Below are 144,179 nucleotides of genomic sequence, written 5' to 3'. Positions count from 1 at the left end.
GTTATTTCCCCCCTGTCAAATAACTATGGGAACACTAAAGCTGTTATCATTTTCTTCCCTTAATCTCGATGCATGTGACTTTACTGGAGGATATGACCCAGCATTTCAGACAGAGATGTGTTTCATCTTCATTGAAAAGAAATTAGTTAACTTCAAAGTCAAGACAGTGGTTCCCTCAGTATAATTCTGTGATGATGTTAATTTTGGCCCAAACAAAATGTTGTTTATCACCAGTAAAAGAGAAAATGGGAAACATACAAACTAACTAGACATTTTTCCGTAAAAATTTTGCTTTTGAGGAAGTAAAGTTAAAATGTTTTACACCATGCCCATATAAAATTAAGGTGAAATCAATGCCAAAGAACATTATGATTGCATTTGGAACTTTTGGAAAATAATTTAAAAAACCTTGTTTTATAATATTTCTTCAACAAGTTCTTGTTAATGCAGGAATGTTTGAGTGTCCTGGAGTTATGGGATGCCAAAGTATATCTGGGAGATATGCTCTTCTTCTTTGAAATTCATAAATAAATGGCAACTTTCTCTATCAAAAATGGGGAAAAAAAATGACTTCAGTGCACGAACCTGTGAGCAAATGAAGTGCACCCTGAACTGAGACTTTTCTTCGTGTTCAGAAAATTCAGAAAACACGCTGCCCCATCACTTTCTGTTTTTATGTACCTCAATGTCCTGATGTCACAAAATACTGGGAGTTTCAGAAGTGAGACACTCTTGTCAGAATTTCTATTGCAAAAAAGCAGCTTGGATCATTCACGCTAATCTGAACAACATCTCCATCCTCAATTTATGACTGCTTCTGTTTGTTTGCCATTTAACAGTTTTGGCAAAGCTTCACTGAAGCCAGCATACAAGAGCATCCTAAGGTCAGAGTTGATGGTAATCTCCCTGAATCAACTGATGGAAGCATGGATTTCTTTCTTTCTTATAATAGCAGTTATTGGTCTGTAAAATTATCCACAGAAAGTTATTGCATTTCTTTATGCAGTTTCAGTCACTGACACTGCTTATTATATATACGGGGTTAGTGCAGGCAATGTCAACTCAGGAGAGCTCCACCAGAGCTCCTACTGAGCCAGCATGTTGATGCTATATTGTTTCATGCCCACTACAAACCCTTGTTTTTCCCAAACCTTTTCTTTCTCCCTCCTTTCTTTACATGTGCATCTGCAGGATGACAGAAACAGATGTTGCTCATTAGAACTGTTCTTATGCACTAAATCCTACAGGCTCTCCTCAAGAAAAAAAATTGCTATGAGTAATGTATAATTCCAATCTTTCTGTCGCGTCTCTAGTAGCCACCCAGAGGACACACTAATAGTCAAGGGGATTTGTCCTTCATCTGTTAACATTTTACTAGTAAATTGTTTTATTCAAATCTGATTTTATTGCCTATTACAAGTGTGAAAACCTATTTCCCCCCAGGCTGGATGCCACCTATGTCTATATTACAAATAACCTGAAGAGTGCTAGTTTTGTTTCACTGTTCTCACTCATATTACAGTCTTCTGACATTTTGTTGTTGATTACTGCTTTCCCCATACCGGAGGTTGCTGGAAGTTGGGGGAAAAAAAAGCAAAAAAAAAAAAAAACATGAACAAAACCACAAAAACACAACATTGTATAAAATTCTCGTGAATATTTCTCATTCCTTGCAGGCTTTTCTTACACATATTCACAAACAGCTGAATGGTCTTTTGGTCTCACCCAACATGTCCATTTTCACATCACTGAATTATGTGCTAGTTCACAAACAGTCTTTAAGGTCAGCGACAATGGTAAAATTCCTCATTCCTTGCTCTAGAGGTGTTACTAGACATGTGTCTATGTGTGGTGCAAGATATAACTCGTTCCTGGGCAAAAATAGCAAGCAAGCTGGTGTCAGAGTGTTTTGTTCTATCTGTAGGTATTGCATGTGTTGGGAAAATGAGTACATGAATGACTTTTTGAATGGGTAATTTCTTTCATGGAGAGGATTAACAAATGGTTTTAACTCTAAAGATGGAACTTGGGCAGCAAGAACAGATGAAACAGAATGTGCCAGCATGTATAACAAGAAATGTCACCAGGTGCAAGGCAAGACATTTAGCAACAGAAGAAACTTTTAGAATTGGGAGAGCAGGTGACAAACATCACTCCAATGACAGTATGGCAAAATGCTGCAGACAGCCTTAGGCTGTCAGAGGTATTATGGGAAAGGAGAGATGACCTGATAAAAGCCTATAAGCAATCAGATTTCCTGTGTTTTGCTGGCAAGCACTGCTCTCATACTGTTCAGCTGTGCTGTGACACCTTGTATAGAGTTCACGAATGAAACAGAAGAGAAACCTCGTTACCACTTCAGGCAGCACAGTTGCTGGTGCTGGTGCTATGCCAGTTTGCCCTAGCAGTCTCTGCAAGGGGCTCTGTGAGGCCTTCTTTTGAAGCTTTTCTCTGGAAAGGAGGTTCCCACTGCCACTGCATTTGGATAATAACTGGTGGAGGTTAAATGGCCTTCACAAGCCCAAATGTCTCTCCACTAATGTCTGTGCTATGCAGAGTCTAAACTCACTGCACTTTTATTTGGAGGTCCAGTGAAGTCCTGGAACATGTTTCACACAGAGGTGGTCGATGCTCCATGACAGGAGACAAGGTGAGGTTGGATGGGTCTCTGAGCATCCTAATGTGTCTGTGGGTGTCCCTGTTCATTGCAGGGAAGCCTGACTAGATGGGCATGAAGGATCCCATCCAACTCAAAATATCCCATGATTCTAGGATTCATTCATCTGTTAGACTCAAGATGTTCCAGGCAATCCAGACATGTGCACACTCAACCAAGTTTTTATTGCAAAGTCTGATTCTGAAAGGGAAAGAGAGTTCCCTGGAAGGGGCCACATCTGACAACATGGATAATATGGACAGTTTATATTGCAGTTTCCACATTTATCTCAGCTTTTATGTATACTAGTGAATCTCTGTGGATTCAGAGGCAAGTTGTGCAAGTCAGAAATCTTGAAGAAATCTCTGCTAGGGACTTCACCTCCTCAGAGCAAATATGGTACCCATTGCTAAGACAGTCCATGGCCCAAAGGTCATCTCTGACTGCGTGGCACACACAGAACAAAAACGTCAGACTATAATGATGGCACAAAATAAGTTTAAAAAGAATCCAAGCATCCCTCTTATGTCTAGGAGGTCAAGACTCTTGGACTAATAGGAGCAATAATAGGACAAGTTCATGACATCATACCATTGCTGGCATTTGTATTCAAGGCAGAAAATATGTTTTTAAGGCAAAAATCACTGGCCTTAGGACAGGATCCTAGTTCTAGTGTGGAGAAAGTTCTGCCTGCATTTTGGCTCTGATACCAGCACAGCAATCCCAAGGGGCATAACCCCCTCACAGTGCATCTTGAACTGAAATACTCCCACTCATTACTCACCACAGTCAAAAAGTTTTTCCCTCCTGCAGGAAAAAGACAGCATCAAACTCAGGAGATGATAGATAAGTAAGCACATATAGTTGGATGAGTAATATCCCCATTCTGCTCAGCACTGGGAAAATCTTGTCTGGAGTTAGTGTGACTGATATTCAGCATACATCAGTAAGCCTTTGGGCTCTCTTTGGAGGCTTTACTGAGAGCTAGAAATGGATGCCCTACATGAGAAGCTTGGGTTTATTTGTTTCAAAACAGAGAAAGCTGAAAGGAGAGATGACAAGTATTGTTGGCTGTATCATCAAACTGCAGGATCAAAGCAAAAAGGAATTTTCCTCCCCATCACTAGCAGTTTAAACAGCACCAAATGAAAGTTAGGATAGACATTAGGTAATGTTTCCTGATTAAAAGGGAAGCTAACTACTCTATCAATAGAGGACTGTAAGGAGTAGGTTAGACAAATTAATTATGAAAGACTAAAAATTCTGCCTGGAAAAAAGAGAATACAAAGTCTCTTCTGGCTTCACTTTTTAAATTTCTTAGAGTTTTTCTGAATATCTCTGTTGGATTGGCCCTAGCTGCTTGAAAATGCATTATTCTGCAAGCCACAAAGCAAAATCCCTGTGATAACATCAATCAGCAGAGATAACTTGTGTAGCTGCAGAACTGACATAGTGCCAGAAGATGCTCAATTCTTTGAATCTTTACAGCAGAGGAATGAACAAAAAAAATGCTGGTCCTGGGACTTAAAAAACTTTATTTCTGAGCCTCAATTATTCAAAAGAATACTTCATTTGTTTGTTTATTTTTATTTTCCATTACATGTGCATGCAACTGTTACACCTAAAAATGAGCAAGTAAATATGAATGCTCTTGAGCAGCAAAGCAAAATGTGCTCCATAGCAGTAGTGAGTTTGCACTCCTGGGAACTGCAGACAGTGCAGTGATTGCAATGCTGGATGGAAAAGGGCATTTACTGTGAGATTATCTGAGTCACCTGTCCTTGACCCTCTCTTTCGAGGAAATCAATATCTTGCCTGGCATTAGGCATACCACTAGATCTTTAACTGGTTCTCTTTGACATCTACTTATTTTCAGCTCATATTGAAATCTTGCATTCATGAATTCCAGGTTTCCCTAGGTTTTTCTTTGCACAAAGTATTTCGTGTTTTTTAATTATACTCACAATAAGAATTGTTTACTGATTAACCTGGTTGCTTTCTGACAGGTCCTCTGAAAGAACAAAAGGTGGCTTATCTCCATATTGGCACTGTCACATTGATTTCAAAATGTTTCCAAATTGCTGTGCTTTGTTTTCTGTATGCATTTAATTACAGCTTCTGCTCCTTTGAAAGAGTGAGGTTTGCTCCCCTGTTCCCAGGGTCTGCCCTGTTTCTCCTAAAGCTCTGTCTTGTTGCTTGCCTATCTTGGTACTGACAGAATCGTTGTAATTATCTGATCCTATCACTTCTCATTTCTTAATGATGCTATCTCTCAGTCTTAGAAAGGTGTTTTAAGGATTAGATACATAGGCAGGCCATTCAGAGCAGGCTTACACCTTCCTCAGAGACTCAATCACTGAGTGCCCAGCATGGAGCAAGTCTCTCTTAGCCTTAATCCATGAATATTAGGTGCCTCTAGAGCTAGACCAAAGACAAAGATAAGTTTGGATCACCTTAATTTAGGATTTAAGGGGTAGTAGTGAGGATCAGGAACTTCCTAGTCCTAGTCATTAGCAACTGATGTACCCTAACAGCCAGAAGAGTGAGGGTAGGCTGGAGATGGGGTTTTACTCATATTCCCTTCCACTTCCACTTAGAAGCATTTTTTCTGTTTTTTTTTTTTCCTCAGAGATAACATTGATACAGCCCTATCAAACATGCAGCTATCATTGGATGATGTTTCCTAGGCAACATACCTATGGAAAGGAAGCCTACTTCCCATTCTCACCTCGCTTCTGCAAAGTCAAGCATTACTTTTATTTCTTCTTTTCCAAATATGTGGTGACTTCTCTGTAGGCAAAATGAAAGACAAAGTAGCCATGGGTATTTAAGAAGCAATCACAAGTTGTTCTTCTGTAACATCCTGCCCTGTGAGGTGGAAGATGGGTTTACAGTTGGACTAGATGATCAAAGTGGTCTTTTCCAAACTTAATGATTCTTTGATTCAATCCATCATACACCACTCTTCAGGCAATATGACTGGTAAAGTGTTCATAGACTTTTCTATGAAAATTAGCAGCAACTGTTAGACCTAGGCATTCTATGACTGAGTAATCCATAACCAGGTTTCTCACTACATGCTATTCAGACTAGCTCTACAGTCCACATCAGCAACTCTACATAGAGGCTACAATAGCTTCCAAGATCTGCTGCAGGAGGTTTGTGCAGACTGCTGAGGTCAGAGTAACACACTTCAAATGGACACAGCACTGCACAAATGCTAAGCACTATTATTAAAGTTCTCCCCTTTCCACCACGTTTATTTCTAAAGCACCATGAAATTTGTATTTTTGTAAGCTAATTAAGCCTCGCCTCTTTGATAAGCATGGCTTTTAACTTAATTATTTTTTCTTCTTTGATGGGGAGGGAGCGAAGCATGAAGTAGTGAAAGGAGCATCACAGACATTGATGTAATCAAGTGCAAGAGAGAGAAAAACAAAACTTCCTCAGTCACAAGTGTCACCTAGGCAAGTGGTGAACAAAGCAGGTAGTCAATATGCTTGTCCTGTGCTTCCTGGGCTGTCTTCCTGTCCTTAGATTCATAGCATGATGTACTGTTGATTGCTCACTTTCTCAAGAGGCAGTGCTAAAGGCTGTCAGAAGGACTCACCGTGTCTGTTCTGAGCCTCCAGGCCTATGGCAGGGGCAGAGGGATGGGCTTCTTCTGCTAGCTGAGACAAAAATATCCAGCTGCCTGTGGGCTGATAAAAGCAAAGCTGCAATTTCCCTTTAGTCTTCAGTTTCATATATGCAGTGTTGGACTGCTTCAGCTCTCAGTCACTGCAAAACGAGGCTTATATTAGCAGACCACACTTTGGTTGGAGCAGCAGCAGGTAGTGGGAGGTGGGAGAACTATCAACACTTTCTTTTTAGGTCACTCCTAGGCAAGAAATAACCCACTCCTGCCAGTCACAGCAATTGTACACCAGAAGCATGCAATAGAACAAAACAAGAGGTGTGCTTTAGGTGGTTCAGTCATGGGCACAATACTAACCCGAGACTGCTATTTTATAGCAGGGAACCAGGATTTCTCCTTTCTGGCTTTACCTTGATCTAATTGAGAAAGAACCTCAGCTGCAGAGGGCAAGGCTCTGATCATTGGTGTTCTCCAAGGGACTTCTGTTCCAGCACCCCCTCATTTAGCAGCACAGAACTGTGCAGGCAGGCATTTACCTTCACAGCAAAATGGTGCAGCTGGCACTAGAGCTGCTCGTGCAGCCCACAGGAACTGACAGTGCCATGCTAGGAACTTGCAGGAGACAATGTGTGGGCTTCACACGGTCAGATATGCAACAATGTAGGCATCTACTAATCTTCATGAATCTTGCCCATGACCCCATGCATTCAGCAATCATGATGAAAAGCTCCCCCTGCTCTGAGCTCCCAGAGGGCTGATGCAGGTCACACATGAATGAAAGCCACTATTTCACACTTGGTTTGCAGAGGGCATAGTGTGCGTGTCTGAGGAGAGGGAACAGGGAAGAAAAAGGAGCAGGGGAAATAGGAAGAGGAGGAAGGAAACATGTGGCGAGACTTGAATCTTCCTTCAATCATTTACAACACTGTATGCATCTAAATACAATTCACTGCTTGTTTTTGTGTTGTTTCTTTTTTTTTTAATTTTTTTGGAGCTTTTATAAAGATTGGAGCTTTTATTTTATTTATTTATTTATTTATTTATGAGTTATCAAGGCTTTTGTCCTCTCTTTTTGGCTCTGTGCAATTTGAGACTGCCTATTTTATCTCCAAATCCCAGGAAATCCCACAGGCTATCCTCTCTTTTAAAGTTTTGAGGTCACTTGCTAGATACACTGGAAATGAACAAACTAAATTCATTTGGTAATGAGCACCCAAGGCACATTTGGCAGACAAAACCAGGGATACGCCTACTTCAGCTCACACATGCTATCTCTGATACTGCTGTACAGACCTTTAGGCTATAGTAAAAGCCTAAAATTCATCCCAAGATATCTCAGATAGAGGAGAAGCAATGAGAATTATTCTTCACATCTCTTCATAAGCTTGGTTACAGGCTATTATACTTGCTTGCTTGAAACTAGAGACATGCAAAGTGGTCTGTGTGAACGAAAAGTGCCTGTTGAAGGTTTTATATTTAAATGCATCTGTAGCTTAGGTCCTTAAAACTTTCCAGAAAGAAACAGAATTAATGTTCAAGTTTTGCTGAGAAAACAAGTTTTGAATCAAATAACCTACAAATATTTCCCACTACTGCACTTATTGGAGAAAAAGTTATACTCAGAGGAGTGAAAGAGCATACTTAAAAAATGAACAAGGGCAGTGAATGGATGCAGATGTATAGTTTTGTCCCTTTTCTGCTCTGGTTTCAAACACAGGACTTGGTATGAGTATACTCAATCATAGAGAAAGATCCCCCAAGGATGCAGAGCTTGTGAATGCATCTCTTTAAGCAAGTTATGGCCACTGACTTGAGAATTGGTCATGAAACAGTTTCTTGCATGCTTTGGTACAAGAAAAATAGCTCCAGAGGTGGTAAAGTTATTGACGCACATTGGTATAGGTGACTTTAGGAAGACTGATGGGCTTCTCCTTCCCAGGACTTATCTTACACCCCTCGCAGAGTCTGGTATCCCTGCTTATATCAAGAACACTCCAACTGGGGCATGTATCCATCCCTGCATTGACATACTTACAGCTCAATGTATCAAAGCCAACCCACATAAATTTTAATTCCTGAGACTATTCCAAGCCGTAAATTGAGGTGGTTCATGAATCATTCAGCTGGGCAGGCAGCTTCCTGGAGAGAAGCAAAGCAGATGGCTGATGGCTGTGACAACCAATCATCCCCACTATCCCAAGTTTAACTTATCCCTCCAGGGCAGTATTCTTTTTCACTCCTCCTACTATAGTCCTTCAAAAGAAATAAATTTACTGCTCCCCCACAGCTTGTTTAGCTTATCCCCTACCAGGATCAAAAGAGCTCACCCATTTTTGTCCCTCACCAGCTCCAGAGGAAATGAGAAAGGAAAACTGAACAGTTTCAGCTGTATCTTGCTGGTAAGTGAGTCCTCTTTGGACTGCAAGCAAGGGCAGGTCATCTCAGCACCTTGAGCAAAAATTTGGAAGGACAGGGACAAATGAAGAGCAGAGCAAGAGCAGCTGCTGAACTCATTCTGGAAAACCTAGCCAGGGCAGTGTCAGCAAGCGATTATCCATGGAGCTGGGTTGGAAGGCACTGTCTTTCTCTTTTTAGTAATGAAACAATGCACAGAAGAAAAGCTAGTGCTCTTTTCTCTCTATAGGGAGCATGTGCAGAGGTAGGAGAAAACATGGGACAAAGATGGGATTTGGTACTGAGGGACATGGTTAGTGGGCATGGTGGCGATTGGCCAGCGGTTGGCAAGTTGATCTTAGAGGTCTTTTCCAACTTTCTATGTTTCTGCGTTTCTCATTATTACATTCCATACCACACAATTTAGCTCTTCACTTCTGCAAAGAACCAGTCCTGACCTACTTTGTAAAAGCTTCATCTTTAAGAAATCACACCTCAAGAAATCACACCAATTCATTTCCCTTTCTCCCAAATGCAAGGCCCTCTGTTTCCCTCTGTATCAAAGAGGAAAGGTTCTTCATAGGTCATGATGAGCAGTCCATGATGGTTCATGCAGGGCTTCTTGAGGAGCCCTCTTACAACGCTGGTAACTCCTTCTTTGTTATCTCCTATTCTCTGAGACATAAAAAAGATATCCACACAACCACAGTGCTGGGAATTTCTTTTGCCGTGGTGGGTCCAAAAGCTAGTCAGTGGTGCCAGTTCTCTAGCAATTGCCCAGTGCCCAGTAGCCCAGGGTTTTTCTTAGACTCTTCTTGGTTTCATAATGCTTAAGCACAATGTGAGGCATAGGTAGGTGTCCAAGGAGTGCCTGAAAACCCTATGCTATTTCAGAGTCAGCTCTACAGTGCACTGGGAGTCTTTAAAGCCTGATAAGTGAAAATCTGAGGGAAACCTCAGAAGTTACTTAATTTGCATTGTATCGGTATTATAACTACCTCAGGAGGAATATAGCCAGAAATGTTGTTTATAACATTAGATAGCACTGGCTTTGCATAGCAATGAGCAAAGAGTGAAGGAAAAAGGAAAACAAAATTCTACAGTTGTATTATGTCTCTTGCAGCTTAATCAAACAATCCCCTGCTTTGAGCTCATGAACACTTACTCTGCATATATTTTATGGGCTTTGGGTAACTCTTCTCAGCCATAGTCTTTTTTCAGCACATATGGGTTTCCAAATATAGTGAAACCAATCTTCTTTGAAAAGCAATAAATCTGCTAAAGGGCAGTTTTATTTTCCTTTAGGTAATGCACATCTCTTATGCACAACAGGATACCAAAATGCAAAGCCCTCCAATTGGGGACAGGGAGAGACAGCATACTAAAACTAGTTAAAAACTCTGTGACTTATTATGAAATCTCAGGGGAGCCCAACCTCAAAACTCTTACAGTAGCTATTCCCAACTATTCAAGCTCTCGGCAACACTTAAGCAAGAAAAGCAATTACTATTTTACTAACTTAGTGTCTATTAAATGACAACGTTTTTATATATTTGAAGAATCATTTATGGATGTTTCAAGGGCAGAAATTATTTGATAATAATTAAATAAAATTGTTTGCCGACTGTTCTACTGAGAAACACAATTAGAACTTTTCCACCTCACCTCATGAGCTGCCCAACTCACCCCTGCCTGCCTCCCATCAAGCTCTGCTATCACGAAGAGCTTTGTTCTCTTGCTGCCATTTCCAGGAGCTAAATCGTGAGCCTGCAGTCTGGGGACATCTTGGATCTTGGTGCCACGTGTAGCCCACTGAGGGCTCCAGGAGCCAAAAGCCTCAGGAAATCTCTCTAGCGGTGAGGTGGGAATAAGTGAATGGCTGTTTCATTTGGAGAAGGTGAGACCTTATCACTCTTTACAACTGCCTGAAAGGAGGTTGTGGAGGGTTGTGGAGGTTGGCCTCTTCTCCCATGTAACAATGATAGGACAAGAAAGAATGGCCTTAAGTTGTGCATGAGGAAGATCAGGTCAGATATAAGGAAAAATATCTTCTTAGGAAGAGTGATGAGGCAGTGGCAAAGGCTGCCCAGGGAGGTGGTGAAGTCAACATCCCTGGTGGTGTTCAAGAACCATGGAGATGCGGTACTAAGGAACATGGTTTAGTGGGCAATACTGGGGGTTAGGTGGGTGGTTGGACTAGATGATCTTTCTGGTCTTTTCCAACTTTAATGATTAGACGATTCTGTAAGTCTATGTGTAGTGCTAAGCTGCTGACTCAGCAACACAGAAAGTGCCTATATTACCACAGAGGGTCAGTATAGAACTAATAAGGTCCAGTTTCTTTAAACAGCTAGTGAGGCTAGTATAGGTGCTCTTCTCTTCAAGAATGATTGCTGTGCAGAACTGGGCATAGAAAGGCCATGTGGAACAAGAAAGTCTTTCCTGCAGATGAGTTTGATGAACACTTCCATGGTAGAAAGTGTCTGGTTCCTGATCCCAGATTGTGGTGTTTGGGCTTTCTTGGTTTCACTGGTTTTATGGCCCAGTTTGGGAGGGTTCCGTGATTAATGGGGCAGGGATACCCACACACCCATGCCCTGGGAAAGGGGAAGGGGGAAAAGGGGGATGGGCCTAAAAACAAAACAGCAGCAATGATCTGAGGAGGAAAGCTCATTTACTAAATAAGATCGTGGAATGCAAAATAATACAATGTAATACAGTATAGTTGGAATTGAAGCTAATAAATCAAATCTATTGTGAGAATCAGAGAACAGAATCATAGAATCATCCTATAATGATTTTATAAATTGAGAAAGAGAGTGTCCAAAATCTGAAGGTGATTCAGCTAGGGAGCACACGTGCTGCAGAGATGAGTAGAAAGATAAAAAAAAATGGGAGACATCTCGTGACATGTGAACAGTTTTATCTTTCCCTCTAAATGGAAAATGGAAACGCAGAGTCCTCTGGGGTACGTAGTTCTTCTCTTCTGAGACGGGTATACCCAAAACTATCAGCAACCCATGAAACTGGAGCATTAAATCTTTAACTCCCAGTGCACTGAATGATGTTATGATATGGAATAACAATAAGAAAAATCATAAAACCATGACGATTTGCTTGTTTATTTTGCAAAGGATGGGGCAATTGGTTGTGGGCTGCAAAAACACATCATCAGTCCATGTTAACTAGAACCAATAGCTGACACTTTTTCTCACCAAATATCTGAATTACTCTGCCCGTAATATCTGTGGCTTCTCTGTGCTGCAACGGATGAAGAAATTTTGCAGGCTATCCTTTCCTTGGATCACTGCATCCTGGTCCCATGCAACTCATGTTCACAAGTACACAGTGAAAAGGAAAATGACAGGAGTTCCCTGTTGCTTAAAGATCCCTACCTGAAGAGACTACTAGGATTTAGAATGACAGAATCAAAGAATGGCTTGGATTGAAAGGGACTTCAAAGATCCTCTAGTTTCAACCTCTATGCTGCAGGCAAGGCTTCCAGTGTATGTGAGTTTGCTGGCAAAGGGATTTCTCAATAGAGTGGCATCCTAGTCTGTAAGAGCACACAATATTCCCCGTTATAAATATAGCATAGCACACAAATAGGGTCCATGGGGTAACATTGCACACTGTAGCAATATCCTGCAGAGATATTCAAACATTCAAATTATTATATTCTGATAACTTCCCTATAGGATCTGAACAAGCTTCTTCTCCACAAAGAGCATCATTCCAGACTGCAGAAATGGCTTTTACATTAACATCAGTTGCTGAGAGAAATGACATCTGCCATGTGGTTACACCATGACTAAGACCTATGGTAGCTCCAGCCAGGACAGGTCTGCCTGGATTGTTTCCAGACCATTAAAAACCCACTACATTTCAGCAATAGTTCTTGTCATCCACAACATTTGGACTGGCCATCATTATGAGAGAAAAGGTATTTTATTACTATTCAATAGCTGCCACAAGAAATCAAGCTCTTTATATTAACAAGGGCCTCACAGTGAGTAAAATATCAATGGATTAATAAAATATGATGGGTAATGATTTCTAGCTAACATAGGTGCTTGTAATTTTATTGCTTATATTCATAAAAATTCCTCAAATTAATATGGGAGGTGGGTGTGTACACTGAATGCACGTTTTCTTCCTTCTCTCTCCCTGCTCCATTTTCAAAAGCATTATCTGTTGTCTGCTGCATGGTGGCAAGCTCTTCTGCATATGGTAGCAAGTGTTCACTTGTTATCACAGCCTGACATTCAGCAGCTTTGCTGATGTGCAGATAATGTCAGACTGGAAAAGTGGCAGGCAGCATCTTGTCCAGCTTTCCCTGTGGTAAAGGAAAGATAAGCATCTCTAGCTGTCAAAAGCCTTCTCCTTCCTTCTGTATGCAAAACTTACATCCCATTTGTGGTAGCTGAGAATGAGAGATATGCCCTTGGTTTAACATGCTTTGCAGTTAATCCTCTCTAAAGTGTATTTTAAAGCCAACTCTAGTAACTCAGTATATTAAGGGATTTGGTCAGTGACCATATTTTAATGGCCGTCAGATTGATGGTGCACCTCTTTATATTGTAATTCTCCTGTGATACTTAGGTATGCATTGCATGTACAAGCAAAAAGGGAGGGGGAATATAGTAAATCCAGGGGCCTGAGAGAAATCCAGCCCTGGCCAGGGACAAAATACGAAGCATTTCATTAATTTCTGTATCATTAGCCATCTCAATCTGCAGAAGCAAGCTGCTTATGATTGCAGCGAGGGGACTGATGTATGATGGTTAATATTTTAAGAGCTTCACTTTAAATAGCACAATGACGTAAGGTGGAACCTGTCCTGGACACAATGCGTAGAAGTAGGATGCAGCAAATTCTGAAAACAAAACAAAACAAACAGGCATAGGTACTGAAAGATAAAATATTTTAATACTTTAAGGAAAAATATATAACCCTGGTTTCCTGATGATTCTGTGATTGCAGAGTGTGCCAGCATTTGTCTCTGAAACCTACTGCGTCAGTAGCCAATTTCAACTTCCAGCTCTTACTAGTTCTGTGAAAATTGGGTGTCTGAGGTAAGAGAGGCCCGTTTAATCCAATGAGGGAAGAGGGAGAGAAAAAACTTCCATCACAGGAGGGTCAGGAAAGGTGTTCAGAAAAGGTTCTTCACCAGAGGGCGGTGGGCCTGGAACAGGCTCTTCAGGGCAGTGGGCACGGCCCTCTGAGTGCCAGAGTTCAAGGAGAATTTGGACAATGTTCTCAGACATAGGATTTGATTTTTGGGTAGTTCTATGTGAAACCAAGTGGTTGGATTCCATGATCCTTGTGGATACCTTCCCACTCTGCTCTCTTCCCATTTCTGTCCTGCCTGTTCTTTGCACTGTTTCCATGTGCCTGGCTGAGACTCAGCCTGTTCTTTGGGGTGATGTGGGCACTGAGAGACCAGGAGAGTTATCTAATCCGTTAACTATCTTGAAAGTAAATGTTTAGTTCTAGACAATTTACAAATGAACATGTATGATCTGAAATGTGCAGGCACGGAGATTATGTCCTGAGCTGCATCTGTGTCACTTGCCTTAAACAGCTAATACCTGCTTTCCAACTACATACGTGTATGAAGCTGTATTCCAGCTCATCTGTCTGCTGTGCAGGATCCAGACTGGATAAAGCAGAAGTCACATTGTTACCTACAGCAGAAATGCTTGTCTCCCCCATCCTTATATTTTTTCGGGCCCAGAAGTGTGCCCTCTGTCTTACACCACTTTTTCAACCAGTAGCACCCAAAAAGCAGCATGAAAAAAATAGAAATAAGTGGAAAAAAAAAAACCACTCAGAATCTGAGAATTTTATGAGACAGCTTCTAGAATTACGAGTGTATTTTTAAGGCAACTACATTTGGCTGAGTTCATGCAACCAGGCAGGGAGGCAAATAAAAATACATTTATTTTGTTGGCATTCTGACTGTCTGTTTTGCCTTTCCACAAGCTAAAATGGGTTGGTTCTAAAGCAGATTTTGCTTGAACACACAGGATTTCAAACGACATCTTACTGCAGGTTGAATAAGGAGAAATAATGGCAGGTAAACAAAACTGCAAATGTGTCTGGGTAAGGCAGGGAGAATGCAGAATCTCTAATCGCAGGCCTGTCAGCTCCCAGCTCGGGAAGCAGGACGGTGCTCTCTAGGTATAATAGAGGCCTATAAATAGCTGTATCATTATATAACTCAGCAGCAGGCTCATTCCCTTGCTAAAAATAGGCTGCAGCAAAGGACAGTCTGGTGATATGTTGCTGCTGATACCGATTAATAGTGTGACTCACACTGCCTGGCTAATAAAAATGAAATGAGTGCCTTGGAGGGACCACTCTGGATAGAGTATAGGAGGAAAAGACCCTGTATTAGATTTGGTTTTTGTAACCAATGGAGGAGAAACTAAAACCTGACTGATTTCATAAAGTGGGGGGGAATATTGCTTTATGTTTCTCTACCATAATAACTTCAAATAAATGTGAAAATGTCATCAGTGAAATGTTTACTGTCTTGTGTTCTGTTCACAAAAAGTTATCTATTGCCTTTGAGTAATTACAGCAGATTCATTTGGTGGATTGTAACAACCATCTTAAATTTTTGGGTTGGCCTGGCTGCCAGTCATGGGATGGCAGTTCAGAGGTGGTCATGTTTACTCGGGTCACATCTCCAGAGCTCCCATTGTCAGCCAGGGCTGCATGTGAAGGGCAGGTTTCTGTAACATACAAATGCTCTTTATGTAAGAGCTGTGAGATCAATGCAGCAAATTGCATCTGACACACACTTTGCCCTTCAAACTTTGTCACATAGGTAGTAAGGTGTGCAGACACTTGTTCAGTCACTGCCTGTGTGCCCCTCACATCCAGTCTGTGCAATCAATATAGTCACTTCTCACCCAGGGATTATGTGTCTACCTTTTGTGCTTCCCATCTGGCTGCTGTCGAGTGTCACCCTTGCTGCTTTCTTCAGTTCACTACCTGGAGAAGGCAAATGGTTTACTCCAAGCAGAGAATTTAACTTCGATGGTGCATGCTGTAGCTGAGTCCCCTTACAGCTGAGGATGTTGGTCTTTGCTCAGGAATAAAAGACAACCTGCTGCAGTTAAGTGCAGCATCATTTAAATCCACAATCTTGACTTATTTATCCAGATTTTTGTGTCTATCTTTACAAACAGCTTGGTTGTCTTCCAGGGGCCTCCTTGTGCAGCAAAACAGCTTTCAAGAGCGGTAAAGGTCCTGAACTGATGTAACAGCTATTAACTGGAAAGAAATTGCTCAGGGAATTGAAGTGCCTCCTCTCCACCCTTTGTGTTGGCTGTGGATGTGGGAAGGGCCTCAGCCCTCGGTGTCTGTGGGCTGTTGCATTGTTGCAGCACGGGCATTCCCGGAGCCTCCATCAGCTGCAGGACTGACACTCGCTCCTCCCACATGGCATGGAAGCATCGCATTGCCTCCTCTTCTTAGTACTGGGGCTTGAGAGTTGTTTATAAGTGTCTAGCTGATGTTACAGACCAGGAGCACTGCTCTCCTTTAGCTCAGTACTACCCAGGGGAAAACCACACCTATGTGCTGCGGGCCCTGCATCTTTGGGAGCTTGAGCCTCACTGCCTTCTGCGATATTTTCCCCTCTACTGTCAGGATAAAGGTCCTGTTTGCACCTGGTCTGGGCAGAGTTTCTTCAGGCTCCAAGCCCAGCTGTTCAACAGAAACTTGACCATTTCCTCACAGACATCATATAGTATTTTGATGATGAAAACCTTATTAGGTTAGCAAGCACCAGAGAAGGAGCATGGTTATCACCCGTTTTGCACAACTTCTCTGACATATCCCAGTCTCTTGTTTCAAGCAGGTTGATGTTTGCCACTCCAGAACCTGCAGTGTCAGTAAATCCTAATTTAAACAATTTAGCTGAATTCCCCACCAAAACAACTTTTTTTCTTCTTTTCTCTGAGGGTGTAGAGCTCTGCTCCAGCTGCTTCCCTTTGACAGATTTACAGTAATAAATAAAAAAACCCTCACCCTTTGGCTTTCAAACACAAATCTTTTATGACAGATTAGACATAGTGGGATAACCTACCCAGCCGGAGGAGTCAGGTATTTATCTGCAGGAGTACACAGCAATATGCAGCAGACACATGCTACCAGCAGCTTGATCTGGGTCATGTGAGTAACCTTAAAATCTTTAAAACCCAGGGAAATACTAAAGCAAAGCTTGAAGGGAATGAACTCAGACAAGCCTTATCTGTCAGGAAGGTTTTTGCACCAAGAGCCTGGCCTCAACCACACTGTCCTGCCTGAGGCTGCCAAATGTCCTGTAGTGTGGCTGAAACCATCAGGATACAGCCTGGGAGTCTTGCAGGCCATAATGAGCCTGAAAGCTTCTGTGTGTTAAGAATCAAAGAGGAAAGCCAGGCACTGAGACCATCTCTGATGAAAAGTTGTGTACCTGTGACCTGTAGGTTTAGACTCTCCCTAGGTGCTTGTATCAGGTTTGGATGGGCCTGAGAGGTCACTGAACCTGATGGATGCTCAGGCAGAAGATGCCTAAAGGTTCTGATTCCCCTCTTGCTGTCTGTAAATCTCCCAGCCATCTGCACCCACACCTTCTTGGTGTAGCTGCAAAAGCTAATTTATAGTCTCATCCTGGTTAATTATTTTGGAATAAGGACTTGATCATTAAAACCCAGGCCTTTTATTGATCGTTTGCAAATGGAGGCAATGGTTCAATCTTTGGAATCGATCGTTTGTTATAGCCACATCTCCTGCTGCTGTACAAAATGTGGCATCATCCAGGTTAAAACTATCTAGGAAGGAAATATGCCTCCTCACAGCATGCTGCTCTGGCACCTTGTCTCTTCACAAGGTAGCTGCAGGACAAATGGAAAAGAAGCAATATTCTGCCTAAAAATAATATGCTTGAGTTCATTTGGAAAATGTAAAGCTCTTGCTTTATCAGCAACAAGAAAAAAGGTGAAGGTGCAGAGCAGCACAGTGATCTGAAGCTTAGAAGCACAGACTGGAATTTGGTGAATCTTCCAAGTTAGCATACAATCAGTCAGGTGAAAATAAACATCCACAAAGCTAAAAAACATTTATGGGTTAATAAAATCTGGGAACTGTATCTCCATCTGACCAATCCTGTGTCCAGCTGAAAGAACTGCAGCAGTCCAGACCGTGTCTGCCTCTGTGTCTGGGTCTCCTCCTGCTGTGAAAGCCTCTCCCAGCTGTGCCCTGCTCTGGCTTCATGCTGACCCAGAGGAGCCCAGAGACTGGGGAGGTTAGTATGACAGACTGACAAACAGCACGATCCTTTCCCTTTGCCTTTTCCTGTGACACAAACCCCTTGCAGAGTATCTGAGTGAGCACTGGAGTAGGAAAGTGGAGAAGAGAAGCAGTTAGGGAGAACAAATAATGGAGGTGGTTGTGAAGATACCTGAAAGGCTCTGGAAGACAGCAAGCAATATACCACTTCCAAAACACATTTCATTTCTAATATAGGCAGGTCAAAGTTTTTTCAGGCACTCTGTCCTGGATGATGCCTCACGCTGCAGAGACTGCAGTGTCCCACCTGGAGCCATTGTACCTCCTTGTACCCTTCTGTTGATGCTTCTCACCACTCACATACTCTCAGCCTTGTTCATTCTGTGCATGGTATCACTGCCGTCCTAGCACTTCCCACTGCAGCCACAACCAAGGATACCCCCTTCCTAAACCCAGTCCAAGTCAAGTGGAAAATGATGCCAAATATCCAAAGCAATGGATATGGACATCATGCTTCTTAGACATGGAATTTCTCCTTTTTTTTTTTTTTTTTTGGCAAAGAAGAGGTAACAGTCTCCTTGTTTCATGTAGACAAATTTAATACAGCAGACAGTATTTGCTATAAAGGACTCTAACCAGAGCAACCTTCGAAAGGCAAGGCTCAAACATTTCCCTTCACAGGCAAAAGGCTATCACAAATCTTTGACTGTGTATTTGAATGCTGGAATTATTCAGAATACTTAGAATCCTAGGATCATAGAATTCTTTGAGTTGGAAGGGACTTTTAAAGGCCATCTGGTCCAACTCCCCTGGAATGGACATGTACACCTACAGCTATGTCAGGGTGCTCAGAGCACTGTCCAGCCTGACTGTGTCTACAGAGACGGAATCCACCACCTCTCTGGGCAACCTGTGCCAGTGCCTCATGTCCCTTACAGTGATTTTTTTTCCTTACATGCAGTCTAGATCTCCTCTTTTTTAGTTTGAGACCACTTCCCCTTGTCTTGTCACAGCAGACCCTGCTAAAGAGTCTGTCTCCTTTCATACAGCTCCCCATTTAGATACTGAAAGACCCCTATCAGGTCACCTTGGAACCTTCTCCTCTCTATGCTGAACAGCCTCAGCTCTCAGCCTGTCTTCATATGTCCTCAAAAGTGTTCCATCCCCTGGATCATTTATGTGGCCCTCCTGTGGATGTGCTCCAACAGGTACGTGCTTCTCCTGTACTGAGGACCCCACATCTGGACTTAATGTATACTAATCCAAAATGAGCTCTAAATGAATGGCTCGTTAAATTGATATATTCTGTGTTGAATCTTCTGCTAAAGGTTATTTTAATAATACCAACAAAACCAAAAGCTTTAGCCTACATTTGGCCTTTGGATGTTCCAGTGCTGTAAAGATGTTACCAATATTAAGATTGTGAAATGGTCTTGTGCTGCAGAGATTATGTGTTAAAGAATAAGAAAAAAGGAATAGTTGAGCAAAGAATTATCACCTCTACTTTATGGCTGAGAAAAAGAGGCACTGAGTGATCAGCCATTATGCCCACAGTACCACAGGAAGGCTAGAGCAAAGCCCAATCAGATCCCACAGGATGTCATTGTCCCTGATCATACACTCTCACTGCAATGCCATATCTCCTCACTGATGTAAATGTAATATTTTAAAAGTACATTTTCATTGGTATCAACCTAGTTAGTGGACATCCAAGTTCTGATGTCTCAGTCATACATTAAAGCTGAATGGCCTTAGTTCTTCAGGCACAGATGAATGTTACAAACAGCTGTAGTTGCATGCACTGGAAAGAACATGAAGAAAATGTCACATAACAGCCATGTGCATCTGCACAATACTTCTGTAAAAAGAACAAGATGAAAAGCATCAGTAATCTCCCTTACATACAACATAAATGTAATTATGCTGGGCACTCCATTCAAAATCCATCAGAATTGAGTGACTTGAGTCAGAAGTGCCCACTGTGTAAAGATAGTGTTGCTTGTTGCATTTTTCCTTGCTGTTTTCCCTTCAATGAGGAATTTTCCTTCATAGATGTGGACAAAGCACTCTCTGCATGCTCAATTTAATTGAACAAAATCCCTATGATAACAGACAGTTGCAAGATAAATCTTCCTTTGTGCCAGTTGCTTTGTTTACATAACCCAGTACTAACATTTCTGTCACTGATGTATTTTATCAGAATATTTAATGAGGAACATTACACTGTGTGCAAGAATTACAAATAAAGTAATAGTGAATTAATTATTGTCATTTGTTAAGCTGCATCTAGGCTCCCTGATGATCATCTAGCTGAACTGGAAGAGTGATAAAAAACATGAGTCACTGGGGTTTTATAAGCATTTGTTAAAAGAAAGGAGCAATGGCTGGGCACTAGGAACGTAGTGGAAAGTGAACCTGATGTTCTGAGTGGGCTGTGTTCCTATAAACCACCAAAGGAACTGACACAGTTCCTATGCTCTGACCCTGTTTTATGCAGCACGGACCCCATTTTATGTTGCGGATAGAATTTTTCCTCAGCCGGGAGAACAGCTCTTCCAGATAGTTCCTGCTTTCTAAAGTCCGTCCTAAAGCTATTTCCATTAGCAGCTGTCACACTCTGGAGAACTGAAGGTCAAATCATGAATGACACCAAGGTTATTGTCAAGACCACCTTGTCTTTCCTAAGATGGAGGAACTATATATGGTGTTCATTCCGCACAGCAGGCCGACAAGAGGGAGGCACAGAAATGGTCTCTTCTACTCCCATAGCTTTCACCCAACCTCTATGTTCTCATGTAGTTACCATATTTGTGGAATAAAACTAATGGCCCAGGTGCAATCAATTTGAAGTCTTACTCAGATAGCTGGATTTGGTAGCACTTAATTTGAGCATCGAGAATCCCACTAACCAGTTTGCAGCTTCTTAGCTTCCAGGCAGAATCAAGCCACTGCCATCTTTTTACATTGATAGCCAGGGACCTCAGACAGACAAAATGACAGTTCTTCATCTCAGAGAGATTACAGCCATGGTTTCATCAAAAGGGCATGAGTGATAGATGAAACAAATATGGACAGAACAGAAAAAAGACAAGGTGACAGCAAAACTCATAATTCCTTCCATTACCCAAACAGCTTGAAGAGCTGGGTGTGACCTCTTTGCAACACCTGAAACACCGGGAGCAGAGACATTAAAGGCACCACTTGTGCATAAAATATTATTCAGGTGAGAAAGGGTGTCATATTCTTGTTCTAAACTTTTTAGCCAATCTTTCTTTTGCAGCAGATGTCTATGCTTTCACAAGATTGCTTTTCTTTTTTTTCTCTCTTACTAGCCATAATTGTACATCAATCTTTATCACAGAAGTTTGCTACTCCAGTGAGACCACTTTGTTCAGTGTAAAGAGCTGAGAAGCACATTACATTGTTAGTCAAAAGGACAGGAGAAAAAAAGATTTGAGATTTCTAACTTAATTTGAGCTATTCTGTGCTTGTGTTCTGTGATAACATTAACAGTGAAGTGTGGGTGGATGCTGGTTTTATAGAGCATAAACATCTCCAGGCCCTCTTCCCCACAACACTGCAATAATTCACTTACTGTACAAGCTACTATGCAAAGAATGACATTATGTTCCAAACATGTTTTGAAAAGAAAAAAAAAAAAGTTTAGTTAAAAAGGAAAATCCATTTTCTTCTGTTTGTGTCAAGGCATGAAGGCCAATTGATTTTTCAGAGAACTCAAATATATCTCTTCAGTGTTCCAAAATCCAGGTCCTCCAATGCTTTTTCTTTGTAACTATGGCAGACTGCCTGATTCCAGGGTTCTCAGGACATTCTCCTGCTGCAAGTCAAGTTGCTTCACTGTTTCTAGTGGGAAAAAAAATCATTTCTGGGAGTGCTGGGCAGCTGGAGAAAGATCAGATGGTAGTATTTCACTAAGTACAAGATGTAAACAATTAATCATTTGCATTTGCAGAAGGCTGGAGTTTTAGATTAACATGCACATCCACAGAGGAACAGAGAGGTCTTGCAGCTAGAGAGCAATGCAGCTGTTCATTCATTTGGCAATGACAAAGTGGAAGGTGATGTGGATGGAACCAAAACATTATTATTATTATTATTATTATAACATTATTATAAACATTATTAAGAGTCTTCCTTGTGTGCAATGTGCTGTGCTGCTCAGTCCATAGCCATGGTGTCTGAATCTCTGCTACAGTAGAGCTCATTCTGACTTCTGAGCTCATATTCCTTATGTAGGCAGCTTGCTGTCTGCCTGTGCAGACTGCTGCCATTTTAGACTGTCAGGAGGCAGCGTGTGTGAAATTTAATTGTAGCTAAACCATAAAATCAGCTGTGTGCATGTGGGGCAAAAACCCTCCAGCTTTTAGCGCCTTCTGAAATGATGTGCATTCAAGGTTTTGCTTTGCACTTGTTCTTCAGACCTTTTCCTCTTTTCCAGCTAGGTGGCATGATGGGGCTCACAAACCACTTAATATTCTAGCTTTATCACGTAGCTTTAGCAAACAAGGTCATACAGAACAAAAGAAAAACATAAAATTAATAATTATCAAGACCTGCTGCTGTGTGGGCAGCAAGTCCCTGCTCAGAAATTAGAACCAAATGATTTAGGCTTCAGAAAGGTAGTTAAAATATCCACTGTGCTTAAACTCCTCAGAGGCAGTTTACCAGCTCTATTAACTCCCAGCATGTGCTTGGTTCCACACTAACACCTGCCACATGCCTCAAATGACAGCAGCTGGCTCCGTCCCACTGCACTTGCCTCATCCTCACCATACATTGAAGTGTATTTCCAGATACCTAGGCCTTGTCTCCTTTTCCTATCATCATGTGTTAATGCCAGCTGATCTGGAGCAGTCACGTAGGCAAGGCAGTTTCAAATGGGAAGAGATCTGAGACAAATAAATGTAAAATTATGTAGGACAATCCCAGTCACAATATGAGTTCTTCAGATTGATTTCACTCACTAATGGAATAGGGGAGAATTGCTAGGCAATGTAAACCTTTATCTCAGCTATTTCTAAAGAACTTGATTGAAATGGTACATGATGATGTTCAGTATCAGAGTCAAAAAGTTAGCCATTCAGTTGTTCAGAGAGCACAATTTTTTGAGACTAGGAGGTTACCCAGACTGGCTTTGTGCAAAATCCTGGATATTGATTTGTCACATATTCCCATGGAAAATCCAGTATTTCATCATTCTGTGAGGAATTGTTTTCTAGATATAATTGCTTATCTAACAATTCTGTTAATTTATCCCCAACTTTCAGAAACAGATTTACTTTGTGCTTGGAAACTTGAAAAAATGGAATCTTGAAAGACTGGATTGTAGATCCTTGTAAGGATGGGTTGTGCCAATACAGTTCTGGAGATGTTCTCCCTTGGAAACTGTCCTATGTGTGGAAAGAAGGTCCCAAGCCTCTGATCTTGTGTATTCCTTCATCAACAATCATTCTTATCCTCTACCTAGAGACAAGGTCTGTGTTTAGCCAAATAGTACTTCAGAGGTATCTACTTTCTCCTAGTAAAGCAGTAATGACTCTTAACATTGTGATATAAACACTTTCACATAGAAAATAAATACTTACATTCTTCTGAGAAATAATAAAAGAGAAATGGATTAAGAGCATTTATCCCACAAATAAAAAGTAAGATTGTATCCAAACATCTGCAGTGAAACTAAATATTTCTGCCACACAAATTCATTTGTTAATTGTCTCCTTTTTGCCTGGAATGCAGCTGTTTACGTAATTTCTGAAACAGCATCTCTGCTATTGACAGACATCTGTGTAGGATCAGTGATGCGCAGAAAATATTCTATTTATAGAGAGACAATCATGCCTTTCTCATCATCCCTCCTCCCTTCCACTGCTCTTTGCAGTGATATTAAGGGAGTCCCAGACCTGGTTTTTATTTATTTTGAGCTGAAATGCCCTCATAAACTTTAGTAAAGAACAAGCAACAAATGTAGAGTGAGGACCTTTTTTATTTAATGTAGGGAAATATGTCTAGATGTCAACTGTGAAGATTTTCAAATGCTGGAAATAGGCAGGGTTTTTTTGAAACAGAAAGAACAGAAAAATAATATCCAACAAAGAGTATAACATCCATTATTTATCAAAACAGTCTGTTGGTAGAGGTTCAAACTAAAATATTTGACTTCAGAGATGAAACAAAACGAGGTGGCTATCATGATAAAAACAAGAAACTTCTTGTATTTTCTTTGTGAAAATATTTTATTGAAATACATTTTTACATAAAGATCTGTCAGAGGAAAAATAAAGCTTTAATTCTTTCAAAATGCTCAGCCCTTCAAGAGAAAAGGAATAGTATATTTCATAAATGAAAAGCAAATGTACTGCTTTGCAAAGATACCAATTCTACTTAATTATCCATAACTTTCTAAGGAGCTAGTATGCTTCAGCAAATGTATTGCTTCATAATCTTATCACATAGCACTCCTTGTGCTCCAGTCCCAGAATAGCTGGATTTGATTGAGTGCTGCTTAGGAAAAGGAATAGGAAAGCTCTTGAGAAACTTTGTAACGAAACATATACTAATTATAGTATTATTTAAGAGTAAAATGTTTCAAAGTGTACTTTATTTTATGGTTTGGGGGACTGTTCCAATATTAAAGATCATCTATTCATTCATGAAGAAAATGAGTTATTACTCTGAAATGAAACATACACAGCAGGGTAGACAATTTTGTCATGACATCCTTCTTATTACTCATTGTTGCCACTGAAAAAGGAGCTGTGAATTTTGAAGAATTCTAGCTGGTAATTGTTCTGTTTCCAAGAAACCAATGCTCAACAGTAGGTTTTACATAGGACAAAGCTTTGACACCTGATTCTACGAGTCACTGAGCCATAAACTCATTAGGCTTGGAGGAGACCTTAAAGATCATCAAGTCCAGATGTGAAGGCATGTTAATTGTGGTTCTGCTTACCATATCTTCAGAATTGCATTTTTACCCAACTTTCTGCTTTGCCTGAAATAAGAAAATCCCATACTCTCACTTCTCTGGATAGAACAGCAAAGGATCTTAGGATGACTGTGGAAATTACAACAATTCAGTGTAGCACAGAGGTCCTTATTCCTTTCCTGGCCTCAGCAAAAGATGTTGCAGAAAACTAGGTTGGTTGTTTTTTCCCCAAATACATTCAACAATTTAATTTACACCTGTGTTATAATGTGCATGCATAGTTTTCACATCCACAGTTCATCCTAAGAACCTCAACTTCCAGTAGAAACATTTCTGAAAATTATCAGAAATTTGCAGTAGTTGAGGGTTATAAACAATTTTTATGAACACCTCTCCTACAAAATATCTTAGTTCAGTTTATGCCAAGGTTAGTGTTAGCAGGACGCAAAACAGAGCCTGCAAGTTGCAATGAGTACCCTCTAGACTTAGCTGAAAGTCTTTTGGCTGCATAGGCAGGGTGACCTGTTGTGTCTTCCTTGCTTAGGAGCGATATCACAACATCCTAAAATATTCCCTATGGAACCAGTTCACAACTAAACTACAGAAAAGGATAGCAGACTGCGTGACTTTCCTATAGACTCCCTTCTTATTATTTGTGTCAGATATTTTTGAGTCTCACACAAACTGTCAGGTTCCATTCTACAGCGACTTCTGATCAGCAAAAGATTTGAACTGGACTTGCATTTCTAATCCCACCGAGATCCAACATAAACATACAAAAAAAAAAAAAAAGTATGATTCCTTTCCACAACCCTGACAAGATATCCAGGAAATGGACCTCTACCATCTCAAGCTAAAAGGTGTAAGAGCCCACTGTGGTGCACTGGATGTAAAGTAGGTTAAAGTACTAAACATCTTGGGACATGCTTTGTAAAATCACTGCTACTGCTGCTCCTGGGAGAGACAGATGTAGAGTCTCATCAGACACCTACTATCTTAAAAGCAATAGTTCCAAAAAAAATAGAACAAAATGTTGATATACATCTAAGAAACTATTACATTTTTTATCTGCTTTGAGAAAAAAAAGTTTGCCAGGTGTGTTGGAGAGCTCAAAATTCACAGTCAAAAGACCACTGCTGCTGCAGGATTACTGATAGTACAGTGCATTGGAGGGACACACTGAAAGAAATCAAGGCCTTTAGCCAAGAAAATGTTTTCAAATTCTGATTCAGGATTACTGAAATTCATATGAAAATAATATTCAGTGAAAGCTATGGCTATTTCACTACCTGTGCCCACTCTCTTTTTGCTGCATTTAATTGGAAGAACCATAGGGTTAGAGTTTATACGGACACTAGCTATAATGTCTGCATAGCACAGCACATCATAGCACATCACAGAAACATCTGAGTTGGAAGGGACCTCCCACAATGAATAGGAACACCTACAACTAGATCAGGTGCTTAGAGCCCCATCCAGCCTGACCTTGAGTGACTCCAGGGACAGGGTATTCACCACCTCTCTGGGTAACCTGTGGCAGTGTCTCAACACCCTTAGTATAAAAATCTTCTTCCTATATCCAATCTATCAACACCCTTACTGTAAAAATCTTCTTCCTTGTATCCAATCTAAATCTCTTATTTTACTTTGATACCAAGTCCCCTTGTCCTGTCACAGAAGACCCTGCTAGAGAGTCTGTCCCATTCCTTCTTACATCCCTCCCTTTAGATACTGAAAAGGCCACTCCAAGGTCTCTCCAGAGCCTTCTCTTCTTCAGGCTGAACAGCCCCAGCTCTCTCAGTCTGTCCTGAATTCCGATGTAGTGTTGGCTCAGCAAAAAGAGTGACAAAAAAAAACAAACATCTAGCAGGGAGCAGTTTTTGTCTATACTCAGTTAATTTGCTCACCTAGCTCAATCCTTTCCTTTTACTGGAGCTTTTTTTACAGCCACTGTGTTTGTCAATGCTAGGCTGAAATGAAATGCAAGATAATCAAAATGGAGATTAGTGGAAAGTTGGCCAAGGATTGCTCCCTTGATTCAGGCAAGTGTTTGCAACTTAGAGCGGACAGTTTCAGTTTTCATTATCAGTTATGTAAAACTGAGACTGCATTCAGATCCCCTACAGCAGTGTGTGTGACTCTGACCTCTGCTCCAGACAGGAAGGACCATCTTTCTGGCAGGTAGCAGAGAGAATCTCATTTAAATGAGCTGCTTGACTGACCATGAACATCTGCTCCACAGTAGTCCAGAAAAGCGTCACATCGCCTGCTCAAGATGCAGGACAAAAAATCTTTTTCAGTGCATTGTTTGTGTAGGTCTCTCTCTCTGGACTTCATTCTTTTCCTCTGAAATGATGAGACCAAAGGTAAAAGCCAGAGGATAGACAGATACACAAATTACCCTCTTGCGCTTGTGAGGCCCCAGCTGGAGGACTGTGTCCAGACCTGGGGACACCAGCACAAGAAGGATGTGGAGCTGTTGAGGGAGGTACAGAGGAGGGTCACAAAGATGATCAGAGGGCTGGAGCACCTCTCCCACAAAGAAAGGCTGAGAGAGCTGGGCTTGTTCAGTTTGGAGAAGAAAAGGCTCCAAGGACACGTCATTGTGGCTTTCCAGTACTTGAAAGGAGCTTACAAGCAGGAGAGGGCTGACATTTTACATGATCTAATAGTGATAGTACAAGGGGGAAAAATTGCTTTAAACTAAAAAAGGAGAGATTTAGATTAGATGTTCGGAAGGAACTCTTTGCTCAGAGGATGGTGAAGTGCGGACACAGCTACCAAGAGAAGCTGTGGTGCCCCATCCCTGGAGGCGCTCAAGGCCAGGTTGGATAGGGTCCTGGGCAGCCTGAGCTGGTGGGGGCAGCCCTGCCCACAGCGGGAGGTTTGGAACTGGATGATCTTTAAGCTCTCTTCCAACCTAAGCCATTCTATGATTTTCTATCTCTTTATAAAACTATGTGTTGATTTTACTTTATGTTGCCAACAAACCCAGGGAAGAATTTACTAGCTGACTTTTCTTAGATGTGTTGTAGCATGTCTCTAAATAAATCACTAGATTTCCTTTCTTCTTGTTGTTTGGGTTTCTGTGTGGGATTTTTTTGTTGTTGTTTTTGTTTTTGTTTTTTGGTGGCACTTTGAAGTGTGAGATGAGAGAGATAAGTGATCTAGATTTGCTGGACTGGCACAAATCTAACTAGGTTGCAATTTATGACTCAGCCCATTTGTGGTAGATTGTACACTCCTGAAATGCTTGATGATTTATAGCTGATGTAAATTGAGATACTCATTGTGCCATTAGCAAAGCCATTATCTCTGTCATGAGAACTGAGGATCAATATATGTCAAGAGAGACAGGAACAGTATTGTGAGCTTGCTGATATACGTAGTTTTGTGGAGGAACACACAAGGATGCCATTTGACACTGTCCTTTGAGAATTTTGAGAAAAGCATTTTTATTTGTGAAACTCCTCAAATCATGCAGCTATGTCCTGTGAAATTATTAGCTGTATAATAATGTCCAAATGCGTTAGCTCCCTCCCTCAAAAAAGAATTTTGGAACTTACAACAAATCTGCAACTTTAAAAAATAGCCTTTGTAACCTGATGCTGAAAGCCATTTTCTGTCTAAGAGTATGTTCAGATATTATTTGTCAAAATTAAAAGATTCATCAGAATTAATTAATTTAATTCTCCAAATAAAGAAAATGCTTTTTATTTATTTATTTATTTATTTATTTCTGAGAAAGAAACTGAAAAATGAGTTTTGTACTGGAGAAGAGAATCAGCACCATATGTTCAGGTCACTAGGCATAGACTGTGTTGTACCAGATAGTCAAACTTTCAAGCTAAAATCACAGTGAGCAACCCACTGACTATAGTTACCTTGCAGTTAAGAGCTACACAAGCTATTTATTCAAAGTCAGGTTAAAAATCATCGTACTTCAGTCATAAAATCATCTTCCTCCAACTAACAGCGCTAAATTCCCTTGCTGGCTACTACAGTGCACAATGTGGTTGGCCTTCTTTTCCACAAGGACATAATGCTCGTTTATATGCAACTTGTATCACCAAGATTCCCAGATCTTTTTTTTGCAAAGCCACCTACTAACCACTCAGTCCGTGGCCTACACTGTTATAGGCATTCTCTACAGCTCTCTCCTGATTGAGAGCCACTTACCTAACTATAGAAGGCAGTCAGCTTTATCAGGCACAACATGTTGTTGGTAACTCCATGATGGCAGATTCCAATCACCTTTCTGACATTCATGAACTTGAACAAGACTTCCAAGAATATTTGCTCCATAAACATTACCATGATGTATGGTACATCAAAGCTGATATGGGACACCTGCACAGTGACACTGGCTAGCAGCTTTGATGCTTCTGGAGACATCTCACTCTGTCCCTTTGACCTGTTAATGCTGAGTTTTCTTGAGGGCTCCTTAAATCTTCCTGTTCTCTGAGCATTCCTATGTTATTCTGAGTGCTGAAACCAGGTCCAGTGAAATAACAGGTCTGAAGAAAACCTTCAGTAGCAAAAAGAAAGCACAAAAGCATTGACTATTTTGGCCTAGTCCATGCCCTTGTCTCTCAATCTCTACCCCTTACACAGCTGCAGGCAGTTTCTTTAGTTTTCCTTTTGCAGTTCTGTTACAGAAGCCCTTCTTTTTGTCCTTCAAATCCCTTGCTAGTTTAAACTCCAGATGCTCTGTTGGTACCTCTGTGTATTTTTATATTACAGTAAATTAGTTATATTCATCTCTTTAGTAGGAAGAAAAAGCTCCAAGGAAGAACTCTCTAGAGTCATTTACATGAGGGAACTAGCCAAATGCATCAAAATCTTTCAAGACTTGGAAGCAGCACCCAGATGGAAAGGGATAATTTCCAGATGTCAGCCCTACATGGAAGCTTTCAAACCTTCAAAGGAAGCTACTCACAGAGAATTCATCCTATAAGAGACATCAGAGAGAGAGAAAACTAATTGTTGTTTTGTTACTATGCATCTGAAATCCTTTCCCAAATTCTGAATATTGCTCTATGTTTTTTGTCTCATGATGCATGTTAATTACCAACTGGATTTTAACATTCTGGCAGCACATTATATCTATTTTCACTTGGAAAACTTCAGTGTTTATTTTCCCCAAGGGGCATTCAGATAAGCACTTTATTAATTAAGCTGCCTGGAATCATATCCAGATGATTGGGAGTGCTACCACTTCTGACAAGTGTGAGACATCATTGTTTGGAAAGATGAAAGACAGCTCGGGGAAAAAAATAACCCATGATTGAGCACACATTCAGGGAACAATGCTATGTGTCCTTCAAATTCTTGCTCCCTAGGGCCTTCTTAGGAGAATCTTTGTGCAAACAATAAAGGTTAAATTCCTAGTTTGTCTTTACAGTGAAAATCTATGATTTTACTAATATGTAAACGTAAACAAACAAACATGCAGCAACAACAACAAACAACAGGAGAAGGTAAAAGGTATTCCTGATTTTTTCTTTGAAGATTCTGACTTGCTGCCAGGCACGAACAGAGGTTTCAACAAGTTCATGTCTTTGCTATGAGAAATTTGTTACATTTCCTCATAAAATACATCAGGTGTGAAACTGGCATGAAGGGATAAGAGTGAATATCAAAGAAGGTGCTGCATGGACACCTGCCTGTTTTTTCAAGTGATTTTCTGCCCTAAGGCTGTCACTACAAAGCAAAGAGAAGAATTGGTAGCAGCTGTGTTGCCAAAATTATCTTCCGTTCCCTTTGATGAAAATATTTTAGCTTTTTTACTTTCTGCAGCGATGTGTAAAGGGAGGAGTTCCAATTTCAATTCATCTTCCCCTAAAAGAAAGCACACACTTAGTCACAAATTCATATCTTCTACTTGTTGCATTAATGTCCCAAACAAACCTGGCTTCTCCTTTGACCCCTGCCTTCAAGCAAATTGCCCTTTCTCTGGTAGAGACCTGGGGCAACTGGTTTCCTCCAGCTTTATTTTAATTTTAAATATCAAAATAGAACATTGCTTTAAAGTTGTCCATCTATATGTCATGTATTGCAATGTTGTTCATTGCCCATGTGAAATCCTGTTCTGAGATTATATGGCTGTTATCTTCATATCCTGTGTGGTGAATATTTTATTAGCTTTTGCTGAAAATCAGCTTTCTGTTTCATTGAAGCTTTTCTGTCTCATTGAAGTAGCATTTTGGCCAATGTTCTCCTGTTTTATGGTTGTCTAACCATGTTACTGGGAGCTCTGTCTGGCAAATGAAGAAATTAACATCAGGGGTTGATTTTAGAACTTCCTGTATTCTTCATGAATATGTTGTCTCAAATCCCATCTGAGATCTGCTTTCTTAATCCTTCCTCTATCTTGCAAGAACAGCTTTTAAGCCCTTACTTTTAGACATGCATGAGCTCTATCAAAGTTTAACCTCTCTGTTTTACTTAAAATTGTACTGCTTGAGTCTCATCTTCACATGGAGAGCTCTTCCAGTTCCTGTAGTACCTATACCTAGTAAATTCCTTCAAGAATTAGTTGAAAATTGTTTAAAATATCACATATTTCAAAACCAGATGTTTTCAGAACCAAATATTCCTTCCTAATTGTTGTATTTGGTGGAGGTATCCACACTTCCCAGAAGCAGAACCAAGGAAATCTTGGGCACTCTTCAGCTGCCCTTTGAACTCTTGGGTAATTCAATGATAAAGAGTCATCAAGAGCTTCTCTTGTATCATATGGGTCCTATCCCACTGTGCTTTTGACCCACCCAGTTACCTCTAGGGAAGGGTCTGGGCAGGAACCTGCTATATTTATTGTCTGAATTCCAACTGGTCTGGTTTTATATCCTGAGCTGTTGTTTGCTACAGTACTTCAGTCCAATAAATGGATCTGAAAATGTCTTAAAGTAAGAGTTTTCCACTGCAGACATCAATCTCAGAACATCCATGTAATTAGCCCCTATCTTTATGTGTGAAATTTTCCCTCTGTAGCCCAGACATGACATCCCTCTTACACCTCTTCTGTTTTGCCAGCTGGTTAGTATTTTAGGTGCACTGTTGCTTCTGTATCTGCCAGTAATCAGACAGTGGTACTGAGGTTAGCAAAAGACCAACACTATGTGTGCAGCGCTTGTGCTTGCATAATATCTTGACTCTCCTCAGACTGAACATTCTTCTTTGGCACTTCCAGTGCTTTTGTGGCATTGTGAAAACTTAAATAACACTGCAAATATTCAGCTACTAAATGTTGAGATCAGAAAAGCGTTGACACTGGAAGAGGGCTAAAAGAACACCCGATTTTCTGATAAGATGTAGCTCCATGTCTTTTGTGTGGAAATGGTACTCTCTGTAGAAAAAAAAAAAAAGAAAATCTGATTTTTCAAAAGGCACAGAATTTCATAAATAAAATGATTCCCCAATGAATAAGAAAAGTAGCAACTAAAATTAACCTTTGGTTTATTGATTTTAAGACCATGAGGGACCATTGTGATTATCAAGTTCAAGCATCTGAAGAAAGCATGCCAAAGAATTTTCCACATTAATTCCCCTATTAAAGCCATGCCTTGTAGCTGAAAAGTACAAGTGCTCAGACTCAGGAAGCAGGAGGGAAGAGATCTCTTCTACAGAGAACAAACCTACTCACGTCCAGCTGAATACATGTAACATCGAGGAGCAGGAAATAAATTAGAGAACCATTACTATGGGCAGAAAAGGCTCAGATAAACTTGGAATCATCTAACACATGATACTAGAGTGTAGAACTCATGATCAACAATCACGGGCTCCTATTCTCCTTCCCTTGCTGTGTGTGCACAGCCCAGCTCAACATAGTGGCACCGGAGGGTGTCTTTGCAGCAGGGACAGTAAGCAAAGAGGGTGCAATACAAGAACATCAGACACTGAAATTTAGGGGAAGACTGCAGCAGAGCTGCTAATCCCACTTGAAAGGATGAGCTTCTGTCCAATTACAGTCTTTTTCCAATCCACTGGGAAAGCCATTACACTGATGGCAATCAGATGGGTGCAGTCATGGCAATCTTGAAAGTGTTTAGAATATCTTTGATTAGATGATATAGTGGCCAAAGCCTGAAATTACTTCTATAGCAAAAGCACAGCGTGCATAGATTTTTAATTAAAATGAATTAATATGGCAGTTCTATTTGGAAAAATCACGTGTAAGGGAGAAAATAAAATTGAAGAATATGAGAGGGAAAGCACCACTTTGTTTCCTCTTCTGGCTGATTGTGACCACACTGATTTAAAAATCCCTACAGGTTGATTAAAATCCTCTAAAGAAGTGAACAGCTGCACAGACCTCCAAAATCACACTCTTCGGTACTGCATCTGCATTGTCTTCTTTTCAACAGCTTTGTTTTCAAATTATTCTTTTCCCTTCATTGCCTCTGAAAGCCTATTACTGGATTTATTAAAACAAAGCCGAATAAGCATGCTGAATGCAGACACAGTGATTGCTTCAACACATGTTCTTGCAAAGAGCACTTTGCTAGCAGGTCTAAACTGCCAGCAGTTGCTGAACTGAAGGCAGAACAAAGAAAAACCCAGCTGAACTAATGAAAGTGTTCACTAAACAAAGACTCCATATTTTGCCCTTCCATCATATGCTGCAGCCTTAAAGCAATAATTATTAGGCCTAAGCCAGACCATGACATTTCACTTAAGCCCTGGCTAGGATGTAAACATTCCTTTACTGGTACCTGGGTATGAGACAGAGGGTAGGGAGAAAACACTCTTGAACTCTGTCTGCTGGTTATGTGGCACACCACTGCTTGCACCAGTGCTTGCTCTAGAGCTCCTGTGAACCAAGGTGTGACAAGAATCTGGGATTGTTCAGTCTGCAGAAGAGGAGGTTCAGGGGTGATCTTATTGCTCTTTAAAACTGCCTGAAAGGAGGCTGTACCAAGGTGAGCCTCTTCTCACACAGAACATAGATAATGTGAGAAGGAACGGTGTCAAGTTGTATCAGAGGAGGTTTGGGTTGGATATTAGGAAAAATTTCTTCTCAGAAAGAGTAGTGAGGCATCAGAACATGCTGTCCAGGGTGGAGTCACCATCCCTGGAGGTATTCAAGAAACTTGGAGATGCGGTAGTAAGGACGTAGTTAGTGAGCATGGTGTGGGTGGGTTGGTGGTGGAACTTGATGATCTTAATGGTCTCTTCCAACCTGAATGATTCTGTGAAGCTAAATATGATTAAACTTGTCTCTCTTGCCTCTAGCCCAGCCTTTCTGCACTGCTCTTCCCTCTGTAGGGGCTTTTTTCCCCTTGGTGGAGCCTCTTACACAACCTGGCCATCCCTCCTTCTCCTTGCCTCAGAGAAGGGAAGGAAACACCCATAGGCAGAGAAGGCTGTGGGCATGTCTGTGCAAGACTTTTGTGCTGTCATCACTGGACTGCCCTAAGGCAGGAGGATGGCTCTTTTTTTGCCCTTTCTGATTTTCTTAATGTTTCATATTATGGAATCAACAAAGAAATGCCGAGGTGCCTGCAGCAGTGTCAGGCTGTCTGGGCAGGCAATCTGTGAGGAGGTGGATAGCTCACTCTATGTGGACGTATAGTGAAAGCCTGACCCCTGAACTCGGTGCTACATCCATGATGTTTGAAATATACCACCTAGCAAAGCAGGGACATCTATCATTCCCACCAATGCATTATGTTTCTTGGGTCAGTTTTTAAGGTGCATTCTGCAAGGAGGATGTTTGCTTCATATTGGTGGGATATGTTTACTTCTTGCCCCAGCCTACTGACTTGGAAGTGTTTGCTTCAGCTCTCTGCAGCTATGTTCCCTCATGCAGTAAATGAGGTTAACATTAGCTAATGTCTTTGGAAAACATTCAGCAGAGCATGGAGGAAGGTTCCTGCATAAGACACTAGATATTTTAACCTCAGTCAGACGCTATTTCATCACGAAGGCCACAAAACCTCGATGCCATATATAAGCTTACACGTAGATTGATAGAACATATAGCATTTATTTTAGTGGTTTGTAGATCCTTTATTATGAAAGAACTAAATGAAAATATAGTACCTGCTAGATAATGGTAAAGTCAGCCCTATGGTGAAACAGATATCATTGTTTTAGAAAAAAATCCCAAAGACTAGAAGATTTTTTTAGTAAGAAGAAAATATTTGTTCCAAATAGTTTTAAATCAGTGATATCTGTGTATTGTACAGATGGAGTAAAACACTGGCCCCACCAGTGCTAATGACAAATCACCCAATGAAGTAAGTGGGGTCAAAGTGTTTCCCTGAGACTCTATTTATTTAAAAATAATTCATATTTCTGACATTTTTATATATACTTACATAACATAGACTTACAGACTTCCTCTGCTGTGCCTATATATTTTATCTTTTATAGCAGTGCCCTTGTACTAATGCGCTGTAAAATCTTTTCATGATATACACAGAAAAGATTTTCTAATTTCTCTTTCCTCCTATTCAGAGGTCACACCATATGTTGCTCTTCTCTCTCCAGTGCAGTAGACAAAGCTGCTCTCCCTAGCACCCAGTTGCAGACACCCATGGGGCTCCTGTGCTCCATTTTTTTCTCTCAGCAAGAAATGATCTGGCAAGTCTGTGAACCATTTCCCGGGCCTGCTGGGTCAGTTTCTTCCTCCACAAGAGCAGTGTTTTAATTGCATTCTGTGACATATATTTAATTTATTTCCCATAATTATCGTATATGAATATATTAGAAGGAAGACATTTTGGGGGGGAGGGGAGGGAGTAGATTTGTTGGTATTTTTTTGCTGGTTTTATCCAAATATTTTCCCAGTTTTGAAATAGGAGGATGTGACATTGTCATTATTCAGATTTCTCTACTAACGTGTCTACTACTCACATTTCAGAAGGGGAGCATATATTGGCCATGCGAAACAACCAACACTGCCATTGCTCAAAAACTCTTTGTCATCTTAAGTAAATTTTGTCGTGAAAAAAGACTTATAATCCCCTTTGTAGTCTTTCCCTTAGCTCTGTTAAACAAGTCACTTTTTCATCATTTCAAAGAGAAGATATAGATGTGATAATTTTTTATTTTTTTATTCTTGAAAATATCCGAGTTCACACCCACAGTTAACATATGCATCTGTGTATTTTTCTGACCTCGTACATAAAGCTCTTTCAGCTGTTGTGCTTATGGATGACTAAAATTATATCATTATATCTGTTTCTTTGATCACAAATTAGTGTAACACATTATCTTGATTTACAGTAACTTCCAGCTTTGATGTTTTATTTAATAAAACATGGCACTGTGTTGGAGGTTCCCTAGGGATTTTTTAATCTCTTTTCTTTTTTTTTTTTAATATATATCACATTGTAAATGGGATTAAATTGTCTGATTAGTGAGGCAGGATCTTGCTGTAGCAGATAAACCCTGAATTACTCAGGGCAATCTGTACCCATTGTTAAAGAATCTTTCCAAGACACTCAGCAAACTAGGTGAGAGTTGATCGAAACATTTCCGTCACACTGAGGCTGGTTTCATGGTCACACCCAGCGGTTGTTCTGCTTATTCATCTCTCTCTATGCAAACATTTACGTCTAACATACACAAGTTCATAAGGCTGCAAAGTCATTCCTTTGGTCCAGCTGGAAAGAGATGTCATTGAGCTGCGCTTCATACTCATACACATCTTCAATTTCTGCACCACCCAGCTCCCACCCATGGTAGTTCATCCTACATTCATTGTAATTACCTCTGGCAAATTAGTTGGGGCAAGTGGAGCTTAATAAACTGGTGGAAGATGTCTGGAAGTCTCTTTGAGGGAAGAGGCGATTATTTTGCTGTCAAGCAATAATGGCAGCCTTGAGAACCTGGGGCCATATCATTATGCTCTTTATTACATTTTATAAAGACTATATATTATGGAAGTAACATTGTAAAGTTGAACAGTGACAGTCCAAGCAGTTTTTGTTATACTGAATACATGGGAAAATTCTTCTTCACTTCGGTTTTTATTGGCTAACACAACTGTCTTTTGAGTCAATCTACATATTATACAATAAGAGAAGCTATGAGTAGAGTCATCAGCAAAATAAAAATCCAGATTAAAAAGGCATAAGCACAAAAGACCTTTTAACTCACTTTCTGCCTCAAGTCGTCAAGTTTTTAATTTTTTTTGGAGACAGATAAAGATATCACATTGCTGCAAGATAGACTTGTATGCATGGAATTTGTTGAAAAATACTCATGAAAAAGTTATACATAAAGTCAACTGATTATTTTATAAATAATTCAAACATTTAATGTTATGATAGCATTCCTGTTTAAAGAATGCTGAAGTTCCCCTGCACAAGGCATGAGACAGAGCTTTATAATGCAGCTGAGTTTTTTGGTCCTACAGCTTCAAGTCCCAGCATGGACATCATACCTAAGCAGTTCACATACTTGAGTAGCACAGCTGCCTTTTTGAAGAGCTACCTGTGTGTAAAGGTATGCTTTCACAACACAATCAGAAGAAATACAGCATGCAAGGTGATGCTATAGCTTTTTCAAGGTTGGGGCAAAAAATAAAGTTTTGCATATTTTCAGGATCAAAAGAAGGGAACATGGAAAAGAAGTAGGTGTTGTTTCCTTATGTCTACATAGTAGAGAAAAGCTCTTCAAATTCACACAGGTAAAAATACTCCTCTTTTAGCATCTTTCTCTTCCTGACCACTGGTAGATATGAAAACTATTGACCCAATGGAAGGAAACATTTTGCAGCGTGCTCAAGGGGAAATGAGGATTGTAATAATTACTGGCAAATAAAAAAAAATCTAATTTAAAAGCTCTAGGAGAAGAATATATATGAAGAACCTGTTTGCATAGATGTATTAGGTGAACCTGAAGGCAATACAGCAAGGCATTGCTAAGACGGAGCCAGGAGGCACAATGTGAAAACAAAGCAGGGCCGGGGGATCTGTTAAAATAGAGGCAATGAGAGACCTCACAAATTGTCACCATGTTCTAGTTACCTGTCTCTGATGACCAAGTTTTACAAATGTGCTTATTTACCTTCTGCTTTGCTTCCCAACTGTAACCCAGATAGCTGGTTCTCCTGTAAACTGCATAATCAGCTCTTTGGCTGGAGGTAACAATTAGGCAAGGGAGGTGGGACTGTCACCACACACAGCTCACCACACACAAGACCTAAGACCAGAACACTGAACACTTGAGTCCACAGCAAGGATTCCCCAAGCTTGTCTACTCGTGATGAACATGTATGTAGGGAGCAGTGTCTCCATTTTCCAGGCAGAACGAAGGCCTCCACTGAACTTCCAAAAGCAAGGCTCAATATCTGGCCATGCCCACTCTTTCTTCCTTCTAGTGTACTGTCCCTGAGCCCCTCAGCTCCCTGCTATGCTCAAAGAATAGAACTTGTTTCTCTGGCCACTCAAAGGGATGTGTACCTGCCCTAGTAACAATGAGATGGTTTCTGAATGTTTCTTGTGCTGTTGAGAGTATCACAGTTCAAAAGTCTTTGGTATTAAACACGAAAGGCTTGAGCCTAGCAATAAGCAGCAAGGGTGATATTTAAGGCAGCAAATGTGAGGCATTTTAGAAGAAATCACTATCCAGTATAGAGTAATAACTCCATAAACCACAAAATTACAAGATCTGTCCCACTGGAAAATAGCCATGAGAGAGAAGCTCTTTCAAATGCATCTCTGACCCGAGAGATAAAATTAGAAAACTCCAAGCTGACTGTTGTGAAACCATTTTTGCCTAGGCCAGTAATTTAGAAAGTTAAGATAAGTGTTTGAGTGGCTGTCCTGAGTTTTTTGAGGACAACGACCATATTGGTACTAACTTTAATGGGGCCAGGATTTTACTCCTGAACTTTGTGCTGTTGATTCAAAGAAGTCAGCATCAAGTATCAGTGCTTGTATGAAGACAGGAGTTAATTCAGGACTGCATTCAGTTTGCCATGGAACTTTACCATTTGCAGGCAAACACTACTACCTTGCTCAAGCACCATGCCTACTTGTATGAGCAAGTTCCTATGAAAACAGGGACATCTAAATAGTTTTTGTGAAAAATACCACCAGAAAAAAAATTGATAGTGTCAAATGACAAACTATAATCCATGGAACACAGAATTGACTTGAAGGAAGGTGTTCATTTGCTCTTAAGAAAAAATTGACTTTTTTCAGGGGAAACTTGAAAGAAGAAAATCCCATCTCCACCAAAGATAGTGATTTTATTTTAAAAAATGGTAACAGTGCTTTGAGTTTAGGAATCTCAACTTCCTCCACTCGGGAAGGTAGCTTGAAAATCTGCTTTCCTAAAGTAGCTTTCCATTATATTTCTGTTTTTTATACAGAGGTGGAAGAAACTAACTCAATTTGCAAAAATTTAGCTGCAATTGAACCTTCATCCACCTTGATTATTAGAAAATATTTGACCAATCCTTGTAAAAAAGTTTGTCTCATTAATATTTGTATATCAATATTGTAAAACTTAAAGAAATTAATAGAAGAATTTATATATTTTTGTATGTGTGTATGTATATATGTATATATATATAAAGTACAGATAGGCACATAGATTTGCAGTAATTAAATCAACATAAAGAAACCCCTGCTCCATTTGAAATGATTTCACAATGCAAAAGTGAATTAATGCACGAAGTATAAATAAATACCAGTTAAATATGTATATTTTTGTTGAGGAAGAATGGACTATCCTGATTTTCTGCACTTTTAAGTAATAGTGGTGTTCAAATTTTTCTGCTACAAAATACATTTATTTTTGTAAATGTTTTTGGAAATCAGGTGAAAAACTCAAATGGGCTGTGTATATGCTGTATTTGAAAGTCATCAGCTTCTAAAATGGCTTTTTTGACCCAGATAGGTCAAATGCTGTTGGCACTCTGGTTTTCAGTCACAAATGCTCCTTTCCTAAATACTGCAGGCCACTCTATCCTGTCCAGAATAGGGTTCTTGTATTCTTCTGTTAGATGAAGACATCTTAAAATTAAAACTGCTGTTTCAGGCTTAAAAATAAATGTAGGCTAAGCTATCATCAGTATGAGGCAAATTCACCCCTTGGGGGAAAAATAAATGCTTACACCGTAAATAGGGATACGTGCTGCAGTATTTCTGAGCATCATGGTGCTGGGAAATCCCTCTGCTGGGCTCTTACATCATGAAACACCATTTCTGGCGTGCTAGGCAGTGACAGTTTAAGTTATGAAATTGCTGTATCATGCAGCAAATCAGAGCTGGCTTTATAGCAAGTCTCATTAATTTCTTCATCCAGAAAGAGCAAATTCTATATGGGAGCATTCTGCATAGCCACCCTGCAGAGCAATAGATTAAAACTGGATTTTAGCATTTACCTCTTGCTCAAATATAAATCAGGAGTTGGTAATGGCAGTTATCCATCAACAGCAATGCAACTGCAGATGAACAGTTTTATGGATAAAAGTAGTGTCCATGTAGTTCATCCTCATGGATGAGGAAGACGCATTTGAAGTAACACCTCTCCAGACTGCAGAGCGTTCTTCTAAAACTCTCACAGTGAGCTTGAGCTCAGGCACAGCAGTTCACGTTGCAGACCCCTGCAGACAGAAGATCCAGAAGGGACACCTACCACAGCCGGCAAGATTCTGCCCCTCGGTTCATACTTGTATTCACCGGGCAGTTGAAAGCCTTACGGAACTCTTCAAAATTGCTCATGGCTCCAATAACTCTGCAAAGAGAAAAGTGGTTGACAGGCAGGTTATCTGACATTAGACACTTGTGTTTTGATGGGCTCACTTCGGGTTGAATTTTCAGGTTTCTCATGTTGTTTCTCCAGACAGAAAAACTAGAAGTTTGGGAGAATTTCCAGTTAAAGCTAATCTAAAGACAATCTTGTTTCATTCTGTGCTTTGAGAAATATCTTATTTTGCTGGAAACTCAATCAAAAACAATTGCAAGTTGTGGATACTATGTCATTTAGAACCATTTTCCAATGGGACTGTTGGCAAGAAAAGTGGGAGATTGGTGGTAGCTTTGTGTAGTGGAACCCTTCTTCCAGCAGCTGCCAAAGTGCTGCACCCAGCACTTAGAGCATGTGAACACACACAATGGGTGTCCTGGAATTACTTCTGCTTGGCTCATGCCAGCCAGGTTCCCATAACAGCCCCTGCCCACAACACACACAAAAACCATCTCCTTGGGATTTTACAGCATGAAGCTGGGGTGGCAGAGCATCTCATCCTTGTGCATCTCAGCTCCCCTGATATTCTGGAAATTAATTTTCTGAGGCTTCTGTTCTGAATGGCTCCCAAGCTCTCTTGCTTCCATCCCAGATGGCATGTTACTGAAAGTGCAGTGCCTCTTCACCTCACACAAGCCAAACAGTGTGCCTGCATTGCAGATTGACACTTTCAGGTACAAGGGAAGTGCTCTTTCTTTGTGTGCAGTCATCCTTGGCTCCTTCTTCCACATCTGTTTTATTTCATGCTGTCAGAAATGATTATTTTACCACTGCTATATTGGGATTGTACTGTTTGCTGATTTCTTTTTTGCATGCTTTTAAGCATCTTGGAATTACTAAGCTGAAATTTGAAATGGTATTAAAGTAAACAGCATTCTGAGTTAAAAGCAGAAAAGTATCTACTAAGGTATTAATTGTATGCCTTTCTCCACTCCTTGTTATGCAGTGGGAAAGCATTTTTCTCCATTGCAGACAATCAGCTTCTCAGGATAGCTCAGCATGGTAGAAAACATTCTTATTACATTGATTAGACTTTCTGTGGATATGAAAATTTGCAGTCAGCTGGTGCAAAATATCTAAAGGTCAGTTCTGTAAGGAGAATTACAAAATGCGCTTGGGGGAACAGCTTTGCCTTCAAGAGCTGCTTATCCAGAACTGCTACTGAACCTGGTGAGTATTATACCTTCAACAGTGTGGACTTCACTTTGAAACTTGATTTCAAAACATGTGAAGTCACAGACTAATATAGAAAATCTACCAATTAAAACTATATAAAACCAAAATCTAGCTAGCAAAACATCTTTATGTGCCCAGAAATGTGGCTTTCCTGCACGTGGTTTGACATTGCCATTAATCATGGAATCAGAAAAGTGGTCTGGATTTCATCCCACTGAACTGTAGCAGACACCTTCCCCTGAAAGGACCACCTTGGGCTTCCTTGACTGCCATCAGAAAGGCTCACCTGCAGAGTCAGGTATTGTAACTTTTTTTAATTTACAGAATGGTGAGATATACCTTCCAAATGCCCATTCTTTTTGAAGTTTGAAGAGAAGCAGGGGTGACTAGCTAAGAAGCACACACGTATGCTCAAGGTACAGATTTTTCATTTCTACCTTCTTTTATGATTATTTTTTATAATTATTTACGAAGGGTTGATTGGGCTTTTTTGGATAGCGAGAATTGTCCATTTGGAAAGTCACTATACTGCTGTTGTAGATACAATGGCCTTGTGACATAAATGAAGAAACTTGGGGGAAGCAGATAATATTAGTTGATATAATTTGAAAGAAGAGACAAGCACCAAAGTTTCTCTTGACATCTGAAATGAAAGTATATTCTGAGTATCTCGCATAAAAATGAAGAGAAAGATTCGTCTCTACTTTCTGATTCAAAATTCATCTGATCTTCACTGTAATTTTCTTCCATAACCTGATTCCTTCAGCTAAATATGAGTTTTTCCTCATGAATGCCTTATCCTCAGGCTCCCCTGTATATTTTGTGATTTGTACCATCTCATGGGACTGTAGCTATGTGATGATTCAGTATGTACTGAAAGGTAAATAAATCTGAGGATTTTAAAAGTCAAGAAATTGTTATTTTACTAAAAGCAAACAGTATAGGAATTATAGAAAATATAACTCTGTAGGCTGAAGATCAGCTGGATAATTCAGTCCTCGCTGATGTGAAGCATTTTTCAGTTGTTAAAAGGCGTGCAGATCTGTATATCACATTTGTTTTATCTTAACTTCTGTGGCAAGTATTACAAAGGTATAGTTGTGCAAATGCAGAGTAAAGAAGTCTACCAAGACCAAGAACTGTCATCTACACTGCTAGCTTACATTAAATTCTTGTTATCAAGTTTGTAGTTTCATTATTTCTTAACCCATTCTTGTTACAAGTACCTCAAGATGTGCTATGTATACTGTGTTTATATATCCAATTTGGATGTGACTCTGTCCAGGGAATATGTTAGAGTACTTGACCCTTTCAGTCTGTGAAGCAACCTCACAGTTACCCTGTGAAGGCAGTGTTGCTATTTTTCTTTTACCAGGAGAGAACTGGGGCAAAGGATGCTCATATCCCAGTTCCATTTTTCGTCAGTAGAAAGTGATAGGCATTTCCAGAAAGCAACTGATCTGCTGTACTGGAGACATTTTCACTATAAATCAGTGTGTGGAATCAACATCCTTCCCCCAGATAAAGAGGTAACATAGCCACATAAGTGAGGGCAAATACACAATTCGTAGTTAAGTAAATGCAACAGGCATGAATCTCAGCAGAAACAACTTGATGGTTATGTATACTGTGTAAATGCAGAGAAATAAACTCTGGCCTCATAATTCTGATGTAGTCTTTAAAGCTTCCTCCTTTTGCGGCCTCTTCTTGATGTTCAGTGATCATGTGAGCCTTTCAGAAGCCCCTTGGGCAAAGATGCAGACAAGCTGTTCTGACTGGATTACTACAGCTCTTTCAAGCACTGCGCCTCTTGAAGGCCAACTGAAGAGCTCAGTCCTGAACTAAACTTAGAGGGCATGTTTTGCTTTGCATTTCTACCTGTTCACCATCATTTTAATTCAAAGCACTCTCTTTAAAACTTTTACTGAGCTCAGGCAGATTAAATCAAGAACCTTCCTAATATTCATTGTTTTCTGATCTAGAATTGCATAGGAAAAGAGAAGTGATAGATAAGACGTTTCATATATTCAGGTCTTGATTGTAGAATGTCACAGGGATCAGAGAACGTTCTGATTCAAATGCTATAGAAGGTAGATGCAAGCCTCTCATTTTTACAGACCATTTGTAATAGCAGAATATAAGCTAATAAAAGCACTCAAATTTCAGTCTAGACCAAAAGCACAGTCTGATTTTGTTTGCTTTTAAACTTCTCTTAACATGCTAAATTTCTGCAGTTGTGTGCTGCAGTGATTGATTCTGTAAGTATACTGAGTGAATACATTATTTGCACTACCTGAACATAGGAGGGCTGTGAGCTCCAATATATATTTGTTCTCTTGCAGACTCTGATCTAAAGGAGTTGCATCTTACCTAATAAAAGATAAAAAGAAGAAATAGGCATATTATTTAGGGTAAATTTGTAAGCAAAGCAGAATGCAATGTCACAGTTTTGAGTATGCTTGTTACTTACTGAATGTTCAAAATTGAATGACTTCACCAACTCTTATTTTTGCTTTACCTTTTCTTTGCTCTCTTAATATATTCTCCTGTTTCTTAAATCCCTTAATGGATCCAGTCTTCACCTACTGTTATTTTCCACCCACTCATTCTCACCATCTAACCATAACCATTTTACCATTTCTCTGCTTTTGAGATACTCTTAATTGCAGTTTGCTTTTCAGATATGAGAACATCTCACATTTTAATAATTACTACGTATATTTCTTTGTTTCAAAGCCATGTAATGCACAGAAGGTACATGTAATGATGCTGCTCATCTCTAGAATTGTGTCTACATTACCTGACATTTGTTCCATATTGAAAAGGTGGTTTCTTTTGAAATGAAATATTTTTCAACTTTCAATCAGTGGTCCCCAGTTCATTATTCCTAAGAGAATATTTGGCACAATTGTAACTGAACACTATGCAAGGTAAAGAAACTATTAGCACAGCTGAATAATCCCTCTTATGCTCTTATGCACTGAAAAACTCAATTTATCAGCCCTTACCTAAGTCCCTATGTTGAATGTTTAATGACAACAAAATCCTTTAAGCCAGACCAACCACCCAGGATCTATGAACTTCAATATAAACTACCCATATGCAGTCTTTTCATCTGTTAATATCATCAAACCTAAGTGGTCATAGATGTGTATGTACACTGCTACATTGACTCTTGACAGGAAAGAAATGATTTTCAGCTGGGGTTGGTTAAAAACTGACACTGATTGCATTGGGTCCCATTTCTTCAGTTTCAGATGATTCATTCATTCTGGTGGTTAGGGCAGTTTTTTAGCTCAATTTTTACTCCTCATACAATGAGTTTATCAAGTGCTTTTAACCAAATAAATCACTTCTGATTCTCCCCTTTGTTCTACTTATTTTCTTAAAAACACATCCTCTATCAAAGTTACACCACTGTGCATTTAGCATACAGCAAACGAAGATGTGAAGAAAAACAAAATAGAAAAAAAAAACACAAAGACTTTTCTCATTTCTGCCTAGTTTCAATGAACAACATGCTCAGTAATAGATGGTGGTAGTATACTTATTCCAGGAGTTTATGTAGGATAAAGTACTGGTGGAAAGCAGTGATAAAATGATGCATAGTACAAGTACTGGAAAAGCAGGATGCTAATACTGAAAGAGGTTAAAGAGGCAATATGTGTGAAATAACCCTTGCAGTAGATGGGAGCAGCAAGAAGGAAGAGAGCTGCCACGAGAACACTGTACAAAGCAGAAGATAAACTTAAGCAGTTCTGACACAACACATAGATGTGTAAGAAGAGAGAAAGAGAAAAGAAATAATAGACCTGTGTAAATGATTCTCTACTTATATCCTCAAAATTCTGGGTCTGATTGGTATAGATTGTTGAAACAAAGCAGCCTAATGTTTGTACTGTACATTACACAGGTCCATAGATGGGTTCTCTGAACACATTTGTACTACTCACATGGGCATAACTCAGAAAGAAAAGCTGGTTGTGCGTGAAGTCAAGGCCTGGCAGTAAAGGCTCTTCTTCTCCTCCTCTTTTTTCTCTAATCCATCTCCTGTATGCCTGATAAGAAGGAGATGTACTAAGTGCCTTTCAGTGACACGAGTATAACTTTCTCTGTTCTTTTTAAATAACCTGTTCCAGACATTTTTCATGTACTTACTCTGAAAGCCTCTCGCAAACCTCCATTATCTGCAATGTTTTCTGCCAAGGTCCTCTTGCCATTCACCTGGCAGAATGAAAAGACATCCATCATTTGACCTGTTTCTGAACTTCCTTCTTGATCATCTTCAAGAGACAGAGTGAAAAATAAAGGAAGGCAAGAACAACACAGTTTCAAGCACCATATCTCTGGTTAAGAAAACTGGTTTTAAATGTGAATACTGTCAGTAGATAATTCTTAGCAATGAGTTATCCTGGCTCAGAGCCTAGGTCTCTGCAGCACAAAATGGAAATGCACACAAAAATTCTGTTCCTGATCTTTAAGCTGAGCATCAATTACTTTACCCAGAAGGCTGTTTTTCTCTGGTTACACCTAAGATCTAGTAGCCCCTTTCTTAAACTTATGTAAGAGGTTATGTTTGTTTCTTTACATAATTTTTAATGTACTACTGGGATGCTAAAATAACGGTTAAGTCATAACATAAAATAGCATAATTAAAATAGCTGTCAGAGTCTGAATTGAAATTGATAGTAGTTTCAGTGTTCTAAAAATATCTGTGAAGGAGATTCATGTTGCTTTCCCCCATTATTCATTCCAAGAGCAAACATAATGGTAACAAGAGTATACTGTATCTGAACTTTCTGAAAAAGTCAGTCTCTTGGTATTAGAAAATGCAATATCATCACAAAGAACTAATTTCTGCAAGTGCAGCATTGCCTCTGATCACCCAGCAGAGAGGGTCTTAGTGCTACCAGACTGTACTTGTAATTAAGCTGTTTTGCTCTTTACTATGCCTAAAATGAGAAATGTAATTGAGCTCAGTTTTAAGCTAAGCACTGAAGGTCAATGATTGCCTGCAAATCCTCCAATGACAGGCTCCCCCATTCCTTAGGGAATGAGTATAGAGGGTATGGGTTCAGAAACTACCTTTGTTTCATGTTTATAAAAGAGGAGAAAACAGAGTAGAAAAATTAAATGGACATGTCCAGGTTTGTGAATACATCTTCACCACTTTGTGTAGGCAAGCATCCAGGTCAGAACCAAGTCATCTTGCTTGGCACCTGGTAAGGGTGTAACAAGGAGAAATGAGAGAAGTGGAAAGTGCATCCCCTTTCCTACCTGTTGTCCATCCACTCAGAATGCTGGAGTGGATATGGGAGAGAGTGGATATGGGAGAGAGATGATGAGGAGAAAAGACACCAGGAAATATGCATATGTATCAATTGTCTTTTTTTTTTTTTTTCTGGCCTCCATCCTTGCACATTTTTCTTTCAGTGATCTTGTGAAGTAGACCAATTTACAGCATAAGATGGCAGCAATCCTGCAGCGGCATGTGAGCCAAAGGTCATTTTAATAAGTGGAAGAAGTCTTTCTGTTGATCTCAGGCAGCTCAGGATCAGGTATCTGAGACTACTGTGTATAGACAGTTCATGACAGGGCTCAAGGACCAAGATAAGTCCTTTATTTGATCAGATGACTTTATGAGATTACTGCACTCTGAAGCTATTTCTATATCCACTTTTTCTTTCATTATCCCTCTTTTTTGGAGACATTTTTATTGTAAACTGAATGAGAAAGAGGAAGAGTAAATAGGTTTCTTGATTCATGTAAAATATTTGTACAGGAATAAAAAACCTGCAGAATATATGAATATTTATGTAAACAACTGGCAGAAAAAGCCCTTTGCATGCATACTTCTTTGTTCAGAAGCTATAAAACACAGTAGAAAATATCAAGATTTTTTTTCTATTCTCTAAAACATGCTATAGGTTATTTCACAGAAATAGGAGGAAAAAGCCTGACAGATTACAAGGCTTTGGGTAACAGAATCTCCCTGTAACCCCATCCGCCAGCTTCCAGAGTGGTGGGGAAGAAAATTCACCTGTACACTAAGAGACATCCATAGGAAGTAAAGCTGACAGCCGAGCCAAGGGCAGGAGCATTAGAGTAACAATCATCTTCACCAAGCAGATTTGGTTGACCTCTAAGTGACATTTTGTACTGATAGTTCCTGTCCTATAGATATTCAGGAAAAAGCCTGAGAATTTATATTTGCAAATTACCTTATATGAAGTATTTCAACTCTTAGTTGATGGACTTCAAATTGGACTACAGAATGGTCTCAGTGCCTCTGAGACTAATACAAACAGCCTAGTTAAAGTATTGAAAATATTGTTGAGCATCCAGTGCAACATCTCAGTTCTTGATAGGCAAAGAATTTATTGTATTTATGCTTCTAGAATGTAAGTAGAGGCGATTATATTGAGTAGAGGGGTGAACATGTGTTTTATCCTGAAAATTAAGATTAAAATCATATCCCAGGCAACATTACTGGAATTCTAGCCATTGGTTTCAGAAGGCCTAGAATTTATCCTATTTATCCATTGTCTGGGATACTTAGATAAATTGTACATTTTCAGAGAAGCCTCTATCTCTGATAGACAATGAAACAGAAACCATTCTCAGTCATTTTCTACGAGTTTTTGCTGTCATACTCCCTTCATTTGGGTCTGTGTGCACACATGAAAGAAAGAGCTGACTGTGAAATAAAGTAGAGTTTATGTACCTTCTTCTAAAGCTGTAATAAATAACAAGAATTTTTAAAGGACTGTATAAAACATGCTATTATATTCTTCTTTCTAAAAAGAGAGGCTGCTCAGTTTTCATTACTGATCTCATCTCCAGAAGACATTCAACATGCTCACAGAAATTAGACCAGCCCTGCCAAGTGACTTTCTCTTCTTCCTCTGTTTCCAATATGATGTGATAGGGAGAAGCTCTTTAGCTCTGTCACCAGTGTAAGGGTACTGGTATTTGACTTGACTAATCAAATCTGACAGACAATTTTGATCACAATTATTCACTTCAGAAAATGATTTGTTGTGAGAAATGAAGGCAGGAGTGAAATATCCCAATATGTTTGGATTTATGAACAGATAGTGTTTTCAATCACTGGCATTTTACATACATGTAAGCTAGCTCTCTTCCAGTAGTAATTGTTGTATTGATTAATCATGCATTTTGTTTTCTCTTTAAATTTTTCTTCAGAGCCAGTTGTCCACCAAGGGTCTAAATTTCCATTTTTGTCATATTTCCGACCTTCAGAATAAAGAAAGAAAGCTTTTTTAGCAAAAAAAAAAAAAAAAAAGAAAAGAAAAAAGGAAAAAAAAGGCAAAGCAAAACAAAAGCAAGAAAACAAGAAAATAACAACAACAACAAAACATAATAAGCAAAACATACCTTTACAGTTTTGTAATCTAGCACTTGCACAAAAATTAGAGGTAAACGCAAGTGTGTATACAAAATAGTTAATATAGCAGGCAAAATCTTGACTTGGGTCAACTCAGTGTTAAACAGCTTGCATTCTATTTATAGTTCTCCTTCTCATTTTGAGAAAAAAATAGTAATGATTATTGAATTCTATAGTATGTTTTATAGTTATATGAGGCATATGAGCTTTCTTGTAAATAAAATTGTACTTTTCTTCCTTGACCTTTAATTCTGCAAACCTGATGATGACTAAATTTATTCTCTGCTATTCTCTTAGTATAGTCATGAAAAAAAATGATAAATCAAAGGCTACGGTGGGCTTCTGTAATGCCAGCTCAAGTCATTCTTCACTGGCATGCAACAATTACACACTTGATCTACAAAAACAAAAACAAAAAACAATCCTGTGTCATGGGAATTTCTGAAATTTCCGTTTTTTGTTTGGAGTAAAACCATTGAGCTATATTTATGGAAGCAAGAAAGCAAGGAGAATACATATGTTCCATTCCATAGACTGGTGGTTGCAGCAATGACTCAGGGAAAATTCAGCCTTGCTCCATCTCATTTGTAGAAGAGCATCTTATCTTGTCTGCAGCCCATCAGAGCAGGAACCTAAGATTTTCTTCACTGAACCCCGACCAGGTTCTTAGCTTCCCATTAGAGAAATAAATATATAGGGAATTTATCACCCTGAACAAGGCAGCACATTTTCAGAAAATAAACCATTGTTAAGAAAACACAATACACAAATGATCTTTCTGTCATCTTCACAAATTTCTCAACTTCTGTAAGAAAAATAAAAGTTATCAACATATGGATTAGCACTCACCATTACTATCAAATCCATGAGTAAACTCATGGCCAACAATTACTCCTATGGCACCGTAGCTTAATGACCTGTAACACAAAGAAGCATTTTCCTCAGAAAGCATCTACACTCATGAACATCAAAGTACAGAATACAGGAGATCAAAGAGTTTTCTATGTCGGGAAAGATCATTATAAAGACTGTGGGGGGGGTGGGTGGAAATAGAACTAAAAATCACGGTGCACAGTTTTGACTTTATATTGTTGAAAGTCTAAAGATTAAATTCTTCCTTCTTTAAAAATAATCTTCAACATAAAATTTAAAAAAGCAAGGTGGTGGTTCACTCTTCCAACCAAATCTCTTATTAGCATAATCTGAGCATAATCTGCACGATTATTAGCACAATTATTAGCATAATTATTAGTATAATCTGAATGTCTTCTTCATATGATTGCATGAAGTATATTATGAGGCCGGGACAGAGTTACAGTTGGAATTCTTTTCTTAATGTAGTCATGAACAAAAAAAAAAACACAAAAAACATAGATTAAAGGCTACAGAGGGCTTCTGTAATGCCAGCTCAAATCATTCCTTAATGATTTGAAGCATTGATTGACTTAGCATGTAGCTAACGGACTTGCAAATTATTGACTTCAGTTTGTAAAGCATTAAATGGATCTTCCTTCAGTTTTCAAACTGAAGTTATACAATTTCCATGCACCTACATAGGAACAGTACATGATCTTCAGTTATATCTAATGCACTGGAAAGCAAGAATAGAGCAAAATGTTCTGTATTCCCAATTGATGAAAAACAAAACAAAACAAAACAAAACATACTTTCCTTGTTATATCTGAATAAGCATGCATCTTGGACAAATAGAAAGGAAAGGTTCAGTTGTCTGATATCAAATGCAGAGGATATTGGGGGAGGGGAGAGTTATCTACTAAATTCATCTTCCAATTTCTTGTTACTTGTGATTTTAATTATTTCAGTTATTGAGATGCCATACTTCAAAGTAGCTTAGAGTATTACTAACAGATTGTATTGAAACAGGAGAAAGGCTGAGGGGTTTGAAGTAACATGTTATTACTGGACCTAATGATCCATAGCACTCTAATTACTCATCTCACTCATATCCAAAAAGTATTATATGATTTAATTCCCCTTACTCCCATGGCAATTCTTCATTCTTTTTTTTTTTTTCTTTCCTGAAAGGTAATTTTCATGTGATAAAATCTTCCCTACTGTTTCCCCCCCCCACTACTATTACAAATTTTCATCAAAAAATCTTGGTTGAAATGAAAATAGAGCAATGAAAATATTGCCCTTTCATGTGACAAATTTGCAATCTTGTGTAGCACACAGTGATAATGATCCATAGTAAATGTGCTAGATTAGACTAATTTTCCACATCTGAAATAAAGTAGTTACATAGGATATTTGACTGCTAAAGAATGTCAGGAAACCTGCAAAGAGGTCAAGAAGAACTAATGAGCTCTGTTACTAATTGCATCTTATTTAGTGATAGATGGCAGGCAAAAGCAGCAGTCTGGTACCCAGACAAACCTAGGGCTTTCCCTAGATCCAAAGGATAAGATTTGGAGTGAATGTTGTCCTTTCCTTCTATGTACCCCTTTCAGAATTTTGTCCAGCTCAACAACAGTTTTATAAAAAATGTTCCCAGGTCCACTCATGCTCTTCACTTTTGGCAAATAGCCAGACAGAGATGGAGAGGATTAGATGAAGTCCAACAGGTACCATATTGCAGGGGAACATTCTGGGACTGGAGAGGCTCTGAGGGCTGTAAGTTACTGACTCAGCCTGATGTCTCTGTTTCACATAACCAAAGAATCATAGAGGTTGGAAAAGAACCTCTGGAGATAACTAGTCCATCCCCCCTGCTAAAGCAGTTTCCCTTTCAATATATTTCAATATATCTGTCACAGAAGACTCATAACTATGAATAATGACATTTGAATGGTATTTTATTTCGGGTACTGAGATGTAAAGTGACAACTCAACTTCCTTTTATGCAAATAGATGTAGTTTTTTATAGTGGTTATGCTGAAACTGGACACTAAAACTGCACTGAATGTTTAATATTTGCTAAATCAGTTTTCCAGCAAGTGTTAATGACTTTTTGATGTTTTTGTTGTTGTTGTTGTTGTTTCGGTGCCATGTACTATTTCTTTTAAGCAAACAGAAAACAGATCTGGAATATTTCAAGGGCAAAAGCAATCTGTTGCCTGATATTAAACAGATACATTTGTTTACTAAATTTCATTTTGATACGTAACTCAAGCAAAACCAATTTAAGGTGAGGTAACCTTAAAAGAACAATAAGTACAATTCCTTGAAAGAATCACAATTCTACTAGTGTGGTAGAAGGTCAGAGTACAGACAATCTCTTCAAAAGGTAAAGCTGGAAAAAGGTCTGCAGTAGCCACAGCAGAAAATAAGTTCTCCTTAAGTAGAAAGTACTTTTCTCTGTCCCTAAGTAACACTTACCAAATCACCTGGTTCATAAGAATTCACTTTGAATACAAATTCATTTGTTCCTAAATTGAATGTTTCTTCCTACATATACTGCAAAATTTCCTGTTTACATGGACACATCCAGGTTAGAAGATGGCAAACCCAAAATGTTAAAAGTTTGAATTTAGTTTTTTAGCAAATACACATTAAGGGTATGTTTCAGCAGTAATTGACTCTGTATAACTACAAAATAACTTTTAGAAACCGCTCTAAGAGACTTCTTCCTGGTCTGATCCTTCCCTAAAATAGAAAGATATTAGACTGCATTGAAGGAGTCATTTTTCAAAATTAAATATATGTGACCTATAATTACTCTTCTTCAGCTACAGTAGTGCATGGGTTCTGCTCAGGCAATCACTATATACATGGAGATATTCTCCTGCACCTCAGCAAGCACAGGAGAAGACTTACTGTTAATCTTAGATATTAGCAGAAATGGAGCAAAAAACTGATAATAAAAGGCTTCTCAGGGTATTCAGTTCCATTCGAGAAGTGTTAGTTACTTGATTTACAATTCCTTTTAATACCTGCCCTGTGCACACTGCTACATCTGCATCCTATAGCAATGAAACACTTCCACTCAGGTGCACTTAATTAGCAATTCCTGTGAGAAATCAATCATCAGTTTAAGACAACAGCCACACATTCTGCTCCCAAGGGTAAGAAAAGTTACTGCACAGAGCAGCAGTTTTCTAAGTATGTTTTCAATAATAAAATCAGGATACATCAGGGAAGAACATACAAACCAAGGGGTGAGCTCTCTGAACACTAACAGTATTACTGTGCTCAACCTGTTGGCTGTCTTCAGTAGGATGGCTTTTTTCTCTATACCCTCCTCTTAGTTTGTATGTATTCCTAAAACTTTAACCTATTTTTCCCCATTTCCAGTTATAAGAGGTTCCCTGGTGAAGTACTTACCTGGGATACTCTGTTCCCCAGAAGAAGGGTTTTTGTAATTCTCCTGCTGGGAATCCTGTAATAAAAATTATATATTTAATTATGGGGTTATACAGCTAAATAACAAAACCTAAGTTTGGATTTGCGACTCTAATTCTTCCATTTCAGAAGGTTTTGCTTATTTAAGCTTTCTCTTGGGTGGTACATTCATAACATGATGGAGAAGATATCTGAGAAGAAGGGATCTCCCCCCTTCAAGATCTTAATGGCAACTACATGCTGGATTGCAAGATCTTTATTTTCTTCCATGGCATATGTGTGCATTTGTGTATGTGTTCTGTCAATAAACAGCTACTGCTGAAAACAATGAAAGAAAGCCAAGTTGATCGTCCTCAGACATGTTGACAGATCAACAAAGAATATACAGACAAAATGCAACAAGAATTAGGAAACTTAGCTTAGAGAGGATTCTGTGTATCAAGAGATATAAGAAAGTGATAAAATGTCATCTTAATTATAGTCTGTGAAAGTCAAAGGTAAAGGAACTTGAGCATTTCAGTAAAGGAGGGCTGTAGGCAATCAAGGCTGTAGCACCAGTCTGGCTACAGGATTACCTGGTTGCTTTTTCATTTGTGGGTAAATGAACCCGTAGCTAAAACCCACAATCAGTGGAGAGACTCCAGTGACATCATCTACTGATGTTGCACATAGAAACCAGTAAAGTTCCTTGATCAAAGTCACAGGACTATTTTGAATTGTTGGGTGACATTTCAGAGACATTATTCTGAAGACAACTGAGTTGAACATGGTAACAATTTAACAACCTAAAGAGCTGATAAATAAAGCAGATGTCTGTATTCAGAGTTTTCAAACACTGGTGAAAATTGCAGTTTATCTGGGACCCAATATGGAATTCAGTGTCTTGCATGAGGAATTCCCATGCTCAAAGCATGAGCTTACATCTGCTTCTGAGGTTACCCAACATGGACATCTCCTTGTCAACAATTCTCTGATGATTCACTTATTTTCCCAGGAATCTCTGCTTCACCTTCATGAAGCTCTCTGCAAGAAATCGCTTGATGAAATCAAATTGATTTGACCCTATCTAATTTTCTTGTTGACAAAAAGGATATGGACTTTTTAATAAGTGTTCAGGCAAAATATGTCCTTTCCTTCCAAAGTCTTTAAATACATTATACTGAGCGTAATTCACATCAAATGATAACAGTATGTCTTATGTCCTCCTGGCCATCTGCTTTTTTCCATTGCTCCTCCCTATCTGCCTTGACCACCAATTTGTCATTTGTTTAAAAAAAGTGTCATTTTCAAACTCATTTTCTGAGTACTTTTTTTCCTCTTACTTCTGCAGATGCTGTTGTGTTGTGTTTTTTGTTTTTTTTTGTTTGTTTTGTTTTTTCAGACATATTATGAATTGCTTTTCCAGGGCTACAAAAGACAATTTTACCAATATCAAGGACAAAGCTTTCCTGATCTGATTCTCCTCGTTTCCCAGCACACACGGAAGGGTATTTACTACATGTGCTTTAAAACATCTCGTAGTAATGGTACACTGGAACATTCTGATGAAAAGCTTTGATAAGCTGATAGAAGAACAAAATACACAAAGGCCAACAGAATTATTCAAGAACAGGGCTGTGGCACATTGGTGTAAGTAAATGACATTCCCCCTCGCCATGTTGGAACATACAGTATTCTAACAGGACTGATTCTGTAGTAATTCATCTAATTACTTGCCCATGTTGGTTCACACGACCTGAACCTTCAGTGGCATGTTCACAGGCATTTTTTGACTAGTATAGGTTGTCACTGACTTTCTGTGCTAAGTACCATTTGGTACTAAGAGTTGGAAATGTAGTCTAAACTAGATTGTGTGCTTCCTTCCAAACTTCAAATCTCAGTAAAGACCTCTGGACTTGTAAAAGATATCACTCAATGAAAGAAGTGTTAGAGTCCACTAACCCTTGAATGGCCCTCTCTCCCAATAGCAGATAAGAGAACTGTGGACAAAATGAAGAAATGAGATCGTAGTGGAGATGGTACGATCCAAGGTAAAGCAATCCCCAATAAATCATATCTAGGGATTACACAATCCTGGAACAGAGCCTTGTGCCTTCCACCACATCAAGATAGATGCAGCGCTCCTGGTGTGGCCTCACCAGTGCAGAACAGTGGGGCAGGATCACTTCCCTCACTCTGCTAGACACGCATCTTTTGATGCAGCCTAGGATATTGTTGGCTTTCTGGGTTGTGAGGGCACATTGCTGGCTTGTGTCCAGTTTGCCAGCCACTAGCACCCTCAGGTCCTTTTTGGCAGGGCTATGCTTTATCTTTGCAACCCCCAGCTTGGGGGGGTTGCAGCACAGGTGCAATACCTTGCACTTGTTTAAATATTCCCCAGCCTACTCCTTCTCAACAGAAGGTAAATCTCCTTGCTCCAGGTTTTCCCTCTGCTCTCTAGTATTTCTGAAAGTCAGTCTTACCAGTAAAGACTGAGGCAATGAAGATTGAGCACTTCAACCTTTCTTATGTCATTTGTCACCAGGTCCCCGGAACCATTCAGCACTGAGCCCAAATTTTTCCCTAGACTTTCTTTAGGTATTGCTTTTGAATTCTTCGTAAGATTCACCTTCAAGTAGGCTTTGTCTTCTCTAATACCTGTATCTGGACACTTGGAAAGTGACTTCTTGCTGTATTTTACTCTTGTTCATCTTATTTCTCTGAACCATGGGAGCATTTCAAGCAGTGGAGCAGATCTTGCTAACTTTAACAATTTCACTATGAACTTATGCTTATCTTGAAGCTCTGGCATAAGCATTCACCTGCACAGGACTACTTTTAACTTAATTGAATGGATTTAGATCCCCTTTATCCATTATATCAATTTTCAGCCTCTTTCCCCAGCAAGGTGCTATGAAGTTTGTAGGAATATATTTCAAAGTTGAAACAGTTTTTTCATTTGGTTGGTTTTGTTTTGTGGTTGTTAAGTTGTTCTTTTTGTTTGTTTGTTTTCAGTTTTATGTTGGTTTCCTGCTAATAATGAATCAATTTACCAGCTATATACCATATGGTATTATACATATTGTGGAGATGAACAACCTGAGAGTCAGAGGAACAGTGTTACCTCTCCAGAGAGACACAATGACATTGCATCTAATAGATCACTGTAACTAAGCAAACTCATAATGGATGAAGTAAACTAAAACTAATTGAGATGGCTAACTAATCATGAATAAACTTAGAGTTCAAATCTAAATATGAATTAAAACTGCATAGTTTAATGGCATTATTCATTTATATTGAATAACTAAAAAAAGATCAGCAAAGCACATTCAAAGCCAGTGCATTTACAATTTCCAGTAATTAGCTGGTTTGTTTAAAGCAACTTCTGACAAGCTAGTGATTCCAGAACATAACTGTCAGATGTGGGAGACAGCTGTGCTGAGATGTCAACATACAGGGTTCTTTGCTGATTACTGTACTAGCTGTTCTCAGACAAGTTTAAAAACTATAACGTTTTATTTCAAGTGTCACTGAATGAATTCAGATTGAGAGCCTGAAACAGTTAAGGTGTAAGCAGAAGAATAACTGTGAGTAAAGGACTGTGAGTATACAGAACATGAAAATTATGAGGGTGCTGTTTAGTTACCTAAAAACATAATTAAAGGCAGGATAAAAATTTAAAATGACTCCATAGGCTTGGAGCTCCACTGAATCTTTCACCAGTGCCTTCTGATACACCTTTGTACGGCACTCCTGGAACATGCATTCTGCCAGTCTTAGTGAGACAGTCTCCAGCAAGTCCTGTCTCAATGATGGACAGATGTAAAGCATCTCAGCTTTGGCCTACGCATATGAAGGTGATTAGGATCAAATGTTCAGTCATAACACTGACCTAAATCCTATACCTAATTTCCAGTTTTATCCTGTGGACAAAAACTTAGATCATGGGGGGGGGGCACAGTGACTGTTTTAGACTGCACATGAATAAGAAGTGTAGCTTTCTGAGTAGTAGTGAATACATGCATTAATAGATAAAGAGAAAAGGTGGTCTTAAAGGAGAGGACTCAGCAACTTTTGTTTCAACTTGTGGCTCTGTTTCCACTTCGCCTGACAAAAGCAGGCCTTTGTTGACAATGAAACCAAAATGATGGTTAGTGGGTGGCTGAGGAGTACTACGTGCTAAGGGACTAAGAAATATGTCTTTCCAAAGGCAACAACTCTCCAGATTCCTCAGATTAAAAAAATAAAATACTCAGAAAAACTCGTATTTGAAACACTGATATGCAAGAATTTTAGGAAGAATAAATAAGAAATGAGTTTAAGGATCATACACCATCTCACCTGTGACTGTAATTAAATAACAGAGAATACTGGCCATTAGTAAAGTGGAAAAATTGAAGACAAGGGCTCACTTAAGAACACTTAAAGCTTACTTAATAACAGGACTCAGAAAGTATTCAGTCCATATCTGTTGTGTTCATTAACCTTCTGGAATCTAATGGAGCACTTAAAACTACTTCATCAGTAACCTTCCAATTAGTCCAGCTCTTAAGGGAAGAAAAATTGGTCCTACATGGAATCCCCTGATCCTCCTCTGGCCATAGTACTGCATGCTGTTTGCCAGTGCTTGCCTGGCTATAGGCAAGATAAGAGCTTGCCCCTGCAACTCATGGCATCAGCCAGCTGCCAGCAGTGATATCTGCATGCCACTTTCTATAAAGATGATACTTACTGTCTAATATGAGCCCTCATCTGTGGTTTTCCCTGTGGATGCTAATTTGAACATAATTTCAAAATTCTACTTTAGATTATATCTTCTTCCTCTAATATGTAATGAAGCTGCTCTCAAAAGAGTCCTCTTGACTTTCACTAGAAAACCACAGTACAAGCACATATGACTTAGAAGAAGCATAGTTATAAAAATACAGAGATAATATCAACAGTTTTTAATTATCTGATACATCTATTCAGGCTCACACCTCATAGAGAGAGTTGCTTATATTTTCCTCTGTTAATTGTAAACCCACTTTTCATTACTGTTTACATCCCACAAATGCTACTTTTTCTGACATATTCTGGTGACACGTATGTCTACACTTGGAAAGAAAATTAAATACACCAAATGTCTAATGAGCAGTTCTCTTCTACCCTTCACATTTTCAGCCAGTATTTCAGTGCTGTAGTGAAAGAAAACCTTTTCTTCAACAGAAGTACACTAGCATACTTTGATTATCACTTGTACCTATTTTCAGCATGTATTTATTGACTGCTCTGGAGCTCATTAAAATAAACACTCTCATTGGGAAAGTATTTTTGTGTTCCAGTGATCATAATTAAAAAAGATAGTATTCACGCTGCTTATATTATATGAAGTGTACTTAGATATCTCTGTGGCATCTAAACACAATGATAGGTACCTGTTGTCCTTGTTAAGTACCTATAATTGAAGAGAAATCAACTAGCAAATACTAATAAAATTATATTTAGAATTTAGGTGAGTAGCAACCATTATAAACATGCATTGCTGTTAATCTAAGACGCTTTGGAAGAAAAAATTGGAAATAAGTAGAACTCATGCATGGATAGCATCAGGAGTAAACTTTCATAAGATAAATGTACCTCATTTTATAAATTTGTTCTTTGAAGCATATCTTAGCTTGCTACTTATTTTTCCTTTGCAAATATTAACAGAATTGTTGGCCATTCAAGTTATCAATAGTTTACTAATGAAAATGAAATGAAGTAATAGTAAACATAAAGGGTATTTGCACTGAAGCATGGCAGAATTCATTGCAATCTCTGCACATTGATGTTTTGCAGTATTCTCCCAAATCTAGCCATTTTCTAAGTCATCTAGTTTCTACTGTCTATTAATTTTCACTTTCAGTGAAGAAAGACCTTTTCTTTCTAGCAATTGGGTAGTCACTATGACATTAAAAACTCTAACAACTTGCCCTTACATGAAGATTGTATGAAGATTGCAGCAATTTCTTATGTGACACTTATGTCAGTAATAGATTATATTGACAAGAGAATTTATTATCCTCTTGCCAGGAGCGTGCCAGAGACCTCCCTGTGCAAAAGAAAAGCATCTTCTTAGAAGTGATCAGAATTGCCATGTTCTCCTCCACTTCTGCAGGTACCTGGTGGCAGCTCCTTTTCAGAATTCTTGGTTCAAAGGCACAGAGTGCCTTTTTCCTAAATTGTTTCATGAAGCCCTCAGTGGCTAATTGAGTTTGGAATTACTGCAGTTATGCTGATAATATCACATAGTACATTTCTGTTTCCAAATTGAGGGACCTCAGTTCTCGGAATCAACTTTGCAACCAAGATTTTTTCAGTTAATGTATAAACTTCTTTCCAGAAACAACTTGCATTATGCATTTTAAAATTTGGTTTTCTCAAATACCATTTCTTAGTAAATTCACTTACCAAGAGCAGAAATAGATGGGCCTTGAACACAGTAAAATCTAGTTTGCCTACTGAAGAGCAAGAGCACTCAAGAAGATAAAGAGCCTACCTAGCTCGTTCTCTGCTCTCCAGCAGCAACCAGCTGTTCTGCTAAAGGGAAAGGTTCAGGAAAAGAGTTTTGGGAATCTGTGAGGCGGTTTTACTAGTATAACTTTCTACCTTCAGCAATCAGTAGCAGAGGGATCTGTCCTGGATCAGTCTCTACCTGTCTGTTCCTTTGTTCAGGAGCAAACACGCTTTTTTTCAGATTGTTTCCTGATGAAGTGACCAACACTTCAAATTCCTTCAAATATTTTGAAAACAGTTAATTTGTTCCTACCCCCTTTTCTCACCTCCAATTAGTCATTATTTATGAAAAGACCTTCTTTCTTGTCCCACGACAACTTCTAATTAATAGCAATGAGAAAGAACCTAGTGAAAATTGTCCCATGTAAATAAACATAATTTATCAAGCTCATTTACAAGTTAAATTCCAAAAAGCTGTAATAAACTAAGGAAGCATGATTTTTTCTCTAAAGTAAAAGCAACAATTATGTCATATTGACTCTTCCCTACTATTATGAATGTTTGTGCACATTCTCCAATGTGACCATCAGTTCTCTTTGCTTAGGTGCTAGAATGATTTTTCTTCTGTGTGTTACTATATCTCTCTAGGTACTCTTTCACAAAAAAAAAAAAAAAAAAAAAAAAAAAAGAAAGGATTTTACATATGCCATACCTATTCTAACTGTGCAATTGCCAATGTAAATGAAAAGCTAAACACCAAAACTAGTGGTTTGGCATTTTTTGTCAGTAGGGAAGAGTCAATATGACTAAGTTCCTTTGGAATACTCAAGAGAATATTATCTTGTGATTATACTTGTCCAGTATAATTTATGAATTCCTTCTACTCGTGAGTATCTTCTGTTGACATTAAATTTGAGATACTTCCAGAGACCTACGTTTCATAAGAAAAATCTCTGGGATAAGAGATTCCCACACTCTTCCAATACATAGAATTACATTATTTTTATACCTTAAGGACTCTCCTTCTTCAGTGTATTTGCAATAAGTTTTATTATTTGTTCTTACACCCTTAGAAAGTTGCTCCTCCAATCTTTGTGGTCTTGTTACATCCCCACTTATCCCCACATTTAACTTGCTAGAGCTCATGCTTATTTTTGTTCTCAAATTATTTTCTTCTTTTAAGAGCTTTTTTGATGTTGTTTAGCTAGGCCTTTAAGGACACTGGTTTCACATCACATCATCAGCCCCTGCAGAACTTGCTGTGGATTACTACTGAGGACATAGCTACACAAAGACAACAACTCCTGACTGTGAGATCTGCCCAGGGATACAGCCTTCACAGCAGCATGCTTGCAATTGCTGTGTTAAGTCTCACATGCCACAATTCTCTCCCAGCAGTATTAATGGGAACTTGGTAGTGGTGTGACATATATTTATCAGCAGATTCAGATCAAACATGACTCCTGGTCAGTAGTGGAAGATCACTTGTGCTGTACCTTTCTTCAAACCCTGCCTCCTATTGCATGTCATTTTTATGGCAAATATAGTATTTGTTCAGAAAGAGCCACCTAAACCCTTTTCCCCTTAGGAACAGTCAGCGAGCCGTGCTGTACAAACTTCAAGATCAAATGTCAGCAGTATGAGACAGTCTGCAGTTATACAAAACACAGTCATCTCTACACCTGTGACAGAAAAGTTTCATTGGGCAGTCCTCTGTTTTGTGACACACTAAGTGTGAAATTTAGCTTCAGTAGCTCCAGCTTCTCGCTACAGCTGTCTCTAATGTGGTGTGGTAGGGAGGCTAGGAGAGATGAATGCTGCTGAAACTTGAAAGGATCTCATATTAAAGAAGATGTAACAGCGATAGCCCTAATTTTGCACTGACAGTATCCTCTCCATTCACATAATACATCTGAAAATGCAGTGGTGGCCAGTGTGCAGTTCAGCAGGAAACCCAACTTTTCTGAGATGAACTTCAGAGCTTTGATCAACCCAGTGAAACCCAGCTCAAGAGTTCACTTAGAGAACAGACAGAAACATGGCTGCTTAATGATGGCACTCCTCTAATTAAAGAGGAATAATTTAGGTCTAGAACTAATTTTAATCAAAAGAGCTTCCTAATAATTATGCTTGCTTTACAAATGAGCTCACTTAGATACAAGAGAATGTAAACTTGGAGGCAAAAAATTGTTCACAGAAATAGGGAAAAGCAGATACTAGCAGTTACCTACAGATACCTCTCCTTGCCATTGAAAGATATTGAACAACTCCACTGGACATCACTTCTTTGGTTCTCTGGTCTGTGTCACAGTTTTCTCTAACAGTGTTTATTTCTGTATATTAACTAATACTAGTGAACTGAATTCCTATAACTTAAAGAGTTACTCCTTATTTATAGCAGTATACATGAATGTCTTTTTGCTGCAGCAAATAGAAAATAGAAAATTGTATAAATGCTAATAGAAATTATTTAAGCTAATGTTTTCTTTCACACTTGAAATGGACAGAGTGTACGTAAGCAGTTACTGCAATTCAGCTGACACAAGGTAACTCATTAAGCAGCAGTAATTCCGATTTGTGGAGACCTTGCTATTCCAAAACTATCCTCTAACTAAAGATGTCTCACAGCTGAATTACCATGCCTGCATTTCTGATTTTCATCACACCTGATAGCCAGTCACATTCACACAGAGTGTACAGATATTGTCTGAAGCTGGATACATACATTTTCCAAACAGACACTTTATAAGCAGGCTCAGAATTCAGATACTCACTGATTTGATTGGTGGATGCACTGTAAAAAGCATTGACAGTAGTTGGGCTTGTAAACCACCTATAGGGAGAGCAGAAGAAAGCAGCTGTCAGTACATCTCAACTTCTCTCTGAATACAACGAGCAAATATAAAAAGTTAACTCAGTGGAAAGATGCAAAAATGTAAAAGATCTAGGATTTATTAAAGTTTAATTATTTCTCCAGTTCAACATGTACTTACGGTTCCTGGAACATCAAAATCTATTGTTTGATGGCTTTAATTTAAGTGTACACAGTCAGTGACTGCTAAGCTTCCTGTTGCAGGACTTCCAAGTGGCATTTGAGCCTGTGAAACCTGCTGTGATGGCAAACTGAAGTCTTGACTTCATCCAATAGAGGTACAACACCAATAGCAGCTGTAAAAACTCTCTTTGTTCTATTATATGTCTTTCAACCATGTGTGGAGAATCTCTCTCTTGAAATTAGAGGAGAACATTTTTAAGCACCCAAAGTGGCTTCAGACTCTTTCCTGAGCAGCTACTTGTACAGTTAGGATGATACCAACAGCATAGGTAGGCTCCTTCTGGGAATCTAAGTCTGAAATAAATGGCTTCACTGTCTGTGCCCTACTCAGCAAACATAGATATCAGTGTGCCCATGAACAGACATCATGCAAAGCAAAACAAATTTTACAAGAAATATAAGCATTTCTTCTCTCAAATAGATTTCCCAGACCTACTGGAAGGAAACCTTGACCACAAATGCAAACAGGATTTATGGAGCTCCTTAGACTAAGCTCATCTGTATTAGCAGTGATTTCACCCATATGAGTGGAAAAATCTCAATAGACTTCAGCAAAATCCAGATCCCCTCTGAGGAAATTCTGACTCCAGCAAGTCCAAGATTTCAACTTGACACTTTTATAATGAAGAACTAAGATAAAATTAAAGCAGTAAAGATAATGAGAATTAGTCATTAATTGTAATAAATGTCCAAAAAGGAAAATCCTGATGTCTTTAGCAGTACATTACTCAGAAGTTTTGTAAGGCTCAAAAGCAACAAATGTAATGCAAACACTTTGGAAATTTTCTTTCAAGGAGAAGAGATGGCAGCTGCTCAACAATGAGCAAGACAAAGGAAGATCTATCAGAACATGGAAAATGTGTGATGTTGGTGAAATTCCAGTCCATGATTTGTGCTTTAAAATAACACCATCAAATGAATGAGTTATCAGCAGATCCTGACTGTTATTCTGGCAACTTACATCCTCATGTGAACCATGCAACAAAGGGGAGTTTCAGAACAGCGGCATTCTGTCCTTTATCCATACTTTTATCTGCTTCTGTCATGTTCAAAGCCTATTTCATATGCAGTAAGTAAAAAAAGTAACCAAGGAAAGTTAAGTGTGATGTCACATAAACATCTTAACCATCCATCACATTAGAGTCTTTAATTGCCACAGATAATTCTCCCAGTTCTATTTACTAGGAAATGCTGAAGGGGAGGAGAAGGGGGAGGTTGTTTATTTTGTTGTGTTTTCTGTTTCCTCCTTAATAAAGGAATGAAATATTAGAGGTAATGTAATGAGATATTGGACTATTTAAGAAAGAATGCATTTGATGAAGGGAAAAAGAAAAAGAAATCGGGTCTGTAATTTGCTACATTTTAATTTTACATCTGTTCACAGAATTGATGAGCTGAACTGTTAAGGATTCCAGCCAGCCACCTATGCAGTAGTACCCACACTCCTGGTTTAGCAGGAGCTCTGGAAGACTTGTCACTTTTTGACAAGGAGACCTCAAAGGGACCCATCTGAAACACTCAATGCTTTAATTTGGATTTCACTGAAGTTTGAGCAAAGACAAATAGCACTGCAACTTCCACCTTACCCTGTCAATTTATTCTACTTAAAACATTCTTTCTATTGCCTTGAACAGCATCTCTTAAGCATGAAAAAGGCTTTGGAACCACAAATACTGCCTTTTTAGAAATCCGTCTTACAGTGCGTGTCTTACAGGTTTCCCTCATTTTCAGTCACAGGATCAAGGGCCTGAGGCAGACAACTTACACTTCAAAACAGACTGGTGTGCTTTGATCTCCTCTCCATCCTCTTTGCTGTTGCAGTCATGGGGCCCACTCTGGGCTCACCACAACTCATTCAGGTTAGGAAATACCACAAGCAGCGATTGAAGAGCTCTTCACTGACAAGCAATGCTTCTCTAACAAACAGTACAAGTCTGCCAGCAGTGCCTCTCTAGCAGTACAAATCTACACCTGTTTTTACTGGGTAAGGAGCTAATCATAATGATGCATGTATTTTTCACAACAGAAACACCTCACTTAGCCTGAAAGAAACCAAGGACATCACACCAACACTGGCCACACTTGAACCTACCTCGTAGCCTGCAGACAAGTTACTGAGTCTCATCACAACATCTCTATTCCAAATTCTTCCTTCATGACCCACCATTGCTACAGCAGAGCCCATCTTGTCCCCTGAGTTGGGTATAAGCTACAGACCAACAGCAGTCTCATTTTTCCCAGTGTAAAATTGTTCTATGTTCTTTCCAAGTCACTGTTACACAACAAGGCCTCAGGAGCAACTCAGTGTGAAATTTGTTATATTTTTGAGCAGATAGGAAGCTGTACCAAGATGTCACAAAGGAGTTTTCAAGTGACAAGCAGAGTATACTTGCTGAATTACATGTTTGACATTTAGACACTCTGGCAAAGAGCATATTTGCACTCCAGCATTCTGTAGCACCATTCCAAGTCATTCTCAAGAAGATTTAGAAAGCATTTTCCACAAAAAAAAAAAAAAAAAAAAAAAAACAGAAATAATAGAGACTGCTTCTATTCAAAGAAGATGAACAACTTCACCTCAAATCTGTGAGCACTTTTCAGTGAGTTCCCTGAAATGACTGAGCCTTCAGTGATAGGCATTCATCATAGAATCATAGAATTACCAAGGCTAGAAAAAACCTCTAAGATTGTCCATCCTGTCCAACCACCCACCTATCAAAAATATTTCCCACTGCACCACATCCCTCAGCACAACATGTAAATTTTTCTTGAACACCTCCAGGGACGGTGACTCCACCACCTCCCTGGCAGCCTGTCCCACTGCCTCACCACTATATGGGAGAATAAGTATTTCTTAAAGCACAAACTGAACCTCCTCTGGCACAGCTTGAGGCCATTCCCTCTCATCCTACTGCTAGTTACATGGGAGAAGAGGCAGAGCCCCACCTCACCACCACCTCCCTTCAGGCAGTTGTAGAAAGTGATAAGGTTGGTACTTGGACTCCTGCAGACTAAATAATCCCAGTTCCTTCAGCTGCTCCTTGTAAGGACTGCGTTCCAGACCCCCCACCAGCTTCACTACCCTTAACTAATAATACAACAAACTACTATATGAGGAGCTGTAATAAATAGATGTCAATGTTGAATTTTAAGGTGAAGCAAATTTAGAAATTGCGCTCACACTCCTGTTTGAAATCAGGTTGCCTGAGCATATGCTCTAGATCTAGTTACAATGTCACTGCATTTCTCAGAAATATAGAAAAGATAGGCATAACAAAATCTAAGCTCCCATTAATTACAAAGTAATTGTTTTCACTGTTTCCATTTCTTATTATCATGTGAAAGAGCTGTGAGTGAAGTCCTGTAACATCACCTATTAACTTCTGTAGCAGTCAAAACATAACACAGCAGACTTGATACTTGTACATCTGAGATCTCATGTGCAAAAAATCTTTCACTGAAGTAACAACTGAGGCAGATACTCTATCAGGCTTGTCTTACAGCTCTCTTCACCATCTTCCTTCCCGAGCTGAGAACATAGTGTGCTATATTGGCAATCATGTAAAGTGTTGACTGGGAACCCTTATAATGCAGGGGAAAGCTTATTTCTGTAATTCTCTGAAGTTTGAACTGAAGTTTACATTTGTTCCCTCAGTTTTTGAGGAAGTAGATCACTCTGATACAGAGTTGCTAATGAAGATGGAATCTGGAAAATCTCTTCAAAAGATAAGAAAATGCAATAAAGAAAACTTACTGAAGGGAAAACCATCTTCAGGGTAACTTTGAAGAGAGCATTTCCTGTTCACACTTTTAGCAAACTTTATACATTTGCCTGTATAAAAATAGAAGATTAGCCTCCCAGGTTAGGCTGCCACATGTCTCCCTCAGGCCTAGGGAAGCAACAAGGATTGTAAGGCTATGCCCACCCTCCAGTACCACATCACTGCTTGAATTGAGGTTTAGAGGTCAGGAAAAGGCTCTGTTAGGCTACTACCAGCTTCTCCTCTCCGGATCAGACCCACCTTCAAGATTTCTAAGTTCAGAGCCCTCTGGCAGTCAACAGCCTGCCCTGCATCTTCTGTGATTGCTTTTCATTTTCTGAGCAGTTTTTGTGATGTCCACGTCCAACCTAGCACATCTGAAAACTGCCCTTCTCTGCAGTGAACCAAGGGCCAAGACTGAATAGAATAGCATGGTTGAAAACTGAAATAAGTCCTACTGAAAATCCAGGATAATTTCTTGTGTCCCCTGAGATAGATTCCTACATATCTAGTGTGAAGGGCTGAGTGAAATAATCTTTGAGATTTCCTGACTTCAAAGGAAAAAGACAATAATAATGAAGTGAGATGCCCCAAAAGTTCTCTGACTTCTTGTTGTGTGCAAGTATGCAATAGGTGTTAAGAATCTTAGATTCAATCACTGTTAAAAATATGTTTGTTTATATATATGTGTGTTTACAACATGAACATATATGGCTCCAAGGATGCCACCGAAACCCCACTTCTCCTCTATCTCTTTCTTTCACATTGCCATAATCTCCCTACATTCTGCCTTTCACCTCCCCCTGCTCTACTCATGAATCACCTGGATTAAGGCAATTGCCATGATGCTTGGTCTCCTCCCTCCCATGCTCTCCCTTTCCACTCTCATCACCTCCATTCAGCCCTGCCCATACAACTGGTACTGCTTCAGGCATCATATTCTTCAGCTGCTGCCACAAATCCCTCTTGTACATGTCTATCCTGATACTAGCATGTATTCTGTGGTTTAAAAGAGCTGGTCGTGAAAACAAGAGCCAGCTCTCCAGCCAGCCACTGGGATCATGACCAGTATCTGAGGCAGGTGGTGTGACTGGAGTGCTTTCAGGGTATCCACCCCATGGCACCCCAATACAACATCACATCTCCTCAGCAAGAGCTGGCATGAAATTTGTCCCCTTGAATCCCTCCATCCATGGTCAGAGAATCCTCATCAACCTCAGAGAATCCTGAGACCTCCCTATTCCTTTTTGCTTTAAGCCAGGTGACTACTAGGTCAGGAGGGAGCAAAACATAAGTAAGAATTTTGATAAATACTGCTGGTTTGACAAAACTGCTGTGTTCCCAGAATAACTATTTTCATTTTGAAATCCACATCCCTCTTTATTGAACTCCTTTACCTTCTTATTTGTCTCCTGATGGCTCTTCCCTGGTGTTCTAAGTGAACTAACACTTTGATTTTCCATATAGTTGATTATACTGATGAAAGACTCCATTTTGATTGCCAAGAAATCTGCACTGCTAAATGAATATAGTTTTTCACTCTTGAGGTAGTAATACAGGGGTAGTAAAGAATAGGCAATAACTTGTTTCCTCATATATTCTTATTTATCAGTCCACAGCATGGATCATTTTATAATATCTATTTCTAAAAGTAAATATTTTGCTAAATGCTACTTAACTAGGGAAAAGAGGAAACAAAGAAAACAGAAACAATCCCCAATGGTAATTCTCTATTAACAAAGTGCCAAGCTTCAGTGTAGACCAATGATCTGTGGAGTTCAATGAAAGATACAGGCTTCAAAAAACAACAAAAACAGAAAGAAAAGAAAGAAAAAAGAGAAGCACACTCATCAAAAAGAAGTAGTCTGATTGTCAGAACGTGACAAAATCTGATACATTTAAGGCCATCTTTGTTGTACCTCAAACTGATGGAAGTTATCTTCATTATAATAAATTAAATCATGGGATGGCATTCTTACGAGCAGTGGCAATGGCCCTCTGTGCCTTGATATACCTCAGCTGACACAGCAGCAGTGGTCAGTCTAAGGCACACCACCTTCAGATCTCATTTCTATTCCCCAGTATATATAGAGGCAGAATAACCTCCCAAGAGGAATCACCATAGCTGAGAGCCAGGTGGGTTTAGCTATTGCCCCCACAGACAGTAGAGCAGGTAGCTGTACTGGCAAAGGAGAAATGCTGAACATGAAATTGGGATGTCTCAGATCAGTGGGCCCTGCAGTCCCTCCCCAGCCACGCCCAGCCAGTGAGCTGCCCAGGATGGAGACATGAGAGTCTGCCCCTTACACTGTATGCATGCACGCTTGGGGTCAGCAATCCCACCAGTTCTCATCTCCCCTCTACACTGTAGACATAGCAGAAGGGGATCAATGATTCTCTTTTATTCCACTTTCAGTGGATGAGCTACTTTGTGTCATTAGGCCTGTTTATTTCCCAGTTGTTGGTTGTTTCATTTGTTTGTTTTTGTAGCAAAGCAAAATGCAAAAGCAGACACAAAAAGATCTACTTAAGAGCAAGACAAAGATGATGGAAGGTCTGCTGTTAAATAACCCTTGAAAAAGAGGGCAAAGACAAGAATGAGGAAGTAGTCAATCTTGTAGTGTTTGGTAGGGTAAAACCTTCATTTTTTAAGCTTACTCACATGATGTGACAGTTCTTAGATTACAGCCCCTGATGGGATTACCTGACCATTAACATCCCTTAGAGGGGACATCTTATATCATGCTATCGATGGTCTGTGTTGGTGCTCCCTCAACTCTGCTCACAGAATGAGGACTGCTGGGTAGCATTTCTGAAGAGAAGCAAGTGCTATCATTCCCTGGGGTTAACCATCGCAATGTCAGAGAAAAGTGGGATGAAAAGGTAAAACTCACCTTTAGAATTAAGCTATAAACAGCCCTTCAAGTACACAGGACCAAATCACGAAACTCTAAGCAGGCACAGTCTCTGCCTCTCCTGCTGGCACCCTCTACCATCCTCAAAACAAGGTACAGTTCAATATAGCAAGAATTTCTGGAAGCATAGGGAAGGTGCATCACAGAAACTAAGCAGCCACACTGATTTCAAGGTCCCCATGCAAGAGGAGTCATACTTAAGTAGCACAATTAGAGTAATTAATTTATGTTTAGATTTCAATTTGCATTTTAAGGATTTGATTACCCACAGTAAGAAGAGAGACTGATTCTTCCATGTATTTGATGACTACATGTAACACCATTTGTATTCTTAGGTATACAAATAAATAAATATAACATAAGTAAATTAAATCATGCCTTAGTCTGTATCGTTGCTATCAACAGCAGGTAACTAACAGTGTTGATTACTACTACTACTAATATTATCTCTTCATAATGGTTCCATTCATAGAAAATTTATTTCATAAATCCCTGCTGTACCATTCCAGATTCTAACTGTGACCAAGAGACATAATCCACTTCTAAATGAGATTCAATTACTCCTTTTTTTTCATTAAATTAAAAGTTTAAGCTGCCAGCATATGACTATTGTGCATCGGAATAGGAATATCTAGAACTTAATGAAAAAAGCAATTCTGTGATCAAAAATATCCACAGGAGTTGTGAATACTGTCGTGTTGCTGGTATTTTTTTTTGCCCATAAGCATTTTTATTGCAATATGTTGCTGCGCCTATAATTCTATTAAAATGAAATTGCATAAATTAAATACTATAAATTAAAACATTGTTAAAAAAGCATGAAAATTTATCTTTTGTCTACTCACTCTGTTTTTGGAACTTCTTTTCTAAGCCAGTAGAAATCAGATTGGGCTGCATATTTGCGAGTTTGTAATACATTGCCAAAATAATCACTTTCTGTAAACTTCAGCTGTATAGGCAAAGCACAGAAATTTTTTAGAACATGTCCAAGGAAACAAGAGCTGACAAAACAATCAGAACTTTTAATTTCAAATAAAAAAATAAAAAATCACTATTTTTTTTTTTAGACATGATCAAAACAAATGACAATTCCACAGTCGGTAGAAAGAATAAATATTTTGTGATGCTAGTTTAAAATGGATCATGAATGGATTTACACAAGGGATTGGAACATCAAAAAAGCTTTTGCCTGTGCAGATGCAGCTGAAAACATCAGAAGTACCCAATGACAAATTACAGACTGCATGTTTCTATGGCTATTATAAGGCAGCCTCTTTTCTGTAAGGAAAGAGGTCTATCTTCATTTTTAAAAGTTTATTTAAAACCTCTTTCAAGACAGTAAAAAAGCCTCTTTTTCTCTGTATGCTTTGTATTTCATTGCAAATGCTTTGCATTGTATGCCCCTGGAGGATTCTTCTGCTGTTTTTACAGGTTTTTACCATTTCTCGCATTAAACTCATACTGCCATAGGGTTCCAAGTTCCCACAAGCCTCCCAATCTATTAGCAACCCACACACACAACTTACCGTGCAAGAAAAAGGTATTCTAATGTTTTATAAATCCAGCTGAAATCCCTGTCGTCAATTTCAAACAATACCAGGACTTGTGAGGGAGTTATACGTCTCATTTAACTGTTTTTTTCAACTGTGATTAACAATTATTATTCTTTTTTGCCAGGTATAACTACTTATCTGAGCAAGTCGTTCCATACACTGAGTGGCAAAGCTGGTCACATCCTCTGTCTCTTTGCATTGGCTTCACAACACCACCACACCTTACTTTTCCTAAGCTTGTAGAGTTGGCTCTTCTAAGGATCCTGAATGACTTATGCCTCTTTTTAGTGTTCTTTCATGTTTTGTGACAAAGTAACTCTGTCTCTACTTGGATTTTAGTGGTTCAAGATTGAATTTGTGGTTCTGCTTTGCCTGTGACTTGCAGTAATACAATTTATTACAAACATGCCACAATTACTTCTTTGAAAAAATGACAAAATATGTTATCCTTCATCATCTTCCTTGGTTGTCACTAGATTGAATAAATACTGGTTCAAGATGTAGGCCCCAACAATATCCTTATCCAGCATGTCTAACTGTAGGGCTGTACAGGCCATGCAGACATGACAATCAACAAGCTTAGAAAATCCATAGCCTGGAGAAAGAGGAGAGAGCCTATATTATATAGGCATCATCAATAGTGGTAATTCAGACAAAAAATACACCAGGTTTTTTGAAAGTTGTGACCTTGAGGAGATATGTTTTTTGTTTGTTTGTTTGTTTGTTTTACAACTAAATACAAAATTTATGATGGGGCACTTTAAACATAAAAAATGGATAATAGCAAGAAGGTTCTTAGCGCCCATGTAAATTTACTGCAAGCCACCATGGTGGCCATTTTACTTCAACACATCATTGACATTTTATACACTAGAGCTTAAAAATAACCAGGCAAGCTGAACTCTAGATGTGGGCAAAAGAAAATGTTTGACTTAAGACAGCGGTAGAAGAGAGCAGAGAATGGTCCCAAGCTGTAAAAGAAGAAAGCAGCAAGTCTGACACTTACTGTTTTGATGTCTTCATTAATATATGTATCATTCATTATAAACTGAGGGTACCCCACTTTTGCCATAACTGCTTTTGCCTTTGAAAAAGAAAAAAATAAAGTATTGGCAGATATAAACATTCCTCAGTGTATGACATTTTTTTTCTCCATTATTTTCCATTGCATGTCTCTCTGAAGGCACCTTAATTTAACTTCAAGCTAATATGCCTACAAGGAAAATTCAGTGCCTCAAATGTACTGCACAATGTAGTCAGATTATCACAGTGGGTCTGTTGACACCTGCAGAGTTTTTTTTGAGAATTACAGCAATTTGTTTGAAAACAGAAGTCTTATTCTTAACAACTGATCTTCTCTACTGGTAACTGAGATAATCAAGTGGTCAAATGCTTCTTTTTACGATGTTTTCCAAAAGGCTCCAGGAAATGGACAATTTTGCTATGGCCCAGCAGCCAGTAGGCATCCAAGTGTTAAAATATATTTTGTTCACAGATATGGCTGAGCCTGGATCCCAGCAAGAGCAAACTGGCATGATTTAACTGACGGTCACTTCTCTTTACATCTGAGGATGGGTGAACAATTTTCTGATGGACGTTCTACTTTCCTAAAACAATATGAGTGACCTTTCGTTCATTCTCTACTTTTAGCCCTCTACTTTATAGACTTTAGCCTTTCTCTAACATCATTAAGGATGTTAAAATGAGACGCCTAGTTTTCCTTTGACTTTGTTTTATTCCTTTTCAGTCACAAACTGGACCTACTGTTTATATGTAACCTGTGTTAACATGCTGGTGTGAATTGATAGCAGCTGTAGATGAGCATTGCCACTTCATAAATCATAGCATAAAGATATAAACAACTTTAGCAATAGCCCCACAAAAACAGCAGCAGGTCACCTGCAGAGCATTGCTGTGAAAACAGTGTATTTCTGACAGAAAAGCAGAAGAACATGAAAGGATAAGATGACATACAAAGATGAGAAATATGACAAAGCCATTGAACAAATTAAAGCTGTGATAGATCAGGGTAGCACAAAGTTTTCATATCATGTTTTTGGGAAACTGAACTTAAATTTTTCTCAGTGTTTTGGGGATTTCCTCCGTCCCTCACAAAAAGCTCTTATGGAAACATTATCTGGACGGTCAAATGACTAAATACAAGTGAATATTGCAAGACACAAAATGCAACAAACTGACTGGGCTTTATAGAAACAGAAGTCATGTCAACACTATTTTATCTGCAAGCAGATCCCAGACTTCTCTGATGACACACTGTCTTCTCTCTTGTTGCATGGGATGGCAGCTCAAGGGAAGGCTCCCTTTTAACCATAATAAAACCCTTGCCCTTTTTTTCCCTCTACACCATTCCATACAACAAAGCCTCTCACAAAGAGCACAGATAGCAAGAATTAGAATCATTTGTTTCACAACAGTGAGAAAGCTGATAGGGGACTGCCTCAGTTTAACAAAAACTCTCTTCTATTTTATTTTCAAGAAGAAAAACCCATTACCTTCTTGAAACTCCTTCAATTTCTCAATCCCATTTCCAACCTAAAGTCATAATCCTCCACTTCTGACATCACAATTAATTGCAGTTGAGATAATTAAGATGTCTCAAATAGAAGATTACAACTTCAGGTGGGAAATTAGCAGCAGGAGCAGATGAACTCTTAAGGAAGAAAGATCCCATTGTCATGCAAATATCCCAAGTGAAAAAAAAAGTAAAAAATAAATGAAGGAAGACAAATGCTGAACAGGAAATACGAAATGAGCCAAATTAACTCTCAGCTGAATGTTTTCTCAGTTTTCCAGAAGGTACAGCAGCCTTTCAAGATAGTTTAAGTGCCTGAGGGGAAAAAAAGGAAAAGAGAGGAGAACATAATTTGCCTGCAAGTTTGTATATAGTCAAGAGCATCTATTTTTTGTTAGTGATGGTGCTGTCAGGTCCAGCTGACTAAACTTTTGTAAGAGACTGGAAAATTTCATTTTCTATTTTCAGTATTTCAGTCCCAGTTGTTAAACTTGTCTAGATTATGCAAAACGCAGAACACATCAGTTTTAGTTTCTATTAAGTCAGCTGCCTAAGCAAATTCAGTGAATCTCAAATGTTCTGCATGTGTTACAGTCATCATCTGAATTACTTGAAGTAGACTCTAAACTGAATCTACTTAATTGACCCCTTAACACTTTGATATTTACATTATATCTATTTAATTAACTTACATGATGAAGAGTAGTATTTTAATAACAATTAAGAGTGCAACTTGCAAGTATTAACTTAGTTGGTACAATGCCATTTCAGTCATGATTTAGCCAGTACTTTTCAATCAAAAATTGTTGATTGTATTTTGGCATATATATAAGAACGTTATTGTTGTTTTTTTTTTTAAATACAGTGTATCCTTTAAAGACACTCTCACTTCCTAGACTGCTCTCAAAATGAACGCAGAAAGATTCACACATCATTAGGTGTAAACACAGAAGACTACAAAGCCAGACTGGGTCTGGCAGCACTCCTTTGCTGAAAGAAGTAGAGATGGACACTGCCCTTGGACCCACAGTGGTAGCTGTCTGTTCACGGACATTTTGGAGTCCTTGTGGAATATCTGCCACACCCATCTATCTCTTCTTCCAAGCAGCCCAGAGAGTGCAGCAGCATGGATCCAGTTTTCAGCACTTTTAAACCCCCTCCTTAACCAAACATCTTTATGGATGAGGATGGTTCCTCCTCCAGGCTCCTAAACAGCAGGTGTGATGTAAGTTAACTTAAATATCATGTCCATAATATTATTCATATTATTTTATATTTCAGTTATATTTAAATAATTATTTAGTCTTGTCATGGCCTTGCTGCATTAGAAAGGGAAGAAAGGATGAGTTCTCCTAACCAGGCTACTTCAGTAGTAATAGGCTCACTTGTTAAGTTACACAAACTCTTGTTTTCCATCTTTCCAACTGATTCTATAAGCTTTAGATTTTCATACATGAGGAAAAACAGACAGATGCTACTGAGATACTTTGCTATAGAGTCAACATAAAACCCTATTAAATAATGAAGTTTGTCTCAGAGTATTTTGAAAGTAAAGTCAGAAAGTAATGCTGCTCTCAGTACTTTGATATTTTAACAATGGCTTCATCTGTCTGTATTTTGTTATATATATTTAAGGAAAAATATTACTCTATTGCACGTGTTACTTAGAAATTCTTATACATTATCATGTATAATGATACATGTTGCAGAAATCTGACTAAATTATAAGGTAGAACTTAACTAGCAGCATAAGTCTTGTCCCTATACAAATGTTCCACCAGTCACATAGGATAACAAAGATTCAGAAAAGCACAGTTACTAAACATCAGGTTAATTTGTTATCATGAAATGTAGGTACACATTAAAACACTTGATTAGAGGGACTAAGAATGTTCCTCCAGAAGACTTTTTTTAACACCCTGACTCCAATCACAATAAGGTCTAGACACATAGAGCCCATGCAGGCACACCTGGAAGCAAGTTAAGAAGCTATGGCACATCGGTAAGTCCCCTGATGCCAACAGTGAAGGATATGGGGCTCCGGGTGGTGAAGGAGACTGCTACCTATAGCAAAACTCCTGAGAGGATGCAGGAAGCCCTTTGAAGCCCCTGGGAACTGCTCCACTGAGATTCCTCACAACAGCTTTGCATTCAATACAAACTCTTTCAGCTAAGCTCAGGACAGAGCCCAATTTATCTACACAGCAGATAAGTTTGAAAGCATCTTGCTAGGAGTGGGTTTCTAAATTTGCATACTGGAAATTTCTTGCTTCCTTGGATAGCTTTTCTATTCACTTGAATAATACTTAAGGGCAATTCGAAGTCTCCTGATTCATAAAACACTAGAAAGTAAAAAGCTCTTCCAAGACTGGCTTATTCTTTGATAATCAAGTCAGTATTTTCCCCCTGATAAGATTAACAGTAATTTTAAAAGATCTGCCTTCCAGGGAGCGTGCACACATGCTGGCAAAGCAAATGAAATGTGACAAATGTATAGGAACCAACAATGTGGTAACTGCACACGAATCCATTGTAAATGCATCATGCACAACTTTTTATAGTTTAAAGGCTCAATTAATTTCTCTCATTAGTTTTCAGATTAAGTAACCACACGTACAGGAAGAAGAGGAGTGGTGGGGTATTTCCTCCAGCTACTGTTAAGTACTCAGCCGAGCTTAGGTAACTTAAGGAAACTCGTCTCCTTGGATGAGTTTCCCCCTCATCACTGAAAGTGAGAGGCTTTTCCAGGGGGTGATGCACAGCAGCAGCAAATGTTGGAGTAAGTCACAATAACAGTTTTCAATATAAGCAGCCAGAGAGAGCTGGCTCCAAGGCAGAGGACCTGGTGTCCCTATACTCTCTCTGCCACTGATTACACAAGGAATATCCACCACTGACTTCCACACAGCTGGGATTTTATCATGAGCATGTTATGATGTGAGAATGGCAGATCAGTTTCCTACAGAGACAAAACAACAAAAAGGCCATTCACTTCTAACAACTTGCTAATGTGGAAACAAATACCTGTTTTGATGCATCACTCCAGTCTAGCCAAATTTTCACTCGACACCAAAGGGTGTGTGAGATTTCAGAGAGCCTTTTTTGCCCATCAAAGTCAATTTTGGTTATTTTATAGGCCTGCTAGTGACACCAAGTAATGACAACTCCCTGTGATATAAATACACAAAAATCTTTATGCGTCTTGCACCCAACAAACTTAGATGAGTCTGACACAGATCTTCTGTTTATCAACTTGACTCACAATAACTTTGTGAAGATCATTTCAAGTTTCTAAAAATAATAATAACAAAAAAAAACCAACACATTAATACAATTACAGTTCGCTGAAAAATTAGCACAAAATATATTTTGAAAGCTAAAATCACTCATAGCAAAGTAATGTTCCATTTAATTACAAAGATTAATTCAGCCTTTATAAACGATTCTGGTCTTTTCATTTGTCATTGAAAACAGATGATTCAAGAACCATCTGTTAAAATTTCTGCATAAATACCACAGGTTTTATGCATAGAAAAAAATGGGAAGTTAGTGATGGATCTTGGTAAAAGAGAAAATTTCCATCATGGGACTAAACTGAACTCCTACAGATATCAATAGGATGTGATCCACCGACTTGAGTGGCAGCTGGACTGGGCACATCTTAATGAAGTATTTTATTTCCACTGCAGGGGCAACATGAGATCATTAATGACAATCAGTGGTGAAGTGGCACCTTTCAAAACTTAAAAAGGGACCACATCGGAATTCATCTTCCTAGGAAAAGGAAAAGAAAAGAGACACAGTATTTTCTAAGCAAACAGTTATTTGGGAATATATGTTTACTCCTAATATCCATTATCACAGTGATATTATTACTATCCATAAAGCTGCAGTCAGCTAAAAGTTGAGTAGGACAGCCACACATAGAAACAAATCAGGGAAAAAATAATAATTCACTTCACAATGCAACTCTTTTCTGTTCTAAAAGCTTCTGGCTCTCTGGAAGACAAAGACACAATCACTGGTCCAAACATTGTGGTGCTAATGTCACTGGAATTAAGTTTTCAATTTTAACTTATCCTGCACTGAGGTTTTATCTAAAGAACCAAACTAAATAACAGGAAATCTGGAACAGGATTATTTTTATAAGCGTACAAGTTCACTGTGATATTTTGACAAACATAACTCCTTAGTTCAGTGCAGCAGTATAATTATTATACCTTCTCATATTTTCTCCTACCAGCTTGGTTCCAAATTTGTTCTACTGACAGCTATGCTTTAATTTTACTAAGAAAAATAATTTCTTTGTCCATTTTATTTTAATTCCATTTCCATTTGTAACCTCTGCATGACAATTATTATGAATCTATTCTTTTATGAATAGAACGTTATATATGACAGACATGAACGCTGTCTTTCATGAACAAAACCACAGCTCTGTAAATTAAATACATTTAACAAAGCAAATATCTTCCTCTATGATTGCACAATACATAAATGATTAGATGTATCCTTTTCACAATTTCAAATGAGAGCTTTATTTTGACTTCAGTAGATCAACAAGAGAGCCAATTACTCACTCAAAACCTTAAAATGGTTTGTTATATCCCAATCTAACAACCACAACAGCAACAAAAAGATCTGAAATGATAGAATCATAGAATTGCTCAGGTTGGAAAAGACCTTCAAGATCATCAAGTCCAACCACAACCAAACCTAACTCTAACTCACCACTAAATCCTGAGCACCACATCCAAATGGATTTTAAACACAGTTAAGGATAGTGACTCAAGCACTTCCCTGATGAATGTGGAAAAACTTGAGCAATTGCCTGGAAAAACACTGGAATCTCAGAGAACCCTTGGCCATTGAGAATTTTAAAGAAGAAGGGCTACAGAAGGTAGATTTCTTCACAATGTTTCTCTATCAGCTGCAATTAAAGGCTTTTTCTTACAGGTAGAAAGATGTGGAAGGTTGAGGAGGAGTTTGGGATGGGGCTAGTAATTACATCTGGTTTTAAATTTGAAATATTTTCCCCAGATTAGGAGCAGCTATCAGCAGTAGTAGTTTTGTTTGCAGCTGGGGGTTCCATAGCCTGGCTGGCCAATAACCTTCATCTCCCCATCCCCTCAGCTTGGCTTTACAGTAAAGAAAACTGGGATAATGATACTTACTTTGCGCATTGAGCAGAGCAAACACATTTTAGTTTTCTTTCAATCTGGACAAAATCTCAGCGGCATAAAGAACACTCCAAATTGAACAAGTGAAACAATAGATTTCTCCTATTATCTACTCAGATTACAGTTTTGGTGTTCTGCAATGCTTTTTTTTTTTCCTTTCTCTTTAAGTGAGGACATGCTAACTCCATGATTTGACCTGAACAAGACAGTAAGGACTACAGCAGGTGCTTGTGGGTGCACAATCACAAGCACCCTTGTTAACCATCCACAGCTTTGTGATAACTTCCAAGGGTGCCCACTGTCTGTGCCTGGCCTCTCTGTGGCAGGGTGTCTTCCTCCAGTGCCACATGTCAGGGAAGACCTGCTGCCTGGACAAGGAACAAAGGGAATGGGTTCAGTCTGCACCAACAGATGCTCTCCAAGACATCTCTCAGGAATAATCTGTGGGACAACACACTCTGGGAACCACTCCTGACAGTTGCACTCAGGTTTAATTGCCAGCATAGTATACACCTCCTTGCTTATCACCTCATAACACATTCTGGAAAATACAACATGTTTCAGCTAAAGAAAAAACACTACCTCAGTAACATACAGCTCCACCTTTATTTTATTTCTGACCAGCTGAGCTTGGTAAAACCCACATGAAATAGTAATTATGACTTAGAAAAAACAAATGGGCCTGAAGGACATGTATTGACCATACGTTTTCATTATAAGGAGCCCAGGCACCTACAGTTAGGCCAGGAGGAGCTGCCTTCCATGAGGGATTCAGGGAAAATACTTTATTTCCATTTATTTGCAGCTGTGGCATGTGGTGGCAGAAGAATTATTTAACACCAAAGTGTGACTATCCAAAACTCCTAAATGAGTTATAAGAGTTACTGAGTTTTCAGTGGAGGTAGGTTAACACTTTGTGGATCAGAAGAAAGGATGGTGCACAGATATGCACGCTGACAGCCTGCGTGAGGTCCAGCTGGAGCATCATGTCACCATGCCTGCAGTGACAAGTCCACCCCAGGATGTATATTTCTGTGCTGTATGCCCCCTAACACACCATAGGACCAATTAGGGTGTCAACTCACAGATGTGTTTGCAGACAACAAGGGCCTCCTCCATTTGGATTTCAAGCAAGCCAGAAGGAAAACGTTCTGCTCTGGAGGCACAGACCATCATTAGCATCATGCTGGTAGATTTATACCCCTGAAGTATGCTGCTAAACTTCCTACAGCATAGCTCTGTAGCTCGTGTACCTGAGTTGAACTTAGCCTTATCCTTAGTACTTTAGAATTTCTTCCTCAAGCTTTATTTTCAGGCACCTCTCTATGTTTTCCAAGACAACAGTTCAATTTTTTCATTAAACAAAAACAGACAAACAAAACTACCATCATGGTCAAGAACAACAACAACATTTTTATCTGTCCTTTGGAATTACATTAGATACTCTTACCCAATACTTTTTGCAACAGAGTTCTGAGGATCTGCAATGCAAAAAAAAAAGGCCACCTCTGAACTGGTTTGGCACATTAGTGAGTTGCAGAAATTATGTTGCATTTCTTACAGAATCTCCTACCTGGACTTACTTTGCTGCTCACCCCTTGTGCTCCCCATCAGCCAACCTGCACTCCCACTGCCATGCCATCTCTTGCTAGAAACACGCCCACCTTACTGCTAAAGCTTTTCTGCTGTTTTTGTTTTAGCTCTGAGAAAAGAGCAGATTTAACAAAAAGCATTGTGCTGCCTGACAAAATAAAAGTCCCCAAGGCCCTGTTGTGCTGAAGAGATCTCAGGAAATGAGTGCTGCAGTATCCTCTGTGAGGAGCAGCCAAGGCACAGGGGAAGGGCAGGGAAGTTCTCTCCACATCACAGTTCTATAGGATATGCATTTACCATTGTGTTCCTTCTGGCAATTTACCCAGCAAAATGCTGAATAACCTGTTTCACAGAGGGATAACTTTTGACCTTAGCCTCTGCATGCATCATTTAGCATCATCATGTAATATCATTTAATATTTTCAAGGTTACCTTTGTTTAGCAAAGGTTCCAGAAGCCACTTTTTTTAATTTTTTTTTTTAAGGAACAGAGTGTGAAAAATTTCTAGCCACAATTGAGCATCAGACCTACACATAGCTGAGATGAGACACAGCAGATTTGTCCCCTCATCCTGCTACTCTATGTCCCTGGTCCTCATTTCAGTTTTTAACATAACTTAGCTCGTCTCAGAACTTGAAGATTTCCCTTTCTCTGGAGAGAAATTCCTTCTTCTCGATGCCTTAACAATCACTACAGCAACAAGTTTGCCACTAGCAGTTGTCCATGCCATGTAATGTGGGGGGAAAGCAGATGTATGGACAAAAATTAAGGCTGAAATACATAGTAAAAAAGCATAGGCAGCAAATCCCATTTTTTAGTCAAAACCAAATTTCTCTCTATTCTAAACCTCTGCACATTTTATATTTAAATTAATTACAATTATGCCTCAGAATCTATTACTGGTAAGCTGGGGAACTATAATATCTGTGTAACTGTTCCTCTATGGAAGGTGATTTTACTTGGTAAAATAATAAAAACAATAAAAGTTAAACTGTCTGAGACTTCCACAGGTGATGAAAGACTTCCTGCCCTTTGGAAGAATGAAGCTGCCTTTTAGCATATCAATGCTTTCATGTTGCACTTCTGTCACAAAAGCTCCAGATTCACCCTTGTCCCTGAGTGGCTGCAGGTGTCCACCTGCGTCTCCATCTCCCTCTCTGCATTTCAGGCATGCCATTTGTCACATGTGTTTTGATGTCATGCACCCATTTGGGCCTTACGCAGTTGTGGCAGAGTCTGAAAAATGACAGCTGTGAGATCGGGGTTAAATACAATTTCCTCTCTCTTCACCTGTTTTCCACTATCTGTTTGCACGGTGCTCAGGTTATTAATGGAACTGACATCCCTGCACAACTGAGTGAGCAGTAGCAGCAGCCAGATAACAAGGGAGAAGCTGACAGCAGCGATCTAACCCCAGAGATAAGAGATAAGCAAACATGCCATGGCTATTAGTTTCAACTCTGGCCAAGGTAGAAGAACATCTCCTGTGGTTACTGAGCAGAAAAGCCCAGTTCTCCAGAGAAGGTTAAATTAAATTTGGAAAGTGAGAGAGATTATTCTTTGAGTTCAAAAAATTAAAGTTTGTGATAGCAAACAAACATTTGACTTAAAAATATATATATACATGTTTGTTAATCTGATGGAAAGTGAAGATTTATTTTGTTCAGGGAAAAGAATGAGTACACTTATACACTGAAAGCGTTTTTCATTCTCTTTATTTTCCGGGTGGAAAATGTTACTCTGAATGTTGGCATTTTCCAAATAGCTATCTGAAGGATAGTTAGATATTCTACCATCCATAGTACAAACCAGGTAAGTAGAGCAAGATTTTCAAACCTCTTGCTGAGCTACGTGGCATTTATTTGAGTTCCTGCTCCCTTCTCTTCATATGTCCCTGATCACAGTAGGATAAAGATGAGGTACACAGAATCACAGAACTTTAGGGGTTGGAAGGGACCTGTGGAGATCACCTAGTCCAATCTCCATGAAGTAAGCTCCTGATAATACTTACACTGCCCGAGAGAGCTGCAGACATGGAGGAAAAGAGTTAGAATGTGACTGCCTATTCTGAACTTCACATTTCAACTATATGAGGAGAGTTTCTCCTTGTTCCCTGCAATGAAACAGCTACCACAGAGGCAGAACCTGAAATTTTCACATCAAAGCACTTCTCCAGACAGAGACTACCCTTTTTTCAGAGAGCTAAGTTCCACAAAGGAAAAATATAGCCAGGGCTGAACTGGCATTAAGTAGAAGTGTGCTTTTCCATTCAAAAATGACAGTGTTGTAGTGAGAAGATCTGAATAAAACTTGGTGGTAAAAATCAGTAAGTTTGGAAGTAAGAGGTTCTGTTGGCTTTTGAATGGAAAGTGTGTGTCCAAAATGCAATTAAAGCCTTTGGAAATTTTCCCCTTTTCCTCCTTCTGAAGTAAGTCTGGCAGCTCATTATGCTCTGAAGGAGCCTTACAACTCTTTTTGAAGTCTTTGAGATTCTTGAAACAATAATAAAAAATCATCTTAAAAGAACCTGTGAAAGGTATCTTAGGATCTTCTGTTTAGGAACTCCATTCCCCTCTCTTACAAAGCGTTGTTCTGTCAGCCTTGTGCTGGCACTTCTTCCTGAAAAAGCCTGCTTGAGATGCAGGAGGCACTGAGATGGGGATGGTACCTCTGTGATATTTTGCATTATTTTTCAAAGGATGGGTCCACAGACCCCACAGGATACAAAGAGGCAATTTTCTTTTTGCAGAGCACCCACTGACCATTCTCAAGATTGGATGCTTTTGTCACCTTTATGCAAAATTAACATGGCATTAGGCAAGATTAATTTCAGCTCCCAAAGCTGTGGTGTCTGGCCGTTTTGTCCAAGTATGCAGCAGATGTTAATGAAAAGTTATTTTTCAGGACCGTATTCAGTACGTGCCCTGAACAGTCTATTTGAATAAATGCAGGAGGCTCTATTCTCCCTGCACATATTGCTGTGTCAGGGTTATACATAAACAAGCATGAGCATGAGAAAAGAACAGAGAATTAGATGATTCTCTGATTTCCCCACTACAAGAATGTAGGAGGAGCAGAAGACATTTTCCAGACAAATAAGAGGAGGTACTCCCTCACAGAGAGCACAGCAAGGCAGTAGAACTGTGCCATGGGAAGCTGTGGATGAAAACATTTGACGTGGGTTCAGAAAGTCACCAGACAAACTCACAAGAGAAAAAAAAAGAATAAATACAAATACATCACTTCTGGCAACAGAACCACAGATTGTCAGAGGCAGGGAGAGGACCCCTTTGTGCTTGCCTTGTCCGTCTCTAGACATCTGTTACTGTTCAGCCACTGTCTGAGCCAAACTTTGGACCACTGGTACCAGGGCCATCATGTTCTCAGTAAAATCACCCAAATACGAAGAGAGTGACTATGGAGAACTGGGAAAGATGGCAGGGGCTCATTTAATTGACCAGAGGGCTGGACACAAACAGAAAGTTCCAGATGAGAAGCGAATGGTTCTATGGGGTAACACATGGACATATACTTCCTCTAGAGCACCTGTACTTTGTTCAGACAGGACTTGTACAGATGGATCTTGAATTACAGAGGGCTAATGGCCTAAATTGCACTGGGAGGTTTGCTGCAGCTCTCTGGAGCAGCAGGACTGTGAGCTAAACTAAGGTATCTAGCACTGCCTGAGAGAGACACCTATAGCTAGGCACTGTCCTTATATTTTTGTGTGTTTCTTTTCCCTCGGTGTTCAGAGAGAGATGCAAATGGAACAAATGTTGCGTATATGACTTCCTTAGAGGGAAATAAAGCCAAGCAGAGGCAAGTTCAGTGGACAAAAAATGATTGCACAGTGACACTGGGATTTGTGCTCCATGACCTAAAGAGGTTAACAAAGTTACAGAAAAAATCTTATTACAGAAAAACAAGACTTTTTTTTGGCTTGTCACCTACCCATGATTTAAAAATTGTATTTCCAAGCAAAAAAAACCCCAAAAAACAAAACAAAACAAAACAAAAAAAAAAAAAAAAAAAAAACCTTCCTACAATACAGGCTATTAGCAAACTTTCAGAAAACACGCTTTAGTGTAAAAGTCTCTTTTTCAACCTTCCAGTTAAACCCAAGAACAAAGGGCATTTCAGGGAGGAAAAAAAGTGATTAATAATGGAATGGCTCCTGCCCAAGAAAGGAATAATTTTACGTCTCAGTGATGATCTTCCACTGAATTATGCTCTGAAGAGCAGCAGCAATAAATTACTGTTTTAAAGAAGAAAGCCCCAAACATATGAGTCACACCAATGGTGTGTTTCAGTTGTGGGCACTCCGGTCTTCCTGAGGTCCAGCACTACAAAATGCGGCTTCCAACGCTATTTGGCTGAGAGCGCTGCTGCAATCTGCACCCTCATGGTCAGCGAGATAAATGCCTGCCCTGCTTTCCTCAGCTGCCACCCATCTTGGATGCTGCAGGGTGGCTGAGAGCCTTCCAGTGCCTGGGCAGAGGAGGAGACATCTCTCTGTTTGAATGCTGCTGCTTGCAGGCTGCGTACCTGAGGACTCTAACCAGACACACCCTTAGGCCCTCACTATGTCAATAATTTTATCTTCTCCTCAAATGTGGACAAAAATGCAGGGTCTTTACAACAGAGGCTAAAAAGAGCAAGAATAAAAATCTTTCATTTTTTAATTCCTTTTACAATCAGAGATTTCCACTAAAAATTTGGAAGGCTAGCACGCATAGTTTAAGACATTCGGATGACAGACAACTGCACAGCAGTAAAGCAAGGCTCACGGAGAACAGTCAGGACAGGGAAGAAAGCAGAGCATCGCGGCAGAGCAGTGCTCCTCTGCGGCAAGGAACAACTTTGGAAGCAGCGTGAGCTCCATCCAGAGAATTAGGTGAGAACTGCACGGAAATCAGACACCTCAGCTTGTCGAAACCTGACCTTGCAGGACTAGCTTTCAGACGGGCTGGTTTAAATCCATCTTTTGATCACAGAGAAAGAGGAAGAAAGGAAGGATAGGAGGGAAATTATTAGCTCTTTTCTTTTTATATTATTCTATTAGAGAAGGGAAGCCAAAGCTTACCTCCAAAGCATACAGGGACTAAAAGAATGGTTCTCAGAAAACAATCATTACAAGAAAAATATTTCCTATGTCACATGTACTTGTTGTTTTGATCCTTTCAGTACATTTTAGGCTCATCAGTTTAGAGTGAACAGATAGTACTGGATGTCCATATGAACAGCTTAACAGACACACCAAGTCATAGGCACAGAACACTTTAACAGAAAAATGGAGCTAATGGGACGCCTGGAGCATAAATCAAGCATTGATTCTATCAGAAGGTCTTTTATATGTCCTTCAGAGATGGATGGTTCCTGAGAGTGCAAAGCTAGTGGCAAAATAAACAGTTCCCATGTAGAAGGCCCAGTAAACAAAAAACAGTAGGTCCCTACAGTTCTTCCCTTTCCAGAGCATTTGAGAATGCAAGAAGATAAAAAGTTCAGAGGAAATGCTTAGTGTATGGACCTCTTCCCTTTCCACATAGCCCACAGCTCTGCTGTAGAACTTCAGCTACCAACTCTACTTGGTGTGACTACAATGGGCAATTTGCTAAGCACAGGGGACTGCAGCGGTCCAAGCATTAAAAAATAGGGTGGTATTTCTTCTCCCTAGATCTGACACTACTCCTGCACCAGTTTCTCATACATAAACTGGGAATGAGACACAACCTCCTGATAGCCACTGATGGAAACACGATAAAAGATCAAGACATTCTTAATCTAACTAATAACTATCTTTCTTTAATTAACTGATAAAAGCAGTGATGATTGGGTGACATCTTTAGTTCTGGAAACAGAAACAATGAGAAGACGCTTGCACAAGACTTGAAATTCAGTCCAAAGCAGAATATCACATACTCATAAAAGAATTCCATGGAGGATTTATCAACCACAGAAAACTGGAACAGTTGTTCTATGTGTTACTGGGCTCTGCCCAGCAATAATTGGTCAAAATGCTACAGTTTGCCTATACAGAAGACTAAAACCAAGGACTGTCTCTGGTGTTCTCTCTGAAAGAAGGTGCCTGCGGGACTCCACTGTGCTCTGCCATAACTGTCATAACAACTATCTTGGTAATGCTCCAGATCAAAGAGTAAAATAATGAAAACCCCCAAGATCATGTAGTTTGCTCTTCTTCAACTCAAGAAAAAGATCCTTCCTAACTTTCAAAATCCTAGCAGTCTCAAATTGACAAAGAAATATTTCTTGTATAGATATATATAAGGAGGCCTTATTGTTATCTATAACTACCTGAAGGGAAGTTGTAGTGAGCTAGGAATTGACCTTTTCCCTAATGTGATAGGACTAGAGGGAATGGCTTCAAGTTGCACCAGAGGAGATTCTGATTGGATGTTAGGAAATACTTCTCCAAAAGAGTGGTCAGGCACTGGAATGGGCTGCCCAGAGAGGTGGTGGAGTCACCAACCCTAGAGGTATTCAAGGAACATCTAGATGTTGTGTTGAAGGACATGGTTTAGTGAGTACTATAAGTGGTAGCTGGACGGTTGAACTAGATGAAGGTCTTTTCCAACCTTAGTGATTCTATGATTCCATTCTGTGATTCTCTATAATGAAACAATACTACTGCTTTTTTTTTAACAATCAAACAACCACTACTCCAATAGTCCTATTGTCTGTACTATTCTATTAAGGCATAAGTATTCAAAAAATGGCTCATAGAATCTTAAGGAGTAACAGATTTTGAAGGTTCTGTTTTATCATATATCACAGGTTTCTGCAGTGAATTATTTGGCCATATAAGTAATGAATACATATCTTGAATTAAAAACACGTCCATCCAAATGGTCCAGCACACATCCAATGTGAATCATTAGCAATAAATAGTATTTAATAAACATGCACAAAGCCCATGTCTGGAAATCTACCAAAACGCCTCTCTATATTACTGCAATTTCTAAATCATTACACTACATTTGAGTTGTAGAACCTTGACCTAATTCCTATCACAGTATACTATAAAATTGTTGTTCAAGTCAGTGGTAGTGGACTCAAACCATTTGGAATTCAAAGTACGTAGTAGTTTTTTTCATTGTGCAGCTTGCGTTTACTTTGGCATGCACTACTTAGCCCAGACTCACCCCATTAACTTAAGAAACTGAACTGAGATGCCTAAATTGGGAGCAAGTACTGTAAGCTTCCTACATGTGCCACTGCCATCTACAAAAGATCTAACCTAACTTGTGAACACATCTTTCCCTAACCTGTAGAGGAGAGAGCTTTATAGAGAGTTTATTAGTTTGTGGCAACGCTTGTATTGTTTTTCTGCTGGAAGGAAGTCAGCAAATTTTTAACACAATAGTTAAGCAAATTACTTGCTAGTAATTTGTAAATTTTTAACACAATAGTTAAGCAAATTACTTGCTAGTAATCAACATCTGACTTGTAATAGAAAATCTTCCTGCTTGCAATCTGCATTAATTTTGTCAAATATCTAAATTAAAGATCATTATGTTTCTATGGGTATTTCTAGTAAACAAACAAGCATCACAGCCAGTAAGAAATAATAACTGCAGCACATATGCCATCAGGTTAGGAAGAAATAAACTGCATCTTACTATTCTTTGCTTGCTGTAGAGTTTATTGGTCCTTTTATGCAGCTGTATTTCATTTGTGCATCTGAGAAGGGCATTGCTGTAAAAATATGTTAGTGGGCTGTGTATGGAATTTAAACCTTTCCACTGATAGATTCGGAACAGCCTTTTCAACAAAATCAACAAAAATTCCTTGAAGTCTGTATTTGTCTTCAAACCAAAATGGCACTATTTTACTTCCCGTACAGTGAGTAGGAAAGCTGCACTTGACTGTCGCTGTACTCTGAGAGGATATTTACTAATTCTCTGATACCCTGCTGACTCCTACATAAGGAGGAAGTCCTACATATTTCCCTCCACTCTGCTTTGTTTATGCCTCTCCTGACTGCTGTTCTGGGGCAGAGCTCTGCATTTAGACATGTTCTCTTACCCTGTGTCACATCAGTAGCAAGAAAGGAGACCAAGAAAGGAGTTTTCAGTACCTCCTGCCTCCTTTACTTCCTGAGTTTTATTGACACACCATCTGAAGGTAATCACAACAGGTAATGCCAGCCTTAACCATAACACTTGTAACTAGCATTACTCTGTCAGGACGGAATGGTTGCCACAGTCCTGGAAGGTGGTTCTAGAGGTAGGCCTTCCCCCATGACATAGAAGAAGGTAAGAGATGAAGACACTTCCCATATTCCCTTCTTGGCTGAAGCCTCCATTTCCACACAAAACAACCCAGTAAGGTACAAAAAGTCTGAAACAAGCTCATAGTCTATATCAGCCAGAGCCAGACAGAGACAGATGGAGGCAAGGGAGGAAGAACAAGGTAACAGCAGATAAGGACCACAATATTCCATTCTCACTCAAGACTAGTCTTCACTCTGACAGGACTTCATCAACCCTCCATTTATATGTATTACCTTCTCATGAGCTTTTCTTTTTGTTTCAGAGTCCATCCAGTCATTTTCTTTTTCCAACATGTCAATAAAAGCCCAGCGAATTCCTTCAGTCAGCTCTTCCATCTGGAAAACAGTTAGCAAACCCCTCCCCATTAAACTGCCACGATGGCTTCATTTTAAGAGAAATTTCAGCACACAAGGTATTTAGCAAGACCACAAATGCTTCCAAACTAGACAGTGACCACTAATAGTTCTTGAAGGTGGATTTATTCTCTTATTCCAACCCTCAGACAATTCTTCTCAAAGCAAGTTTCTTCCTCTTTTCATTCCTTTCACTTGGACCACACAACCTGCCCACTGCTGATCCTTTCACATCACAACAGTGAAAAAGCCTGCCTCAAAAACTTAAAAAAAAAAAAAAAAACACAGGGAGGATTGCAGTGATTTGGGGAGATTTCTGTCTCTTTTGTCCTAGATCACTAGTCCCTGCAGGAAGGAGCCAGCTGCATAGTGTTTGCACAGTGTTTGCTCTCTCTCTGTAGAGAGAGCATCTGTAGCCTTGCTTAGTTTATGTCACACTGAGACATTCCTTACTAATACTGCCAAAGAGCTGAATTTGGGCTGAGTGTATCACGATCCAAATACAAAGCAGCATTCAAATGTCTAGCCTGTAAGCTGTGCCGTGGCTCACAAGAGTGAGCATCCCTGACTGCTTCTCTAATCTTGAACATTCACAGACAGCCTGCACCTGTGCAAACCTTGGAGAACTCTTAATCATTTTAGCTTGGCTCCTTCTTCGTGGTTTATGTACAAATGATAGTTCAACTATAAAAAGATGCGAGCATGTCACAAGCAAGTGAAATAGTAGGAGTGTTCAGTGAGCATAAAGGCTACAAAAACTGAAATGAAAAGAACGAAGAGTCTGACAGCTAAGGGATGTGTTGCATCAGTCTAAAAAGTGTCCTCATGCCTGTACATCCATTTGGCAACAGAGACCAGAAAAGTATAGGCTATAATCTGCTTCTTTTGTATCAGCAGAGGAACCTTAACATAGATATCCCTGAGAACACTGTAGGAGTGAGGCATTTTGTAGGACCCTGCAGTTGCAAGAAGATTTTACCACAGGTCAGTCCAGCGCTGAGATAGTACAAACCATGACAGACAACTACTGTATGAAGATCTACTGGATTGTTGTGCTATCAGTTATATTACATTTAAATATAATTAATATTTCACATCTCAAAGTTTTATATAAGTTTATTCCATAGATCTGGTAGCTTTAAGAACTTGTTAAGGTAGGGGCTAAATCCCAGAAAGTAATGTTATCCTCAACTGAATTGTCACTGATTTATCAGATGTGTATTTTAATCTGGAACTAATCTGTATTTGTGGTAGAGCCAGACAAATCACAGCAATGCTCCTTTGATTATTCATTTTTTCTACTCTTCAAAAAACATTTACTTTTTTTTTTGAAACAGTACGGCACAACTGGAACACTTCTAGCATTAAATATGACTAAACAGTCAACATTCACAGAAAACAGCATCCCAGGGAATAGGGTAACTTAAAGGTATTGATGACAGAGCACTGACTCAATTAACTTAGTGCACTAATGAGGTGAACTCCCTGTATTTGGAGGTTATAAGTTCAAACTCAAGCGCTACAGCTGGGCCCTGGTGTATAGTTAGGCTTTATGTACCAGCTGTAGCTGCAGGGGGCAGGAGGAGAAACCTATTCCTGCTATCAAAGCTATTACTGAAACTGCTCAGGCATAGCTGTAAGAAACACTGCAGGCACTCTGGGTTAGAAACAGTGCTATATTTAGACACAAATAATGTCTTTCCTGATAAAGGAAGAGGGAAATTTCTAAGGTATGAAATATCAGTCACAAAACATGGGGGAAAAATCCATATTGTCCATAGCTCAGGATTTTCTTATGATCCAGGAAAAAATAAAAAATAAAACCTGTACAAATAAGAGTGCTTCTCTCAAGGGCTTTCTTGGTGCTTAAGAAAGAGAAATAGAAATGAAAACCAGTGAAATGAAAATAATAACAACACAAATGATCAACTTGAAAAGCACCTTACTAAATGGAACGCAGCAAATTTCACCCACATCTATTTTTTTCTCCATTTACAGCTTGCTACAAATCTGAATTTTATTATCTATACTATAAACGTTATACATGTATCTTGCTATGGACGCTACTGTGAATTCAAACTTGATACATTTTCAAATTCTTGATCTGAAAGGAATTTGCATACTATTAAATATTTTAAATAGGTCATATTTCATCAGATAACCATTCTCTATTTCTGTCAGGTTTTCATCATTTTCCCCCTCATATACAAACATGAAACAACAGATCATCCTCCATGAAGCATGTATTTCTTACAGTCCATTTGCACAGAGGTCACACTATCTATCTAATATCCCCAAAATATTTTTGCCACTAAACTGCCAAATAGCACATTAAAAACTTGATAAAGAATCAGGGAACTGAAAAGCTGGATCTCAGAGAGGAAACTCCAGCTGGAGGCAAGCCGCAAAAGAAATGTAGGGATGGAAACATGTCAAATATTTAGACAAGCCAAACGTTGATCTGTCTAAAATGGAGTCTTTCCATAAGAAACAGACAAACTAAATGAAGACAAGCAGACAAACTCAAGCTACCGAGACAGGGTTCTGCGGGACAATTATAGAGCTGCTGCACCCAGTGCATGATGGTCATATGTTTCTTTAACGTAGCTCTTCTGTGCTAAAAGCTAAGTTCAGTAACTAAATCAGTTGATTTCAAACTGATTACTGTTGGAAAATCAATAGCTGGAAAAGCAGACACTGGGAAGCGCAATGAGAAAATTATAATCTGAAAATAAGTCATAAGTGATCATTAAGGGTAGTTAATCATTTGAATATGTTATTAAGGGAGGTGATGATGTATCTGTGTTTGAAGTTTTACAGTGAGAATGAATGTCCAACTAAAAGCTATTCTCTGTACTCAACACTGTGAAAGAATACTTTCTTTCACTCTTGAGTAGGGACATTATTTGAGTCTTTTCAGTTAGAGCATACTTGCAGCACAGTAAGCCTCAAAAAGTTGGCCCTAAAGCAGAGCAAACATGACCAGTCACTAACTGGTCAGTAAGAACTTTACTAAATTACCTTAAACTGAACCATTTCTCATCAATGCTTCTCTCTCTACTCCTGCACAGTCTAACTCATTATTTGCCATTATGCATGCAAACTAATGGTGTTTAGAACTGGTTTCTATCTGTCTACATAGTTATCTGAAGGGCCTCATGTGGAAAGACTGGACAGTGCCCAGACAAGGAAGCCACTAATTTCAAGTTTCTAAGAGGACTCACCATCTCTTTCTTGTCTTCTTGAAAATGAGCTTTCACAAACATCTTACCCACAACATAAGGGAGTGCACTTTCAACTAAGTCCACACATTTGTCCCATTGAGGCAGTAAAGATGTTGTTCCATGAATCACCTGTTAGAGGAGAACACAGTAAGTCATAACATCACACAAGCCTGCATATACATTTTTTATGCTTGTCAAGTTAAATTATGCATGTCAAATAGTAGCTAAAAACAAAACTAAACAACAACAACAAAAGAGTAAGTATGTTTTAGTTACTTCCATTTTTATGAAAATATAGAAACTTTATTGAAAAATCTTTTCAACCATACTAAATAGCTGTAAAGTTTTAAACTTTGTATAATGGTAACAACTTAAAGAGACTAAGCTGGGAGGATTATTTATGGGAAGGTATTCCCAACTGCTAACTTAAGACTAATTTGGCTTGTCTTGTGTTCAGTGGATAGGCACATCCCTTTAGAAAATGGCCTGCTCTGAGATAACACCTGAAAAATGTTTCTCTCTTCATTGGTTAGGTGAAAAGTCTAAGAAGACTGTCTTCATGAAAATGAAGTCAGTCCTTATGAAACACCTTCTACTTCAGGGCAGTGGAGAGTTCCCCACTTACCTGTGCTACCTAAAGCTATCTAACACTGGTAGATACATGTCCACACCTTTATGCCCTTTACCTTTCTACTTACTCATTCCACATCCTGTGTGAAATGAATTCCCAAACTGAACATATCTGAGAGAAAACAGATTTGGATCATCAAGAACACTAGATACATGTTTGTTCCCCCAAACCCCCCTCTGAGTTACAGTTACAAAGCATTGTTAGAGCAGCTTGTGTATTTTATTAATGGAACAGTGGTTAAACAGAGACTTCCAGGCTCTGATGATCCTACTGCATCATGAACTTTAAGAGAAAAATAATCAGGAACAACCAATGCACAAATGAACACGGTAAAATGAAGCTTAAGAGTGTTGCTACTTTGTTTTCAATTTTTCATTGATGTTACTGTTGTCATTTACCAGATACCAATACATTTTCTAGCCAAAAGAGTTCATGAAAAAAAAAGTACCCAATCAACAGAAAATGCAAAGTGTACCCATGCAAGCAAAAAGGAAATGCAGTGCTGATTCTGAATTTATTTATTTATTTGTTTGTTTGTTTGTTTGATTGATTGTTTGTTTTCAGCCCTTTCTATGTCAGGAATTTACTTGTCCTGTTCCACAAAGAACAAGCAAAATCCCAGCCCAACCCTGCTGATTTCATAAATGTGGGGTAACACCAACACCACACCAGATCAGGCAGGATAAAATTTTGGCCTCTTACAGACTACAACACAGGCCTCCAAGCAATGTCCTAGCATTTACTGCGCCTTTCCTTTCCCCCAGTCTCCTCTTAGTCTCCTCTAAGATTAGATTTCTAGCAAAACTAAGGAGCCTGGATTTGCTTGGAAAATTCCAGGCTATCTTAACTCTCAGCTGTTGAAGGTCAGCTATTTTGGTAGTTGAAAGATTGATTTTCTCCATCATATTGGCTGTAATTAAGCTTAATCAATGACTCATACTTAAATACACCAGTGAATTGCATTTTCAAATGCTTTTTATTAATACTGTATCTGCTAATAGATTTTCAATGACAGAAAGAACACTTCTTCAATAAGAAAACCACATTAGGTAAACTTATGCATAATAAGGTAATTGTTTCCTAAACAGAGCCAAATTAGAAAATAAACTTCTTTCCAAATCCTTCAATCTTCATATATAACACACCACTTTATTTTTTAAGAAGAAAAAGGAAAAGAGAAATTCTCCCCAGTGTCCATGCAAAACCACAATAGATCTTCTTCCTGATGCACAGTAGCAACAGGACTAACAGCATTAATTATCAGAGCTTGAAATTCCTTCCAAAAGTTCTGTCTACACATCAACCACAGAAAGTAGGGAGACAGAGCTGGCTTTTAGTGCATGACACGTTATTAGAACATAATAATCATTATAATTTTGAGGGAGGTTGACTGTGAGGACAGAAAGGCAGTACAGGCTCTGAGACAAATAAAACTAGAGCTGAGAGAAATAGATTATATCTCACAGCTGGTGTATTGATATTTATGTTACAACCAGAGCCAACTCTCAAAACTGTCCTCCGAATATTAATGTCTCATTCTACAATGCAGTACTCCAGGTAGTAACAGTGGCTATAAATAGCAGATTTCAAGCCTTTCCAGGCAATTCAGAGCTCCACAAGAGAATTAACGGAGCTCTTCCCCAGGAGCTGTCGCACATTTGCTAGAACTCAAATAGTCAGTGGAGAGGAGCTGCTGATGGTGCTGATCTGGTAATCAAACACTTTCTCCAGAGTCAGCAGGTTCATCCTATTTTTCAACATGAAGTATTCCAAAGTTTCATCAGTTCTTTTCTCCTTTCTTTGCAAAATGCCATCCAGATAAGTGTCTCAGTGCCAAGATTTCTGCACACAAGATGTAAAAGCCACCAATAGAAAATTAGAAGTTGGTGAAAAAATACTACTTAGGATGGGTGAAGGTGATGAGAAATGAGTGAACAAATAATACATCCTTTGTTTTAGAGGTCAGTGATTCTTCTCACAGTTATGTCCTTGTGTGAGTTACTTAGTGTTTTTCTTACTTACCAAGAGGTTAGTGAGTCCATTGTTATGATTTCAAAGGAACTGTGTATCTCAAGTCCTCCATCCTCTGACTGGAACAATCTGATCAGCAGCAGCTTTGCCTTGAACTCCGTTTCTCATGTCATTTCTGCTGACCTGTGAAATCTTTTTCCCTGAGCTGTTCACCACACTTAACCACAGCTATTAACTATTACCTCTTGCTATTTACTGCACTTAACTCTCTTTCTCCAGATCCCAGAGGCAGACAATGGGAATGAGTTGCTGCCTCACTGCCCTTACTGAACTGCCCTCCAGTTTTCACAACCACTTATGTGAAACCTTGAAGACAATATTTTAATGAACTTTGAAACAACTTGAATTAGATTTCTCCCTAAGCTTCTGGAGAATGTACCCAGGGAAAGGACAGCACCTATTCAGTGTATCTAAAAGCACAGTAACTGAAGGATACCTTTTCCTTCCAGGAATTTCCCTGGCTGTAATATGATTCAATCATATGCTGCAGACTTGTTGATGACAAGCAATCTATTTTACCTGGCTAGAAAGAAATATTCCTCAAGAGGACACACTTAGAAACTTGTCATTGTGGTTCTGACAGCCAGTTTTGCACATTTTTGCATAAAGAAAATGGCTTCTTTAGCAATGCTGATTCAGAAGCATAGGTGACAGCCTTTTCCACACAATTTCCATCAAGTTATTAGGGTTTATTTTTAGATATGTGAACAGCTTGTAACTCTTCCATTATCACTCAGGAAGGACACTATGGGTGGTTTCAACTACCACTTTTGTGCCTCACCAAGGAGGATAGAGCTCCCACAGCTACTGCACCACACCTCTATTAGCACTGTGACAGTCTCCTGTTCGTTGAATCATAGAGTCATTAAGGTTGGAGAAGACCAATAAGATCATCTAGTGCAACCATCAACCCATCACCACCATGCCCACTAGCCATGCCCCTCAGTGCCTCAATATATATTGTTGTCAAAATACAACCATGCAGCTCATTTTTCTTATTACAAACTAAAAAATATCACCATCTAAACATGGCATGGAAACAAGAAGGTACAACAGATTTCAGTCATAGTTTTGTGTTTGGTTTGTTTAAAGAGCACTGCCTGCAATATCATCAGGTTGGTTTTCCATTCAGGAGCCACTTAATCAAATATATACTTTACATAAATACTCATATTAATTAATAGATAATTAGCTCTGCTCTCATAGCTTATGGCAGCGACTAATGCAAACCTTCTGGGGCTTCTACAGCCCTGAGCTGGAAGGTACACAATCAACTTTTCTGTGAAAACAGCTGATGTATATACATGCTGGAGCTCATATAAAGCTGACATTATAGCATAAGAATGGTTTGGAGTAATCTGAGAAAAGATGAAATCTTCAAGTTTTGTTTTACCAGGTCATTTTTCATGCATGTGTAAAGAGTTCTTTTTGCTTTTTTCTTTTTTTTTTTTCCAAAAGCTCAGATTTTGACCAAACATGTTTGACCTTTTGCAGGTCACAGCCCCAGCACAAAACTCAGTAACTTCCCAGCTTTTGGGTTGCAGCATAAAAAGCCTAAGCTTTTTAAGGACTCTTTCCCTCACATAATCCAAAAGACATTTCTCCTTTGTGTCACATACAATATATGGTTTTATTATTTTAAGTGAAGACTCCTACAAAAAGCTTAATCAATAAAGTTGCCCAGCACGGAAAAAACATGTTCTGCAAAGATATAAATAATAGAAAACAGTAGCTATAAGGGAAACAGATAGGGACAACACTAATTACATTGTAAATGCTATTAAAAACTTTAACTTACCCTAGAAAACTCCAGCCATCGATACTGAAAACGTCTACTGAGGTTAAATAACCTTGAATAAACCATCCTCCACACCAGATAGTTTGCAAGAGTCCTGTTAAATCAGATATGCTTTTGTCAGCCCTCCATATGATGTAACAAAGCAAAGCACTCACAGAAATATCTCCACAGACATTCAAATTGAATGGTTGAAAATTTATTGTGAAAATTAATGAGTCACCGAATTGATGAAACTCTACTTCACAGAATAGTCTGCAAGATTGCAGACAGTTAGTATGTAATTGCACAGTGATAACCATCTTCTACAGGGTATGTGCATCAAGTTTGGCACTTAGTATGCCACCTGTAAGTGATGGTTCTTTTCAAAGGGCAGTTTTTGTTTTCCATGAAAGTGTAGCAAGAATAGTACCATAATGAGAAAATAACTATTGGGCTTTTTTTGATTGTTTGCTTGTTTTTTGTTTTGGCATATCAGAGTGAATGTTCTCTCTCCTCATTAGTAGGGAAGATAAATTGTAACCATTAAACAGAAAAGATAATGATCCATCCCATATGTAATAGAGACTGACATTACTTCATATTTATGTCTTTCCTTAGAAGTTAACAAAGCTCTTTAAAAAAATTTTACTATCCACAGTTATTAAATTACTATCACTCATATTTTGCAGATTGATAATTGCCATACCTAAAAGACAAATCTCAAAAGAACTGAGGCTGAGAAATCCTGGAAGAACTTGTACAAACATCCCAGAAACCTGGCATCTGTGCTCCCTTTTCTAAGACTTCAAGCACTTGACTAGATAACCAAGTATTTGTCCAGCCTAGACTGAGCCATCTCCATGATCAATGGCGGTTACATGAGATAAAATTGCACGGTAAATAGGCAATTCGACTTCAAGCAGACTCAAAACAAGTCTAGTACTGACCTAAGTGTTTACTTTGCACTAGAAGATGCTTCGATGGGCTATCTGATCAGCTCCCTCTTCACAAAAACTCACTAAAACTCAAATTTATTCAGCCTCTATTTGCCATAGAGATGGAGCTGCCAAGCGTTCCTGTAGTGCCACTCCGATAGTTTAATTGATAGATGCTTCAAATACTGTTCCCTCATCGAAATCAAAACAGGCTATAACACTTTTTGCAGGTGTTTTCTCCACACCAGCATCATCAGAGCCAGAGCTTTTGCCTCTAAGCTCCTACCTTGAGCCTCCAGCTCAAGAAGGATCATTGCTGCAAGTTCTTGGTCCCTCAGCTGGGGAGATGACAGTGAGGTGAGGGTGGAGAAGTTTAAGGCAACCTAAAGCAGCCTATTGTCTATTAGAGAATAAGCACACCATAGCTTAGTACCTCTGGCCTGTGTGCAGACACTAATTGGGACATCACACCAAGAGCATACAGGAACGCGTGCCACTTAACCCTGGGCATGATTCCTTCCTCACGATGGAAATACATCATACAGTTCATATAAATCCTCACAATATCCATAAAATATATCTGAAAAAAACTTTTCAAACTTTCAAACATTCTTCACCATAAGTAATACAACTTTAATAACAGAGTATACATTACAACAGACAAAACAATTAGCTCTGAATGGATGAGCAAACCATTTTGACAAAATGCTTAGGGTCATTGTATTTCAACCCACTCAACTATACCAGAAAGCACAGATTTTACCATTATCACATGTTTTAATGATGTAGAGTTTTCTCACCTAATAGCAGATAACACACCTTGAAATACAGCTCTCAATTATTTCGTAAGTGATCTGAAACCCACCAGCCTCTTAGTACCTGCCTCATGCATTTCAGCAGACTCTTGCTCCCACAGTACCTATCCAATCCCTCACTTTGTTAGAATGGAATACTGTAGGTTTATATCAGTATTTATATGAGTGTATATATTAAAAGAGAATATATATGTTTTGTACATATATACTTGAGTATATATATTGAAAATTTAAAGATATAATTTCCATCAAAATTCTTCAGTAAAAAAAATTCAGCTAAGTAGACAACTACCATAATCCAACTGTATGTTACAGTTCAGTACTTAATTGCTACAAAAAGTCAGTTCCTCCTTCTATACACTTCTTGTTCTCATCTGGAGGTGTTTGCCCTTACATTCAAGTTGAGAAATCTCTGTCAAATTGAGAGTGAATGAGAGACTGAAATTTGTAAAGAATGAGTCTTGAAAAGGTGACTTATTCAAAGACATTAATACCCACGGGAATTCAAAAACTATTGTATTTTGTATAATGCATAAATGTTTAAGGAGAATGTCTGTCTCAGGAAATAGCCTACAATTAACTGAGCTTTGTTTTAATTTGAGAAGGACAGAAAAGCTGACACATCCTAAAACCTAACTCTCTGATGAGATAACAACAATTCCTGATTGTAATCACACTTGCATCCACTGATGCATACAATGCATTAAACAGGAAGGTTTCACTTCAAAACCCAAGAGAATTTACATCTTCAGGACTGGGGTGACATGACTGTAGCCAAAGGTTTTCTTGTTTGTGGTTTTGGATGTGTTTGTTTCTAGTAGAAGGGGTAAGAAATTCATTTTTATTTTAGTCTGTTTACTTATTTCAAGAACAGTTTTTATCTTTTAAGTCAGTTATATGAACTTAAAAACAATTGTTTTCAGTCCGGTTAAAAAATGGCACCTTTTGATTAAGAGATGCCTTCAGTGCCTATTTGAGGGTGGTTTTCATCCAAATAACACAAGGCTCATAGATGTTCACCTCTTCACATGAAGTGAAATCCAACACAAAAATAAAACGCAGATCTTCTCTGCACTTCCGATGGGACCAGAGCATTTGTGTTTGTGACCTCTGGGAAGATTGCAGTACACAGTTTCCTATTTTAACTTCAAAATAACTGTTACAGAAAGAAGCGTAGGTTGACCATTTCTGAGCCAGTATGACCATCGCTGTGATACACACTCCCAAAGGAAGTGGTAGAGAGCTTGTTTGCTGGGATAGTTAAAATTATACCAGTGTTCATGGATATCTGCTGAGCAAGGCTCAACCTTGTCTGGAAATAAAGGAGGTTGCTCAAGTAAAATTCTGAGAGTTTGCAATACATTTTAATCAACAGACATGGTGGCAATTAAAGAGAATAGATTTAATATAAGATAGATAGACACATTAATTGACATTTTAATAAAAAATAGATCTCTTTCACAATTTTTGAGATCTGTTTGGAAATTGTATTCATAATTAAGTCTTGAATCAGATTAAAATACTGAAAATCTCCAGTCTCTTGCTAGAGGCACGAATTCCCATTAAATTACTGTAATTTAAGTCTCCAACTAATTTTTCAGAGGAAGCACAAGAGCAGAAAGGAGATCTAGTGCTCCCATCCCTCCCTAAAGAGAATTCCTCTTTATAACAGAGGAGTTGAAGTGCACTGTATTGTCCCACACTGCAAATATGCAGTAAGGTGAGGCAAGGTAAAGCAGTTATTCATTCTGACATACACAAGAATAGTAAAGCTACTTCCTAAAGCAGCTGCAAACATTTCCATTACAAGGATGCATTTCACTATATCCTATTTATTGCATTTGTCTAAAGCACCGGCACCATCAATACAAGGGTAACTAGGTGGGGCAAAATAACCCATCACTAGAAATTTGATCCATGGAAATATGTAATAAGACAAACCAAATTCACATTATTTGTATTATTTTAACCTTTTAAACATCATATGGAGAATGAAAAATGAGATTACCCATAAGAAAATATCCTTGTACTTTTAGGTTTTATTTCATTAGGAAATGCTATGACCTCACCGCAAATACTCTGAGGTATTTACTGTGTAGTTGCAGAGTAGATTTGAATGGAATAGTATTTGTACTCAAAGAGTAACTATTTCTCTGTTGTCTTGGTACAAATGCATCCTCTAAATCACCACTTATCCCCACAGGCATAACTAACTTTATGAGATATAAAGCCTGGAAAACCAAGACAATGTAGAAGACTTTCTTCAGCAAACTAAAATTTGTGATACACCAACAATATTTGTCTGAAGTTTGGAAAGCAGGGATATTTGACAATCCGTAGGCAGAACAAATGATCATGTTTATGTTTCTTATTGTTCGATCTGCTTCTTATTTTTACAAATACTATGAATTAATGTAAGCATTATCATTAGACACAAAGATCAGCAACATAAGAACATCCTGAATTATTATCTGCTGAATCATAAACCTTAGTTGTGGCCATAGTGTACAATCAACAAGGAATGATTTTTAGAGAGAATAGTGACACAGTGACACACCTGAGCAGAGAATAAATTATTACAGAAACTGTTCATATGTCATGAACAAAGATGCTTCCAAATAGAATAACATCTTCACGCACCCTTTTTTTGTTGCATTGACTGAAGCTGTCTTAGTTCCCTGTGCAGAACATATCTATTGTGTGAGCTGCTTGCATTTTTCTAGAGGCATAACTGATTTCACAAGACGTAAAAACCTAAGCAAGTAAGAGAGGCTGAATGGATCTGCAAAAAGCAGCATCACTGCAACCTGTTTTGAGCTAAAAAAGGTGCTTGAAATTAAATTCTCCTGGTGCCCACAAGGTAATAATACATTTATCTTCTTTCAGACAAAAATGAGGCGACCCTTTGCCCAGAGATTTGGTTCCAAGAATCTGGGAAGCACCCAAAGATCCCAGGACAAGCCCAGCAATTAATGCCTAGTTATAAATTTGAGGTCTTACTTTTTCCTTTCGTTTTCAAGTATCCTGAATAAATCTTTGAAGTACTGGGGAACACGGACAATCACATTTTCTGAAGGACCTATATCTTTGAGCTCAGGGTAGATCTTGGTGTCAATCACCTTCTTGATGTATCCCAGCCAGTCAAACTGAAATGACAAAGACTCATTAAAGCACTTTATGAAGGGAGATAATTTACTGATTAAATTACATCTTTGAGATAATGGCTTCGAAGCTTTACTTATTAAAAATTTAGAAACTATTGCAGCTTGTCTTTCCAGTTTCAAACCTCATGAAGTCATAACAGAATTTAAAAGAACATACATTATAAATGAGTATATACATTCCTAGTAATACTCCTTTAACATGCTATCTCTCTGCACCAAACACATTTCTAATTATATAGGTCAGAAATAAAAAGCATAATTTCCCCAACCAACCTGTGGAATCATGGCACTAAGCTCTGATATGTTCATTTTATTGTACATCACCTCACTTGTTCGATTTTCATATGGAATCATGATCTGGAAAAAAAAAAAAAAAAACAAGATGATGAAAACAAATCTCATCTTCCAAAGATCTTCTCTTACGTCACTACTATCCACTGTAATCCCAGTGAAGGAGTATCTCACCGCCCAGTTTCTAAGCATTCATGACATTAGCTTCCCTTTCTGAAGATGGCATTTTAACTCAGAAAAATGGAATATGATTCATTGCCAGTTTAACACATTACTGGGGAATTTGATGTGCTGCATGTCTTCTCTGAACACTTTAGACCAATTTTAGCTCTGATTATACCAAGGAAATGAATGTGGGCTCAAAAAAGCTAAAAGCACACCTAGATCATTAATATCCTATCAAATGTACACCTATATCATTAATATTCTATCAGCTTCAAACTATACAGTTTTAAATGTCAAATCTGAAATAGGTATGCTGGAAACGTATCTCATCTCCTGAATTTGAAAATGGCCCTTCTATGGCCTGGCTTCACCTCGAGGAAAGTCAGATACACATCATTTTTTCCTCCCTTTTAACCAACTATCTTGACTTCCATAGCAGGAAACCTAAGTAAATAGGCCAGAAATGAGCAAAAACATTCACCAACAGAGACTCTCGTCTGGCTGACCAGAGGAGCCAGGCCTCAGGACCCACTATGGAGTAAAAATCCAAGGATGTAGCAAATGAAATCTAAATATAAAACAAGCCCTTTAAAATTGACAAGGGACATTCAGATTCCAAGGCATCTGTCTGAGTCATAATAAAGAAATGAATCAACAAGATAAAAATACAAATTTTCTCACTGTTCAAGAGAAACAAGAATTCCTGACACCAGTGCCAGCCCAGCTCTAGGGTAAATACTGTGCAACATGCTTTATGGTGCTGAATTTAAACAGGGCAGAGATTGACACTAGACTAACCAAATAGCTGGCAGATCTCCAAACAAAATTCTGCAGTAAATGTCTGCGGTTTTACTGTTGCTCAAGCCACACAGACAAAAAACTATTTTATTCTCCCTTTATGAAAATTTCATTTATATGGCAGATATTTAAACTCTTCTTGAACTCGCTTGCTCTCTTCCTCTCTAAATTTTTCCTCTTCCTCCAGTAACTCAAATCTACTTGAAATCTTCCATGTACGCAATCAGATCTCCTGAAGCATGCCTCTCATCCCTAAATCAAAAATACATATCTTCTTTTTATTCCTTTTGTCTCTCTTCCGAAGCATAGAAGTTCTCCATGATATATGTTCACTTTAAAAAGAGTAGAGAGTAACTCAGGATAGGCCAAGTGACAAACAGGACTACTGCTTTTGAAAACACAGTCTCAGGTTTATATAATTAATTGTGCTCATTAGGGATCATACAACAATCCTTGTTCCTGCTTTCATATAGAGGTTTGACAAAATTTTGTCTCTACTTTCAGCAGAGAGATGGAAACACTGGCTTACTGCTGCTGTGGATGGCCTTCAGCTCTCCAACCTTAATGATTCTCTGATTCTATGATATGTTTCGCTAAGGGTTTTGTTAATTTGTTTTATTTTTTAATTCCTCACCCAATGCCCCTGAGAATAATTTTTTAATTTATCAGTTAACTAAAGCAAGAGGACTGTTCATTTTCTTCCATCAGGTTTGCTCCTTTCCTTCTCCTTCCATGAAACAGTATCACTAAGGTTGTTAACACAATGACTTTCCATTTCGAAACATTCAGGATTGCCCTTTTTTTTGAAAGCAATTTTCAATTGCACATAAAATTACCAACCTCAGCTATTTTGACTTCTAGCTTTAGGACTGACTTCATATCAGATTCAGCTCGTGAAGCATTTGCACCCAGAAGCACTGCAGTGTCAACCATGAACTGCAAGAAGGTATCTCGATACTGGGGAAAACAAAACAAAACAAGGGAAATTATTACTGGATTTGCACTTCAACACAGCCATAGCAGTAAGACACAAATATCCAGCTTATAGCAAAGAGTTGAATACATTGCACTTTCATGCTCTTGGAACCACTTTTTTTACCTCAAGTGTCTGCTTTCATTGAGGAGAAAAGGGGAAATGACACCATAAGCATACTGTGGAGGACAGATAGAGCTATCTGCTGTGGTTCACAGAGTTTATAGATCTCATGAAGTGCAAATGATACTTCTGGATGTGGCTGAGAATGCAGAGCTCTTACAATGGGGTTCAACAATGTGTTTGTTTTTGCAGTCTCATACAGTAGTCAGCACAGGCCTGAAGTACTGATAGATGAGTACAAGTGTAGTGGATGAGAAGATAGGGAGGTAAAGGGACATCCCTCCTCTGTTTCTGCTACAGCACACAACACAAGTACCTACTAAAATTCTCTGTGCTATCAACCTATCCTAAAAAAGCTGTTTTAGCCTAGTGTGTACATACAAATATCAGCAGAAAACACTGCATGTATCAATCTTTATATTGTAGCGCTTTATGTGCTATCTCTTCCCCAGAATCATCTTTCAGAAGTTTGAGAGGGATCAAACTGTTCCTACAAACAGCTCTGGCTGGCCTGTAGTCTCCCAAAAGCAAAAGCATTTCCTGGCACATTACCATCTTTAATTTTTAAATAGATACTGTTCTTTGGATACAGGCATCTGCTCAGATAGATGTGGCTAAAAAACTCACTATCTTCTTAGAGAATTTAAAAGGGAAGCAATACTGTAAAATCTTAACAACAGCAATAACTTGCTCCCCATGATGATTCAATTGCTGGCTTTCCTTGAGCTTTGGCCTGTATGTGTTGTACATTATCCACAGACTTTCATCAAAGGAGGGTGAAAAAGATGTTGGCATTGTCAAATATCAATACGTGTGCTTAACATCAACAGTTCATGTTTGTTTTCCACAGAAAAGGAGAAAGAAAGCTTCTTGATAAGGTGTAGCAGAGTACTGAGAAATAATAAATGGGAAGAAGAGGAAATGAATTAGTGAGATCTGCTGAGGAACTCATTCCCTTCATTAAATAAATTCAGGCTAATTTGATGGTAGTAGGAGAGCAGCTCACTGACACAGCAGCATCTGGAATCCTCACTCTTGAGACAGTCTTGAGATCCATTGCCTAGGAAATTCTGGGACCTCTCAGTGGGTGGGGAGGCTCCCATTGCCACCACATCAGGTGAAGTCTACAGTAAGGATATCTGTGGCAGCTGCTAATGAACTCTGACAGCTGTCCTTGAATGCAGGGTGCCCCAGAGAACTATCTATGTTGGACTCCCGGACCTAGATGGTACTTCATAAGGACACAGCTCTGCAGGTTTCATACTACAGAAAGTGCCTGAAGCATGTGGTTTTCTTGCATGTACACCTTCAGCATGTCGGTGTGCTGAAAGTACAAAACTGGAGAACTGGCTGATGCACCGGATGGTTGTGTTGCCATTTTGAACAACATTGTTAGGCTGGAGAAAGGGGCCAACAGGAATAATGAAGTTCTACAAAGGGAAATGCCAAATCCTGCATCTGTGGAGAAATAACCACAAGTAAGAACACAGACTGGGGGCCAATAGCTAAGAAGCACTTCTGCAGAAAAAACTCAGGGCATCTTGGTAGACACTAAGCTGAATTTGAGATGGTGATGTGCTCTTCCAGCAAAGGACAGCAGCACCTTGTGCTGCCAGCAGGTTGAAGGTGATCCTTCCCCTTTGCTCACCACTGGTGAGCCCACACTTGAGTGCTGTGCTCAGTTTTGAGTCGCCCATAGTTTGTGGAGATATTAAAATAAAAATCTGACAGTTCTGGGCACCCTGTTGTGGCTGTTTCTGACTAAGCAAAGAGGCTGGACTAGATGATTTCCAGAGGTCCTTCCTAAGGGGGAAGAAAAGTATGGGGGACCCTGTTTCTTATTAAAATCTTTGTTCAAAAAACTTTGCAAGTGTTTTTAGTAGTGATGCTTGTGGTTGAGTTTTTTTCTAATAGAAAATACCTAGAAAAATCTAAATCCTACCAAACCATAATCGTTTCCCAGATTGGAACTTAACAAAGCAAAATCCACAATGACAAAAGTAGATATTTTGAGTTTTAGTTAGTACTACTTACAGATTTAGCTTCTGTGGTGTTTTCTAGGTAATCCTCTCGAGATGAAAGAGATAGGCTTGCTTGATCTAGCTGTTAAAAATAACAAGAAAAAGCATTTAATAATTAAAGGTAGCCAAATTAGCAAACTTCAAAGAGTTCACATTTTTCTGGCAATGACAATGAATGTAAATATCTAATACATAATGTATTTCTGAAAAATAGCCTGATTTTCACATAATTAAAAAAAAAAATCTATGTCATGCTGACAGACATTACCTTAATAGTATTAATACAATCTGGGAAGCCACAGGTGCCTCCCACAGTACCTTGAGCCACCTACTACAGCAAAAGTATCACCTACCATGATTTATGTGTTCATGGCTCCATTACAAGTAGGGTAAGGTAAAAGGAGTGAGTCTATAGGATCAAATAATGAGTGCAGACAATTGTTCATGTTATATGTATTTCAGGGGCACAAGCATCAACTCTGGACACAAAACTTAGTGTATGGACCAAATGTCCATTAACTGCTGGAGCACATAAGCTCCTCTGTGCCTGGAAAGCTTCGTTAGCCTACTTTGACAGAAATTAAGGTTATGCATTTGAGCTTTACTCTAGGCCAACACTGAGTGCTGTAATGAGTATTTGGCTTTTTGAACAGAGGTACAGCTGGTTTCCAGCCACAGAAATCATTGCGTGCATGGGAAATTGTTATGCTTCCAGTAAATTTGCTAAAGATGTATGGCAGACACAGGTTTTAAATATTTCTGATTCAAACTATGATCAGACTTGCTGGCCTACAGTTACCCTAATGCTGGATAATGTCGTCAAGGTAATTTATAAAATGAGACTTGAAAGTTTAATGGGTTCACTTAGTCTTTTGAATGAAAAGATGACAACAGGGGAACATGTGCATAATGTTTCAAGTTCTTAACCAGCCAAAAATCACAGTGGAGCAGATCTCTTAAAGTTAGTACTAGAAACAGAGATATCACAAGACTCTTCAACATGATTAATCAAGTTTGAGTATAGAAGCCAAATCTGATAGCATAAGTCAACCAACTTCCACATTCTGAAGAAGATATTGACGTAAATGGGAAAAAAAAAAACATTTTTGATACTGTAAGATTATTACTTTGATGTGTTGTTTTTTAGAAGTAGTGAAGAAGTATTGTATTTATTGATACTATTTCACTACTTAATCTATATCCTACAACACTTACATTTCACATTTTCTACATTCATAAAATACGACCCAAGTAAATGAAAATATAATCTAAAATGGATGAATAAATATCATCCTCTCCTTTGAGTGATGTTCTCAAGCTTTAAGATACACCATAAACAAAATAAAACAAACCATCTACTGAAAGCTGATGATATTCACTGAAGCTGCGATGTTCAGTGCAATTCTGATCCTTTGAGAAAGAGTATCACCTTTCTTCCATGTATTGAAGAAAAAAAGAAAAAAACACCCTGTATACTCATGCTTTGCAGATGCATGTCCTAGCAATTGTTAACTTCAGATTATTAGGTCTATTTCAGCTATGTCCCTATTGCTTAAATTGTTCATTCAAATTTTCCTGGCTTAAGAATCAGACTTGATAATCCGTTGAAATAAAGAAAGCACAAATATGAGATATAAAGAAAAAAATTAATCAACTCCTTCAGGAAAAAGAAAATCACATTGAACAAAGCTTTATTTGGAGCATCTCCTGTTTTTCTGATCCATTCATGCTTTTGCAGTGATGAACAAATAATTTTGCAATAGATCCGTTTTCACAAGCAGATTGAAATACTCCCTGGTACAGCTTCACTCCTGGGAAATTTGTAAAAACACTGACAAAGTAGAACACCGGCTGATGCATTCTGCTGATCAAGTTCTTAATCAAATTAACAATAAAAACAGAATCCCCTAAGGAATAACACATTATTCAGAGGATGTAGAATTTCAGTTATTTAGATACCCAATTCATAGGGGCCACTAAGCATACCAAATGAAGATATTGCAAGGAATAAATTCATTTTCAAAGAATCAGACATACAAACCTATCCAAACCCTCTGCTGGCAGATGTCATGGACTAACAACAGGAGTATGAGAGGAGATAGCTAAATATTTCCTCTTTTGATTCTACTATTCAGTTCCTTTAAATCTTCAGCCAAAGCAACTCTGACAGGATCTGAACAGCATCTTATCAGAATGACATCCTTAACGCAGTGAACTGTTGATCAGCAGTTGCCTCAAACATTCAGGAAAACTCCTTAGAAATGAGGAAAAGTTACCCTTGAATCTCATAGCAGACCAATGCCTCAGTGAAAGGGCCTTTCAAAGAACGGATTCAAAAGCAACATCCAGTACCACCACAGTTAACTGTTGTATGAGTCCCAAATACAGCTAGCCAGGATACTACCAACATATGGACCATAGATGCTATTTTGCTGTGATTAATGGTGGTAAACCTTTCTTCTTTGTCCCTTCTCTCTGGTCTTTATAAACTACATTCTCATAGCAGTGGAGAGCTGGTCCACTCTGGTTATTCAACTCTATTTCCTAAAAAAACCAATGCATTTGACCCAGGCACTGGATCTTGCCATGATGACATCTTATCCTAAGTGTTGCAATTCTCTCTGGAGTATTGTCAGACTACAGCTAGGCAATTTTGGTTTTCGTCTATTTTTTCACTAATCTAAAAAGCTGTGTAATGCCATGTACTGTTATAAACTCTATGCTTTGATCCAAAACAAAAGAATTTCAATAAACTAAACTATATTTCCAGTTTAGAAGACTGTGATTTTATTTTGTTGTTGTTGTAAGGTATCAGCACAATATAAACCATTTCCATTTCAAGAAAAACATCTCAAGTTCAGAATATTTGTGGCTGATGCACAATTCCTCATCTTCATAGATTAAACAGCCATACTCGGCATCCAGAACACTTATTTTAAAAAAACAAGATCACAAAATGCCATGCAAAGTAAGCTAATAGATATGCTGTGCTGTACCTTCAGGATATACCGATTGGAGACTTTGTCATCAGCAGCCACATATAAACGGATGAAGACAGAGTTGCTGTATTGACCACGAAGTGTTGCCAGGGTCTGCACTAAGCTAAATCTCCTCTCTGACCACAGCCCCTCTGGTCCGATGTTGGATTCCAGCACAGGCCAGCGGAAAGGGGAATGCCTCAGGATGCTTAACAGTGGTTTCATGTCTGCTTTTTCAATTTTATCTGAAATGTTGAAGTGTGACAACAGTTACATTGCATATGATTCAAATCCTGCAAGAGCCAGAGGAGAAGCAAAGATTTATCGGCACTGATAGATTTCCAAGTAGGAAAAAACAAATAGCTGAATCCAAAGCTTCTGCTCTGCCTGTGAATACATAGGCACAGCAGTCCTATAGAAAGTCTCAATGGAGTTCAGTGGAGAGCAAAAGGCCTTGCCTGTATAAACATGTATAATACACAGGTTTCCCCAGATCAGATCACTTACTCTCATTCATACAGGACGCATAAAGGATCTTGGCCTTCTGTACAGCTTCACTGTCCTGTCTTTTGCTGATCGGTTTCTCAAGCAATGCTGAAAAAATAATTGACAGTTTTTCAATACATTTTAAAATGTGGGTACTTTCTGTTTTCCTCTCTCAGTGTTTACTTCGGTCACAGCCCTTAGCTAACTAGGGATGAGGTTCCTTCCATATGTATTCTCTTAGGCCACGACACAGACACAAGAGGTATTTTCACTTTTTTCCACCTCCACACAGAAGGACTGCGACAGTCCATTCCTTGCTCCCTCACCCAGACTGGTCATTACTCCAAGGCCTAGTGCATGCAGTGCGGTGCAAAAGACCTTGTCCTTGGGACTGGTAACAATCAAGGTTTCAACAGAGGCAGTTAATGACTGCCATATTGCCTCAAACTGAATATTCACAGAACTGATAATAGACACCTTCAATAGATCCAATTCTAAATTGTCTGACTATGAGTCAATCATCCTACCCTATAAATAGGAAGCAGCCTAAGAACCCTAAGCAAGCAGCTGGCTGCACACCATAATCTCCCCTTGAATAGAAACACCCCTTGAGGTTACTTAACACCTGCACAGATATTCATCTGAGATGTGGTGACAATTTGCCAACAGATCCTCATTAAGTTTTCAAGCTATACTGTTTTCAAGCTATACTAGCTTTGCTAAGGTCTGAGCTTAGACTCACTCTCTGTAGCAAATAGTCAAGGATATTTAGCCATTTCAAATCTTGTTGAGTCACTGTCATCACTGTTCAAATTACCATCTTACACCTACTTTATATCAGTAAATATCTTCCTGCCTTCCTCTTACGAGTGAAGTGTGCAGTGCTTTAGCCTCCATCTGTGACAAGGATATACATACTTTTTAAAAGATTACTACAAGGACAGCTGACTGATAGTGTCCACTGCTGTTCCTCACAAAGAGCCACCTCAACAAACAGAGGTGACAGGTATTCAGAGGGGCTGGGATCCAGCACACAGGGCAGAAACTCTGGAATTTTTCAGGTGGCTCAGCTTCTGGCGCTGACATTCTGTGTCATTAGAATCCAAGGGAGGTGGTAGAAGGATCCCAGGAGCAAGACTGTTGGGGTTTGTTTTCACCAGAACTGTCCTTTTGTCCATTAGACACACACATCTTCAGTTTTGTAAATGACACAGAAGGACAAATTCAGAACCGCTATACGAGAAGCTGTGTTATATAGCTCCCTTACTATAGATGTCAAGTCCTTTTGTGCTGGAAGGCCAAACTAGTTTTTCTAAGCTGTCATTTCTCTTGCTCTCCTTACATTATGCATGGATGTGAAATATCATGCAAAGTGCATCTGAATCTCAGTAGTCCATTGTCAGCTGCCTCGAGCCATTTATCCAAGCTATAAATCAGCCAAGATGTTGCACAAACACATATTATGCCTATCAGAGCCAGCCTATCTTCAGCAACATCTGTCACATCAGGTACAGCACAGCAAGAGCACTTCCATGAACAAGAGAAGCAAGGTAGCACTTGAGCAGGGGATGGAAAATGGGTTAGCAAACTCTGGTGGACCTGATGTGGTTTTGTGAAACCCAAACAGGTCACACCCAACTTTACCCTACTTTTACTGGGACCACTGGAAAGAATGGCTTTGCTGGAACCGTCTCAAGTGCCTCTTGTTGGGTGCTCAGCTAGAGCTAAGAAGCCTTGAAAACTTCAAGAGTTCCTTTCCTACAGCATATTCCTCAGAGGGTATCACTCTGGATTTCAGGAGGGTTTATGAGCAAAGGTGTAGTTCAGATTGGTCTTTTGTGGTGCTGTGTCTGAGTTAAGAAACATGCCACAAACATAAGGTAGAACAAAGTGCAATGCAGAACTTCCAGTGGTCTGCCAAAGTCAGCTGAAGACCATTTACTGACAACAGAGATGGTAAAATCAAACCTCTTTCATATGCAGCCTACTCAAGAAACTCCGTGCCATGCCTCATCCTGATACTTCTCATCCATGCCCATCAGAGCACCTACACTCAGGGGACCATACAGCTGACATTCAAATATTTATTTGTCAACGATTATGCCAGTTGATGAACAAATGCCAGCTGTTCTCTTCATCCAAACACTTCTCTCCATGGGGAGGGAAAAACAAAGATCTCATTTGAGCAATGTAATAATATCACTTTCCTTTTATTTAAGATTTTCAATATGGAATCCTGTTCAGCAAGTATTTTTATAGCTTTGGTTTCAAATCTTTAAGTTCTCAGTTTTTATCAGCTTGTTAAATAGAATATTATACCAACCATTGACACATATTTCCAGTGTCCACAGTCCTTAACAGAACAATCAGACCAGTTCATGTTTTAAGAATGACATTTAAAGAGAAACTATAAATGAAACCTACATAAAACTAAGGATGAAAAAAACACACTCCTGTTAAAGCCATGGTAATAACTTCTGTTCCTTGCCAGTAAGCTGCACAGACATGAAATTTTGAAGCTAATAAAATTCAATAAGGCCCAGCTAAAGCTCAGGAGTGATACAGACGATGAGATCGAATAAAATAAAATCAATTCTAGGAATACACATACGTAAAATCACGTCAAAATGAGACCTAGAGCTTCCTCATCAAATCACCTTGTTATATGTCAGAATGAAGCTGAAACTCTCCTTGCACTTTTGCAAAGAATGAGGCAGGGTATATGATGCCATTTTGCACAGAACTAATTTTTGAAGAAAATTCTTGGTTCTGACAATGGCAAATTCAGAGGTCAAATATGAAAATCTTAATAAGCTGGTTGAATCCTGTGTTTGGCCACTGAGACAGGGGATGTCAACTATGATAGCTCTTCAAACTACAGAAGTTTCTCAGCCTTATCCTCAAGCTTTCAGACAGATTCAGAAGCTCAGTTCTGAAGCACTGGTCAGATCCACTTGCTTTCTACATTAGCTAATAAAAAATCTAAATAGAAGGTTCAGAAATTATTTCTATTTAACTCACAAATATTTATAGCTATTTTATATGTCTTTGAATATTTGAGTTCTCGAAAGAAGAGGCAAAAAGTAGTACATGCTAATCAAATGTATGAGTAATTAATTAATGTATCTATAAGTTGGACTATTCTCTGAAAAAAGTCATCACTGTGATGGCAAACAATGTAAATACATAAAACTGTCTTTAAATGGATGAGATTGGGTGCTACAAGTAGCCTAGTCATAGCAGAAAGTTGTGAGAGGGCTGCAGCTCAGTGCTACTGCTTCCGAGGATCCACAAGATGCGCAGATCCTACATGAAGGGTTTCCAAACACTGACTAGATACATGGCATTTCAGGACCTCACCTACGCTACAGAAAATGCCAGTCAGTAACCCAAAGGGAACAAATCCAGACTCCTTGGCAAAATTCAGCTATTTACTACAACTGTCTGGAGCAACTGCCTTTCCACATAGAATGATTTTAATAGTTTCAGTTAGTTACTCTTTGTGCAGCTGAATGAAAGCAGCTCCCAAGAGATCTTCCAAGAGGTAGGAAGAGGAAGACCATCACATATCAGCTAATAATCTAATAGAACACCCTCAGAAAAGCAGACGATCTCAGTTCCCTACTGCCTTTGCAAGCACCTGCTTTATTCTCTTGCCAGGGGAGCATATGGATTTGTGACCACCTGTCCCTAGTCAAATATAAAGTATGAGTTTGAATGGATATTCTAGCGAAGCAGCTCTTGTTCTTCAGCCACATCTTTGTCTTCTTTACTTCCAAATTAATTCCAAAGTTATTCTCTTAGGAATAAAAGGAGTCTTGAACCATGTTATTGATCTAAGCTCCTCTTTGTCTATGTTTCTGTATGCACAGGATGCTCAGAAGTAAGATTTATATCTGCCTTCATATAAAACTTAGTTATGGCAAATGTCAAAACTTATTGGTAATTCTGCTCCGCAGTGCTGAAACAACATAACTTATCTCAAGAAATCATCTCATGCACAGTCAGAAACTGGTTAAAACTGTTTCTGCAATCCCAAGGTTCCTAAGGTCATGCACTGCTTCATCATTTCATTTTGGTAGAAAAAACAAGTTTCTGAGGGCAGGGATGTTGGCACTGCAAACCAAAGTTCCTTTACTTGTGACAGTCTGGGTCAAGCAGGCTTACATCATCACACTGAATGGCCCTTTTACAAAACACAGGGACTCAGCATCACCAAAGAAACCATGCCATAGTTGGAATGATCTTTAGTTGCCTGAGCTGCGGATGCTCAGTCAGGCAGTCAAGGAAAATAGACGCCGCTGGGGATGGAGTGTTGGGTTTGGAAGGGAAGGAAGGAAGGTCTTTATTGAGTGTCCTGCAGGCAGTGCTTTTTCAGGCCAAAAGAGCTAAAAAAGGCCAACTTCCTGTGGTTCACAACCCTACAGTAAATAGCAATCATCTGCTTCTGAAAGTGAGAGCAAAACACTTTACAAAGTAAGCTTTTCTATTTTGTGTGTGTGCGTGTGTGCATTTAACTACATACTATTCTAAAGTGGTTAAGAATAACCCTGTGGCTAAATGTTACCTTTAATCTTACTTTCCACTTCTAGCTGTTGTTGACTTTCCAGCCTAATGTCCTGTGCAGCTTTGGTTTTCAACCACCATACTTTTATTTCCAGTATTGAGAAATCATGTACCTTTTTTACCTTCTGACTTGGAATACAAGAAACAGGACTTGCACAGATTTGTGGGGAAAAGAAGCATGCATACTGTATATTCAGATTAATAAAACAGATTCAGGTTATAATGATCATGGCCTGCAGACTGTAAACATATTCTGTGTACTATTAGATAGTTCTCTGCTTACACAGTCTCTCTCAGAAATGCAATTAGACAGTGTTATTAGCTAAGTTTATTTTTTGTCCTAGAGAGATAACATAAGGTTTTACTGCACTTTCCAACCACAGATACGGAGGCTACATACTGCTAGTGAAGATAGGAGAGCTGTTTTCTCATTTACTTTTGTATTTATCCTTCCACAAACATCTGCTGTACACGGAAAGTGCAAACTGAAGTGTTTGTACAGTGATATCTAATAATGATTTGAAGTATATTCTAATGCTTTTTACCTTGAAGAAAAAGAATATTCCAGTGGGAATACACTCAGGGTTTAAATTAAAAAATTCCATACAAAAGCCCCAGTGGGGCATCCTACTTCCTGGAAAGTTTTAACTCTGGAAGAGTGAAAAGCTAGAAGGAGGCAATATGCAGTTCAGTGCAAAATCCCAAGGCAATGTTGGAGAATGTAGCTGTCTCAGACCTCAAAAACTGAGAAGTATCAAACTGGGGAGGTGATCTTACTGTTGTACACAGGTTGGAGTGAGACTGGAATGCTGCATGTCTGTCCATCCCTGTCGCCCATATTTTAAAAACAATGAGTTTTTCTTTGGGTGAAGCGGCTTGAGAACTGGGGATAAAAAAGCCATGCAGTAGGAGACTTTAAGAACATGATTTGTTTTGTTTTGCAAAAGGTGGTGGAAGGGTAGTGTCATTAGAAAAGGCTTGGTGCCAAAGAGATCTTTAGTCTACTAAAAAGAGACTCAAGGAAAGCCAGTCACTGGAATATGAAGACAAATTCAGCAGTGGCCGTGATTAACCACTGGAGCCAAGCAACCAGTGGAGATAGTGGCTTCTCTGCCCCTTAACATCTTCAAGACTTGATGCTTTTTTTTGGAAGATAAGCTTTAGCCCAACGTGAATTATGTTCAAGCTAGTGAGCTGCATACATGGGTAATGTAATTGCTTGTGATACAAGGTCACAGGAGATAATGGTTGCTCCTGGCACTGTACTCTATATGCTAAGGATAAAGATCTCCAAGCACTCTTAGACATGTGACAACAAGGACATGCAGCCATTATCCAGTGTTGCAGATAAAGAAAGAGAGCCACAGAGGATTAATTCCTCCATATCTAACTCAAGTCAGAGTCTTACTGATTTGAACTGCACTGCTTTATGAGCATAAATCATGCTGAATTTGATTCAAAGACTCACAGCACTTAATCCTTTGGAGATACTGAAAGCCCAGAAGTGCCTCTAATGTCAGTGACAGAGTTGCTCAGCATTGCCCAGGTGATGCTCAGTACTGCAGCTGAAAACAATTTGTAAAGCATTGTTCTCAGCACAGATCCAGAAAGCAGCCTAAGAGTACAACCCATATCCATCCATTCACTCAGCCAGAGGCAGAAGAAGCTCATCCTTCAGCTATGCCCACAGTAAGTCTCCATCAAAATCTCAATCAACAGCATTCTATTCCTTCAGCTGCAGAAGCTAGAAAGTACATTTTAATCTTTTAGAAATCTAGAGGATATCCCCTGATGTTTTGCCAGCAACAGGATGTTTTAATAATGTCACTGAGGAATTTGAGTAGAGGAAAAAAAAGGCATTTCATCCCCGTTTTGAAAGAAAACCTTGCACCCCAGCATCTTCACTGGGGAGGCACAGGTGGCTATTTTGTTTTACTGGGAGATGAAGAAATACACTGAGAACACAGATACATGCAGCAAATGCTTAGTAGTCAAACACTGGGCAATCAAACAAATCACACAGCACTTGCATGCAAAATGCTGTTCCCCGAGCCATGATGTAACTGCGGTTCATCTAGTCCTCATTAGGACTAAGTCTAAACGCATACTTACTTCACACTAAAGAGCTATGCTGAAAGAGTACCCAAAAAGCAGACACAACCCCTAGAGCCCAAGTAATCACCTGCACCAGCAACACCAAGGGCAATCACTGAGGACTCATAGATAGAACACTGAGGAAATCATAGCTAGAACAATGTACAGTCTTAATTACAGTAATGTGAGCTTGCATGTTCCAAGAAGGAATATCTCAGAATGGCTTGGGGTCAGCTGACATTCATTCAGAGTATCTAGTTTCCAGTTTCCTTTTTTCAGAGCCCAGAGTTAAGTGAAGGAGGGTGTTATGGATGAGGCCTACAAAGGGCATGATATTCTACTTCAAAAGCAGTGGCCACAGCATCTAAAATTACAGATGACACTGCTGTGATCCTTTGTTCAGTGGTAACTTCCCTGGCTTCCTGCATGAAAATGTGAGATCAATAGACTGTAACATAAACAATCCAGGTTATGAGCTCTTCAAAAGGGAAAATCTGATATATATCTATTATTCTTATCAGTTTGGGAGCTCGACTCCTACAGAGGTAGAGGTAAGACCCTTTGTGTCAGGTTATGCATGCTTAACATAGTTTATATAAATAACAACGCTGACTGACGTATTTCAAAGCTGTATATATTTGTTGGGAAAAAGTACAGTCAAATCAAGATTATATTATTCTTAGAGATGAATCTCTTATTTCAGACAACTCTCTTGCAAAGAGATAGATATCTTCTCACTCCAGAAAGCAGTGCTTAATGTTTCAGTAAAACTTTATCCTTGATAAAGTATCCTTGATCCTCTTAGCAGGTTTACTAGCACAAGTCACACTGCCTAGCTGCCATTTCAGAGCTGCTTTGCATCTGAAGTCTTGAGAAAGGAGCTGAGTTTGCCTCTAGCCTGCTTGCAAAGCACTGCAGATACATGCCTCATGTGAGGGTACGGAGGCACATTTGTGGCTCTTTTTGGCACCATCATGACACAGCTTTGAATACATAATTTTAAGAGCCTGGTCGAGCTTCTTCACGCTTTTAAAATACAAGTTCTGAGAATTTCTTCTACTATACTATACAACTATAGTATACACTACAGCACATTTCCTCTTTTACCGATAGACAACAATATTTGTGGGTTTTTTTTTTTTTAGAGTTCCCTAAACTATGTATTTTTCTTTAACTGCTAGTTCTCCTAGTTGTTCTGTGGTAGCTTCTTGCTATTTCAAATGTCTGGTGGATAGTCTGATATGCAGTTTGGAGTCCCCATCCCCAAGGCACTCTTTTTAAAAGTGCGATGCCAATGACTGGTTTTTATATAAAAGTTTGCTTTCAGGATTCTAAAATAAGAAAATAGACTGAAATATGTAATTTTCACTCCATCATAACTAAAAAAAATTTTACAAAAATATTTCTCAGCACTCTAGTTAAATGCTTGAAAATATATACACCAGCACCCTATTGCCACTAAGGTTCCTCTTCCTTTTCTTGTTGGTGGCTTCCAGAGGTCTGGAAGGCAAGCTGTCAGAGCCGAGTGCAGTACAAAAAATTATTTTAATACATTTTATAAGCATCTATTTTCAACTTCTACTGCATTACAGTTCAGATTCCTCTACTGTTTTGTTAAACGTAAGTAGGAAAAAAAATAACAACAAACTAGCACCAAAGGATTTCAAAAATCTTAAAATGCTTAAATCTATGCCTGCATTAATAAAAGTTTTTCTCTGAGTCTAAACAAAAGTAAAGGAAGATGCCTAGCTAAGGGGGAAAAATGAACACAAATAATGCAACAGGCACCGAACACTTTGCTCCACAAGAAGTCTGATACTATTTTTTTTATTGTCAATGAGTAAATGTGGCCCTACAAGAATATCTTCTTTTTTAAGTGTGAATGATCAAGGACTATACTCAATATTACATGGAGTTAACATACAGATATATGAAAATAATTCTCTTTCTTGGAAATATATTTCTACACATATACACTCAATGGAACCCGGAGAACATTGTCAAAACAGAAGCAAAAATATTCTGAGGCAATTAAAACCCATTGTTCAACCTGAACCAACTGTAGATACAAGTTGGTTACTCTTTCCGTATCTTGAGATTTCCTAACTAGTAGGGTGTAGGGATTTCTGGGGTGGATTTACTTTCATCTCTTCTGTGAGAACTGTATTTCTTTTTATGAAATTGTATACTTACTGGGCAGGAACCGGAGTTCTATGTGACACCCAGAAACTGAATACTTAAACTGTTGAGCTAATAAAGTTAGTTAGAAAAACACTCAATGCCTTTGAAGTTAAAATATTTTATACCACATACAGCAGTTTCAACATGAGAGATGGAAAAAGAGCCACTGCACAGTCTACAGCTTCCTATTTAAGGGAGTACCCTGAAAGATCTGGATCCATATTTCTCCAGGCCCGCTTCTAAGATAATCATCTCACTTTCTTATTCCACATAGGGATGACAGGGAAATACAGCGAAGTTAATATTCAATCTGTGAATTCTCCTGAACTTGCTTATATTATTTTTGAGAGAGCCATCAACCTTTCTTCCACTGTTTCCCTCGACCAAGAAAAACACTTTGTACTGACACAAATTAAATAGCAAATCAATACACTTTTTTTTTTCAATTCTGATGTTTAATAAACATTTTAAATTTCACAAAAGCACATATTTTTTCCAATGTTCTTTCCCCATTCAGCCTTTCATTACTTTCTTACCTTATTTCTGTCACTCTCCCCATTGTAAGTAATCAGGTCACCAGAATTGCCTCACTATAAGGAGCCCTAGTAATCACTCCACACATATTTTATCAAGACAAACTCCTTGCTAACTTAAGGCTCAAAAATAATGCAGATAGAACCACATTGTCCTGTCACTTGTTATATTGTATACCGCTACTTCTTCGGAAGGCAGAATCATACAGCACGCCAATGAATTGAGCTATTGATCTCTTTTGGAAGAATTTGTGCTGGCTTGCACAGTCTCAGATAAACCTTACATATTGTACTTCTCATGTTTTTAAACCACTAAGTTATTAATTTTTAATAAAACCTTCTGGTTCTTTTTGTAGCTCCAGGAGCTCATTCCACGGAATTTCTTTGTGGAGCTAAACCCTTAATCAAGTCTGCCTTATTTGATAAAACTGTGTCTCCCTACCCCCCACACCTCCCTCAAATACTTTGAGTTTGTATATAAAAAAGTAAGTACACCATGGAATTCTTCCAGAAGTCAACTAATCTAAATGTACACAAACTCTAACAAAAATAAAAGTCATCTTATGCTGATGTGAAAGCCTCTGTTCATAAACCTAATTTCAATAGCAAATCTCAAACAATCTTTTCAGCAGTACTCCCTGCAGCTACTCATTCCAAAACACACACACACCTACACACCAGGATTAAAGTGTAGAGGACAACAATTCCATGTCTCAGTAACCTTAGGTGCAATAATTTAAACTACATTTAAGCTGGAAGATTGGAAGAGCCCCCATTGCTACAATACAGATGGAGCTCTGTACTAGACACGAGCATTAAGCTTTACATAATTGTATTAATACTTTCAACATGTACTTAAGCAATGTGAGGCACAGGAACAGATTGCTTAGTGATGTAGTTGATGCTCTGTCCCTGGAGACTTTCAAGGTGAGGCAGGATAAGGCCCTGGGCAACTTGATCTAGCTGTGATGTCCCTGTTCATTGCAGGGGAGTTGTACTAAATGGCCTTCAGAAGTCCCTTCCAACTCTAAGGATTGTGTGATTCTATATTTCTATGAAAATCAGATGTCACAGATTTCCATGTTTTCTAAGACACAAGTGCCTCTTTTTGCTAGATTACCAGTCCCAAATACAGTCCTACAGTAACTGTGGAATTCAGTGTCTGCAGATATGAACATACCATCCCTCTGCAGACAACACTGGAAAGAGAGGTTCCCCCTCCAAGATTAGGGGAATACTGTGCCACACAAAGGAGTGGCAGCAAGGTGTAAACTCTGCTCCTGCTCTAACACAGGGTTCATAGGGAGATGCCATTCTGTCTCCTGACCACGGAGATATTGTGGGAATTCTGTGGCTCTGTTGCCATGCTGTCTTAAAACCTCACTTAGGAACCAAAATGATCTCCTTTCTCTGCTCATGGTTTCCCAAAATCACTCACTGAAGATACAGCTTTCATTCTGAGCAGCCACAAAGCCTGTAAAAATCTTGGCTACTGCATCTCTGATTCAGGTAGCTCATTTTACCAAAATCTGTTAACTTGTTGCTCAGAAAAATTTATCTGACTCTGGATACTTGTGGCCTTTTTTCACACTTAGATGAAAAAAGCCCTTATAGAAAAGATCTGAGCCACTGAAAAGTTCTGGACCATTGAAAAGAAATCCATCTGCAGATGAAGATGCCAATCAAAAAAGAACAAGCACTGTTGCTGTTTGCTGCTATCTCGTTATCCAAGAGCAGTCATCCAACAAGAGACTTTTGGAAAGGATAACTTAAATACCTTCTCTCTCTCTCTCTTTAATGTAATTTTATTTTTTTTAATTACTGCTGTCCTTCCTCTATTTTGTGACAGTGCTCAACAAGCTATCTCGTAAAAAAGAAATCACAAAAGACAGGTCCACTGAGACAGAACATGAGGAGTATCAATGACAACATTACAGATCTCATGGACATTGCCAGTGCCACCCCAAGAGCTCCCAGCCAAGTCTCTGTCAACAAGTGAAAGAAAAGAGGCCAGTCCTGCAAGAGCCCTATGGCACAGGGCTACAGCAGCTCACCACCAGCTTCTGGGACTGTCTGAAAGGAGACGTCTGTGGTCAAATAGTATAAATTTCCATTCAACATTTTTGCCTTTCTGGATTTACTTAAGAGTAGTTGTTTTCTAAAGAAAATAATTGCAGATTACATTAGAAATTTTCTACAGTACCAGATATTTTGTTTGCTGCCTCATATTTTTAAACACACACATAGACACACACACACACCATATCCTCAACTCCTTGTTTGCCATGTTAGGAATTCCCCACTACGTATAAATTGACAGCCATTCAGAAAATAGGCGTGCTGGAAAACCTTAGCACCGTAAATTAGTCTCAAGTAGGTGTCTCACTGGGCCAGGACCAGCATGAAGACTTAATCTGCAACTAGTTTCCACACACTAAAATTAAATTGAAAAGGTCTGAAAGCCATGTTCACAAATAATTTATGTAATTTAAATCACCTCCCTTGCAGTGCTGAGATTTAGGAACATTTGCAGAGTTTTTTGGTTTTTAATTTATTGCTTCCTGCATGGTCCCTTGAAAAAAATCCAGCTGTATATCATCACTCTGCAGACTTGAGAGAAAGTGAAGGAAACTATTCTGTTCACAATCAAATTCACCATGGGTAACGGGTACTGATTTACTCGACAGACTTCCAGGTTTGAATTATTCACAGCATTTCAATGGTACGACAGTCGAGCTTCCAAACTCTTAATTAAGGTCACCAATCAAGATGGAAAAATTCAGCAGGAACTCAAATAATAGCTGTGCAGGAACTCGGGCCCTGTCGCTGTCACACAGAGCAGAGCTCAGCGCTGCCCCTCCGCTCCCTGGGAGAGCTGCAGCCGCCAGCAGGCCTCCCCTCAGCTCCTCTGCTCTGTGCTCAGTGTGTCTTGCCTTCTGGACCCTCCACCATTTTTGTAGCCCTCCTTTGGACACTCTCTATTAGTTTTATGTCCTTCTTATTTTGTAATGCCCAAAACTGCACACAGTGCTTGAGGTGAGACTGCAGCAATGCAGAGTAGAGCACGAACAGTAGAAATTTCATCCTCCCCAGAGCTGTTACATCAGTGGTTTGTGGAGTCTGCAGACAGCAGACAAAGAAATCCAAGCAACCCTCAAGCAAAGGATGGGAAATAAATCAAAGGTAAAATTATTATGTAGTTTATTTGGAATCCATCCTACAACAGGTAGAGAAAGCCATGGGATCATTTAAAAAACAAACCAAAAAAAAACAACAAAAAAAAAACCCGCTACTATATTCCCATATTATAAATCCAAATCTTATGAAAACTAGAATTTTAACTGTTGCATTAAGATTTATGAATGTAGAAGAACCCTGAAACGCACATTACCTTTCCTGTTCCTTCAGTTAACCACACATGAGTGCAAAAAGCCTATCACCCAGTAGTTCTCAGCTATTTTCCACTGACAATCTGCCACTGTTCTCTTTTCTGTTTATCATTAGAGCATGAAAAACCTTCACCATTACATAAAATGTTCTCCCTTTTCTTGAAATTGAGATCTGCAAAGTCCTGTGCTCCTGTGTGTCCACAAACTCAAAATAATAATAATAAGTAATAAGAAATAAGGAAACAACAACAATAAAACACAGCTTTACTCTCAAAACTGGCAACACTTAATGACATTTTAAGTACGCTGTACAGCTACTCCTACACTTACCACTTTTTGTTAAGGCAAAATTAATTCTTAGTCTCGCTGCCTATTGTCAACTGCAAGATCTTCTATGTCTATTGGCCTTGAACAAAAAAAACCAAAACTTCCAGCAGACTGAAGATACCCTTGGGTAATCAAGGCCTTGTGCATGACTTTGCACAAATGCTCAAACTCCCTTTCTGCTGAAAGCTTGGGAACATTCAGAAACCAGGAAACAGATTAGATGTTTAAATAATTTATTTTAAACAGCATCATTTTTAATATATTGTCTGAATAAATACTTTACTCTATATCACACCATCAAAGAATATCAAATATGAAAAATGTGGATCTCCAGCCAAATCATGTTATCGCTTTGAGATTAACAGATTTCTTTAATATAATAAATATTTCAGAACTTGGAACGTGCTTAATAATCATCTCCTTAAAGAGTGGGGCTTTTTTAATCTACTGAGTCAAACAGGGCCATTCACAATAGTATAAGACTCCACTCAGATGTCTTCAGGAAGAAGCAATTATATTGGCTTCCAAGATCTGGTTAGCCATGTATGTTTCCCAGTGCAAAAAAATAATTGTCCCGGTAAAATTTTGAAAGCAAGGATGCGGTCATCCACAAATTATTAGTATCTGGAAGTGTCAAGCTAATTTTGTGAATTAACTCAAGCTAAAGCACAAACATATATCGAGGCTGAAGCTATGCCTTGTTAATTTGGCTAACAATATGATATCCAACACTCTTCATTTATTTTTAATTACCTAGAGTATATTTTGGAGATTTTATTCAATAAAAAGTTAATGAGGAGATAAAAATGTTATATTAAATCAACTCCTCTATTCCACCAAACATTTCATATTTTTTTCCTCATACTGTGCTAAGGAGCAGTTCAGGCCATCTGTTAATGTAATTATCAGGCACTTCATTACACTCCTTTTTAGATATGGCACTTCCATGAAGTAAATACTTCCCACTTAGATGTTTCTTTCTTTGTCTTGTACTTTCATAGCTAGGGATTAGCAGCTTCTAAAGGGACTGCAATAAGAAAGCCATATAAAATGTGGCATAGCATGATGTCCTTGATTAGGCACTGTAAAAAGAGGAAATTAAGGATGAGAATCACAGCTTGCTACTCTATATTCAATTAGATCTGTCTTATATGTGGCTAAGGTTCATGCAGGATGTGCAGTTATCTAATACAGCCTTATCCTGGCAGCAGAACAATTAGAATGCAAAACATAACTTAAAACAGCCTCTGGCAGTATTTTCTCTTTTGGTTGTGACATCTTCAGCAGACTTAAAACAGCACTTGTCAGATTGTATCCTATGTTGAAATTCCAAACTCATACTCTGAAACTCAATGCAGCTTTTAAAATGCTTAATGATGTGAGAATTGAATATTGCGTGACTGAAGAAAACAAGTAGAAAAGGGCTTTGATCCTACACACGCGTACAGAAACTAACAGAAAAAATGAATTCTATATTCAAGCACAATATTACAAAATTGATCTCTGTTCTGTGTGAATAAAAAGCAGATTAATAGGTCAACTAATACGTCAATAATATACTCAAAGCACGTGACACTCAGGCACAGTGACAGTGACAATGAATCTTGCACATCTCCCTTCCTGTATGTGATGTGGTTTTAGTGCAGATTATGATATCCTGACAGTTTTTTTCCTACTAGCAATAATCATCATACTTTTCTTTCAGTTTGCAGAACTTTCTGATGAGAGACCTTGCTGCACAAAGTCAAGTGAAGTCATATACAGACTAAAATACTTCTCTTCCTACACTCTTCCACTGTATGTTGTCTCCGTTCTGTAGAGTATTTTTTATTCAGACATATCCTTAAAAAACCTCCTATTTCACTGATAATAGTTCAGGTACTCCAACAGCAACCTGAACTGCAACTTGAAGGAAACAACCTCTACATCTGAAAGGTTTCAAATTCTTTTCTGCTGAAAGCTAGCTAACTGTATGGGAAAATACCTCTATTTTTGACTTCTTGTATTCTTTTTCTGCAGTTATCCACTATCAGGTACAGAGTGCTGTCCTAGATCAATGCTTGTGTGTTTGTGGATCTTCAGTGTACATTCTGTACTTGTACACCAGTAGTCTCCTAGTCTACCAGTCTATTTCAAGGAGGAAGGAGCTCAACTCTTGCTGCTTTTCCCATGGTATAAGAAATATCCTTTCGTGTCATCATTCTTAAACTGTGAAGTTGACAGCAATTAGAATTGTAGAATAAGGTTGGAAAAGATCTCCAAGATCACCTAGTCCAAAAGCCCACCTACCACTAATATTTCCCCACTAAACCATGTCCCTTAGTATAACATCTAAACATTTCTTGAACATCTCCAGGGACAGGGACTCCACCACCTCCTTGGGCAGCCCATTCCAGCATTTGAGCACTCTTTTGGAGAATATTTTTTTTCCTAATATCCAACTTGAACCTCCCCTGGCACGATTTGAGGACATTCCCCCTTGTCCTATTGCTAGTTACACAAGAAAAGAGGCCAACCCCCACCTCCCCACAGCCTCCCTTCAGGCAGTTGTAGACAGTGATAAAGTCTCCCCTGAGCCTCCTCCAGACTACACAATCCCAGTACCCTCAGCCACTCCCCATAAAACTTGTGCTCCAGGCCCCTCACAGTTTTGCTGCCATTCTCTGGACATGCTCCAGGGCCTCAGTGTCCATCTTGTAATGAGAGGTCCAAACCCGAAAGCAACACTAGACCTCACCAGAACTGACTACTGGGAGACGAACACCTCCCTGGTCTTCTTGGACCTGGACACACTGCTGGCTCATGTTCAGCTCAGCCAACACCCTAGTTGTTTTCCTCCTCCTCAGCTCTGCCTCTGTTATAATAAATTTTCCTGCAGTGTTATTTTCAAGAAAATAATACAATACTTAAAAGGGATCATGACATCATGCAATAAGCAGAAGGGAGCGTGGAATCTTTATTCATTTCAAGACTACTCACTTCACTAGCAACACTGAAAAGCCAGCTAAACACTTTCAGAGATGACATATTTACCCTTCAGTTTGAGGTCCACGCTGTGCCGCAGCCAAGGATATATGCCGTAGTTTGACATGTCTTCAGGAATAGGGTTGTTATATATCCAGCCATCACATGCAAATCGATAAAAGTTGTCACAAGGATCTACAGATTGATTTATCTTGCTTAAGACAGCAGCAGCTGTAAAAAAAGGATACCACATAAATGTCATGGAACTTCTTTAACTAAACTGAGAATTATTGAAGCCAAAGTAAAAAAAAATGATGATTAAACAGTTTCTGCAGTGTAATGCTGTCCTCACATGCAGCTCACTCTGGCTATTCTAGGACTGATGGGTGTTCTGATCTCTGCTCTTTCTAAAACAGCAGCAAGAATACAATCCAGCTTCTCTAGCATCTAATAGTGCTTACCTAAGAAACAGGAAAAGACAAAATATCTACTCAATGAATGCTTGAGTGCTTTAAGGGCAGTGACCACCGAACCTACACGAAAGTGACTTGCTGGAGCCAGACAGCTGAATACAGACTCTTCACTGTTGCCATGATGGAATTATGTGCCTGAGGAATACAGTGGTGATATGTATCAAACAAATTAGCTTACCAAAAATTATGCACTGTTTATCTTCAGCTCAGTAGCTGCAAAACATATCAAGTTCCATTTGCCATTCACTGGGAGAGATAAGTGTAGTATTTTCAGCTTGTTTCTGTGACTACCTTGTCAACAGTTGCTAATGCAGGTGAGACTCATTAGAAAGAGATCAGTCTGACAAGCTTGATAAAAAAAAACTTCTCTGTGTGTAAACAAATGATCACACATTATAGAGATTATGGCATAAATCTACGTGGGTAAATTAACAGAGAATATGAAGATACTTGACATTTTCTTCCTAAATAACCACGTGTTTTGAGGTTTATGTAAATAAATAAATTAAATTGAAAAATTTATTCCATTTCTTATCAGAATATCTGATAACTTTTACAGACTTTACAGTACTATTTCTAGCATTCAGTATTTTTACTTAGAGTTCTTCCTTTGATATTTCTGTCTCAACTGTAGTTCCATCTCTCATGTTAGAAACTCTGAGACTGACTGCATTGAATAATTTTTGGTCTGCTATGTATACAGTCTACGTATGTAGCCCCACATAATTTTGTCAGGATTTCAAATACAACTGTTGTTTCAATGTGGTTCAGAATGGAAACAAATATTCTTAGAAGTTCAGATAGTATCCATTTTGTTTCAAATGAAATGAATCTAGGGCCAGGTTTCCAGATGTGGTAACAATTGTTTGATCTTTGCTCTCATTGCATTCAATGAAAGACTCTCATTGATTTAGAGGGAGTAAAGCTGTCAAAAAGACAAGAACAAAATGAGACTTAGGTCCTACCAAACCTGATCTCTTTAGCTCACATTTCATACTAGCAGATGTCCCAGCTCTATGAGGTTTACAACATCCATACCTGTGTGAGGAAGAGCCTACTGATATAGAAGTAGTTTCAGACTTTGAGCCACAGTTCCTACATTGCAGTCATGCACACCTATGTAAGATCTGACCCTAAAGTATTTCCGTGCAGAAATATTCACTTGAATATTTTCTGGGAAGGAACAACAACAAAAAAAAGGTTGAGACATCCAACATGTGGTTCCTCTAATAAAAAATAGAAACAAACCCAACAGGAAACTTTGGTTAACATGGAAAGAATAGAACTAAAGCAATTAAAACAGGAAGTTGAGTTGCAGAAAATATGCAGATCTGCAGTAATTTGGACAAAGACCTTTTTAAAAAAAGGTCTCATTTTTTTCCCCTAATTATTAATTAAATGTCATGAGTGTAAAGAAGTATGGAAAAGCAATATAAACATCTCATTAACATGCTGTGATCATGGCATAATGGATAAAAGACAATCTTTGCTTACCAGCTTCAATGCATTCTGCAGTCAAACAATACTTTTGCTTTGGATGAAACTTTATGAGACCTTGGCTAACTGCAAAACAGAAAACCATAATGAAATCATTTGTCATTGACTTTGACCATTTGAATCAACTATTTGATTATTCAAACGTCAGTGCAAGCTCTGGCCCTAATGCATCTCCAGCCACAGCAATTTAGAACACTTATAACATTCATTAAGTAAATACTGCATCTCCTAAAAGTTGTATGGGTTGCTCCGAAAGTAATGCCTCTTTATTTATTTCCATGGAAATGACAACAGATGCAAAGAGCACAATAACACTATTTAATAAAGCGAATTCTCAGATATCAAACACTATTTTTCATCATAGTCACCACCATTAGCTATGAATTTTTGCCAGTGATGAACAAGAGCCTGCATGCCATGCTGATCAAAGTCTTAATAGCCCTCCATAATGTGGCTTGTCTTTCATACTGCTGCCACCACTGCTGAAACACAAAACCCACCCCTCAGTGTGCTCACATCCACTGTATGGTATACAGAAATATTCAGCAAATGTTGATGAATGTCAGTGTGTGCCACTTTTTCCGCATTAAGGAATTCAGTGACACTCATCTGCTCTATCTGCAACTTCCATGTCAGATGTCATTTTGTCATACTGCTGCTGCTCTGCTGCCATTTGTCACATGGCAACAAAATCTGATGGAATATTGGTGGGAAGATTCAGCCTCTATTGCCATACCACCAACATCTGCCCATGACACGTGGGCCAACATAATAAAATAGGAAACATTACTTTTGGAGCTGCCCTCGTATTTTTCCTTCCTGTGCCTGATTCTTCAACTTTGTCTGTCTTTGCCCTCAGGCAGGATGGAATAAGAGTCGTCCATATCACATGGTCCATTTGCACAGTGCCTGGAGTAACAACACTTCAGCCTTACTCAGGGACAGTGAGTACCACCAAAATACAAGCGACCCATCCTCATTGCTGTTCTCCAAACATGAAACTATCTAGCCATCTTCTGCAGGGCTTTCCCTGCTGTAGCTCTTCCTGCAGCAGTGCTGCACCAGCTGGCCCCATTGGCATCTTTAGTGTCCCCTCACTGTTTGGAATAAGCTAAAATGGGCAATGACTGCAGTAAAACCCCTGGTTTTACTGCCGGAGTGTAGCATCTGCATGAGCCAGCCCCTGAAGGTATCGGAAGTTTATTCATTTCCAAAAACCTCACTGACAAGAGCTAAGGAACACTCCATTCATTTTGGTCCTCTTTGAAAAATATGCATTTTCACAGCCACTGAAATTTAAACACAATTCCTTATTTGAGACACTCCTGTCAGGCAGCAAATATGCAGATAATTGTTACTTGGGATGAAGGTGGGAAAGAGTCCCAAGGGGCAGATGAAATAAGATTCAGTAGATGTGTTCAGTAGACATATTTCACTAACTCCTTTTTTTTTTTAATAACTCAATCCATAGTAAGAACAAAAACAGAAACAAAAGCAGAAGAGTATGGCAAACATTTCAAGGTGTTACAGCTTTAAAAGTGCTGATGATTATTTCTCTTGTAGTTCGAAAAGAACAGGAAAATGTGAGGAGCTAGGTCAGCAAAGGAAAACCTTACTGTTAAAAAGAGGCCTGAAGGCTAGAACTTCATAACTTAGTTCCCTCTTAGTGACTACCAAAGACTGCAATAAACCAGTGAAAAACAACATCTTGAAAATTACTTCTAGGTAACTTGGCAATTAGCCAAAACAAGCTCTAGATTTTGAAACAAACAAGGATTGTAATTGGAGTACTGAGGAACAGGAGAAAACAGAGAAGACTGTGTCTCCAGAAGACAATTTTGTTTCAGGTTCACAAGAAGCATGAAGTTGTGTGAATTAAATGAAAGCTGAGGAAAAGAAATTGTCAGATGCCTGAAATGTTTTAGATGACCAGTAAACAGTGGTTTCCTTTTCTCTTTGACAAAGCTGAAAAAGAGTTAAACACAAACTTACAGTGTCAAAATGAAACACTGGAGCATTCAATTGACAAAACGTTAGAACAGTTTAATTATTTTCCATTGCCTTTTTGGTTGAAATCTTCTGACAGTTTCTAAACAAACTGTAAAAACGTTTTGGTCAGCATTTATATTTTCTTAGCCATTAGACCAATGAAAATTTTGATACTAAATTTGATACGAGAGGGTCTTAACAAACTTAGAAAACGGTCCATGAGAATTACTATATTTGCTTTAATTTTCATGTCTGGTCAATGGATAAAGGACATATCACTGATAATCCACTATAGTAAGCTTTTGTTGCTTTGTACAACCAATAAGTAAACAACATAGTGCTAAAAAAAGAACAAGGTTTCGCCATTACTTCCTGGTGTTAGGTATCATGGTATTTAAGGGAAAAATGCTATTTCTCATGTAAAAACAGTATTTTGTGTTACCAAGGTGAGGATCCAATCCAGATCATATTTATAAAGGGTCTTATTGAATTGGGATTCTTCACATACACAATAGTTACTTTTGTGCAAGTGTTTGTGGAACTCATTCTACAATGGAACAGAGTGAGAGCCTGTTGCTTCCAATATTCACTAGAAAACCTGACACCATCTTCTCTGTTGTGACTAGAAATGAAATGTACCTTTCACACAACATCATAAAAGATGGGAGGGAAGCAAAAAACTTTTCTTAGAAACTAAGTCTCCTCAGGTCCAGGGAAATTAGTTTGAAGAAATGAGAAGTTTGTCAGAATTATTCTGAAAGGATTGGTCTCTCCAAGGTTTTACAGAGTACAGCCTCCTATTCACTGTCTGGTGGTTGCTGGGTGCATTATAGCCATAAGCATATCCCTCTAACATCCTATACTCCAGCAAAACCAACCTACAAGTGATTTCAAATCCCAGAGATAAAATAATAATGCCTTCTCTATTTTGTCAAGTAACAGCTAATAAATCTGATCGAAACATTTTAGTTTCGTCCCAGATGCACCTCATGATTTTTGCAAAGACAACATTGCAATTCATCATAGAAAAACAGAAACATCTAAAAAATGTGCAAGCATATGCATTACTGAAGTTTTCTACAAGAATTTTAGCCAATTCTTAATGAAAACCAAATGAAGGATTACCCAACAGATTCCGTAAAATGTGTGCACTACAGATTGATTTTCAGGAAACAGAACTGTAGTCCACGTTGGTACAAACAGCCAGTTTGTAATCGGCATTATCAATATTCTGAATCTTTTCTTCCCATTCCCTTTTCTTCCCGTTCTGCGAAATAATCCCATTCTAGCTAGAACACATTCAACCGAGTATTCAAATTTAATCTCAGCTTTCAATAGTTACACAAGCTCACGATTCAGCTTCTAGCTCTAACATTCCCCACAAAAATATCTCTTTGCTGGCACACTTCGGGGTAAAAATAAAATGGGGAAAAAAGAAAAGACCAGGATTGTCGCCGTAACACAGTGCACGGCACAAGCACTCGCATGGAGCAGGCGTGCTTGGGAGGGTTACTCTCACACCAGCCTGGACCTTCTCACTTACCCAAGAAAAGTGCAGTGCCAAGTGCAACGGTGCCAGCCACGAAGATGCCAAGAGCGATCCGTGTGGCTTTGTTGGCTGCTCTCCTGCTCGCTGGTACCGTCTCCCCTTCCATCGGGATGGGCTGGGATGAGCTCACTCTTGAAGAAGTCTGGTTTTGCTCTGCTGCCGTTGTGTCAGGAGTTCATCTACTCGCAAACTGCATCCCTCAGCTCTCCTCCTCTTCTCTTCTATTTACAACTTCAGGTTTCGGTCGTGAACCATTTCCTAGGCACTTCCTGCTCTCTCCCTCTCAAAGCAAAACCATGCACTCGTAAAATAGTGGCTGTCTTCTGTGCTTCCCTCTGACCAGGACTAAGGAAGGCAAGCAGTGACCACTCTATTTACAGCTCCTGCTGCCTGTAAAGTCTCTACGAGCCAATCGCTCAGCAGTCCCCTTTATCAAGAGTTCAGAGCACAAGGATTTCACAATGTTGCCGAACAGATGTTTTAGCTACTCTAACATATAGCCGTAGAGCCTCCACAATCAAAGCAGGATTTCTGACAACTTTTACAAACACAGGACTGATGGAAGGTTTTCGTTTTCCTTTGTGCTGATTTAAATTGCAGTTTGCTGACTAAAGCTCTCTTGTCCTAAACCACTCTTGCTGCATTGTGTAGCTTCAGCAGAAGCGATATTCACCCAGTCGACAAGTCCCTTTTTAAAGCTTCCTAAGAGCTCTTAGAATATCGTGTAGCATTTTATTTTGGGAATTTGGTATGTGACACACTGTGCCAAAAATCACAGTCATGGAGCAAATGCAGCAATCAGCACAACCTACAGAAAAGTGCTCCTTTAAGAGATGGATTTTTTTTTTCCAGCCGAGATATTTCAGTCCTTGCTGATATGCAGTGAATTGTAGGAGAGGAAACTATGTCTCCAAGTCCAGGATCACTATGAACTTAGAGGAAAGCATCTATTTGTCACTTTAAGTTAGGAAGTGGGGGAAAAAGACTTATTTGTATGAATTTCCCAGTTTCGGGCTTAGACTTCACGACCTTTACTCCAGGTGGCAAGGTTTCCTCATTCAATCCATAACCAAATCAGCATTTTGGAGTGAATTTCTCAAAATGGCTGTGACATTCATTCCAGAGCTGGATTCTCGTGTAAAACAGAAATATGCAGGGAGAGGCAGTGCCGTGTTCACACTCTCAATTTGTTTCTGAGTCACTTCTATGCTAAGTTCTTATCTCAGTCCCTAACCACTCTGATTTAAAAAAAAAAAACATAAGAAGAGAAGACAGACAAGGCAATGGCAGAGTTACCAGTCTGGAAAAAAAAAAAAAAAATTAGCATTGCGAGTGCTTGCACAAGTTTACCTGGATCCTGAATAGGCATAAATGGAAAACTCACTCAATCCACAAGAAGCCTTGCATTTGGAAGGTTCTGCAAGCCTTCTACAGCTTGGCTGGGGTCAGGCATCAAAAACACTTATTGTTGACCCTTGTCCCAGTTTATCAACAGGATGAAGAAGGCCATTCTCATCTCTGCTCAGCCCAGAAAGGGAAAAATGCATTTGCTTTTCACCTGCCTATTTGTCCTGTATTTATCCCATGATGTCCTTCAGCTGAGAAAGAAGAGGGAAATGACGTTATCAGGGAACTAAGAGAATCATGTACCTGCCTGAATGAGAGTTCCATTTGATGTGTGAATAACTCCAAGAGCACGAGCAGATCCCTGGTTTATAAACAATCAGTGATACAACTCTGTCACCAGCGTGGAGCTGAGAATGTAATTTTAAGTGACATTGGTGCTATTGAGTCTTCACGTACAAATCACTATGAGTCTCAGAGGGGCTGTTAAAAGGACAGGGTGCTGACACAGAAAATGCATGGACATGTTGTGATCTCACCATTTGATCAACTTCATCCATTATCCAGACACCAAGCAGCCTTCAAAAGGAAGCCCTTGGCAAGAATTTCCGTTTGTTTTTGTGAGTTTCCTTCAAAGTCAGTATTAAACCACTGATACTGAAAATACTGAACAGTTATTAGACCTGTGAATCCCTCCCATCATCTTTATATCCTAACTGATCAACACTGAATTATCATATCCCTAGTCACTCAGATTCCCTCTTACTTAAAGACTTAAAATCTGGCACTCTAGAGAAGTAATTACTTACTGCCAAGCATGTGCTGAATGAATACCATGCACTATTAGTGTCTCACTGGCATTTTGTTTCAAGTTAAAATCTCTTCTGAGGACAGCAACAGACCAGCAACTAAGAATAGGTTTCAGAGGTGCAAAGCAGAAACAAGTTATTTTCCAGCTTTCCCTGGGAGATTGGGAAGCAGGTTAAGGGGGAGAGGCTGGATAATTCAGTTTCCTTTTCCAAATAGGAACCTTAGCCAAAGTGACATTGAAGGCAATGGGAGCATGGAGGCATCCTGACAAGAGCCATCCTGCTCCGACTACAGAATGCCCCTGGATAATCAGCCCCAAGCAGCATGCAATCCTTCTGGCAAGGAGTCACAGATCAGCTGCCAGCAGCCAAATGACTTCTCTAAGCTGGGGTTTGTGGGCTTCTTTACAATGTGGCATCATGTCAGTGTCCTTCCCACTGGTTAGGGGAGCCTGGATGCTGTCAGTATCTTATTCTGGTTTCTCCAGCATGTAAGAAACTACAAAATTAGAGATAAAACACAAACAGCTGCATGGAACAGCTGCAAAGGTCCATTTCTGGCAGCAGTTAAAAAAGGTGTATGGAGCACATATGAATCAGCTTCTGATACTCCTGATCAGTAACAGAAGTTTAATGTTGCATTTGAGACACTTTCACGATGTGTGCCAGGATTTGGTTGCCCTGCTCATCATAAGTGCAGAAGCAATTTGGCAGGTACCCAGTACGCACCATGCATAAAGCTGCTAGAACAGCTAACGGCACTCCTGGTAATTATAGTCCAATAAGGTATTTAATGAGGCTGTGCATAGACTCTGTTAAACATTCATAAAACATTGAATGGACGTAGGAAAATATCCAGTATTTAAACGCGGCACACTCTGAATTACTATTCTTTCACTCAGAACCGCCTCTGACCAAGATCCCACTCAAACAATGGGATCACTTTGGCACTTAACAACAGCCCCAGAACAATGCACAAACATTTCCAATCAAATCCTTACATAAAAGAGCTGGCAAACCATTTGGAACATGCTCCAGGCTGAACCACAGCAGAAGTGTTCCAGCATCCAGAAGTTTGTCTACATGCATAATAAGTGTATGCACAAACATGCGTACAGCTCCTCACTCACAAACATAAGTATCTGCACATCACCTCGCTGTTTTACAAGCAGATGCAACTCTCATGTCCATGCTAGTCAGGGAAGGGTGCCGATCAGAGCTGACAGTGATTGTACCACGATATCCTCTCCATGTACCTTGGTTTAAGGTTAAATTTCTATTTCTTGAGGGTTTGATTATCAGACACCTTAAATGAACATGCAAAACCCCACAGTTTGCCTATGTTTCACTGAAAACAATCAAACCAGAGTTAGGTAGGCTGTCACTGAACCACAGAAGAGCCTGAGGTTGGTACATGTTCAGCTCAAGCTTGAAGAATGACTTGTTCAGGTTAATTGGAAAACATTTTGTCTTTCTTTAAACGTTTTACAACAATCTATGTATATTTTATGAAGAAAGAAAAATCAGTTCAGATATAAAGGTAAAAAAAGAACAAAATGCATGTTGGAAGGGACCTCTAGAAATCATCTAGACCAAGGCCCTGATAAGCAGGTTCCCTACAGCAGGTCATGCAGGAAAGCGTCCAGATGGGCCTTGAATATCTCCAGAAAAAGAGATTCCATCACCTCTCTGGGCAGCCTGTTCCAGGGCTGTGTCACTCTGACAGTGAGAGCTCTTCCTTGTGCTAGTACGGAACTTCCTGTGTTCCAGTTTGTGCCCATTGCTCCTTGTTCTGTTGCTTCCAATGTTAAGACACAGAGGGCATTTCCTCACATGCTGTCCTCATGGTATGCATTCAGGGCTTGCCTCTCAGTGGCAAAGGTTGTCTCACATGAATAAGTTAAATTTGACAGAGGCATCTTGCAGTCAGAGCATCACAGCTCTGATGATGCCTATCAAGCATTTTTAGCACACAGTCATACCACACTGTTGGAGACAGAACCACCCAGGCAGATGTAGATTGAGTGCCATCAGTAGAAAAGCACAAAGCAGAGCCTGAAAAGTTATGGTCAGAGGTCTATGCTGGCTTCATAGTGTGAGGGGACATTTCATTTTCTTTCAGGTGTTTCATCGTGGAGACTTGAATTGTTTTTGCAACTATGCAGTTGTTGCAGCCAGAACTGGCTGACTGGGCTTTAAGTACGTACAATGTCCTTGAGAAAAAAAGAAACAGCACATTGCATTTGAAGACAGCTTGACCATTTGTCCTTAGATCTCTGAATCTTACAAACAATACTCTTGGGTACAAACCCCCCAAAATTTCCATGCTGCAGCCAACAGCAGCCATACTCCGGGACAAATTGTTGCTTTATTCATCTCAGAGAGATGGCTGGAAATATATAACTCCATTGTTTTCCACTGGTGCAGTAACATCACAGAGGGCCTCACTACAGCTGTGAGAATGTGGGTCATTAATTAAGACCCCATACAGAGTCAACAGGCTATGAACATTGCTGGTGGAAAACTTTTCTACAAACATCTTCCACACAGCGACAAACGTGGAGGAAACACCCTGCAAAGCAAAATAGTTTGTCCCCCTACAGTTCTAATTTCACAAATAATTTTCTTATTGTTCTTATTGTTATTATTACTCCAAGTAGGCTAAGCTGTTCTTCTTACTCTAAGAACTTGTCCCTGCTGCAGGAAACGTTGCTTTCTCAGACCAAAAGGTGCTTGTAACCAGACCAAACAGCGACTTGCTTTGAAAGTCAACATCTGGGATGATTAAAGCTAAACCACTCAAGTTTGCAAGCATTCTGAGAGCTGCTTTTGAAAAGGCATTTTAATGAAACAATACATATGCTCTCAAGCAGAAAGGAGAACTGCTTTAGGCCTTCCGGCAATTTTTCTTCAAGAAGAGGATTAAATTATAGCTAAACAAAAAATACTTCTCCTAAAGGTCATGTTCACACTATTCTTAAGTGCTTTTATGGATACCCATCACTTCCGCATACTCTCCTCCTCATCTGTCATCCCATGGTACAGATTAAATATGGGGTCCGTTCCCACTGTGCACACTAACGTAGAATGCAGAAAGACATGGCAGATGGCAATTAAAATACATACAAAATATTTGAGAGTATCTTAGCACACCTTCTTGCCCAGAGAAGCTGTGGTGCCCCATCCCTGGAGGTGCTCCAGGCCAGGTTGGATGGGGCCCTGGGCAGCCTGAGCCGCTGGGGGGCAGCCCTGCCCATGGCAGGGTTGGAGCTCGATGATGTTTAAGGTCCCTTCCAACCCAAACCATTAAGTGATTCTACAATTCTATGAAAATTTTGGCTTTGTTTATCTGAACTAACTCTGCACTGAAAGATATTGCTGAGAAATGCGATACTTCCAATGACCACAGCTGTGGGTGCAGTAGTATACACAAAACAGAACTGTATGTTGCTTCTTTAAAATACTGCATCAGAATCACAAGAGCTTTAATAACTTCCTGTGCAGAATCCAGATATTTAGTTATTGACTTCAATGTAAAGATGATTTACGTGAGCAGTAGGACACTTGGTTTCCAAAGGGTTTGAGCTTCATGGACAAATCTTCAGGTGTGTAATGGGCCATATATTCACTAACAGATGAGTTAGTGAGCAATCAAAAGAGAAGAGCCACCAGAGTTGCATGTGGCTGCTTTCTGCGTCCACCCAGGAAATGGCCCAGCTTTGCTCTTCTGTATCTCAGAGAAGGAAGACTACTACTGCAAACAAAGTGCCTCCTGCCTCCTCTCACACTTGGTTATCCAAAAGTATTAGCATAGCAGTGCACATTTAACTCTAGAAGAAGCAGGCATGGGGCACCCACAGCTTCTCTGGGCAGAGCTAGTGCCTCATCATCCTCTGAGTAAAAATTTTCTTCCTAACTTAAACCTCTTTTGGTTTAAACACATTCTCCCTTGTCTTATTACTATTAGACCATGTACAAAATCATTCCCTTCCTGTTTATGGGCTCCCTTTAGGTATTGGAAGGCTGCAAATGAGGTCTCCCTGCAGCCTTCTCTTCTTCAGGCTGAACAAGCCCAACTCCCTGAACCTTTCTTCATAGAAGAGGCGCTTCAGTCCTCTGATCATCTTTGCAGCTCTCCTCTGGACCCAAAGTTCTCACATACAGATGTCTGTCTACATGTTCCTCCACAGGGCAGATTCTCCTGCTCTGAGCAAGGGCAATACACATGCTGGAGCCTCGGTAACAGAAACAACAGACCTTCCCATCCTGGCAAAAAGGTTTGCAGAGCTGAGTATCTTAAAGTCCAAATCCCCTCTGTCAAATCTGGTTGAGGTGTGCTGTGAAGATCAAAGGTTCCTGAGCACAGCTGTGGGAGGAAGGGCGGAGGCAGGGAAAGCACACTAGCACAGGCTGTGCTCTCAGAGGAAAAGCAGATGGCAAAAAATCTGCTCTTCCAGGTATTGCTACAACCTGAAATTAATTTTAATGCATTTTACTTTTTCCTCTCTACAACATCAAAATGAAATTAAAATTAACATTGTACACAGATTAAAGCCAGAAGAATCCCACGTCTAATATGAGATCTTGGTCCAACATCCCATGGCAATATGGTATTTCTAGAGACATTTGTAGCAACTCGCCTTTTAAGCAGTCTTGGTGCTACTTCAGTGGTTACATCCATGTCCCGTAATGACATTCAGCAGCACCTCAGGAGGACATTTGATGAAGGTCTTGAGAAAGAGTAGGCACCATCACCTCACACTGAAATCACAAACCCAGACCCCATAGGACAGAATCATGAAAACTAAACATCTGTTTTCCTCAAGTCACAGAAATCCTCAAGAACCAAAGTGGAGCCAAATATAATTATCTTTACAAACCAAATTGCTATGTTCCTGACAGCCCTTTCCTGAAGTTTCCAACATCTCTATTTAAAATAAAGCTTTGTGCTTTTCTTTCTTTTTCCTGTTGTTTCTATTGGATTTCTTTTTTTTCTCTACTGACACAAGGTTATGAAACACAGATTTGTCACTGCCTTACATTTTAATGGATTTATAACTGGACCTGATTAAAAAAAACCCGTAACTTTCAGTGAAACTTGTGGACACTCACATGAACGATTTGCTATATTCATGTATACTTCTTAAAGTCAGCACTTGATATTTTCATTTCACTGGAAATGAAGAGTATTAGCTTCAGGCTTTCCTGCCAGGCCTGCGTAGAGGATTTATCTGGGAACAAAGGAAAGCATGTGGTTATTTTCTTTCTTTTTTTTTTTTTGTGTGTGTGTGTGTGTGTGTGTGTGTGTGTGTGTGTGTGTGTGTGTGTCATTTCTGCATATACTGCAGTAGGAAAGCAGGTATTCTGGATTACTTTTCAGATTTTGGTATCAGAACAAATCTGCATGAGGAGAGCACGGATTTGGAAAGGGCATAAGCAAAAACGTCAAACGTTATTTCTGAATGGAATATATTAACACTCACACCTCTGTCTGGAAAGGGCAAAAACAGAATAGAAACAGTGGTACAGTTAAAATAACATTCGATTTTTTCTGTCTTAGCCTTCACTGGCCACAAGAAGTACAAATGTTATAATGAAAATCTGAAGGGAAGCTCTGTGTAAACACACAGTTGCTGAGAGCCTTCCCTCTAACAGGAGGCAGCAGGATGAAAACGTTAATGCTGATTCGTTGTCACTGCTTTTCCCTGGTAGAGGAAAAAATGAACTGAAAACTAGAATGAAGATTTCTGCTCAGTTCTTTGAAATTAGTGCAAATGTGATCAGCCTCTTCCTGGGTGTAGCTGGATGGCTAAAGTGGGGCATTTGTTACCTAATTTTACAGATACATGCGAGCCAACCTCTTACCAAGATGATGTTTTTAATATAAAGTGATAGAATAAGCATCTTGCAATGTGCACAGCAGTAAGATTGACCATAACAGTATCTGCTTTCACTAGGAGAACACCTACAGCCAGGCAATACTTCCCAAAAATTAACTAGAGATATAACAGCCTTCACAAGCAACAGGGTTTGAAGCACCAAGTAATGAGAGGAAATATGAGCCCACAAGGACAGCGTGGAGCTGCAACAGGGAGGGGCAGCTGGGGGTTAGGGACAGTGCTGCACCACAGGGCGGTGGGCATGGCACAGGATGCACAGGGCAGGGGGCACGGCCCCGAGTGCCGGAGTTCAAGGAGCGTCTGCACAGCGCTCTCAGACGTAGGGTTGGATTTGGGGTGGTGCTGAGTGGAGCCAGGGGTTGGACTCAGTGATCCTTGTGTGTCCCTTCCAGCTAAGGGTATTCTATGGTTCTGTGACTCCATATTCTCTACCAGAGAAGAAGTCCTCACACCAAGACTGTCTGGGCTAAGATACACAATGGGAATTTCCTACCGACCTCCTGAGCAGAAAAGCAGTCTGAAAGAAAGCAGCTCAGCATGTCAGCTTAGCACTGAGCTGCTGGCCTTGCTAATTTGTTTCCTCTCCTTTTGAGAATCAGAACTGGTTTATCAGGAATGACTGAACACAGCTCATTTCAGCCTGTGTCATTCAGAAAAAGTCACAGCCCCTTCCAACTTTCCGTACTATGACTATGATTATTCTGTTACAGCCTTTGCCTTCAGAAAACATGCTCTTAAGAGGAATCACATGTGTTTTCAGCTTCACGTCATAAAATCTTTTGTGGCATGCCATCTTTTTTTCTTCACTCTATCTGGGGATGAAAGCAACTACGTAAACATATTTTAAGTTACATATAATAACAAATGAAAAACACCCTCTGCAGGTAATGCAAAAGATCTGAAGCTATTAAAATGTATTTCAATTGGCAGGACATAAAATGTACTTCAGCGTGTCTGAAGTTCAGATGTATTTGGGTGCCACTTGCTCACAACCTGATGCTCAAAAAGAAGGCCAGATTTCTGCCACTGGCTGGAAAAAGTAATTCACTCTGTCACCAGACAGCCAAGCAGGGGATGAGCAGCCAGACCACAAGCATCACCCAGAACTAGCCCACATTCCTTCAATCTAATAAATAAAAGCGTTGGGTACAGAGCTGCACTCCTGCTGGACAAAAGGAGTCAGCTCAGCATGCCGCACCAGCTGCAGTTCTCCTTCTTACAAAGGCTGTTCTTGAAACCAGCTCCTGGCAAGGAAATGCTTGGAGATCTAGAGCGAGCTGCTCTCACCACCTTTGACCTAACCTCCAAGAACAACATCAGTCCATTTACCTGAAATGATCTGGGAGACCCAAATGACTGCCCAAAGCAGAATGTTATTTGAAAGATTTGAAGGTGTGAAGGTTAATCAAAAGCAATCAAAAACTGTGTGCACACAAAACCCCAAAAGCCACGTCCACAAAAATTGCAGACAAAGCTGCGTTTCAGTTAGAGAGTAGCATGTGGTTCCTGTCGGATCACTTTTAGATTCTCCCAGAAATCTTTACTCTTCAAAGATTTCACAGAACAGTGCAGTGACGGAGCAGTGGCACAGCTGCACAGAGAGGTGGTGGAGTCTCCTTCTCTGGAGATGTTCAAGACCCACCTGGACGCCTACCTGTGCAACCTGGGCTAGGGAGCTGCTTTGGAAGGGGGGTTGGACTCTATCTCTAGAAGTCCCTTCCAACCCCTACAATTCTGTGATTTCTGGATGACTGAAGTGATTCCGTAGATGTGATTACAGAGGAAAACAATAAGAAAGTAAGTCAAGGAGCACCTGCCTTAGCAGTTCCTCCATTGCATTTCTAAAGCAGAGATACATTGTGATGCTACAGCCTTCACTTGAGCATTTTCTACTTGCCCTCACCATTTCCCACACCTGCACAGCACGCAAATCTGTTGCACAACTGTTTGGCAACACAATGAACCAGATTCACTTTCAACACAGATTGCTTTCTCATCCGTTCACATCAGCAGTGCAGCTGCAGTGGGATCAGTTCCCCAGCCCCCTTCACAGCTCTTCTGGTTTATTTTCTAACTTAGAGATGAGCTGTGGGTCTCAAGGCAGAGGAGCTGATGTAGGGTGAGAAGGAAGAGGCCGGGGCCATAGAGAAGATGGCTATGGCCCCGTGGACAAGCTAGCAGGAGAAATGCAAACACAGCAACCCCTTCACACGAGCTACAGCCTTGGGAAGCAGGTTGAGTACATTTTAGAGAACACCCAGTTCAGTCAAGAAGTCTGAAGTTTCTCCGTCTTTGAGAAATTCAGGTTAATTAAATTTTCAAACATCTCTGCACTTTCATGTACATTTGTGGCACATCTAGAAATAGAAACTCAGAGACTCAGGGAAGAAGAACTCAGCAAACCCAGTGACATCTATTGCACGAGCAATTTCTTACCAGAGTTGTAGCATGACCAAAGGAATAAACATACACAATATATAGAAGGAATTGGCAGCAGTTCAAGTTTTTAATTGTTGTATTTAACAACATCTGATTTAATGTCTTATAGATGGAACTTCCAAAAGTCAGTATTTTCACATGTCCAGGCTGAGTGGACAGCAGATTAAAAATGGCTGGGACTCTTCAGAATTAATGAGGCTGTCTCTTCCTCTGCTTACCTTGAGCGATGTCTCTCACCCTTGCCATCTTCCCAGTTACTTACAGTATCACTGTATTTTCTCATGCCAAAGGTGCACCACCCACAGCTTGCACCAAAACGGCCTCTGAACAAACCCAAGTGAGCAGGGCCCACTGCTCCACACCACTAGCAGAGAAACACAGCACCTGCCCCACGATGCAGCAAGAGGCAGAGCGTGCAGTCAGTGCTCGAGTGCAAACAGCTTAGAGACACACAAGCACAGCAACCCTCCCTTCAACACACTGTTGGTTTAGGATCATACTCAATTCCCACATCCAGTATATCACTGGGGCTCTAAGCCAGCAGCAAGAAACATCTATGCTAAGATTAATTTTTGTTAGAAGCAGTAAAGATCATCAAAAGGGTTGCTGGATTGTGGCCCTGCCACCTGACATTGTGCATTACTGGATGCGCAAGTGACAGCCTGGAGTTCTGACACTCAGTGTATGTGGGAGGAGGACCAAGTTGCTCAGTATTTGATAAGCACACTGCATTCCTCCATGCCTTATCTCCACCTTCTGAGCACTGTAAGACTGGACCTTGGGTCAGCCTTCAGCTCTTGGGGTATCTTTGTCAGTTCCTGGCTTACACTCCATACAGCGTCCCAAACACAAAAACACACACAATGGAAGCACAGGACCTTCCTGCCCATCATTAAAACCATTAGCTCTCCCAGTAACGTGGAAGTCTTCCCCGAGCTCACTTTGTACCTGCAAAGGTGAAGAATCAGATGAGAAAAGAGGCAAGTACAATGAGCGTGCCAAAAGCTCAGCTGCAGGTGCACACCAGCTGTATGACCACAGGCTGCCCCCACTTTTTCATTTAACTTATTCTGCTTACAGGTCAGCACATAGGAGCCACAAAGATCGTCTCTGCTTTCCTTAGCACTGCCTAAATCCCTGCTGCAGTCTTAAGCACACTCCTTTCACACAGGCAATGGTGTTACTAGCCATCACAGGCTACAGGCACATAGGACTTCACTACCTAGGACAAGAACAGAAAGTAGACTTGAGGTACATTTTAAGTGTCAACTTCTTAAGACACATGACTGCCTTAAATCCAACTACAGATACCTTCCTGCTCCTAGTATTTAGCTGTTACACATACAGTAAGAATGTCATAAAAGCAGCAGAAACTATTTTTTTTTAACATGACACAGGTAAAATCTTCAAAAAGGATGTAATCCTTATTAAAAAATAGAAGTTAATGTTCATTCCATTTATTATTCTGTTAGCCTTCACCGGTGTTTTGAAATGATGAACTGTCAAGAACTTGTTGCCTGAAAAATTTATCTGAAGTCATCCTTTCATTCCAAATAACTAACCAATGGTTACAAAAAGTCATCAAAAATACATCAAAGCGCTGCAAGAGAAGCTGATCATTAGCAAGTAATTTCCCAGGATGTCCCAGTGTGAAATGGAAGCAGAATCTGGACAAGGCATGGAATAAAATACTTTCTTTTCAACAAATTAAACAAATTAACTCAAGGATAGAGTCAAACAGGGAAGCATTAGATAACATTAGCAGCTACCCAAACCAGACAAGGCTTCGCATAGCTGTACATACTCAGCTTTGCTAGTCTCATCTGCTAAGACTCTGCTTTACAATGCCACTGATACTTGTCTTTGGGTATACCAATGTTACTCAGATATCAGGATGTTTCCATTATACGTCAATATAATATTTTTATCTTTGGGTCTACGTCAATGGCAGTAACAGTGCTCCACAGGCAATATGGCACTATGCATTGTACAGTGCTCACTGAGGTCATGAAACTTACTGTTCTGTCAAATTATATACAGTGAAGTTGTCATGGTACTTTGAAGTAAAAAAAACCCTGCAGATGTTGTAGCAGCACTTTCTGGTTTAGGTTTTTGTTTTGCTTTCATAGCATTACCACTTCAGATTTGTTTTCACAATTCCATGAGCTGAAGAAAGCAGAGTTGCAGAGTCTGGTTGCTGGTTCATCTTCCTGGCTCATTACCCCCAGATGTTTCCCATCTTAACTGCTCCTGCATCCTTCCTTCCCTTGACATAAGTCTTTTTGCAAGACAGCACAGGTGTACCTTTCATCATGCTTCGTCATAAAGCACATTTCCCTCTTTTCCTCCCTTCCTACTTCCTCTATTTCTACCTCTGCAGCTCAAGCTGACTCAAATGTACCAACACTGTACTAAGTGAACTTCTTCACTTGGTTCCTAAAGCAAGGATTACCTCTCACATCCCAAAAAGGCAGCCCTATGTTGTTCCGTGCTATGAATCAT

At 39.2% G+C, this 144,179-nt stretch overlaps 1 protein-coding gene across 1 annotated transcript; it reads right to left on the bottom strand.

Moving 5' to 3' along the window:
* Nucleotides 1–39,065: 39,065 nt before the first annotated feature.
* On the bottom strand, nt 39,066–131,558 carry PHEX (phosphate regulating endopeptidase X-linked). The gene is made up of 22 exons (XM_065741463.1): nt 131,180–131,558; nt 127,645–127,713; nt 125,747–125,908; nt 109,645–109,731; nt 109,156–109,382; nt 106,173–106,241; nt 103,883–103,999; nt 102,062–102,145; nt 101,625–101,770; nt 96,896–96,989; nt 92,436–92,564; nt 89,092–89,193; nt 72,268–72,345; nt 70,554–70,657; nt 62,752–62,810; nt 53,501–53,555; nt 50,066–50,133; nt 48,935–49,065; nt 45,967–46,032; nt 45,762–45,866; nt 44,102–44,178; nt 39,066–40,620 (listed from the first exon to the last, which is right to left on the bottom strand). The coding sequence occupies exons 1-22, from the start codon at nt 131,289–131,291 to the stop codon at nt 40,518–40,520; spliced, it is 2,244 nt and encodes a 747-aa protein (XP_065597535.1). The 5' UTR covers nt 131,292–131,558; the 3' UTR covers nt 39,066–40,517.
* Nucleotides 131,559–144,179: the final 12,621 nt, after the last annotated feature.

The sequence above is a fragment of the Cyrtonyx montezumae genome, unplaced genomic scaffold, assembly GCF_038088225.1.
Source record: "Cyrtonyx montezumae isolate F1298 unplaced genomic scaffold, pur_monq_1.0 scaffold_3, whole genome shotgun sequence".
Lineage (NCBI taxonomy): Eukaryota > Metazoa > Chordata > Aves > Galliformes > Odontophoridae > Cyrtonyx > Cyrtonyx montezumae.
This window is presented reverse-complemented; position numbering and strand designations above follow the sequence as displayed.

What these genes read in the sequence shown, in the direction of transcription:
- PHEX (XM_065741463.1), bottom strand. Translation starts at nt 131,291, where the DNA reads ATGGAAGGGGAGACGGTACCAGCGAGCAGGAGAGCAGCCAACAAAGCC. An exon ending in ACACCACAGAAGCTAAATCT is followed by an intron (nt 104,000 to 106,172) that starts GTAAGTAGTACT and finishes TGTTTTCCCCAG; the next exon opens with TATCGAGATACCTTCTTGCA. An exon ending in TGCATCCACCAATCAAATCA is followed by an intron (nt 53,556 to 62,751) that starts GTGAGTATCTGA and finishes TTTTTATTACAG; the next exon opens with GATTCCCAGCAGGAGAATTA.